Source organism: Phaseolus vulgaris, chromosome 1 (assembly GCF_051622355.1).
Source record: "Phaseolus vulgaris cultivar YP4 chromosome 1, ASM5162235v1, whole genome shotgun sequence".
Taxonomy (NCBI): Eukaryota; Viridiplantae; Streptophyta; class Magnoliopsida; order Fabales; family Fabaceae; genus Phaseolus; species Phaseolus vulgaris.
Genome location: NC_143498.1, coordinates 18,330,500 through 18,474,678, shown reverse-complemented (window position 1 = coordinate 18,474,678; position 144,179 = coordinate 18,330,500). Strand labels below are relative to the sequence as shown.

At 36.3% G+C, this 144,179-nt stretch overlaps 4 protein-coding genes and 1 pseudogene across 5 annotated transcripts; 1 reads left to right on the top strand and 4 right to left on the bottom strand.

Annotated features, from left to right (window-relative positions):
- Positions 1-38,851: 38,851 nt before the first annotated feature.
- TCP20 (TEOSINTE BRANCHED 1, cycloidea, PCF (TCP)-domain family protein 20) lies at positions 38,852-40,784 on the bottom strand. Its single transcript, XM_068616013.1, has 2 exons — positions 39,209-40,784; positions 38,852-39,096 (listed from the first exon to the last, which is right to left on the bottom strand). Exon 1 carries the CDS (start codon positions 40,342-40,344, stop codon positions 39,406-39,408), a length of 939 nt encoding a protein of 312 aa, XP_068472114.1. The 5' UTR covers positions 40,345-40,784; the 3' UTR covers positions 38,852-39,096; positions 39,209-39,405.
- Positions 40,785-61,181: 20,397 nt separating this feature from the next.
- On the bottom strand, positions 61,182-67,802 carry LOC137815453 (uncharacterized; annotated as a pseudogene). Its single transcript, XR_011081749.2, has 12 exons — positions 67,729-67,802; positions 63,961-64,258; positions 63,673-63,879; positions 63,356-63,598; positions 62,815-63,268; positions 62,536-62,729; positions 62,194-62,431; positions 61,941-62,108; positions 61,760-61,867; positions 61,608-61,683; positions 61,437-61,532; positions 61,182-61,355 (listed from the first exon to the last, which is right to left on the bottom strand). The product of XR_011081749.2 is annotated as an uncharacterized LOC137815453 (transcript).
- LOC150029541 (uncharacterized) lies at positions 64,352-65,184 on the bottom strand. Its single transcript, XM_090300826.1, has one exon. It carries the CDS (start codon positions 65,044-65,046, stop codon positions 64,354-64,356), a length of 693 nt encoding a protein of 230 aa, XP_090156952.1. The 5' UTR covers positions 65,047-65,184; the 3' UTR covers positions 64,352-64,353.
- LOC137815552 (uncharacterized) lies at positions 65,317-67,542 on the bottom strand. Its single transcript, XM_068618668.2, has one exon. The coding sequence runs from the start codon at positions 67,540-67,542 to the stop codon at positions 65,317-65,319; it is 2,226 nt and encodes a 741-aa protein (XP_068474769.2).
- Positions 67,803-91,213: 23,411 nt separating the features above from the next.
- On the top strand, positions 91,214-117,695 carry LOC150029540 (uncharacterized). The gene is made up of 3 exons (XM_090295758.1): positions 91,214-91,685; positions 91,901-92,417; positions 117,440-117,695. Exons 1-3 carry the CDS (start codon positions 91,214-91,216, stop codon positions 117,693-117,695), a joined length of 1,245 nt encoding a protein of 414 aa, XP_090151884.1.
- The last annotated feature ends 26,484 nt before the right edge of the window (positions 117,696-144,179 follow it).

Below are 144,179 nucleotides of genomic sequence, written 5' to 3'. Positions count from 1 at the left end.
ATACACAACCCTTAGTTAAGCTAGGCAAAAAGAATTAACTAGTGTTAATTATGAAAGCTTAAATTAAGACTCTTGAATGTCTTATCATTTCAGTGTGGAAAACCTTTAGCCAAATTGGGTTGTAGATTTTCTCCCAATGCTGAATTGTAGATTTCACTCAGTCATGGGTTGTAGATTTCTCTCAACCATGTTGGGTTGTAGATTTTCTCCCTGCTGAGTTAGGTTTGTAGATTTTCTATCAGTCATGCTGAGTTGTATAAATCATTAGTTGTAGATTTCGTCGAGTCATGTTGGGTTGTAGATTTCATTGAGTCGTGTTGGATTGTAGATTTCGTCGAGTCGTGTTGGGTTGTAGATTTCGCCCAACCGTGTTGAGTTGTAGATTTCATCAGGGTTATGGATTTCTCTCAGTCATGTTGGGTTGTAGATTTTCTCCTAGTAATGTTGGGTTGTAGATTTTGCCGAGTCGTATTGGGTTGTAGATTTTTCTCAATCGTATTGAGTTGTAGATTTCACCATAATGGGTGTAGGTTGTAGATTTCGTCCAACCGTGTTTATGATTGATTTGAAAAACGTCTTGAAATTCAAGCGATTGCCGATGATATAACCAATTGGGTTGTATATTTTCTCTTATCAACTTGGGGTTGTAGATCTTCTCCCAACAAAATTTAGTTGTACAGTTAAATTTCCTTTTAATATAAAATCAAATTAACTAACGGTATATAGCCTCCAATAACTTGAGTGAAACTAAGCTAAAGACTTTAAAAAAAAATATTGTTTAATTTTGGAAGACGACTATCTATTACTATATAAAAACAATCTCATATCAAAAAGTTTTGGAAGCTTTATATGATAAAATAAATTGTATAAGTATCATGATATTAAAAGTTTTGGAAGTTTTGTATGATAAAATAAATTGAGGGAGTATAAGTATATTATTATCTAAACTGATATGTAAATGTAATTTGCTTTCACTACTTTATTATCTACGAGATATATATATATATATGTATATATATATATACATATATATATATATGTATATATATATATACATATATATATATATACATATATATATATATGTATATATATATATATGTATGTATAATAAATAAAGGTAAGAACATATTTTTATAATATTTTTTATATACATAATTTTATTAGAATTTTACTCTTATTTTTGTAACTTTTGAAAATATGTATCTTTTATAAATTCTATTTATATTTTTTTTTAATTACATTATTTTATTCTTCATTAAATATTTATACCATTATATAAAAGAATATATTTTTAGAGCTGTTTTTATATTATTTTTAATTGAATTATTTTAGTATTTACCTAACAAGTATAGTTTGTTTTTCAAAGATACAAATTGCTAATCCCACCATCTCTTTACTAAAGAGTAAGTGTTTAAGATCTTCACTCGAAAGTAATTGTCATTAAATAATTGAGAAGAGAACTATCTTATACTCCATACAATCTTTTCAAAACTAATTTTACAAAATTTCATTTTTTTAGTTTTCAAATATTATTTAGTGTCCTACAAATGCGAACATGTATATTTCACCAATTGTAACAATAATACTACTACCTATGAAAATTATATCAAAATTGTAAACTCAAATTTTCTCTTGTAGATTTGTGCTACTCCTGGTCTCTGTTTTGTTTTAGGATCGTTTAGTTGAATAAATTCAATAATTAGGCGGATAAACTAATTCTAATTGAAATTTTTGAATTAGCATAGATTATTTGCTCGATTCACATTAAAAATTGTAAAATAATGGTTCAATTTAGGTATGGCCAGGAGTGCTTTTCGATTTTTAAGTTTTGAATTTTCCAAAATCCAAATCATGTTTTGACATTTAGATTCTGTTTTTTTTTTTAGTTTTTAGATTTTTTTTAGTATTACAAATTTAGAGAGAGAGAAATGAGTGCATCTCTGCCTTTTATGTAACCCTGTTAAAATATCATTCAACGTACAAAATATTAAAAATAAAAAATAATAATAATAAATTAATGTTTTTTTTTTAATTTTCTCACTTACTCTATCTTTAAAAACCTACTTTTAAGTTTTCATTTTCTCCTCCAAAGCTTTTCACTTCCCTTCTTAGTAGTTATTTTTTTAATAACATTCTAATGACTTTGTTTGTCTTTGCATTTATCTTTTTCTTTAAATATGTTTTTGCCCTCCTTCGATGATAACATGAGTAGTTCTCCTTGTTGCAAATGTTTCATATCTTTCAAAAAGAATTATTTATTATTTAGAGAAGTTTTTTTTAAGGGATGGAAAGAAAAAATATAATTGAGGAAGTTTTTATATTCCTCTAATATATTAATTCCTCTAATATAAGAGAGTATTTTTGTTGTTGTTATGGTTAAAATATAGATAGGAGAAAGCAAAATTTTATGTATTAAATGAATTTAAAAAAAAAAAAAAACTATTAACCAAATAGGATGACAACGATGTTACGTACACCTATGAGTATACTTTCGAACACTAACCGTCCTATTTCTAATGTCAAATGTTAACTAATTTAGATATTGCTCCCAATCATTTTCATTCCAATAGTTAGGCTTTTTATTTTGATTATTGACAAAATGCATGTACTTCTCCTAATTAAAATAGTCTAGTCAACAAGTTGAATGAAATTGTTACAATGTCCAATATGGTAGTTTATTATCCATATACACCTTGAAAATTTTACAAAATTAAATATTTTAAAGACAAGATAAAAATCTCTTTTTATTTTGACTACATCCTTAATTTTCCTTTTACCGGAAAAATATCATAACGAGTTTAAATTTTAAATCGATTACATGCAAACAAGAAGAAATTAAACAACCCATTAAAATTAAGATTGACGAGCTTATTGAAAAAGTTCCTCCCATACTAGCCTCTTCACCTATCCCACAAGTCCAACCTTCTTCGATGCATCCTTAGGTGACTTCTAATAGCATCCTAGTTCAACCAACTAGTGTAGAAGTGTTACCTTACACAAAACCTACTAGCCCACAAGTTCCACCAACTCAATTTGAAAGAAGGGTGGCAGTACTAGTCCATAGCAAAGATGACCCAATAGCCATAATTGATCTTGTCTTAACTAACAATATTGAGTTTTTATCCTTGTGGCATGTTAACATGAAGGCCAACAATACTAAACAACATTGGTACTGAAGAGAGATTTGACTTCACATCAAGGTGATGTTAACCTATTGTATGGAAATAATACATCATTAGAAAGTAAAAATGAAGGAAGAGTTGAGCCTTAGGTCGAATCCTTACTTATACATCCCAACATTACACATAAGACAAGATTCTTTCTCATGTTGGATAGATAGTAGTATGTAGAATGAAACTCAAATAGTTGATTGAGAAATGGACGTAGTCTGCACTATCTGACAAACCAATATAAAAATCAGAGAGTAATTTCTTCTTTTCCTTATTTATGTTCATTACATATTATTGTACTGCATTAACAAAATAATCAAATATTTGCAAACCAAATTTTTACAACAGTTGACACATCATTTGTAGCTCAAACATATCCACGTGATACTTCCATGCGTGATAATTATCACTTTGTTCTAAGTGAGCCAAATCGAGTTCATATGATAATTGCTTACAGCTTGGATGTGATGAACGAATCTAGGGAAGGAGTCAACTCACTTTAGTACCTAAAAGAATCATTTAAGTCAGGTTGACAAGAATAAAGAAAGGTATATTGTTATCGTATATCGTGCCCATTCCCAAACAAATACCTTTGTTGGAAATTTGCAACTGTTCATTTTACTACGCACCATGATTTGAGTGATTTGAGTAGAGCCTTCTAGCAATATTGATGGAGGACCATCCCAGCCACCTAAATAATCAAGCTCAGAAGAGAAGAAGTGTTGATCAAAAGACTCTTTTCTAGAAGATTTTTCTTTCTAAAGCCTTGTAGAATTGTATAGTGCAATTAGGATTTCAACTTTTGTCTTTAATTTATGTTTAGGAATTTTGGGCATTGTACTTAGCCCACTTTAAAATAGGATTGTTGAGCTTAAGAGAGAAAATTAATTATCCTATATGTATAGGCTTACAATAATTTTTATGGTCTTTATAAGACAATGTTATGTAATAGAGAAGAGAAGAAAGTTAATTTTAATTTTATCTTTCTAAACTTTTTCTTCCTTTTCTGTTTTTTGTGCCCTAACCTTTTCTCCCCTAGAACACTGTAACAAGAAGCCTTAGAAGTTGCTAGAAGATTGGCCTAACCTCCTTCCTAGCACCATTCTCTAATTCTCACGCCCAAACTCATTCATTCTTACCCATTGTTGATAAATTCTTTCGCTGCCATGTCTTCTCCAATCATTCAAATCATCCAAAGTCGAGGAACTTATGAAAGTAGCAAGGAGAAATCCATCAAATATGGTGAGTGTACAAGTTCTTTGTGGACGAGGAAACAAGTATGGATTATGATGTTCTTCTTCATCTAAAGAATATTCTCCATTATCGTTAATATTTTCTTTCTTTATTATCTAAAGTAAGGGTTAAACCATTAATGCCTCTACAAGCCATCTCTAAACAATTTATGTTGGACATCATAAAATGCAAGTCTCTAAACAATCTATAAACAAATATTCATTATCTACATCTTCATAGGAATATGAAGCTTGTTTAACAACTAATAGAGCAAACACCGTCTAAGAATCTACCATCTCTAGATTTGCATCTTCAAAGGACACTAGAGACAATGATTTAGCCTCAATGACCATGTCTTCGGTGGTCATTTCATCTAGGTTTGTCCTTATATGCTCATCTTCATTATCAAAGGAATAGATGGAAATGGAATCATGCAATGGAAGGGCTAAGGTTAAGGTCTGGTTGGAAAAGAGTTGATCAGAAAATTAAAGAGATGTAGGTTTAGGGTTAAGGATATTAAGGGTGACCTGACCAAATATGATCTTTGGTACGAGAGATGAAGGTGGAGTCGGATGAAATTTGGTAGGTTCGGATATGTTTAAGAGTATGAGACCAAATTGTTTTTCATTTTTTAGCTTCCATCTCATGACTTTCGTAGACTTGTATGGAAAAGATACCCCTTTATAGTAACTAAGGGTCTCGAGTAGCAAACTTTGTTTGCATTTGATTAAGAAGTTGTGAGGTGGTGAGTTCACCAATGTCTTAAAGCTCATTAGATGGTTGCATTTCCTCTATAAAAAATATCACAGTTGATAGATGAACGTTTTTTTTGGAGATCATTATCTTTCAGACTAATCTTTATAGCCATTTTTAGTTGCATTTGTTCAGTTTTTGCGTCATGTTATGCCTTAACAACTTCTTTCTCAAATTGTATTAAGAAATTGATGACCATTAGGTCTTCTTTATCTGATGTGGGCTCGATAGGAGAAGTTTTAGGTTTCTTTGTGGTTTTTAATTGAAGAGCAAGACCTTGTCTTTTTCGCTGAGCGACCAATCTTCATTGTGAACATGTTGGATGCTAAGAGTCTACCCAGAAGGAAGCTTTAGATAGTTTTGGCTTAGTAATGGTAAGGATATTTGGGAAGATTGTTGAGTCCTTCAAGAGTCTGAGGTTGAGGTTTGTGCTTCCATCCAGACAGACTGTAGAGATAGACTATATATATGTTTTGGAAGAGTTTTTAGAACTTCTCCTACTACTTTAGCCACTTGCATCTTGGCTGAAGCGGAGAAGTTCCATTCTCCACCATCTTCATTTTTTTGCATTTTCTAGGTCTGTATACCATCACACAATATGGAATAGGAGTCTTGTTCATTTTCTTCACAAATATGTCCTTAAACGCAATATCCCAAGGTTCTAAAATGAGAAATGGAAGATTGATTTGTCTTCCTTGAAGAAGATGGAACAGTGAAAAACGATATCTCTCAGAGACATGGTCTCAAGAACTTGTGCGTGGTAAGATGATATTGAAGAGGATATTATGTATCACTTTTCCTAAGGGCAACAAGTTTGAACTTTTCATAAAGTTACTTACCACTGCATTTCCTCCTAACACTAGTCGTGTTCCACTATACAACAAGATGTCCACCTATACAATAATAAGGTCATTGTCCCATTGATTTGAGAACAATGGACCTTCCTCCTTCAAATGTCCAACTTTGGCAATATTGGTGGTTGATTTTGGTGATGTGTCATAACAGATATTGTGTGGATTTGATGTACATCTTCATTCTATCCTTCCAATATGAAATTGTCTTATCTTGATAATACATGAGGTCTTGTAATGGATGCTTCTTTTATTGCCATTAGTTGAGTCATCCTTATTATGTTGAATTTTTTCTTTAGACATTGTTAGATGCTCAATCATTTAGAGGTTGAGCTCTAATACCAATTGTGAAAAACACAAGAAAGATGATTGAATTGTGTTTTTTTGAAACTTTTAACACTTTTCGCAAGTATCTTCTAATAAGGAATATTCAAACAAAAGTTCTATATAATATGTTATCAGTTGGTGATAATTGTGTCTGATGAGAAGTATTAGACATGATTTTTCAACTTAAGAATTTATGTTTTTATTTTGTACGAGGTTACTTTATTTCTATAAGTTTATACACATCTATTTTATGTCAGACATAAAACAAGACAACATAGTTTTATATTATCTATCAAACAAAACACTTGCATACTACATGATCTGTTGTTGATATCAACTATTATTGTTGGAGATCCCACATCGACTAGAGATTAGAGCCTTTCATTGTATATAAGTGGGTGCAAACCTCATCTCATTGAGCCGGTTTTATGGGATTGAGTTAGGCTTAAAGTCCACTCTGTAATATGGTATTAGAGCCATTTCGAGCCTATCCTAGCGAGTGTTTGTGTTGGGCCTATCGTGCCACCCGCTATCGGGCTGCTATCGGACCACCCATAATATATAGTCCCACGCACGAGCTTCTATCTATCACTCTCGGCGTGATGGGGGTGTGTTGGAGATCTCACATCGACTAGAGATGAGAGCCTTTCATAGTATATAAGTGGGTGCAAACCTCAACCCTATGAGCCGGTTTTATGGGATTGAGTTAGGCTTAAAGTCCACTTTGTAATATGGTATCTCCAACAATTATCTTATATACAAAGTATAATTATATTTTTATACTAAACTTTAAACAAAATTATATGACTTTAGACTTTTTCTCAATGAAAACTTCACCCTGTATTATGTAACAAGTTGAATGACTAAAATAATACTCATAAATTAATCTTTAAGAACTAAGAACAATAAAAAAAAATGAGAAAACTCCCACAAAATCATCAATACTATTCTTGAATATCCCTATACACACAACCAAACTTGGAAAAGCACGTGTAGCTCCCATGAACATTTCACTTCACGAATCCAAACACGATGCCCTTTTCAAATTACAGTCAAAACTTTTGATTCATGACCAAAGACAAGAAAATATTTTAAAAGTAAATGGTCTTCAATGGAACTATACATGACACCTTTAGAAATCTTTCTACAAGACCACAACTCCCAATCATTATAGACAAAACCTATTTAAAAAAATCCAATGACCGAACTTATCCACTCCCTCATCTTCCATATAATCCAAAAAATATTAATTAAAGCAATCTTTAAAATTTCAGTAATTTGCCACTTATTTATCTGCATTTCTCATCTTCTTATTTTTGTCGTTTTAATCTTAATGTGTTAAACACTTTGGTATGCCATTATTATAAAAAAAACTTTTATGATTTATTCCTCCTGATCAATTGTCATTTAACCTTTTAACTTCTAGGTTCTTATGGGGTGTATTTAAAATGATAAAATTTAAAGATGGTTGGGAGTAAAATTAAAGTAAATGATATCTTTGTGCAAACGTAATAAAATTTAATATCAAATAAAATTAAATTAAATTTCAAAATATTCATTTATGAAAGATAAAGTCTAGAAGAGTTAAATACTTGTTTACCCTTAATACAATATAGACGTGATTTTTCGAATATTTAAGAAACAGATGAATTATTACTCAACAGCATTACAGTTAATAAAGTAAGCCAAGAAACTCTTTAAACCATTGATTTAGATGCTGTAATTAATAGTTTTCAATCAGCTTTTTAAAATTAAAAAAGGTAAAATAAATGAGTTTTCTTATAGTTAATATGATTTTTTTACTTAATTTTTGTAAAAACACTCTTATATAACTTCTTCAAAAATTCAAATACATAAATTGATTTAAATTTATACAGAGTTTTCATTTATTTGATAAAGTCCATACCTTTTCAGTTTCTTAACTTACTCTTTTCTAATTTAAGCAGGAAAAAATCTTACAAATGACCATCAATTAATACTTTGTTGCTTCCAAAGCAAGTCGTCATTTCCCTAGCGTTTGAGATTAATGTTTGTTTTTGTTTTGACAAAAATTTATTACTTTTTTTTCTCTTAAAAAAGTTTTAGAATTTCTCTTAAGACCACACTTTCTTTTTAAAAAAACCCATGAAACCTAAATTTCGTTTGGATGTAGATAAAAATAACATAAAAAAATAATTTTCTCTTTCACGCTATTTGATGATAATAAAAATTTTATTATTTCCTCTCCGTCTATTTTGGTTCAAAATAAAAGAATATATCTTATCTCTTGAGTTCGTTTTCTCATTCAAAATATTTAACCTCTAAATCTTAATTAAGAGAACAAATTTAGTTTCAATTAAGTCTAGTGTATGAATTGAGGAAAGATTCTTTATGTAAGTCTCGTGATATTTTTCATTATTTCTAAATTTTCTGTACAATTAAATTATAATTTTCTCTACATGTGCAAGGTCAAAATCAGTTGTGGGCCTAGATGGAGGGGCCCATAAAGATTTCATTGTAATAAAGGTTCAGTTGAAGCATTAGATTTAGCAATAGCAACACTACATTGGCATTTACTAATCCTATGTACTGCATTATGTGTATGTATTTTCCTTATCATAAGTATAGAAGAAGGAAGGGAAGAGATGGATAAAGAGTGATAGAAAAACAATAAACGTGGTGTTTCCCACACAACTAATTTAGGATATCCACCCTACGACAGCGATGTTCAGAAACTTACAATCTTTCCATATTTTCCCTTTTTTCTCAAACATTATCCGTTTTGGTTCCTACATAGCCAATTCCATATGTGTACATCAATGATCTGGTGTGACGGCTAAATCTTTTCTTTCCCCCAAAAAAAACATCCTTTTTACTCTGTTTTCCAATGGTAAGTTTTATCTTTTCCTATCCATTTTTGTCAACATTAAGAGGTTATTGTTTACTTTAATAAATGAATTTGAAGATAAATTATATTTTACTAATTAAAAACAACAAAGTGAAACAGTATTAAGGATGGGTGTGTTTAATCAATAAGTCAACTTTCACTATGTATACTATATAATATTACTGTAAAATATAAATTGAGTATTTTTTTAATATTATCACTTATCGTTAAATTTAAGTATTACTTACCATAATTTCTTCACCATTAGGAATACACCAAGTGCCATCAGATCTCTTACGTGTAGTCTTCCATACTTCAATTGCATTCGACCATTCCTCACTTTTTAACTCTTCTTTCTATTGAAAACAAATAAATAAGGTAATATAATGATACATTAAATAAAATAAAAGAACAAAAAAACTTTAATATGTGAAACATAAAGAAATCGTATAAAACAACATTACCATTTCAAATGCCTTTTGGACAATTGATTTAGTGCCAATAATTGATTTAATTACTTGTTTACTTCGACTAGCTTTATTTTTCAAGCTCCTTTCCTATAAATATAGAAATAATTTAATATTATAATACATAAAAAATCAAATTCAAATTTAAGATATAGATATACAAAGAAAGTAACCTTACCTTAAATTTAGAATCATTTCATTTGTTATGTATTAACCAAATCCCATTTTCGGGTACTACATCATATGACCTACCTTTGTTTTGGATATATGTTTGATACAAATGGTAATGTTTATTTCTATATTGCTTTTGCAACCGCTTCATTGCATGTTCTTTATCCTTTTCCATCAAACATAATGCATCCTAAAGTCATGAAGTTAAAAAGAATACCAAATAATCAAAATAGATTAAATATATAAATAAAAATTAATTAAGTACACTTACATGAATAAAGTAATACTAACCTTCATATGTTTCCACATTAGAGTTAAATCATCTTCAGATATCTCCTTCCAAGTTTTAACTTGTAAAGGATCCTTTTGCGTATACACACAGTTGCTTCAGTCTTGAAATATTTTGCATGTTTCCCACAAAGTTTAAAATAAGGAGGGGGAAATTGGATGTCAAAAGTATTTCCCATTACCATTAATTTTTCTCTTTTCTTTGAAAGTTTTGCATTAATGGTATGCCCAAGTCGTTTCTTAACATGTTGATCTAAATTAAATTAGGAAAATAAATCAATACCAATTTCACTAATTATTTATTCAATCTAGAAAAACATGTTATACAAATACATGTACTTGTTTCATGTTGCTCAACATTAACCAACTCAGATGCATTGACCCTTTTAGAATTTAATCTTAATGGTCTTGTTATCTACAAAATATAAAGTAAATAATCACAAAAGTTTAAGAATGAGTTAAACTATCAACCTAACATAGATACATGTTACTTGTTTAATTAAACTAAACACAAATATTTATACATTTTAAGAATCTCATTACATACCCTTTTTTTTATTGTATTTTTCATCTTCACTTGAATATTGAAACTCTTCTAATTCTTTGGGTTTATATTCTTCATCATGCTCTTCATCTTTTTCTTTTCCCTTCTTGTTTTTGGTATCTTGAGTTAGGACTTCGAAAGAATAAGATAAATGTGATAATCCTAAAGCCTCTAGTTTTGCTTTGTTTTCTACAATTCTTTGCAGCCTTTGTTCTTCATATTTAGACATGTCTCCTGCGAACAAAAAGCTAGGATGCTTTCTCAGTTGAAAATGGATCTATGTTGAAGTGAACTTTAACTTATATTTGTCAAGTCAAATAATAAACTAAACTAAAATAAATAAGCCAACAAGAAATAACAAGCAATTCACATCAAATTACAAGCAATGTTGACAATATATTCATGAGTTTGAACATTCATCGCTGAAGGAGGAAGCGCGTAGAAAACTGGTTTTGTGGAGTATAGGTCGTTTTGGTATGTTTACAAGAGTTTTGATGGGTGATGCTGATTTTGTTCTTTCAGCGCTTATTGATCAACACCAGTTCCTAGCTGCCCAAACTGATTACCACCAAATGAATACACATCACCATCAGCAGATATACACTGTATGCCACAGTCCTGCAACAACTCCCTCTATGTGGATACCCAATAAGAAAGATACACAAGTTGGGCTTAGTTCATCATCGATAGTTCCTTGCCCACACTTGACAAAAACAAGATGACATGAAGAATTAAACAATATCTAGGTTGATGTAATAATTAAACAGTGAATTTTGCCATTTTACTTCTCTTTTCGACGAAGTTGAACTCCCCAACAACCCATCTCCAGGTAGTTTTAATTTTTCATCTATACTTATTCTGGCTGTTTTTAAGTAGGAGAGTTATCACAAATGTTATAATTAATGATAAAGAGATTTATGCAAATATAATATTTTTAAAAGTAATATCATAAATGTTATAATTAATGATAAAGAGATTTATGCAAATATAACATACCAATTTATAAAAGATACACATGAAAAATGATTATATTATGTAAATAATTTAAAAGTAATTGGGCACCTTGTGTTTTGGCTTCTTGCTCAGGTTTTGAGATTCACAACAAATTAAAAATAATATCTAATGTAAACGCACAACACATGAAAACATATACCATTGCCATCATAAAAACACATATTAGATTATTTCTTTGAATAGTTTTATATATAATATTATTATGCATATAATTGATTACACATTACTAATTAAAATATCTTATGAGAAAACAAACATTCACTTTCACCACCTAAACCTCTGCTGAGAAACTTCGACCATAATTAAATCAAACATCTAATTAATATATCATTCATCTATGATTAGAAACCTATCACATTGCAGCTCAAATGAAAACGCTCACAAGTCACAGCTTAGAAACGCAAGTATTTCTGAACTCCTATAAATAATATTTCAGTACCTAAATACCATAAAATGTAGCTATTATGGAGATAAGAAACGGGAATTCCCATCAGAGATGCATAGGGGAATAAAGCCCATCCCTGCCCCCACTCTGTTAACACTCCTACTCAAGCTATGATTTTTTATGGAGTGGGTTATTACCCGTGTCTTTCCAGATGAGGATGATCCGATAAGTTCAGTTAATTATCCTTCACGTATTCCACCTCCGAGCAATGCATCAATCCTGAGTTACATGGACTTAAGCACAAAGTAATAAGTAGTGCTACTTTTAATAGACAATCACGCCTTACTAAACCAAATCTAACATCTATTAAGAATTCAACGTTATAATCCACAAAAAGTTTTCAACACCAAATAAAAAATGTGAGCATGAAAATGGCGTGCAAACACAGTTATGTGATGAGTCAAACAACAAAGAGTTTATAAATGAGACAATAATCTATTAATGTATTGGAACTGAACTGAGATAACAGAGTATGGGATGCTCCTTATTATCAAGGGGTTACATTATTATCTGATAAGATCATGATAATAAATTAAAGGAAAAAGCAGACTTGGACGAGAGAGAGAGTTTGAGTTAAGTCACTTACAAGAATACTGCATCAGAATGGGATTTTTTAATATTAGGATTTAGGAATCATTGCTAGCAAACTACAGGCTTGCACACATCAAAAGATTTTATTTGCAATAAATACTGACAAAATTTAAGGAAAACACTACTTCATTTAAAATCCATAAACCCACATAATGTTACTGCATTTATTAAACAGAATAAAAAAAAGCTCATTCCTAAACCCTAAATGGATATAAATTCCAAATTTCATAATAAAAATCAAGAGGAGGAAGATGACTACCTAAAGCTAATGGAAATGGAAATATCGTAACCTGTTCATTGAATTAACTTGAGTTTTATATTAAAACAAAAATGAAAAGGAAAAAAATGGGATAGATGAACATTAGACCTGATGCGCATATCCATACAAAACTGTAAAGTTGACAATGAATCTCCCTATATCCCTATAGTCTCACCTTTCCACAACACTAATTATATGATAAAATAAAATAAGAAAAAACTATAAATCTCTTACCTGTATCCCAAATAGTGATGGCACAACAAATTACTCTACAAAACCTGTACAGAAATAAAACAAACAATGAACACTAATTGAAACTAGGGAAGCTAACCTAACCTTTTGGTCCTCGGTGACCTTATACACATTAAAGAGATGTTCAACTTTAGCTTCCCTTTCTAAATACAAAGTAGGATCATTGGACCCACTACAACTAGGTAACTTTACAAAATCAAAAGAATGTTGTGGTTGTGGTTGGTGTTGATGGTGCCGTTTGTCAATATGTGCATTTGCCAATCATGTTCTTGACTCCCATAGTACATGAAATGTCTAGTTGTTCTTGGCGGCTCCCATCTCCTTTCTTAAGATTGCCTCTCTTGAACTTCTTCTAGCCTTTGCATTCGTTTCACTAGTTTCCGCATTTTGTCTTCTTTGTGGGCCAAACTCCTCCGGGCATCCTCAAGCTCTCCCAAAAGACGTGTCTTTTAAGGAGATTGTGGTTTAGAAGATTTCCCTAAAGATAGATGATACATAACTCACAAGTGAACAAACAATTAGTGAAATAGAAGTTAGAAAACACTCTCTCAAGTTTGCGTCACTTTTGGTGAAAAGAAATCAAGAGGAGAACACCCTGAGCACTCAAAAAGAATTTTATCCTCTCAACAAAACACTACAAGAAAATCATGAAATAAAAACCAATTTTAGAAACAAAAAATAATTAGTTGCTATAGTGACTAAATTAGAGACCATTTTAGAGACTAAAAAAAATTTTGGTTTCTAAATTAGTTTCTATTATTGTTAAATAGTTTCTAAATTGGTATCTAATTAGGTACCAAGGTTTTAACTACCAATTATTTAGATTCTAAATTTGGTAGCAAAAATCTTGGTATCTAATTAGATACCAATTTAGAAACCATTTAACAATAATAGAAACTAATTTAGAAACCATTTTTTTTCAATTTTTAAAATGGTCTATAATTAAGTCAAACAACTAATTATTTTTGGTTTCTAAAATTGGTTTCTATTTCATAATTTTCTTATAGTGAAAGGTCTATCCTGGTGTTGAAAATATCTCAAGTGAAAGAGGACAAAGCCAAAAACACTTGATCTCAAAGAACCACAACAAAACTTAAGAAATTTGAAAAGACAATAAAGAAAAGCTCAAAACAAGAAAGCTAAACCAATTTTGTGAAGAGAGATTATGACAAAACTTGTAAAGGAAGACAAATAAGAAAAAGGCACACAAAAAAGACTCTAAGATACTTACTAAACTTTTAACAATGAAACTTTCTTTAGAAATTTGTCAAAGCAAAATGATAAAAATTCCACAAAGGTTGAAATCAATTTGCCAATCAAGATGAACCCAAAATTTTGAAAATGTTGCTCTTTGAAAGAGTGGAACACAATTTTTTTTTTCTTTTTTTTTTGTTGGCGCAACTTCCCTTTTCTCTTTTTTTTTTATACTTGTTTTTGGATTATGGAAATGAAATGTCCATAGTTTTGATCATGCATATTTTCATATAACTCCAATTTTCACAAAAATGTTTGGGATTCAAAACAATTGATCACTTAAAATATTTTGTTTGGAATTTAAATCTAGTTCTACTAAAACAAGTTTCTAATTACTTATAAACTTTCACAACTAAAAGAAAGTAAGTAGAGACAAAACTATAAGGACTCCTAGAACACTAAAAAACATATGAGTCAAGACAAAAAGGCAAGAACAATAAAAGACATAAAGGAACATTCAAAAAGCAAAACAATGTTATTGAATAAGGTAAATACCGAAATTAAAAGCAAGAAAGTAAAGGACTGATATTAAAAGTGCTTGAAAGTAAAGACAAGAATTTAAAGGTGCTAGAATGTAAAGACAGGGAATTAAAGATGCAAGTAAAGTGGCAATCAACTCTAAACAAGATAAGCTAAAAAAATAAAGCTCTGATACCACATTATGTGAGTTGATTTTACGATTGTTCATTTTATGGTGTGACATTTTACTTAGATTGAGATTTTAGAAGTGTAAGAGTGAAAACCTTAGGAAAATCCCCACTAGACATTAACTTAACCAAGTAGTTAAGTAGATGTGAAGGTTCATTTCACAAAGGCAAAGATCAAAAGACAAGATACGGTGAGAATGGATGCAAAACTCAATTGATAAAGAAAAAACCGAGAGCAATACAATGAAGGAAACAAAGACAATGAACATAAAATGGAAGGCGAAAATAAAGGAGAATGGAAGAAGGAAACTTATGGAAAATGAGAGTGATGATCACGCCACTTGATGGGTGGTAACCATCAAGATGAGTGGAAGGCCGCCACTTGAGAGCTTCATTCTCATCAAGATAAGACCAAGGGAGAGGAGATAACATTCACTCAAGCTCACACAAATTTTGCAGAGTTTCTTTACTTCTCAAAATTCAACTTGTAAAATACAATGGGTACTCATATTTATAGGTGAATGAGCCTTGGAAAACAAGCAAGAGGGGTAGGATGGGAAAAGGAAAAAATGGGCTGCCTTAGGGTTTGACTAAGTTAAACCTGCATCCTAGGCTTGTCCTTCTAGAAACTAGGTCAAATTGCCTTCCTAGAGGGCTAGGAACAAGCTAAAATGATACATACACCCCATATTATGCTAAAGGCACCTTATTCTAGCCTATCTTTGTTATTTGGAACCCTAAAGTGAGCCCAAATTATTTACAAACATATTCTATTTTTTAAGAAGACCAAAAGGAAGAACTTCTGATTTTCTTATATTTGGGTTTATAACTTCTTCTTCTTTTGTTGATTCTTTCTCGAGGCTTGGGGGGGCCTGCCTTTGTATCTTGAGATGACTAACCCTTTTGGGAAGTGCTTGTTGTGTCCTTAGTTATCTGTCAGTTTGTATCAAAAAGGTAGGGCGCCCTTTGTTTCAACGAAGTTGTGTTCCAACAAAGCAAAGGGAAGAGCAGATTCCAACAGACACAGACGGATCAGAGCTTGTCATCAAGGTCAATCAGCGAGCAGGTCAACCAACAAGAACATTTGACGCCCATTGTGAGGCCCGATAAAACGAGGTCCCACCCGCAGTCGTGCTCGATTTCCTAGACGTGATGAGGAATACAAGGCAAGGCCTGTTAGGATCTGAAGGGAGTGACAACCCCACCATACAACAACTTATGGAGACTGTGACTGCTCTCTAGGAGGCAATGGCGAAATCCAAAACTGAGCAGGAGAGACTCATGGTGGAGGTCTGAGCTGAGCAGCTGCTCGGGCAAGACCAGCTGATGGCGGAAATAGACGCGTCTCGAGCAAGCAACGATGAGTTACGCAGGACCAATGAGAATTGTGTAGGAGTCTACATCCAGGTCGGAACTTATGAAACAGAGGGAAGGCTCTGCAGGGCAGTCATACCTCCTCGTATCTAAGGACATTACTACCCGTGCATATTGTTTCCGCTTGCATATCGACTACCATTTCCTCATCCCGTGTTTGAAGTCTTACCGAGACCGCACAAAATCTATTCAAGTATGTTTTGAGCGACTCCCTTTCACTATGTCTAACATTGAATAGGTCACACAACCGTGGGGGTTGACCTTATTTTCTGAGAACTGCTCCTTAAACATTCTAGAGAACTAGGGGAAGGAAGTGATATGAACCTCCAGAATCCCGCTAAACCATTGCAGGGTTGTCCCTGTGAACGTACTCATGAACACCTTACATCGAACTGCATTGGACCCCCCGGAGAGGATCATGTGAGCTTTGAACGTCTTTAGGTGATTCTTAGGATCTTCTACACCAGTGAACAAGACAATCTTGGATGTTATGTAATGGGGTGGCACCAACTCGTCCATAATTTGCTGAGAGAATGTCTTGGGGTCGTCCCTCGACGACAAATCTGGGGAACGTTCTTGGATGGGACGCCGACCCTGTTGGTGCAAGCTTCTTTGCAACTCCTCATTAGTCCTGCACAACTCCTCATTGGCATGCACATGCTCCTTCATAGTCATTCAGAAGGTCATAATCTCTGCCATAAGGCGTGTCTGAAGGCGCTCTTGGTCAGCTCGGGCCTCTTCTCGTAGTCACTCTTGCAATGCCTGGGCTTCTTCTCGGGCTCGCTCTGCTCTTGATAATATTCCTCGTTTGCCTCCTGGAGAGCCCTCATGGTCTTCATAATTTGTTGCAAGGTTGGGACGTCGCCTCCTTCAGATCACAACGGTCCTTGCCATGTGTTTCTCATCTCGTAGTGTGCTTAGTCACAAATGTGGATGGGATCAAGTTTTATTGGGCTCCACGGTGGGCGCCAAATGTTCTTGTCAGATGACCTCCGATGGATTGAATGGGTGAGCTCCGCTTCTGACCTGTCTCCAGTTGGTGCTCCGAGATGTCGCTCTACTGGGACAAAGGGGGCTCTATCTGTTGATCACACTCTAACGATCAAGTCAATGAGAGCATTCAAACTATCGAATCAGTTTCAGTCTAAAGTATTCAGAAAAAGCGTACCTTTAACCCGGGTCTCAAGCCCCTTTTATAGATATTCCTTCAACAATTTTCATCAATGAGAATATAATCTCAACATACAAAATATAATATTCAACAATAATATCATTCAACAATATGTGTTCACCGTGTACATGTTACTTTCGGGTACAAACATTCCTAACTGCTTCTACTTGCATTTAATAATATACTTCAACCAATTCATTTATTCTTGTATACCTCAACCAATTCAATTATTTCTTCTGTTATTTTTATTTGTCTTTTTCACGTAAACTTACTAGAAAACTTGGAATGACCTCGTAATACACTTTTGGGTTCGTATTCAATCCAGGTCGAGTTAGGCATAACTCGCACAACCGAGCTGACCATACTTAAACACTTGAACCGAGATCATGAAGAGTCAGTCCAGTACAATTTTAGTTTCCATTGATATTATTTGATAAAAAAGAAATAACATTTACTTATGAAAGATAAGTGTTTAAGGTTTTTTCAAGACTTACAAGGTAATGAAGTATTTGCAGTCATTGAATTTACATTATTAATTTAGTCTTTCAGTTTACATTATTAATTTTGACTTTTGTTTTACAAGAGGAAAATAATTTTCACTTTATAATTACAACTAATTAGTATAATATATTATTTTAAAACACATTTAGGAGTTTCTATAATGTTTTATAAAAATTAATTTAAAATTAATTTTAATTTTATTATAGTGGGATTTTAATCAACATTTTTATTTATTAGATTTTCATAATTAATTCATGTCCGGGTAATAACAAGTGAGGCTTATGACTATGAATATTTTAGTCATTTACAAAAATAAAGATATTAAATACTCCACCAAAAGCTTAGCCTGCATGCTACTTTTGATATAATGAATGACGAGTTTATTTATTTATTTTTAACTAAACTATGCGTAGTTGATTTGACCTACCAAATTAAAATTTTATTCAAAACAATTAAAAATAAAAATTACACCTAGTTGTTGGTTTACGATATTTGTAGAGACTAATTACGATATGTGTGTGTTTTGTTTGTGGAGTGGAGGAGAATAAATGAAAAGAAGAGAGGAGAAGGAAGAATGAGGTTGACCCAATAGCCGCCCATGGCCCATTTAGCAGGGATTCGCTGGATGGTGGTGTGGGCCCAATTGCCCAATTGCCCAACGAATAATAGATAGTTCCCTCTTATCATAGGATAATAATGCAACCACGCCACTACCAACTTTTCTAGCCATGTAAATTCCAAATCTTCAAAATTTAGTTTAAAAACTTCAAATTAGGAAAAAAAAATTCAACTCAAACCATATTTAAATATTAAATGGGTAATTAAAATTGAACTAACTCTAACTCAACCTACAAAATTCACATGATGGACAATTTTACATGTGATTTACTTTCTTTAATCTTGAAAAAAAAGTTCACACTAGCTAAAAAATGTTTGTTAATAGTATTGAGTTATAGGAAAATTTCCTTAAATTTTTCTCTAAATTATCCTTGAAAATAAAGATGTTATTATTGAAATAGAATCTGAATTATGTTAGTTGAGATTGATGGTGCACTTTTCCTTTAATTAGGATATTTTAAGAGGAGTTGGTCTCACTCTCAAATTTAATAAGTTAGGGAAGTTATTATCTTCCTCAAATAGCGCACACGTGGCTTGCTTATTGCCAATTTGCTATGAAGAAGCCTTGAGAATAAGCATGAAGCATGTTTGAGCTGTAAAATGATGGAATAGAATTGGAATCTTATAATTTAGAATTTCATTCTTTATCCTCCTAAGCCATAACTGAATCTTGGTTTTATATTCTTTCATTTTTTTTCCAGCAAGAAAACAAATTTTAGTTGGAGAGATGTAAGATGTGAGAAGATATGGTTTATTGAAAGTTGTTAAAATGTGATTTTATATTCGAAAAGAAAGTGGGAAAGAGAGAAGCAACCAGATGTGGAGAAGCATGCATGTTGGGTTAGCTGTAGAAGAATAAAACTCTGCAACTTCTAAGGGATTCCCTTCACATTTCAGTTTCTACTAAATTCCTTTATTCCATTAAACTTAAAGGAAAGGGAAAAGGAAAAGGAAAAGCACTAAATTTTTATTTTATATGCCAAATAGTTTAGCATTCATTCTACGTAGTACGTATCCTAGGTTTCTACTGCTCAAGGAACCACAATTTATTTGCTTATGCCAAATTGCAATCACCTTTCATCTTCTGTTCGATTCATCTTCTAATATTTTATATATAAAACGATATTTTTCGTGTCGTAAACGCTCTTTAAAATTCAAATTCGCTTTTATTACTGTCGATGAGATACACAAATTACATAACCTATTATATCACACAAAGATGTCAAGAAACAATTATAATAACATTGTTGATTAAAAGAAAAAAAAAATGTAGCACAGTCGGATTACAGTATATATAATTATTAATAAAACTAGTGGAGTATTTTTTTTTTATTATATGTATATTTGTATTTATTAAAAATATTATAAAGTTATACTATAATATTCTAATTTTATTATAAATTTATATGTATCTATACTTTTTAAATATTATAATAAATTTTATATTTGTTTTTATTGAAGATGAGTTGTTCATCCTTTGAGGTGTTTGTGCTAGCAATCTAAGTTTTCTAAGCTGTCAATGAGTGATGAGACACCTACAAAAAATTTTCCGATAAAGTGATTACTTTATCGTATGCATGAGAATTAAAATCGAACTATGAGTAACATGAGCAGTTAGCACTCTGTTATAAGGTGAACTGTCATAACTGTTAGTTCAAATTTTATATTATTTTTTAAGCAAACCAAATTAAAGTATTTATTATATTAAACTATAATTTTATGATCATAATGTTAAAACACAGTTTCATATACGCGAATACAATTTCTATATACTTTCTAGTTATATAACATGTTAAAGAGTTAGTGACTAAAGAGTTATATACTTTCTTAATAGGTAAACCTTACATAAGTTAAAAACATGTAATTAGTGTCCATATTATTTAGTTTCCAACTTTATATAAGTAATTTATAATATTATTTTATGAACATGAATACTCATATATTTATAAATATTTGAATTTAATTACCACATTATAAAATAACGTATTGAGAGTTATTATTATTTAAAGGTATGTTCACTCTTTATACATTGAGCAAATAAGGTAGAGAGAATGGTTAACATGAAAGATGGTAGAAATATTGTGCATTTATATTTTAATTAAAACATATTGTATGTATATGGTAGAGATGTGTTCTCTTTATTCTTATTATATGTTTTTTTTGGGTTGAAGGGTCTTTTTTTTCCTTGTGAACGTGTCTAGTTTTTTATTGGTGAAAGTAAGATATATGTAAAAAATATTTTGATGTCTAAGTTATGATTTGGTATATGGTAGGTGAAAGCAATAAATACGATACATTGATGTGTACATTTATCTTGGGTGTAGTGCATATTTATAGGGTTATAATGGACCATTGATTTTGGATCTGGATTAGAGTAGACCACAAAACTAATCTTAATGTTAAAGTAAAATTTTGTACCTTTCATAATGCTAATTGTGTCATACAAAAAGTTAGTCGTTGATTCCCAAAAAAATTGGTTTCAATCAGGTCATCTATGAAATATTCAATCACGTCATCAATGAGACACTCTCGATCATTAGTATAGATGGTAAGTGTATTATATAAATTTATAATAAGTTTATATTTTACATTTATTGTGCACTTGGTTTATATAATTTAATATACTCTCGGAAATTGTGGTAATGTTTTAATATACACAAGTTAATAATAATATTTTAATTTGTGGTGACATAAGAATAAATCTTTAATCCACATTGAAAATAACCTCTCCTTAATATAATTCAGTAATAGTCCACTAATTATTTCCTGTTTAGTTCCTTTTTAGGTACAGCCCAACTACATCAATTTGTCGTATCGTATAACTTTTTAACCTTCTTTCTCTTATCTCATTTTACTTTAGGTTATATCTTCTTTTCTAATTATCTTCCATTTTAACTTGTTTTTACTTATCTCAGTTTTCTCTACCAATTGTCTTTACTAAAATGTGTTTGCTCCTTACGTAACTTTCATTCATCATAAAAAAATATTAATATAATAAATGTGTATTTTATCTGTATATTTAATTAAAGATCAAATTATTTATGTTAACATAAATATAATAATTATTTGTTTAAATTTAGATATTTTCACCATTTCAAAAATATTTGTTAAAAAATATTTTAAACTTAGAATCATAAATTAAAAGTAAAAAAAAAAAAAACTAGTAAGAATCCATTTTTCACGTAAAACAATTATAAAACAACTATATAGCATGGTTTTGTTTTGATATAATGGGCCAAACTCCTTGCGAGTTTAGTAAATGAAATTATGGTCGAGTTCCAAGGAATGTATAACCCATCTTCCAAGCATTTTATTTATGCTTAAATATCACCCTATTATTAATTATGTAAAAAATTCACCCTTCGCCAAAATAAATAAGCTATAACACAAGAAAAAAAGTTTCAACAAAGTTGTTCGATGTTGAATTTGGATCACCAAGAATATGAGTCCTCATAGTATGTTTGGAGAAAAAAAATTGTTAAAAATAATAAAATATTAATTTCACTACAAGAAAATCATTAAATAAAAACTAATTTTAGAGATCAAAATAAATAGTCACTGCTAAATTAGAGATCAATTTATAAACTAAAAAATTATTAATATATAAAATAGCTTCTATTATTAATAAAAATTTGTAAAGTAGTTTCTAAATTGATATTTATTTTTTTAGAGATTAATTTAGAATCTAAAATATCAATAGCTAAAACTTTGGTAACTAATTTAGATACCAATTTAGAAATCATTTTATATAATATTTTATTAATAATAGAAACCACATTAGATACCAATAATTTTTTAGTCTCTAAATTAGTATCTAATTTAGTTAATGCTGTTTGGTGATATTTAACAGAAATGACCATTTTGAATACATTTTAAAAAACTTAGGGACCAAATTGAATTTTTTAAAAACCACTGTACCAAATTGACTATTGGCTATAAATATAGGGACGAAAAAGGTAATTAAACCTAAAAAATATTATTGATCGGTTAATATTTTATCATTCAATTTATTATTACCATATATATGTTTGGGTTAAGAAATGACTAGAGAAATGTCATTCTTTTACAATGTGTTTATCAATATTTATCTATATGTTAGTGCTTATGGTCACTTGAGTCTTCTTGGTTAGATGTCCATGGACTTATAGGTAGATTGCACTAGTGCAGAAAAGGTGAAAAACGACAGTTATTTTAGCATTAACACGACGACTCTTGAAACGTTGTGTTTAAATATATAGTCTATTATCTTGAGGCATAAACGACGACTATTTGACTGTCATGTTAATATAATCACCATTTATTATGAGAAATTCTTTTAGATCATTTTGTTTAATGCGTTTTCCATCTAAATTAACCTATTCAGTTTGACACAGCCAACCAGATACATAAATTTAGATAATCAAATTATATATATTCATAAAAGTGTATGACAAACACTAATACATACTCCTATGTATCTATCTCCTTACTATATTATTGGCTAGCTATCCTAGAGTTATAGAAATAAAGGAAATATGTGGCCCAAACATGTCTTACATAATCTATGTCGGTCGAAGGTAGTGGTGTCTCATCAGTAAAGAACTACATTACAAAATAAGGTTCACATTAATTAGTGTTAAGATACATATACTTTAAAGAATTATAAAGAATAATTTAAATATTATTACCTGCTTCTAATCACTTAATGCCTAGTCTTACAATGGTAACCATCCTCCAAAATTGAAAAAGGAAGACAAAAATTGCAAACCTTTAGGTTCACGCCTGATGCGGACATCCTCCAAGGTCTTTTTCAAGAGGGAGGGAATGATGCGGACATCTAAGCCCAAGGGCCACGCACAACAAGATTAATAATATTATTATTTTATTTGGAGTTAGGATTTGAACTCAGGACCAAGTACAGAGTATCAACCTAACCACTGGGACAAATGATCATTCTTGTAATATAAGGATTGTAGTATTGTCTTATTTTCTTACAAACAAGAAAAGACATTTTTAATTTATACACTGTTGGAACTCAGAATAAGGGGACGAATATTTTGATAATTTTAGAGAGTGTTTCTCTACTAGGGTTTTTCCCTGTATCTTGCGATCTTATCAAGAATCCACCAATTCTTGTGGCGATCATCCTTAGGCTTATCAAACTTTGTTTGTGGCACCTTCCTTTATCCAGGTTTTTATTGTTACTGTTTTGAATTTATTCCGTTCCGTAACCCTAAATTCCCAAATTTATTGTCATGTCTATTTCGATTCATATCAACGACATGCCCTAATTAATACAAGAAATCGCATTAGTAGGCGTTTAAGTAACATACACAGTTAAGTTTATAGTGTAATTACACATCAATTATATTCTTCAGATGTGTGGATGAATTTTTGTGCAGGGAACAAAATCACACAACAGTGAGTCAACAATGGATTATTTTAACTAGCTTTCCCAAGAACACATGCAACAAGGTAGGAATTGTACGTAGGAGGAGGAATGTAGTTTAAGGTTAGCCGACCAAACTATGTGTTATTTTTAGGGATTGAAATGAAATTTTGAGGCTTGTTATGGCTCATTTCTTTTTGTGTTTTGTTTGTTAGCCTTTAATACAATCCACACATACCTTCAAATAAGTAAAATCTAAATTCGAAAGTATTTCATTCTTTACTATTCCTTGCATCCTTTCTTTGGATATGTGTCCCAAACGCTTATGCCATAAGTAAACAAAATGTTCATTCACTAAACTACGTTTAGTGCCAACATTATGATGCAAGGTCATTAGAGTTTCAACATATAAATTATCAAGATTCAATTTATATAAACCATCATAAAGTGTACTAAATAATATCATACAAGTACACTTATACAAACTGAAATAATCATTCGCAAACATAAAAAAGTATCCAACAACATCAAGTTCAGACAAAGAAATGAAATTCCTATAATATTAGGTACATAAAAAGTATCAAAGAAGTCTAAATGAAATTTAGTGTTAAGAATTAAATGATAAGTCTTGATAGTTTCCACTGGAACCTTCACTCTATTCCTTATGAAGAAAAACTTCTCATATGGCTTTATGGTTCCAATTGAAAGGAATCCATGCATCATATTAGAAACACGAGTTGTACATTCAGAATCAATCCACCAAGTATTATGTGAAACTTTAGTTAAGTTTGATTCAAAACAGAACTATGCTCACCTTTCTTTTCGAACTAAACTTTACGTTTGGGATAATTCTTCTAGAAATGTCCACATTTCCCACAAAAATGACATTTGTTATTTTTCTTCTGGATTTTAGTAAATGACTCACTTATCTTTAATGGTGTTTTTCCCTTTCCATGTTTGTTATCAACTTTCTTTCCTGCTCCCTGATTATTCATATAATGAATGAAGTGGTTTTCGTGATTCGTAAGTCTAGTATCTTTCTAAACTAACATACTATGCAATTCATGTCCATTATTTCTCTTTCATGGTATTATAGTTCACATGGACGAGATTATTCAGATGATAATGAGTTCAAGATGAACTGCATAAGAAAATTCTCATCCATTTTCATTCCAAAGACTTAAGTCTTGTTGCAATATTTGTCATCTCATTGATATGTTCATGCATAATACGAGAACTATCAAACTTTATGGTGGTTAAGGTACTCATTAATATCCCGACAAGAGACTTATCAACAATTTGAGAGTGTTCTTTCACAAATCTCAAATTCTTTTACACTTTCAGTTCTAGGAAAAACAAACTTAATGTGACTTGTTATGCTCATTTGGATAAACATAAGGCTATGTCTCTTTGACTTTTCCTAAATCCTATAATGGGTTTTCTCTTCATTGCTACTAGCATCAGTAATAACAACATGTTTCTCAACTTGAAAAGTCAAATCAAGATCAACACACCTAAGTGAAATTGGACTTGTTCACTCCAATATAAAAAAATTCAATCTATTAAAGTCTGGAACAAACATAGCATACAAATGTAAAGATACATAAGCATATACTACAATTAACACATGCTTAACATTAATACTTTGAATCATAACTTAAACATACAATACAGATTCAGACAACAAACAAACATTTTATGCATACTAATGTTCTCCTTTGAATGATACATTAATACACAAATATAATTATGCTAATAATATTAACATTATTTGGTAAGACGTACAATAATTAGAAATACTTATTATCTTTAGATATATAAATAAAGCTAATAATGCATACTCACTACCAAGACTCGTCCATTAATTATAAGAATAATTAATCAACCTTTAGATTATCCATAAATGTCTCATCATACCGAACTTCAATTAACCCATAAATCAATTGTGTATAAATTAACATCCATTCTATAAATAATTAAAATATAATTTATTATTAATTTGAAATTAAATATAACATAAAAAATTAATCACTTGTTGACTCCAAATTTATCATACAATTAATTACAAAATTATATATATAACCGTGGGTGTTAGCATTTCAATGTAAAGCCTAAAACATTTTAAAAGTGCATTGATGGATCCATTAAATACATATGGGCCTTAATTTCCATACCACCAAATAAAAACAAATTGATACAATTGAATGCAAAATTGCATCAGCATTTAAGATACAGTAAAATTGAATGCAAAATTGCATCAACATACGCGCACACTTTAATGGGGGCATGGTGCAGGGGGAAGTTGATGCTTATCCATATCAATTGGATTTCAAATTGAAATCAACTCACAATACAGGGGAAAATTAATTCATTAATTCCAAGCAGGTGCCATAAAAATACGGATAACATAGCAAATAACATTGAATAATCCCAATCTTCAATGTTGAGAGTAAAACCCTTAATTAAAATTGAAAGATAAAGACTATATAAAAAGAATAAATTAAATCTTCATATTTCTCTCTGCAGTATTCAAGCACAGAAGAAAAGTGGTGCAGCGCTTTAATTCAATTACAAGGAGGAAAAAAAATACAAACCGTGCTGTGTGTTTCCCTTGATACTTCACTGCCATAAAATTTTACGTCCTTCGATTCACGAATTCATAACTTTTTTTTATTAAAGTTTATAAATTGAGAAAATATTATTTATAGAGAATCATAAATTCCAGCAATATGATTCTGATATCAGGTGTAAATTCTAAATTTTAATGTATATCATAAAATTTTTATAATATATAATTCTCACGTTCTTTATGTATTATTTGACCTATTAATTATGTTAATATTCATTACATAATATAAATATTAATCATCTTCATGATAACTACTTAGAGTACTAAAAGTAACCATAAAACTTGACACTCTAAATTATTGAGACATTTATAAACTACATAACTTTTAAATATAAATACAACATCAGAGAGTATTTTTTACTCACTTAATACTTGATATTCACTTATTTTTCAGAGATTATTATACATTTACTAACTTGAGCATCATATAAGTAGATTTTCACTCATGATGATAAAGCTCGACAATTTTATGAGAAAAATGTCAATCTTCACCAATAACTAGGATTTAACATCTCGAAAGGCTCAATACCAAATCTGGTAAGAACAATTTATAATAGGAATATGATTCATAAAAGATCCATTTTTTTCACACGATGAAGAACGAGAACAACCTTCATTCAAAAAAATCTAACTGTTTTGTTTTTTCTTTTCAATTTCCATAAAATTGTCTTTTCTTTCCAATTTCCATACAAGAGTTACTATTAGATTTTTAAAAGATAACTTATCATATTAATCAGTAGTTATTTTTATTTTTAGTAAATCTTATTTAGATCCAAAATATATTTATCATAAATCACATTATTTGATTAATTTAGATGAATTTTCTAATCTGTTAACTGTTGAAATCGATCATTAACCAATTCTATACCTACTTCGACTTTCGGTAGTTAAGCTATAATATTAATAATACGTGTTTGATTTTGTAGCATCGTGCAAATTGATCCTTATCAATATTTTGTTGGTAAGAGAAAGAAAAGAAAATTATGAGAAGTGCCTTTTCTTTACCTGTTTATTATACCTTTAAAGGACTCTGATTCTGACTTAAAAGTGGCCAACTAAGTGAGTTGCCACCGCAATGTTTGGGATAATGAGTTTGTGAACAATAATTGACATGTGGAGATTAGATTTAGGTTAGGATAAAGAATAAATTCATCAATTTTTTATATCTACCAACTTTCCTACCTAGTCCACTACTACCACATTTTCTTTATTTTATAATCAATTTTTTAGACCCTACACAATCTACACTTCAACAAACTTAGGCCACAAAGTGAAAACCTAGTTATCAAATTGCTTTATTATATTAATTGTCTTTCAATTAATTATAATATCTCCAACTTACTCTTCATTCAGACTCAATTTAAGAGATTGGTGTCTCTTCACACATATTTTTTATTTATACCAACTTCTAATTACATATTTAAAGGATATAGTTTTGTTAATAATCCATATCACACTGTATTAGTGGTAAATATTCACTATGTGATGTAGAATCTTTAATTTGTTGTTGGTATTAGAAAAATATATTACACTATATTTTCAATTCTGGTTCTTTTAAGGCCGTACTGATGAAGAGGTTCTTATGCCCTTTAATTGGGCCATAAGTTATACTCGGTTCAAGCCCAGTTTTTTTATCTTTTTGAGGAAATAGAATATTTTTGGCAACTTCTTCCTGCACCTCTACAAATTTCTTCCTGCACCCTATCATTTTTCGAGAAGACTGTTTTGCCCAATTTAAAAAATGACTTTCGGATTGTTCTTTTCGAAATATTTCCGGAACATCTTTTCTGAAACATGTTTTATGAATTCTGGATTTATCAATCCAGAAATATAAAAAGATGTTCCAGATTTTTTATTCCATAAATATCCTTTGTTTATGGAACCATTATTCCAAAAACACCTAAAACTGTAAAGGGTAATTTTGATATTTTTGAAGAATGTAGGGATACATGAAGAAAAATGTAGAGGTGCAGAAAAAAACACCCAATATTTTTTTATTGTAAAGGAATATACTGGGATCAGCTCTTGCAATTACTTTCTGCACCTCTATATTGTCCTCCCCTATACTCCAATTTTTTGAAATACCCATTTTATCCTGCATTTTATAATTAGAAAATAGAAGAAAAATTAGGGTTACAATCCTTTCCCTCAAATACAAGCAAAATTTGAGTTGTGCTGGAATAAGCCAGAAGAAATGATGACGTATTTGGAAAAACTGCAAAAGTTATGGTAATCTTTAGTTGTTTTATTTGGATAACTTCATGGTATTATTTCAAAAATCCGGATTCAATACTGTATGACACAACACTCATGGAGGTATAAAATAAACTTCAGTTCTCAACCATCAGAATGAAAAAAAAAGAGTTAATTCCTGAATAATAAATTTGGAAGAAAAAAGTTAATTTTAAACTATACAATTCGGGATTATAATATAAAAATAAAGAAAATAATTTTAAATTGTAGAATTCACAATATACTTTTGAATTATATAATTTAAAAATAAAAAAATAATTTTAAAAGTTAAAATTTAAAAAAATAATTTTAAAAGTTAAAATTTAAAAAAATAATTTTAAATTAAACAATTTAAAAGATATTTTAACATTTTGTAATCAGAATATATTTTCTTCTACACAATCTAGAAAAAAGTTATTATTGATAAAACTAATTTTTTTATATTTTAAATTTTACAATTCAAAATACAACATCTAATTTTTTTAATATATAACTAGAAAAAATTTCCTCAATCAATATAAAATCTTCTGTATTAAAATCACATAAAAAATATTTTTAACATTTCTCACGTTGTATAAAAGTGTTAAAAGAAAAGATGAAGGTTTGTATAAAACATTTGGCATATGTTCTCCATGAAACACATGTCCATGTTGATTTGTGTGATGCCGGCTAATCCTCCTCTATCATCATTTCCTAATAATAATAATAATAATAAATAATTTTTCTTTTTAAATATAATATCATATAAAAAATTTAATATTACTTTTACAAAATTATATATTTAAAATTATATTATTTTAGTATAATAAAGATGCAAATAGCACATATATTTTTAATAATAAACATAATAATGGATTACCAACTTAAAAAATAATTGATTCCATATATTTTAACTTTTTTTCAAATTTTATTCAGAATAATAATAGATTATTAACTTAAGATAATTATTAAATAATTTGAAACAATTTTTAATCAACATAAAGCAATTTTTATAACATTCATTTGAATTTTTTTGAGTCGTTTTCAATTGTTAAAAGTGTTTTCAAGATTGTAAAAGAAATTTCAAAAAGTTTGTGTTCTTATGTTATTTATGTTGTGATTAATTTATGGTAACATCTTTGTTTTTTTCGAAGTTAGGGAAGTGTTTTGAGTTTATATCCTCTTTTGAAAAGTTGATTTGGTTAAGTTTTTTTTTTATCCAATAGAACATATTCTTTTAACAAAATTTTTTTTTACATCTATACTCCACCTTACACCTCAATAAATATTAATATTTTAATTACTTATAAATTTTTTATTTTTGAAAATTATTTTGACATTTTGTATTTTAATTATATTTTCATTAAGAATTTTTATTTTTATTTTTTTAATTACAAATATTAATATTTTGTAGTGGGTGTAAAGTGGAGCAAGGTGTCAAAATATCACCACCCAATAAACATAAAGATAGTGAATTTGAATTCAGAATAATTGATACTGAATGTAAAATCAATAGGGTCATTGTATGCTATTTGGATCTTTCTCTTTCTTTATCCCTTTAATCATTGCCGATCTTTATAAATATTGATTCCAAAATGAGTTGCATTCAATTTTCTAATAACTAGAAGAAAGTCAAGTCTTTACAAAAATATTTTAAAACCAATTCACCCCTTTTTGGTTTAGCTTAGCCTAACATTCTTTTCTAACACATGAATGAGGATGAAGAATTGAATAAGCGTATGAAATTCCAAGAGAACAACAAGAAGTAAGAGAAGACAAAATACTCTTATCCAAAAGATAGTCTCTTTTTTTTTTTTATTATATATATTTTTTGAACTTAAAATTAGGAGACATATTTTCTTGTATTTTTTGGTACAATTAGTAATTTTTAGAATTGTTTTCTAGTAGGTTAATTCAAACCCAATTGCATAAGAAAATCGAGTCAAGAAAAGAGAGTGTGGATGGAGTTTCAAAGGTGGAAAAAGAAGGCAAGAAAGGTGTAACTACTTGGAATAAGGAAAGCAAGCAACTAGCACCATTCATGCTTTTGTATTTTGGGCACATTAGAGAAGTAAATTTGAATTTTAAAATTCAAATCTCACTCCCTCATTCACAACTAAATGTAAATGTATTAGGAATTTGGATTTCCTTTCTTTTTCATATGCATTTATGTAAAAATTAAGAAGAAAGAGTTGAATTGTATTTTTTAAAATTTCGTACTTTTTCATTGATATTGTTTGTTCAGATGTTGTCATACGGTATATGTATAAATAAAAGATTTGAGAATTCTTTGTGAAAACTAGGTTTTAATTTTTCCTTCCTTCTTTTAGTTAGTTAAACAACATAATAACATGCAAAAGATTTAAGATAAAATGTTAGTATTTTAATATGGATTCGTTTGATCTCACAAACTACATTCAATTCTTGACCAAACAGTCAAGTTCCACTAACCAATCTACCTTTTGTGAAGTACAAAGAGAACTCTTTGATCAAGTCACTCTTGGCTAACATTGAATATTCTTGACACCAATCACTTCGGGCTCAAGATCGAGTATTCTTAATACTAGTCACTTTGAGCTCAACACCAAGTATTATTCACACCAGCCACTCCTAGCTCCACAAATATTAGATCTAAGTTGTCAATCGATCATTAGTTTTGCTCACTAAAGAGGATAACATCTTTCGATGTATACAAAGTTTAAGATATCTCTATTAGTAGGAAGAAATGAACATAAACAATGTTCTTACAAAGCTTTAGGGTACAAAAAAATTTCAACAAAGTTTTGGCACTTGCAAAGTATGACTAGCTTTCTTGTTTTTCTTTTTTTTCAAAGCATGTCTTCTCGTAACCTTCAGAAAAGTAGTGATTACATTTTCTTTTCTGGTCGGTGAGTATCTTTGAACTTTCTTCGTTGTCTTCTTTCTTCTTCTTTCATCTTCTAATGAACTCTTACAATGAGAAACATTAAATGCATGACATGGAGTATTAAATTATCTTCTATCCTTTATGTCACCTATCTGATAGTTGGAAGTACTTATCTTCCTCGGTAGCAGATCCTTTTACGCCAAACATTGGTTAAAAGTGCATACCCTACATGATAGATAGTTGAGTCAGAGTTAAAACTAGTTGTGTTTGAGGATTTGGTGTAGGGATGACAATGCGGGTTGGCATGCCCTACATAGAATATGCATGTTGATTTTACTAGCCCGCCCCGCATAAGGGTTGGCCTAGGAGCTTGCGGACCAACTTGCGTAAGAAATAATTTTTTTTTAAAAATTAATAAAAAAATTTAAATGAAAATTTTGAATAAATTTAACCTTTTTTTTATTTAGATGCATTAGGTAAATGGTCTCGCAGTATTATTCTCACGACACATGCATAATAAGATGTGAGTAAAAATTCTGGAATGTGAAATATAAGAATGCATGAAGAATATAGGCGGGTGTAGAAAAAAATTTCTAGACTTTCAAGTTATGCGGGTCATGCGGGCAAGCCCGCCTTGCCTCGCACTTGGCCCGTGCGGGCTGCGGGTTATGTGGGGCAGACCTAAGCCGGGCACCGGGTTGAAATAGGCAGCTTCTTTCTCAGGCCGGGCCGCATGGCTCGCCTGCTTTGTTATCCCTAATTTGGTGGTCGTTTTAGCTTTAGGTCATATCTCAAGACATTTTTGAATGTTGTAGCTTAGCACAAGCTCTTGGTTGGAGGAATGAATGGAGATGTTGCAGAATGAAGGGAAGATGATGGCACCGAACAAATGAGAGGTGCTAGGGTTTTAGAGGTTTGATGGTACAATGAAAGGGAAGGAGGTTTGGCTAACCATGTGGATCTTGACTTCACTCATTCAAATAACGGTGACACTTTAAATTGAATTTAAGGACAAATCCTTTTGAAGGGAAGGAGGTTTGGCTAACTATGTGGATCTTGACCTCACTCATTCAAATAACGGTGACACTTTAAACCGAATTTGAGGACAAATCCTTTTGAAGGGAGGGAGCTTGATGAAGGACCATCCAAGCCACCATAAAAAAATAAAAGACAGATGAACTATCTGTATCAATAATAGAATAAACCTGTATAAGATTTATATTTTAAATTTCCTTAGAGTATTTTATAGATGAAACAAAGATACTCTAGAAACCCTAACTTATCACACAAGTAAGGGCTTCTAGAGCATCTTAGAAGAGTACACACGGTGATACAACCCAACTCGACAAGCAAATGACTAATGACACCACAAACACTTCACAAGTAGGTCAGTCATCACAACATCGAAGACAAGGCCCTACCAAACATCAGAAGGACCTCAAAATAAAAGAATAAGCTAGAGTAGGGTGTACTTAGTAAATTGGGCATGTGCCAAGCCCACCTTTTATGACATGTTCACTTAGGATTATGGTTTGTTTACCTACCTTCAAAAGGTTTCTCACAAATTACACCCCTATCCCTCTCACTCTTGCTCCCCAAGTCACTCTCTCCTATATAAAGGGTGTCTTGCCTCGTGTATTTTCACACTTGAATTTGAATTAAGAAGAGAAACTCTGCTTGTTTGATTAGTGAGCTTTGCCTCCTAAATTGTTCTTAGGTCTTATCTTGAGAGTAGTGCACCTCAAATGGTGGCTTCTCACCACTCATCTTGGAACCTCCCACCATTCTAAGTGGCGTGATTCCTTGCTCCATTTCCATAAGCTTTCCTTTCTCTTCATCTTTTCATTTTCTTCAATTATGCCTTTCCATTATTCTATGTTCATTGGTGTTCTTTATCTCTTCCTTTATTTTGGTTTCATCTTGCTTCATTCTATCTTTTATGTTCTTTAATTTCGCCATCATCATCATGTTCACCTTATATTGTATTTTCTCTTTTGCTCTTTAGAAGAGAACCTTCACACTTACTTAACCACTTGGTTAAGTTCGTGTCCAGTGACAATCTTCTTTGAGCACATCACCAAATCAATATTCAATATTCGGTAGTTAAAGTGATAAATGCTATTATATGCATACCTTTGTTTGGCTCTAGTCCACGTATTTATAGAGTCATGTTGGACCTTCATATTGGTGGACTTAGATTAGCATGGATAACTAAGTTAACATCGTATTAGTAAGACATTTTGTACACCTTAATTATATTAATGTACCTTTGTTTATCAGTTCTATGATGGTGTCGGCCATGTATAGTGCAAATAAAAATTCAAAAAATTGTAAGTTTAACTAAATTATATTTTATTTATATAACGACTTTCTATATTATGAAAAATCGTACAACATTATAGTTAACCTATTGAATTATTTCAATTCTTATTTTTAATTTGTATGTAAATTAAATTAGTTTATGAAATATTTATTTTGAGTGAAAATTGAGAAGTTTGTCCAATGTATGTCACGTTGTGTCAATCTCATCTGTAACAACACCAATAATAAAGTTGAAACCAATAATCAATTTCAATCACCCTTTATTTTTGTGTCTGGTCCTGTGCATGATAGTGCTTGATTGACCCAAATGAGAGAGAGAGAGAGGAAAAAAGGCACAGGTTTCATTCCAAGCAGCATGCTTGTGTTCGAAGTCCAGCATGAGCAGCAAAAACAGTAGGGAGCACTACCACTACTATTTTTTCACTCAGTACTGTAACTTCTTGTTGCTTTTTCATCGTGTAGAAATGATCTTCATATGCTGAAACAACACCTTCATTTTCATGCCAACAACAATAATAATAATGCTATAGTTTCCTTTTGGATAAGTGGGTTTCACATGTACCCAACTCCACTCTTTGTAGGTTTTTCAATTTTCATTGCATCTTCAATGCTAAGTATGTTCTAGACTGAATTTAAACATGTGTCTCATTATGACCAGAGATTGATAAAAAGTTATCTTGTTACAATATTTGATTTTGTTTGGTCCCAAGATTTTCAAACTTAATAATTCACTATGATCTTCTGTCATGTGGTTCTTTTCTTTTATCCCCCACTTATTTGGTAAACCAATCATTTTTCAGAAATGACACATAGTATTCTTATCATAAGAGAATAAACATACGAACGTAATCCACTGAATTTTGATCTTACCCACCACCACTTTATAAAACAATTGGATATTTTAAATTATGGCTAGTTGTATATACTATGAAAAAAAAAATACTGGGAAACATTATTCATATCCAATGAGTTGCTTGATTTCCTTATCTTAAGTTGTTTCATGTTTTTTTTTACCTATTAATATGTTTGTGTGAGATGGCTGTGGCAAGATGCAATTCAACCCAGCCCATGCAAAAAAGTTGATGAGTATGAACAGTTAAAAGTTATGGGTATAGGATGCTCCAATTTATGGGATATGAGAATATGAAAATGATGGTGAACCAGAAAAATGAAATCAAATTTGATTTTGAATATCTTGTAAGATTCTTGGTCATTGTCATATACACATACTTGATGTATGAAAGTCCAAATGTCTAATATGGAAATTTGTAGTATAAAATCAAATTGGCAAAAAAAAAAGATGTGTGCATGAAATTATTATGATGGATAAAGATGAAACACACACAGAATTAAGAAGAAATGAGGAGATTATCATAAATGAATTGTGGTTATAAGGGATAAAGACGAGAACAAAGGCGAGACATCTAAAATGACGGCACGCCCAAAATAAAGAAACACCGTCAAAGCTTAAACATCAAGTTCGCCAAACACTTTCTGTGCTGGCATGCAATGATAATGTCTGATGATTCTTTTCTTTAATTCCCCTTTTCTTAGATTGAATCTTCTAAATGAAGGATGGGTTTGTGTTTACTAAAATTGAAAGTTAAAATGTTATTGATAAATTAGCAAAGAGATGCACATAAGATCAAAATGTTTTTAATTAAATATATATTTTTTACACTCAACAGGAATTAAATATTAAAATTCTATTAAATAGATTATCTTTATTGAAAATTTTACTAATTTTTAAATCACAAACTTTTGTAAAGTTGATATACTTATTCCATACATGCATCTTATTTTTTTTTTTTTAATTTTAACAATATCTTTATGAAAATGTTGAAGAATGTGTTTTTTCTTCATTCTCGAGTAGTAGTGGTTGTATTTTCGTTTGTCTATTTTTATTTTTATTTTTTAGAAGTCACAAAACGCAAAAAAGAAAAAACAAGGTGCAAAAATGGAGTATAAAACTATTTTTTTTATCTTTACATTGGGAAATGTCGAATACAAGAATCTTCTTGTCAATCCTTTCAAATATTGTGACTAGAGAAAAAAAATGAAAGTGTTACAATTGAAGAGGAGATATGAGAGTGTGCAATACAGTTTATTTGAAAAAGATGAAATTAAGGTTATTTAAAAATATTTAAAAAGGTTAAAATTAACTTTTTATAATTAATTAATATGAAAGTTATTTGGAGAATTTGCCACTATTAATACACAATGGTTGGAATACTAATAGGTTTACTAAAAAAATGTCACAGGTGCTTAACTCACTTGTAGAATAAACATATAACACCATTATACGAAAAACACGTCTTAAGAAATTTCTTTCTCCGTTTTAGTATCTATACCGTTCACAAAATGCAACACTTAGAAAAAAATGATCCCTTAAGAGGTTAAAATTGATTAGCCTTAGTGATGTATGAGGCTTTGGTTGGTAGCACCAGTGTGGAAAGAGTAGCTTAGAAGGACTCATCTTGGGATAAAAAAATGAGAAATGAGTATTATGTGTAAGTGAAATTGTAATACAGTAATGAATGGGTTCTAGCTGGCTCTTGGATTACACTTTAATTTTGTCAATTAGCTACTTTAGAACAGAGTCAATCCAGCATAAAGGCACTGAATTGAGAAATCTTGGAAGGGCTAAACTGAATTGATTGATGGGTACCTTTTTCTTGTTTTGAAAAAGAAAAATGTTCATGATGTGTTATTATTCAACAAAACAGGCTGTCCAAGGGAAAAATAATGGCATGAGTCGGTGGATGCATAAATGAAATGTAAAATAGAAGCACCAAGGATTGGAATGAGATGGCAAAGTCATGGCAGCGACTAATGGCCATGTTCATCAGGTTGACAAAATCAACATTGAACACTTAAAGCCCCTCATGCCGATTTCAAATCACAACTAAGAAATGATGCTGCTGGTTGGTTGAATAAATATATATAATTAGCCACTTTAGAGAGAACTATTTGAAAATTCATGGATTGCACCCCAAAAGTGCTTACTGTCTAGCACTAAAAAAACCAGAAGAGATTCCCACGTATTTTGTCAACCTCCAGGGAGGCCTTAAAACTTGGCCACACTAACCTTTCCAAGGTATAAAATATGTAAGAGAACCCAAACCACCTATTGCCAGGAATAATTATCATACCCAAACTTTTTTATGGCAATTGAAAAAGAAGCTAAGTAGTGTCATCGCCCTCATTTTTCCAAGTTTTGTACCCAATCAATATATTTCCACAACTGGTAGGCTAATCATCCTACCATGCAGGAAAAGAAGAGATGGAGAAGACTTCTTAAGTACAAATTCTTAATTTCTATCTTGTATTCTGATCATATAGGTCGCATGGCGAAAGTGCTGCATATGTCCAAAACTGAAATTTCTTATTCAACAAAATGGAGACTTGTTATCTGCTTGCACCAAACTCACACTGTGTCATGTCATACAATGGAAACACCGCTTGAAGAGTGGCACACAAAAATCCAATTGCATTCAAGAGGGTGAGCTCACAGCTGCTCATACTCGTGTATACATATAGTGAGGTCACATAAGCACAAGTTGGCATGAGTTGTGCACCTTCAAGTGTCTTTTAGTGATTTTAATATTGCGAACTCAACATCCACTTGCATTCAAAGCCAAAAAGATGAGCTCACTGAAACTACCAGGCTATATGGTTACAAAAGCTATACACAGATTTTGGCAGCATACCAGTAGTTTCAGGAGCTTCACTATTCTCAAAAACAAAAATTGCTTGTGGAGCAAAGGTATCACCTTCCCCAAGATATGTATGAATCAGATCAACAATGATATCATATCATCTAACTACATAGTGATAATTGCTAATATACAATTTAGGCATCCATGGTTTCACATTAAACAGGGTTAACACATACCTCGAGGAACATTACCTTACTTTGGGCTTCAATCAATTAGTGGAGAGGTCAAAACTTACACAAGACAATAGGCTGATACGCTAAAGTTCATGGAAGTCAAAAGGTGCAGAATTTGGCAAACATAGTATAAGGGTCTTTCTTTCTCCATGATTCAAGGCGAGAAATAAGAAGAGATACTATTCTATGATCAATTATCTTAGACTCTAAGCCGCAAACTACATAGTTTAATTGGCATTCGTCTATGCCTTTAGATTTAAGTTTGAAGTTGATTTGAGACATTTAATCATGCTAATTGCTTCCAGCTCCTAATCTGTATATAAAAAATTATAGTCTGAACCTCCACAGAAAGAAAATAATGGCAAAAGAATTTAGTTGATGCCGAAAGGAAGCTAAAAAGTTAAAACAGTTGAATTTGGTTTATATCAAAGACATTAATGCGACTTCTCCAGCTAAGTGACTTCTCCAAGTTTAAACACAGCTAAAAAAAGGAAATTTTAGTGCCTTTCACAATGAAGCAGAGCTGTAGTAGATGTTAATACTTAAAACGAACAAATTTAGCTTTCTTTAGAATTGCGTCCCATTTCCATATGGTGAAAAATAATTATTTTTAACAAAAAATGGAAAGATCCTCCTCACAAGTGTTGAATTTTGAAGGAAGACAACACAGTTGCACGCTAAGAGAAAGTAAATCACCCCAATGGTAACATGAAAGCAAACTTATGGAGGAGAAAAGGCGGTGCTAATTGACGGATTCACAGACGTAATTTGCAAGTGTTGTTCCTCACAAAGATTAAAATTTCCCAGAAGATAAAGTACTTATACCAGATCCAATATAAAATTTGACAAATATGATTATGAAACTATATCATTAAATTCACAAACAAACCGATCAGCACTCCATCTTGACTTAGAGAAGAACAAAATAATCAACACACCTCTGAATTAAACAATAGTTTAAGGCCAGATCAAAGCAGCCAATCCATCTGGCCATGCAATTCCATTCCACCTGCAAGTTTACACCATCAAAAACACACAACAACTATAACCCAAGAAAAAAAATGCAAACCACATCAAAAGTAACAAAAAGAATAATAAAAAAAGAAGACTTATCGAAGCACCTGTATCTGGAGACCCGAGTACTGGGGAGAAGGAACAATAAGGGGGGGTAAACCAAATCCAGTTTCTATTGAATTCTCTGAGACACCTAATTTTTCCTCACAGTCTCCCAACTATACAATACAAAGCCATTGTAGAAACCCCAGCTTCTGGACGATGCTATTTTCTTTTTCTTTCTTTCATCAAAATCCATAAAACTCTACTGTCCTGAGCCTTGAGAATCATCCTTTGCAGGAGTTTGCTGATGTTGTTGTTGTTGCTGCTGCTGCACTCTAGTAGCCTGACCCATCTGCTGATAAATCTGGCTCAAGGCAAGTGGATTCAAGACACCAATATGGCCATCCTGGGACAACCCCAGCTCCAAACCAGGCATCTGCTGGGTACCCCCACCACCCAAAATTGAGGTGAAACTCATGTGACCCATGTTGGTGGCAGCAGCAGGCAAGTCAAAGCCAGGGAACCCAATCTTCTGCAGGTAATTTGAACTCTCAGTGCCTAGGGTGGCATTAGATGGACCAGAGGATGTCTGAAATCCAAATCCACTGACATGGGGGGGCCATAGGCCCGTGGCCACATGGGGTCTCCCCAAATTCCCCCCAACCATTTGCCAACTGGTCCTACTGCTACCTGACCCCATATTGGCCCCTCCCAATTCATCAATCTTTTGGTGCAACCCTGATGAAAGAGAGGCCCCTTGTGGTGAAACCGAGTTGCCAGCAGCAGCCAAAGCAGATGCTGGGATTGTACCTGTTCCAGTAGCAGCTATTATGGATGGCTCAGCCTGCTGAAGAAGCCACTGGATGGTTTCCCCATCAGATTTGTGACCCAATTCTCTGGTCAACTGGAAGATTCTTGCTGCACAAAGAGCAGGCATCCTTATCCTCCTTCCCCTCCCTTCAACCTTGGTGTGTCTGTCCTTGTTCGAACTCCTCTTTGGGGCCAACTGCTTCTTGCTCTCATCCTTCTCAGCAACCACTATCTGGAAATCCTTCATCTCTGCTGGCTTGTTCTCTCCCATGTTGTTATTGTTACCTTGTTGCTGCTGCTGCTGTGGTGGTGGTGATTGTTGTTGGGGGAGGCTAAGAAAGTTTGGTACCACCTCCTGTGCCAGAGGCTGCTTTGAGCTCTTGGGATCCATCAACAGCACACAAAAGAGAAAGGATAAAAAAAAATAATAAAGGAAAGGAAATGATGGGTCCTCTTTGATTGAAGAAGGTGGCCTGAAAAGTCCTAAACTTTCGTGAGTTTTCACTGTTTCTGGCAAGAATTGAGGGACAAAACCATAAAATATTATAATCCCAATGTGCCCATGTCAATTTTTTTTCACTCCATGGCTTGGTTTTGCTCTCTCTCTCTCTCTCTCTCACTCACTCACTCACTCACTCTCTTTCCTCTCTTGTCCTTTCCCACCTCTTTCTCGGTGTGTAGTAGAAGTGGGTTTTGACCAGGCAGCATGAATTTTGAAAGCAACTTTAACTGCCAGTTTCACCACCTTGGGGACTATAACTATAACCCTATCTCTGTACACACACCAAACATAAACCCTTCTCACATTCCCTTTCATCCCCTTCATTATACCTTTCCTGCATCCCATAATTGCAACATTGTTATATACCTATTCAACCTCCAACCAAAACAAAACACTTAATTACAATTTTAACTCTCCAATTTTAACACTGAATTTTGTTCACGCTATTATACATGCATAATTTTGGTTCATTCACTGTATTCAATATTTATGGAAAACTGTAACAACTCATCAAATTCAGCATTTCTGTAAAACGTTGAAGGTCGAGTTAATAAATGATTAAAATTTATTCAAATTAAGAGTGAGTTTGTTTAATCCTTTACAAACGTTTTAAGAGTCAAAAATGAAAGTAGAATCAGTAGGTTTCACTAGACTGAAGTTAAAAAGCAACTAGGACACGTGTGAATAAACTTCTCCAATAACACATTAATATAAAACTCCACGCAATTTAAAATTTTATTATATAATTTTAAAATATGACATTAAAAAGTTGAATATATTTATTATTAGATAACATATCTATAAAAATTTAGATTATGTAAAATTTGATATATGACTATTAAGATAATATCATGAAATTTAACTTTGACTACTAGGATTCAAAAAATTAGTATTATATAAAAAGTCTTGAACTTGTAATTTAACTAATTTTTACACCTAGTATAAATAGGTCATGTCCCAATATATATATATATATATATATATATATATATATATAAATAAAGGATATGCACTATATATATTCGCGAATAAATTTTTTCCACTACAGGTACAGATTTTTCATATACCACTATAGTAAATAGGTAGGCGCAGGTATCATGTCATAAAATTGCTTAAATATCTTTTATATTAAGACAATTATTAATCTTTATCATAAAAAATTTGAATTAAGGAAATATATAAATTTATTTTCGATTTTATACTTTTCTAATTTATTTCATGATGTAATTTATTTGCTTTTTATTTTTATACTTATGTTTTACAGACACAAATTTAATTTTATTTAAATTTATGTTATAGGAATTAAATTAAATAATTTGTATATAAATATATCTTGTAGAGTTATGTTTTATTATAGAATATAGACATATATGGAGGAATAAATAAGAAAAAAAATAGTAAGAATTTCTTCATTTTGACTTATAGAAACTATTTTTATAATAACTCTCATATATATGTTTTTGTCTTATTATTTATATATTTTAGAATAATTTAATAGAAAATTTGACTAAACAAATTCTTAGAAAAATGAGTAAAAATTAGTACGAATGAAATTTAGTGCATAAATTCAGTAAAGACCTAGGATAAATGATTTATCTCTAATAATATTTAATACTAAGGAAATTTAACACTAATAAGGTTTATAATTTTTTTTACATATTATTTAATTTTTTTGATTTAATGTAAAATTTGAATTTAGATTTAGATTTTGAACGCAAAGGGAGAGAGACACGACTTGTTTCAGTGACATAGATCCAACGGTGGGTCCTCCCTTCTTTAAATACTAGTTTCGTTGGTTGCAGGGTATGTCCCACTCTCATGTACAAGAATATCACTTCTTAGTAAGACTTCTACTCTAGTGAGTTCACTTCACACTAACAAAATTTAAAGGAAAAAAAATATGAAAGTCTAAGTTGAACATGTAGTGGTGTGAGTATCACTTAGGAAAGAAAAAAACCAGCATATTTTTTAGGTTCAATCGCTTTGTGCCACTATTTTGACTGTTTCGAAGGCAAGTGAGGTGGGTTTTGTAACCTTGCCTTTGCACCTCCCCTTTCCCCAAGAGAGTTTTTGTTTCTTTGCGAATATTGTTATGTGTCCAAATCGAAGAGTTCTCAACCAAAGAAAAAAAAATAAATGTAGTGAAATATCATATTCATGTTTAGTTGGGTGTGAAAAAAATTAAAATTCTGAAATTTAATTTATAATTATGCAATTCCATATTACTTTAACTTTATTTAAATAAATTTATCTCAAATTTATATTTTTAGATTTTAAGTTCAACTCATTTAATTGAATTTTGATTCGATAATTTTTTGGATCATGAACATCCAAAATTATAGTCCGTCTATGCCATTTCAAATTATGAAATGCTACATTGTGTCAAAACTAAGATAGTATTGGGTTGGGTTCATACAAGATTGGATTGAGTTGGCCTGGATCTGAGTCAAGTTAAGTTGACCTGAGTCCAAGTTGAGTTGAATAGACTCGAGCCTAGGTCACGCTGAACCCACATCCCGTCGAATCAGGACAGGTCCACGTTCATTCGAGTCAAGGTTGACCTACGTTTGGTCAAGGTCAACCCACATTTAGTCGACGTTGACCCATGTTTAGTCGAGTTGGACTAAACCTAGGTTGATCCTAATTTGATCAAGACCAGGTCAATCCTATTCCGATCATAATCAAGTGAGGCCTATCCCAATAAAACCAGGTCGGGTCGGGTCCAAGTCAAGCCAAGTCAGCCCGGGCTTGAGTCAACCGGGTCTAGGCTGAGCTAATTTGGTACGAGTCGAGGTTGAGCTGAGTTGGCCTGGACTTAGGTCGAGTTGAGTCGGTACAAATTGAGCCGAATCGACTCTAGCCAAGGTTGAGCCAAGCCCAAGCCAAGCCAAGCTGGCCTAGGTGCATGTATAGTAAAGTCGGGATGGGTCCACGATCAACCAAATTAGAGTGTGTCCACGTTCATTTGAGTTGGGCTTAGCCCATGTCCAATCAATTTTGGTTAGATCTAGGTTGATTTGGGCCTCGGTGGAACAAAGACAAACCAGGTCAGGTCTAGTAGAGTCGAGTCGGCTCGTGTTGGGGCGAACATCGAACCTACATCAGGTTGGGGTCATGTAAAATTAAGTTGGGTTGATCCCACGTCAGGACCAACTAAGTTGGTCTAGGCCTTAATCAACCTGAGTCAGGTCGAGCCTAGGTCGAGCAAAGTTCGATCGGGTCCAGGTCAAGTAGGGCCTATATGGGATCGAGATGGATTGGGCTAGGTCAGGCCAAGTCGAATTAAGTTTGTGTTAGGCCAAGAAGACATCAGGCCCAAATAGGGTTGGGCTATGGAAAGCTGAGTTGGGACTATCCCACGTTAGGTTGAGCTAATTCAGCCTAACCCCACGCTCATCCAAGTTGTCCTGACTCCACGTTCAATTGAATTATGTTGGCCCCAAGTCATATCAAGTTTAGGTCAAGTCGGACATAGATCGAGCTGAGTTCAGTTGAATACAGGTTATGTTAGGCTCAAATGGGATCGAGACGGAACAGGGGTAGGTTAGGGTAAGTCAAGTTAGGGCCATGTTCAGTTGATACATCAGGTCTTCATCGGGTTAAAACCATGTCAAGATGAGTTAGGTTGATCCCATGTCAAGTCGATTAGGTGGATCCCACATCAGATTTGATGTGAGTTGATTTTAGATTTAGTCATTTTAGATGTGACACTTTACTTAGGATTGAGATTTTATCAATTATATGGTGAGAACCCAAAGAAGATCCTCACTGGACACGAACTTAACCAAGTGGTCAAGCAAGTGTGAAGGTTCACTTATAGAGGGCAAAAGAAGAATACAAGTATGTGGTGATTGATGATGAATGGCGGAATTTAAATGAACATGGAAGGAAACATAAAAGCATGATAGAAACCGAATTGACAATGGAGGAAAAACAAGAACATAAGAACACAAAGATACATGAAATAATGGAAAAATTGAAGAGATGAAGGAAGGAAAATGCTTATGTGATGGAAGAGAGTTGGTCACACCACTTGGAGTGTGGTCTTCCTCCAAGATAAGTGAGATGACCACCACTTAATAGCTCTCCAATAACTCAAGATGAGACCTAATGCTAAGAGGAAACAAGCCTCACAAACACCTCGCACAATTTGTGCAGAGTAACTTTTCTATTCAAATTCAACATGTAAATACATGGGGTAAGACACCCTATTTATAGGAGATGGTGCCTTGGAAAACAAGAAGCAAGGGTAGGATGATAAATGTGTGAGGGGGGCTGCCATTAGGGTTTGACTAAGTCAAAACCACACCTTAGGCCATTTCTTCAAGAAACTAGGTCAAAAACAAACTAAAATGATAACTACACCCCTTTATTATGCTAAAGGAACCTATTCTAGCCTATCTTGCTATTTAGACCCCTAAAGTGAGCCCAATTTATTTACAACTTGTTTTATTCTTAAGAAGACCAAAAGGAAGAACATTTGATGTTCTGGTCTTTGCCCATTTCTCCTTTTGGTGAGGTCTGCTAGATCCTTGGTAAGGTCTTTACTTGAAAGTTGAGATAACTTCTCATAGTGTGGATGGTAATGTGAGTCCTTGGTCATCTCCTTGTTGACTTGGATTGTATCAGGATTTAATCTAATTGACAAGTGAAAATTAATCTAGATTTAAAATCCAATTTAAATTGGATTTAAAAAAATTAAATTAATTTGATCTAGTTAAAATGGATATGGATTTTAGATCCAATTTATTTTATTGGATCTAGATTAGATGCATACTGGATTTTTAAAAAACCAATATGTGATCATTGATAACTTTCATTTTTCTCATCATTTAAGACTAATTGTTTCTCTTAAAGGTTTCTTTTGTTCTTATTTTTGGTTTTAGATTATATTCATATTTTTTTGTAAATAATTATGATTTTTACTAAAAATGGAATAAAAACTATCTTTTTCAGCCTAAATTTTGCATAAATTGTCTAATAGTTTCTCATGACTTTTGTAAGAATATTTTCAAGTCTATTAAAATGCTTAGATTATGGAAATTGAAAAAAGGTTGAGTTTAAAGGGCTAAATTCAACAATGGACGGTCAAAGCAACATTAGACGGTCAACAAAATCTTGACAATTGAAGTAGCTGAAGACAATTAACTCAGAGGTTTCAGATTAGAGTTTTTGTGGGCCTGATTTTTGTTAGAGCAAAGGTCAACCCATTATGTAAATATTTAGAATTTTATAAATAGATATTAGAGACTTAGATAGTATAAACATCATCATAATAACACTTAGATAGTAAAGACATGACAATAATTAGTAGTTTAAGTTTTAGTTTTTAGTTTTTTGTTAACAATTTTTGTCGTTTCTAGTTTTATTTCCTTGTTTATCTTCTTCATTCTCTTGTGTTTCTTCTTCTCTTTAATTTTTGCTTTGCTTTACATTCTTCAATTTCCTTTGGAAGTAAATTGAATTCAGGAAATGGGTAATAGTAAATTAAAAAACATGTTAAGATGATATGTTTTAGTTGTTTTCTTCTTTGAAATTATTTTGCAATTTAATTTTTTATTGTAAATCATTTTATAGAACATACAAACCGATTAACTCTGTTTTTTACTTATTAACAAGGAATTTACATTTGATCTCTTGCATTTGATGTTGAAGATTACTAAACTATGATTTTTGTTCCCTGTTTCTCATTTCTAAAGTAATTTTGCACTTCTTTTCCATGATTTTCTTCAATTCTTGTTTGTTTACAATTATGCAATTTACATTTCTAAGTCGTTTTTTGTTTTACCTTTCCAACCTTTATATTTCTACCATTTACATTTATGTAATTTACATTTATATGCTTTATGATTTCTACCACATGCGTTTCTAAAATATATATTTATCTGCACTTTATGATTTCTTCCATTTATGTTTCTACAATTTACATTTTTCTAGACTTTATTTTCTTGCAAATTTTTTTTTCATTTTTGCTTACCATTAGACACTCTCTTATCTCTTTTTCTTTAGTATTAGATGATCTAGTAAATGATTGTAGATTAGATGGTCTAACAACCATACGATGCACACAGGCGTTAACAGGAATAAGATTAACAATCATATGGAAGTAACAAACGATGATTATACTGTGAAATTGTTAGAATTAAACTCCTAAACAAAAGGGGGGTGAATTGTTTTTGAAAGATTTTCGCAAAGATTGAAGGTAGAGTGAATCTTGAATCTCGGTGAATCTTGGATTCGGTGGCGGCCTCTTGGCTTCGTATCTCCTTCACGACCAAGCAGTTTGCAAAAGACAAAATTAAGATCAAACATAATAAATAATAACAAGCCAAATGCATGAACATTTAAAGTTGTGATGATACAAAAGAGAAACAAACATGATCACCGGTGGAAAGCATGAAATTTGGATACAAACCCAGCTCAAGCAGTATAGATATAAGTATTCAAAGATATAGATAGATTGAAAAGAGAAAATACTTGTTGAAGTTAAAAAGGAACAACTCTGAAAAGGAGGGCGCAAGACAAATGAAAGGCGAGTTCGAGGGAGAAGAGGGGTTTTGAATTCATAGAAACGAGGTATCGTGGCGCGAATGAACGTTTGGCAACGTATATACAGAGAAAAGAATTTGAAACGTTAAGTTCCTCTCCACCCCTGATGTTGTGCCATGTGTGCGCTAAATATTAATTAAGGTGAAACGTCGTGTCAATGATGCTTCGTTGTGCCTACCTAACACCTATGAAATCGTCATGTCAATTGTCGAGGCACTCAAACTCTTTGCTTAGCTTAACTCAGCTTGAGCCTGGGGGCTTGTGTACTGAGCAGGGGCTTGGTCAATGGTTTATCCCAAGAATAGCTCGGTCCTCAGTGCGGGCTGACGAGTGGTCAGCTCGGCTATTGGGCCTGGGCGAAGATAATGATTTTTGGCCCAATTGAAGGAGTCCGTCGAAAACGAACACAACGTGGTTGCCCTTACGTAGGGGTGAGACCTGTTGTGTGTATGCACTTATAGATAATTGTGTATGTTTGTTTGTTGCATGTGGGATATGTATAAAGTATTTTGATAGATGCTGATAACAACCCTAAAAGATAAGGGTGTGCGCTTAGAGCAAAATGTTGAATAATTGACGCCCATGTCAGGTGGGTTTTCTGTTATTATTTTATGTGCTCAATTCTGTTTTCAGTTAGGATTCATTCCCTTGAGCACGTACTGTTGCAAAGGTGGTTATAAAAGAGGAGTGGATCTCCAAGTAAAGGTACGTTTTCTAAGACACTTGACCTATATGCTACTTTGATAAGCCCTAACTGACTTGATCGTCAGAGTGTAATCAATAGGTAGGGTGCCCTCTTTCACAACAGATCCATACTCCAGTACGACTAGGAGACGAGATTCTGACTACCAGGGAGGCAGTCAACCAACAATAATTTAGAAGATAATATTTCCCTTAGTACAAAATGTAAATAGTAGAATAGTATTTTTTGGCTTTGTATTTCTAAGCCAACTTTAGAATAGAAATATTTTTCTCTCCAAACAAGACTTCCTTAGGCACTTTCTCCTTGCAAAGAATGACTCTTCAAAGCTTCTCCTAAAGTCTAAGTTAGGTACCTAATGAAGGACTCTCCAATCACTTGATGCCATGTGTCAATCCATGAGTGGAGAATTTCTTGCACTTAGGATTGCCACATGGCATGCTAGGAATGTAGATTATTTTAAGAACTCAATGGTCATCTTAGGTGTCTCCTTAGCTTATAAATAAGTCATTCTCCTCTTGTAATTTTTATACTTGATTGATACATGAAATTGTGTTTTTGGAATTCTCAATACACTTATCCAAGTCTCTCTTCTATGATGCTTATTGCATTCTTAGAAACTCAAGGATGTTGGCCTAACATCTTCCTTGGCCTTTACACCTTGTAATCTCACGCCCAAACCAAAAAGCTTCATGGCCATTTGGTGCTTCCTCCACAAATCTACAAGTATTTCGCTTTTTTCCATCAATTCCATCCAACACTCAAGAAGAATTGCATATTTTTTTTATCCAATGCTAAGACACCACTTGTCACCATAGGGATGGAGAGAATTCGTTCCAATTAGAGAATGACAGTTGTCAATCTAGGAGTGGAGAGTTTTTAGGGTAAAATTATGAACTCTGGCTTGAGTTAGCACTATAAATACAAGTGTTAATCCTCTTGTAATTGATAAAGAATTGTTGCTAGAATTTCATTACACTTGTCTCCTAGCTCTCTATTTGTTGGCACTAGAAAGTGACTAGCCTAGAATGCTTTTTCAGAAGTTGGTTTCACCTTTTCTAAATTTATATTTCCAAAACTCAAATTCACCTTCTTCAATCTGAAATATTCATTCATTCAATTCATAAAACTCCTACATCAAACTGCAACAAATCATAAAAGAAAAAGAAGCAAGAAGATCTAAGTAAAGATTGCATCATGGTCTTTCTAAGTAAAGATTGCATCATGGTCTTTCATGCATAACGATCTTTATTTTCTATGTTCACTTTGACTATGTTATCTATTGCACGAGTGAACACTAAGACTAAATCTTTTGATTAAATTTACTATTATTTTGTCTAATTTTTTCTTTTGTTTTTATTTGATCTTATTCTACCTATAATAGGCTTTGTTATATAATATTACACCTTATAATGTTTCTTAACATATATACATATATACGCTCAAACATAATAACATTTGATAATTAGTATTGTTTCGTCTAATAATTCAACGTGATTTTCGCCGTCACATTTCTAATATATTGAAAGTCATAAATCATAGTTTGAAGTTGCATTTCTAATATATTGGAACTCATAAATCATATCAGTTTGAATCCTCTATATCAAGGTAAGACTGAATAAAGAACATTACATCAATCAAATATCAGTTCCTGTTTGCGTAGCAATTTACACTTACGTTACTTTCCAATTTCTTTGACAAATGGTAAAAGACAAGAAAAGAAAATGATGTTGAATAGTATATGATATAAATGATACAGGAGTTAAAGTGAATTGCAATTCATCACAGCTTGAGAGAGTAGCCCTTGATAATAAATTCAGAAGCCAAATCACCATTTTCAAACATAATAAATGCAGAGTAATGTTAATTGCTGGGAGTAAGGTTTAACATATAAATGTCCTCTATTGAAATTTACAGTGTTTCATTAATGCATCTCATTTATTCACAATTTCTTTTAATTCTGACACACTCACAGTTGTTAAATTTATCTAGGTAATCATTTCAAGATTACTTTTAATCTCTTCAAATTGTAGTTACACTTTAAAGTTTTATGTCTCTTACCTATTATTTTCAATAAAAATTTCTATATATTTAACCACTACTCTTTTGTTTTTCAATCATGTGATTTTAAAAGCGTTGAGTATTTGTCACGACAAATTCTAAAGATGATCTATAAAGCAGATGTTAACCATTAAATGCACTTTCATATATCCTTTCAATATATTCTGATACAAATTTTAGGATGAATTTTAATTTTAGTCTCAATTAAATTTTATCCACTATTTTTTTAACAATTTCACTTCTCAAACTTTATACGAAATTGCTTTGCTGTATATAAGATATAATATGAGATGATAAGTATAATGTGAAAGCTAATAATAGTCACTCGAGGGAAATTTACAGAAATTGTGTAATTTTTGTTAATTTTAAGAAATGGATAATTCTTGAAAGAATTATAAAATTAGGTAAATCATGCTTGCAAAATATTATTTTCAAATGAAAAATTCGTGTTGATTGTCTTGATTTTTTTTTTTCAAATTAGGAGTCCTGCTTCACTTCACGAGTTCTAATTTTTATTCACAATTATAAAGTCAAGCTTAAAAAAACAAGTTCAATTTTTTTTGTTTTTTTTATGAAGTTGTGTTTGAAGAGACGCTTTTCAAATTTTTTTATCTATTTTTTTTATTGAAGCACAACTTCTGTTTCTTTTTTTTTTCATTTTTTTATGTTTTTATGTTTTAAACAATGTAATTATTTGTAATTGAATGTGTATTATTTTTTTAAATGATGTAAATAATTATTTGTAATTGAATGTAATTCGGATAATTTATCATTGTAATCAAATATTTAGTTAGATTAATTTATTAATTAAGTTTATTATGGTGGATAATTTATTATTAAATGAAAATTTTGAAAATTTAAATCAGTGTGACTAATGTAACCTCTTCATATTTTTTCCACATCATAATATGTATAAATTTTTAACATAAATATTTATATATATATATATATACATATATATACATATATAGATATATATATATATAGATGTATATACATATATATATACATATATAGATGTATATACATATATATATATATGTATATAGATACATATATATAGATACATATATATATAGATAGATACATATATATAGATACACATATATATATAGTATCGGTACTGGATGAGGCTGGGACCCACCTGGCTGGCCGACACCCAGTTAACCTGACCGAGAGACCGAGAGGTCGAGACCTTTGGAGACTTGGCCGAGTGGCCGAGACCTTTGGAGACTAATGTAACTAAACCCCATTACAATTAACGCTCAAACCGAGATCAGTAAAGCTAATCCATCATCAAGAATTAGGTAATGCAACCCTAAGCGGTATCCACCTCGATAAACGAGCCCAACAAGGTAGGCCCATTAGAATAATATAAATAGCACGCATTCCAAGGAGTAAGGTATGTCATTTATTACTGTTCACCTACCTGAGAGCTGACCACCCGCTTTACTGACTTGAGCGTCGGAGTGCCTTCGCAGGTACCCCCACCATCCGGTGATTCGCCCAACGACCGAGCGCCGAGTACCGAAGGATAAGCTAGGAGACAAGAAGAATCACAGTTCATCACACAGTCACCTGCCCGACCGAAGGAAGGAGAAGAAGACTTCAATAGTTCTCTAGGTCCCATCTCCCTAGCAGGAACAATTGGCGCCCACCGTGGGGCCGAGGGAAACTAGCTGAAGGAAAAAAGTAGATGGTTTCGACAAGAAGCATGGAAAGAATGACTGAAGCCGACCAAACAATGTTGCTTCTGTCTCTTCAGAGGGAGATGGCCGAGATGCGAAGGAAAGCCGAGGAGGCCGCTCAGAAAAATGAGCAAGAGTTGCAAGTTCTCCGCAGGGAGAACGAAGATATGAGAAAGAAGCTGGGGGAGGGAGGGCCCTCTGTCATACCGACGAACGTGGTCGGCAAGTCCTACACCTCTCCCCCCAACCCGGATGTGGCCGAGGGGACGAGAGGTCGACCCCTTCCCCGCGAGACTGAGATGGGCGACGAGTCGTGCCTAATCAGGTCCACCCGGCCGACCCTGACGGCCGACCCGAACCGCCGACATCCCTTTACAAACAACATCATCGAAGTCCCACTTCCTGAGAAGTGGAAGGGTTTCAACCGAGACCGATACGACGGGTCGACCAACTCGGACGAGCATATGGACGCCTACACCACCCATATGAGTCTCTACACCTCGGACGACGCCGTCTTGTGCCGAGTGTTCCCCACATCCTTGAAGGGTGCAGCCCTTAGTTGGTTCACCAAGCTCTCACCCAACTCCATCGACAGCTTTGCCACGCTCGTCGCAAAGTTTGAAACGCAGTTCGCGACCAGCCGGCCGCACCATCTAACCTCCATCACTCTGGTAGGCATCCGCTAGGAGAAGGGAGAGTCGCTGAGAACCTTCGTGGATAGGTTCAGTAAAGTGGCGATGAGCATCCGGAATCTGAGTCCGGACGTCGCCATGCACCACATGCTGACGGCCCTACGTCTGGGGCCCTTTGCCGACAACCTATGCATGCAGCCGGCCGACAGCCTAGATGAGCTGAGAAAGAGAGCTGCTAAGTACATGCAGCTGGAAGAGCTAAGAGAATTTCGTAACCAAGCCCGTGCCGAGGCCGGTGGAGAGAAAAACAAGGAAGAGAAGGATCGCCAGGGGCGGCCGGGTCAAAGGAACGACCGACGCCGGGAAAACCGAGACCGACCGATCTGGTTCTCAAGATACACACCGCTGACGACCGAGAGGGGGAGGATTTTGGACGAGGCCCTCAATGCCGAATTGATCCCTCCCCCAAGGAAGGTGGCCAGCCCAAATAATGCCGACCGGAGGAAGCAGTGTCGGTACCACCAAAACATAGGACACTCAACCGACGAGTGTCAGGCCCTTAAGGATAAGATCGAGGAGCTTATTCAGGCTGGGCATCTCCGTCGTTTCGTCAGGAATGGCCGAGACTCACCCGCCCGGGCGGATCCACCCAGGCGGACGAGGTCTCCTCAGCGCGGCCGAAATGACTGAGATAACAGAGGCGACCGACAACCCGCGAGGGCCGACCCACCTCGAAGAGACAATCCCCCCAGGGAGGCCGATAGGAGAGGAAACCGGGAGGTTATCAACACTATAGCCGGCGGCTTCGCCGGGGGAGGAAGAAACACCTCCGGGCGGTACATCAGGTGAACGCGGTGGCATTCCGACCGAGGATGCCACCCATCACTTTCACGGACAAGGACTTCAAGGGCGTAGACTACCGCCAGAAAGACGACCCGATGGTGATAGCGGTCGACATAGACCGGTTCACCATACGGAAGACCCTCGTGGACCAAGGAAGTTCGGTAGATATCCTTTACTGGAAAACTTTCAAGGCTCTGAGGATGGCCGAGACCGAGATGATGCCATACGACGACCACGTGGTAGGATTCTCGGGCGAGAGGGTGGGTACCAAGGGTTAAATCGACTTGCCAACACCTCCTACAACATTCTCCTCGGCCGACCCTCCATCAACCGGCTGATGGCCATAGTGTCAACCCCTCACCTTGCAATGAAATTCCCTTCGAAGACAGGGGAGATTCTCACAGTCCACGTGGACCAGAAAGAAGCACGAGAGTGCTACGCCGAGAGCCTCCGGGTGGAGCCCTTAAGGGCTGACACCTCTCCCCTTCGGGCGAGAAAATCCTCCCGAAAGAACCGCTCCCCCAGGAAGGACCGGCCGAGAGAGGCCCAGCCAACCGTGGCACTGGTGGACCTCGATCCTCGGGCGACCGAGGACAGGCTAGAGGCAAGAGAGGAGCTGAGGAGAGTCCCCCTCCTCGACGAAGAGCACAACACGGCTGTAGGGACACCCTTGGCGGCAGCCGAGGCCGAGATCATGCATGCCGCACTAAAAAAGAACGTCGACATGTTTGCATGGACGCCGGCCGACATGCCCGGGGTGAGCCCGGATGTCATCACCCATCGACTGTCCATATTCAAGGAAGCCCGACCGATCTCCCAAAAGAAGAGAGACTTGGGCAACGAAAAGCGACTCGCGGCGAAGGAGGAGGCCGAGAAGCTCCTGTCGGCCGGATTCATAAGGGAGGCCCGATACACGACATGGCTGGCCAACGTCGTTATGGTCACCAAGCCTAACGGTAACTGGAGGATGTGCGTCGACTACAGAAACATCAACAGCGCATGTCCGAAGGACACCTACCCCCTCCCGAACATTGACCGCCTGGTGGATGGGGCGGCCGACCACAAAATTATGAGCTTCCTGGACGCTTACTCTGGCTATAACCAGATAAGCATGCACCCGAGGGACAAGGAGAAGACGACCTTCATGACGGCCGACACCAACTACTACTACGAGGTCATGCCGTTCGGTCTCAAGAACGCAGGGGCGACGTACCAGCGCCTCATGGACAAAGTTTTCAAGGGTCTGATAGGCCGGGCGGTAGAAGTCTATGTGGACGACATAGTTGTGAAGTCCGACTCGTTCGAGCAACATCTAAAGGACCTGGACGAGGTCTTCAGGGCTCTAAGGGGAGTTAACATGAAACTCAACCCCGAGAAGTGTACTTTCGGGGTGGAAGGAGGAAAGTTCCTGGGCTTCATGCTCACCCACCGGGGGATAGAGGCCAACCCCGACAAATGTCAGGCCATACTCAACATGAGAAGTCCGAACACCGTGAAGGAGGTACAACAACTCCTTGGACGGCTGACCGCCCTCTCTCGATTTGTCCCCCGCCTGGCCGAGAGGACGAGGCCGATCGTTCAGTTGCTCCGAAAGGGCAAAAAATTCGTCTGGGACGACCAATGTGAGGAAATCTTCAAACAATTCAAGGAGTTCCTCACATCCCCGGCCGTCATCCAGAAGCCGAGGCCCGACAACCCAATCCTGGTATATCTAGCAGTCAGCGCTGCCCTAGTGCAGGAAGCCGAGGGCGAGGAGCGACCCGTATACTTTGTCAGCCGAACCCTCCACTCGGCCGAAACCCGATATCAGATGATTGAGAAGGTGGCTCTCGCACTCGTCCTCATGGCAAGGCGGATGCGCCCCTACTTCCAAAATCACTCCATAATTGTGAGAACCGACTACCCTATTTTTAAAATTTTATCTAAACCGGACCTTGCAGAGAGGATGATAGGATGGTCGGTCGAACTCTCTGAGTTCGACATACGCTATGAGCCGAGGGGCACCATCAAGTCTCAATGCTTGGCCAACTTCTCGGCCGAGCTGACACCGCTACCCACCCTCTCGGGCGGGTGGACTCTCTATGTGAACGACTCCTCAAACAAAACAGCCTGTGGAGCGGGAGTCGTCCTGGAGGGGCCGGGCGACCTCTTCTTGGAACAAGCCCTCCAATTCGGATTCCGGGCGACCAACAACCAGGCCGAGTATGAGGCCTTGCTGGCCGGGTTGAACCTAGCCTACGACATGGGAGCGCGCGAGGTTACATGCAAAAGCGACTCCCAGGTGATGGTCGACCAAGTCAATGGAGATTTCGAGGTTAAAGAGCCTTTGCTGCAGCGGTACTACCACGCGGCCAAAAACAGTATCGCCCGCTTCAGCAAAGCACCCTTGCAACACATACCGAGGGAGGACAACAAAAGGCCCGACATCCTATCCAAGCTCTCGGTCACAAAAAAGAAGAGCCATCAGAGGTCAGTCATACAAATATGGCTGAGACACCCTAGTGTGACGGAGGCCGAGGCCGAGTGTCTGGCTATAGAAGAGGAAGAGGCTGAGGCCGACAACTGGATGACACCCGTCATCCAATACCTAACGGACGGCACATGCAAGGCCGACCAAGAGAAGGCGATGAAGCAACAATGCACCCGGTACACCATGATCAACGAAGATTTGTACCGGAGAGGCTACTCGACCCCCTTGCTAAAATGCATCACCAATAAAAGGGCCGAATACGTTCTGGCCGAGATCCATGAGGGAATCTGCGGAAATCACGCCAGGGCAAGGACGATGGCCGCCAAGGTCTTGAGAGTCGGCTACTACTGGCCGACCATACAGGGCGACTGTGCCGAATACGTGAAGAAATGCACCAAGTGCCAAGAGTTCGGCCCCCTCCACCACACCAGGCCGGAAGAGCTGCACAACATCATCTCCCCATGGCCGTTCGCCATGTGGGGGATGGACATTATCGGTCCATTCTCCCCAGGGAGGGGGCAGACCAAGTTCCTACTGGTGGGAGTCGACTACTTCACAAAATGGATCGAGGCCGAACCCCTCGCCTCCATCTCGGCGAAGAATGTACAAAACTTCGTATGGATGAGTATTGTCTGCCGATTCGGCGTCCCACACACAATAGTAACTGACAATGGCCGACAGTTCATCGACCGAGGCCTACAGTCCTTCTATGACGACCTGGGCATCAAGTCCATCACGGCCTCGGTGGAACACCCACAAACCAATGGGCAGGCCGAGACCGCCAACAAGGTCATACTCAACGAGCTGAAGAAGCGGCTGGGCAAAGCAAAGGGCCGATGGACCGAGGAACTGATCGAGGTACTTTGGGCGTACAGGTGCACCCCCCAAACTACCACACAGGAAACACCCTACAGCCTGACGTACGGGACCGAGGCCATGATCCCAGTTGAGGTGGCCGAGCCCACCATACGACGACAAATGTTCAATCTCACCCTAAACGAGGAAAGCCTAGCGGTCAACCTCGACCTGGTAAGTGAGCTCTGTGACAAAAGCAAGATTCGGGAGGCTGCCTGCAAAGCTCGAGCGTCCAGACGGTACAACACCAAAGTCCGGCCGAGGGGTTTCCAGAAGGGCGATCTCGTCTGGAGAATGCGCAGTGATGCAAGAAAAAATGAAGGGAAGTTCTCATCCAACTGGGAGGGGCCTTTCCGAGTCCGAGAAGTCGCACAAGGAGGAGCCTATCATCTAGAATGGCTTTCGGGAAAAATTGTACCGAGGACGTGGAATGCCACGCACCTCAAGTTCTATTACAGCTAAAATCAATAAAATCACGCACTCTTTCCTCACCCAACCAGGGAGGTTTTAACGAGGCGTTTTCATCAAAGTGTTGGAAATATTCCACTGAACAAGCATTGGCCGACCGCTCACCAAACTTGCTCGATTGACATCGCAAGTATTGGCCGAACGCTATTTGCTCGATTAACATCGCAAGTGCCGGCCGACCGCCCACCAAACTTGCTCGATTGACATCGCAAGTATTGGCCGAACGCCCACTTGCTCGATTAACATCGCAAGTGCCGGCCGACCGCTCACCAAACTTGCTCGATTGACATCGCAAGTATTGGCCGAACGCCCGCTTGCTCGATTAAACATCGCAAGTGCCAGCCGACCACCCACCAAACTTGCTTGACTGACATCGCAAGTAATGGCCGACCGGCACCTACGCTTGCTCGAGTTTTAACGCTCGCAATTAGTGGCCGATCGCCCACATTTTACCTGCTCGAATCCAACGTTCGCAAATAGTGGTCGATCGCCCACATTTTACTTGCTCGAATCCAACGTTCGCAAATAGTGGCCAATCGCCCATGTTTTACGTGCTCGAATTCAAAATTCGCATCTAGTGGCCGATCGCCCACATTTTACTTGCTCGAATCCAACGTTCCCAAATAGTGGCCGATCGCCATGTTTTACTTGCTCGAATTTAAACGCTCGCAATTAGTGGCCGATCGCCCATATTTTACTTGCTCGAGTTTTAACGCTCGCAATTAGTGGCCGATCGCCCATGTTCTACTCGTTCAATGGGAGATCGAGTGATTAACTTGTCAAATTTTTATGCCAAACCAAATGAAAGGAAAGCTAGTTCATACATCAATGAGAGGAAACAGGGTGATACAACAAAAAGCAAAACGAAGAGGCCACACCCCGGCCTCAGAGGAAATCAGAAATCAAGAAAAGGCCACAACCCGGCCAACGGTGAACCTAATCTTGAATCTCAACGAACCCGCCCTCCTCAGCCTCAGTCTCCCTGCCCTGGACCTCGGCCTCGGCCGGTTCAGCCTCTTGGGCAGCCAAAGCAGCCGCCTCAGCTTCTCGGCGATCTCAGCAGCCGCCCTCAGCTTCTCGGCTTCCAGCTGACGCTTCGCCTCGGCCGTCTCCCTCTGCGCCAACTCCCTCTCGGCCGCCTCTGCAGCAATCCGGGCCGATAGGTTAGTGTTTGCAGCTAGGGACTGCTTCAAGTCCTCGGCAGCCTCCGAAAGCTTATGCTCCAAGGCTGACACGTCTTCGGCCTGACGGTCTTGGCCTTGAAGCCCACTCTGGACAAGGACGACCGACCGGCACATCAACTCGAAGCCGCTCCTTAGGAGTTCCGAGGGAGCGACGTTGCGTAGGGGGTCCCGAGCCTCATCCGGAAGCGCAACACGAACCCTCCGGGAGAATCGATACCCAGCCCCCAAGATATCGAAGGGCGTGAGCGCCGCCCGGGCATCGATCACAGATGGACCGGCTTCTGCATGCACCAGGGCCTCAGGAGAGCCCGACGCCGCCTCAGCAGACACCCGTCGAGAAGGAGGAGGCGTTGGCATGGACCCAGGTGACCGGGTGGTGGTGGCAATGTTGCTAGCGCCCCTCAGACGTTTCTTGGACTTGTGGGTGGGGCCAACAGACCCCTTGGACTTTTGAGATGGGCCGACCACCCCTTCATCACTCGGCGGCGGTATCACCTCCAAACTTCAACGACCCCTGCGGTCGGCCGCCTTCTGCTGATGCTTGTCAAGTACGCTAACGGCGCTCGGTCGCTCGTTAACCATGATCTCTGCAAAACAAATCAAGGAGTTAAAAATAAGACAAAACAAATAGACAGACCGACCGACCGACTAAGGCAAACCAAGACACATACCCCTCACAGTCGCCCAGCGCACAGACTTGGCATACACACCAATCAACCCCCGGCACGGAAGCCTCCTCGGGAGGGCGTCAAAAAGGGCAAGGACACCCAGCTCGTCCTCACCCTCCGTCGGCCTCGGCCACTCCTTAAACTCGCAAGGCTGCCGAGTCCAGTAAAGAGGGAATCTCGACCGCCCGGTCGAGTTAAAAAAGAAAGAGGTCGCCTCGGGCCGGATCACGACCTTCACAAACCTCTCCTTAAAACGCTTATAAGAAAGGGCAAAGAGATAAAAAAGAACACTACCGGGCCGGCCAGCCAGCGAATGCCAAACGGCCTTCTTGGCAGGATGGGAGTTATAGTAAGAAAGAAAACATGAGGGCGTGGGGTGAAGACGCATAACGTCACACAACAAACGAAAGGCTTGAAGGGACGCCCAGGTATTTGGGTGAACCTGAGTGGGAGCAACGTTGAGCGTCCGAAGGACGCCCATCGTAAACTCATCAAAAGGAAGAGAAACAAAAAGATCAACAAAAAAGCAAGTGTACATATAAAAAAAAGGGGGGCCGGAACCGGGCCGCCCCATGCACACCCTCTCGGCCGCCCCACAAGGTAGAATGCTAAAGTGGGAAGAAAACTCCTCCGCCTTTAAAACCGGTCGCCTGAGCAAAAATTTCGCCACAGACTCCTCGGTCTCATAGGTAGACGAGATATCCATCACCCTAGGATCCACAAAACTAAAATCCCCTAAGGGGACGACCATTGGGGGCGAGCCCGATCGGTCAACAACATTGACCGGGGCATCCTCCCTCACAACCTCCACCGGGGGTGGAGCATCGGCCACCCCAACCGAAACAGGGTCGGTGGTGAACGACGAAGAGGAAGAAGAAGAAGAGGATGACGATTCAGAAGACTCCCTCGAAGAAGAGTGACCGACGGGAGAGGACGGGTCGCCCAAGGGAGGAGGGGAAAGACTAGGCTCGCAACACATAACTAACCTCGACTGATAAACTAAGCTAGGCGAAGAAAGACGACTGAACGGTCACTCAACACTCAGCAGTGGACGAAGGTTCACTCGGCTGCCAGAAAAACTCACGAACACAAATGCGGGATCTCGACGCTGGTAGAGCCCTATTTATAGGGCCCATGGGCCTCGGAATGCGAAACGTCAAACCAATCTCAACCGTTAGATCTTATAGATCTAACGGTCCATGAACTCCCCCGCCTAAAAAACCCCTCATCAATGCACGTCACGTCGTGCCGTCTGAAGTCACGTCACGCCGCCTAGTCAAGTCTTACCTTGAGAAATGAAACGCCCGCGCGACCAAGGGAGGCCGACCGACTCCCATCATTAAAGACTCATCGGACATAGCCTACGCATCTGCCCTTGAGCCTGGGGGGCAAGTGTACCGGTACTGGGCGAGGCTGGGACCCACCTGGCTGCCCGACACCCAGTCAACCTGACCGAGAGATCGAGAGGTCGAGACCTTTGGAGACTTGGTCGAGTGGCTGAGACCTTTGGAGACTTGGCCGAGTGGCCGAGACCTTTGGAGACTTGGCCGAGAGGCCGAGACCTTTGCAGACTTGACCGAGAGACCGAGACCTTTGGAGACTTGGCCGAGAGACCGAGACCTTAGAAGACTTAATTGAGACGGCAGAAGACCACAGGTATTTGGCCGATGGCCGAACCCCATTACAATTAACGCTCAAACCGAGATCAGTAAAGTTAATCCATCATCAAGAATTAGGTAATGCAACCCTAAGCGGTATCCACCTCGATAAACGGGCCCAACAAGGTAGGCCCATTAGAATAATATAAATAGCACGCATTCCAAGGAGTAAGGTATGTCATTTATTACTGTTCACCTACCTGAGAGCTGACCACCCGCTTTACTGACTTGAGCGTCGGAGTGCCTTCGCAGGTACCCCCACCATCCGGTGATTCGCCTGACGACCGAGCGCCGAGTACCGAAGGATAAGCCAGGAGACAAGAAGAATCACAGTTCATCACACAGTCACCTACCCGACCGAAGGAAGGAGAAGAAGACTTCAATAGTTCTCTAGGTCCCATCTCCCTAGCAGGAACATATATATATATATATATATATATCATCTACACACCAGGGGTTCTCTCACCGGTAGCCTATAATTTTTTTTATATAACACTAATAGAAAAATGACATTTTATGACGGTTAAAACATACCTTTTTATGACGGTTTTAGACCCGTTATAGATGCAGGCAACATAAAAAGTCTTTATTTTTTATGTCATATTTAAAAAACCATCATAGAAAATTCACTTTATATGACTAATTTATTTTTAACCATCATAGAAAATAACACATTTTATGACGGTTAAAATTACACCTATCATAAAAAATATTACTTTTTATGACACATATTGTTTTAACCATCATAAAATATGTTATTTTCTATGATTGATAATATTTTAACCGTCATAGAATGCGTTTTTTTTTAATTCTTTTTTGATATATTCATTTTCTTACATGCATAAAGTACCCTGCATAATAATCACAATTCTCAAGCTAACGATCTAGCATATAAATAATGATATATTTAACTAAAAGTTAATATGTTGAAATTCATACAAAATTGTTACTAGTTCTAAAATTATCATTTAGAGTAAATACTTAAAAGTGAATATGTTGAAGTTCATACAAAACATTTAACTAGTTTTAACATGAGAATTTACAGTACTTAAAAGAAATGATGCCCACTGCTCTCGAACCTCTTGTAGCACTTCCAACTTCAATGGAGATGGATCATTGAATATCTACATAATCAAATATTGAAGATGAAATTAACATTTAACACATTTAACATATTTAACATATTTGAGTTAATTATATATTACCTCCTTCCACGAGTCCTTAATGTTAGCAGATATAATTTTATGCATATGTCTCATCAAATAATACCCGCACTCATAGTTTCCCGGTTGATATGAGTACTACAAGTTAAATACAAATAGAATAATATAATAATTTATACATTGCATTTCATACTAGTAAGATGAATGACTTACATTTGGTGCAATGTATTGTAGCTTCTTCTTAGCAATATGTGGAAGTCCTTGCAACCTTAAATGAGCTTCCATAGCTCTATAAATAGTTACATACATTAAATTTTATATTATTTATAAAATCATATAACATAACAAAATAATTGAAAACTTACGCATCCAGTATATTTCTAATTGTCAAACTATTAATTTTCTTGTGCAATGAACACAAGAGAACAACAAGAGATTGTCGAGGAATAATTACTATCAATTGCCAATGACCCCTACAAGATGAAATAATATTAGTAACACTTGAATTTTAGATAAATGTGCATTAATTTATAAATGTATACTTACTGATGCAAGTAAGGTGCTAAGTACACCTCTTTGTTCCCATTTTGAAATGTCTCTATGAAATACATCTGCACCTCACTAGCTTTATTCCCAACACTCTGAATGGCAACAGGGTCAAGGAACCCATATATGTTAACATTTTTTTTCTCAATGCACAGATGATGTAAATACCTTGAACATTGAAAAAAAATATTGTTATAATAACATATTGAATATATTAAAACTTATTAAAAGTTATTATAGGAAGCTTACTTACATTAACCAAAGTTGTATTACTGATACGCATATCATATCAGTACCGGTGAGAATATCAAAAATATCCCTTTGGCACAGAAAAAAAAAGGGATGTTTTTAGTCCTGCCTACAACTTCCAGTGGCATATCTAATTGTATAGGTTGCATCCTGATAGTCGCTGCCATTGCACCGAGTTGCTGAAAAGTACTTGGATGTTGTTGTGAATGATTCACAACTTCCTTTGCTTTTTTAGTATCATTCTATGCATATATAAAAAAATTAAGTAACACTAGTATATCAATTTAATTAATTATAATACCTACAAAAAGACATATGCATAATTAAAACAAGTAAAGAAAATTACTCTCAACATAATTGGTTTTGCTAATCTAGCTGGCCAAAGAATGAAATTCCCAGGTGCTTCTCCCACCGTCTGAACCTCCTTAGTAGGCACAGGGATTCGAGCAACAGCATCCCGAACGTCTACAACAACCACTCTTATCATATCATCTGCAATTTTCTGGTGGTGGATAGTTGACCCTAATGTATACATTTTACCTAACACAAATAATGTAATTGAAAGAAATTAAATAATATAATTAGACTAAAACATATCAAACAATATCATTAAAGTAAAAATTACCTAAGGCCACCAAGTACTCGAGGGGATCATCAATATACAATTCACAGTCTGCAAGGATAGTAGGACCAACCTCCTCTGATCCTTCAGGAGCATCACAACTCTCCTTTGTACTTATACGAATAGGGGAAGGCTCTGAAGGGGCAACAGAAGGTTTAACGGACATGGATGCTAACTCTGCTCGCATGTCTAATAACAACTCTTTCTTCAATTCAGAATATACCTCCTTTTTAATTTCCTTCCTAATATCTTTTTTGAGGGATTCCATCTCAGTCTCACTAAGATGTAATTTACTATAATACCGAGGTGGAGGACCAAAGAATTGTCGAATTCCCACCCCTCGTCCTGCAGCACGAACACGTCCAGGATGCTCTGGGCGACCAATGGCAACCGTCAATATGTCCTCACGCCCTTGTGGAATGAACAATCCCTGCGTGCTTTGCTCCACCAACTCATCCTACAACACAAATTTTTAAAACTTATTTTAAAATATGTGCAAATAAACATAAACATTCAAACATGACATACAATATAAGTTACTAACAATGCGCTTAGCTACGCTTTGAACTTCTTCAGATGTGTAATCCCCTGATGGTCTTTGGTGAGCTCTTTTCCATTTTTCATGTCGGGGAGGATGGGTTATAATGCTACAATTTGAGTCCTCGGTGGAGTGAGAGGAAGATATCTCTTTAATCATTTTTTGCTCTAATTTATCATAACCCCCATGAGACAGTCTGTGCGGGTGAACATTCTTTTTTTGAATCTCTTGTGCAGCTTTCCTCTTAGCCTATTATATACATAAATTAAATTATTATAATGCATGATAATTAGACACTTAACCAACATATGATATTAATTTACCTGAAAGGTAGGGTCTAATCGCCTTTTTCGAAAAGTCTGCCATGTTTCCTCATCGAGGAATTGATATTGCTCACAGGGGATTTTTTCACCCAATGCACCATAAATATAACGACTAGTAAGGTCACTCTTAAAACCCGTCCATCGTGCCCCAGCATATGAAATCCATTTTTTCCTCAATAAGTTATTTTTTGGGACGTCATATGTGATCTGTACAATAAATATAAATTATATATGTTAAATAGCAATTATGTATGCTTATAATGAAACAAATAAGTTAAGATTTCGTACAATGATACTCTGCCAAATTTGATTCTTCACCATCTCTGGAACATGCTCCCAATCATCAATAAGAATACTAACTTTGCTTCTACCAAGCAAGGCCACATAGCTGGTAAATTTTGTACTATGCTCTCCCAAAGCTTTACCCGTCTGCATATCAAACTGGATTGGCAATCTCTGATTAGCATCGCGGTTGATAGTCAACTCTCTCAACCTAGTCCCACGCCTACCTTTTTTATGGGTAGATGATTGACTCTTGTCCCCATCTTGTGAAGGAGGGAAGATATCAGATGGATTAGACATATCTCTGTTCAAATTATTAGATTGTAAATTATTAGTAAAAAACTAAACATATAGTTATTAAAAATATAAAGGATAAACATAAATAAATGTTTTACATTGTCAAATTGGAACATTCTCCCACAATCCTTCATGATGATCATCACGTGTGGCATGCACATCATCTACTTCATTATCGACATTCAAGGTTGGCATATTTGTGGAGAAAGATGGAGTCTCACTTATATCGAATGTTAAATTATCATTCTCATGAGTATCATGCATGATTCTTCCATGGAGAACCACTAACCACCGTTTGTTAGTGAGATCAGTAACATAAAACACTTGTTTTGCCTGAGATGCCATGATGAATGGCTCTTCAATATAACCTACCTTTTCCAGATCAACCAAGGTAAAACCTAGATCATCGGTCTTCACGCCACTATTATTGTCAACCCATTTACATTTAAAGACATGCACTCTAAAAATTGTGTAATCTATCATCCAGATGTCTTCAATTACACCAAAGTAGCACATTGATGCCATAACAGAATATTGATCTTTTGAACTAGAGAAATGCATTGATTCAGCCACCACCATTACTCCACTATTTTGCATAGTGCTTTTTTCATCTTCAAATTTTGTGTAAAATGAATAATTGTTTATATCATAACCACTCCAACTTATGACTTCAAAGTTTGGCTCAGATGCTAGCCAATTTAATGTATCAGAAGTTGTATTATCATTTTGAACTTGTTGTTTAAACCACTTCAAGAAGCTTTTGTTGTGCTCATTAATCACCCATTTCTCAGGCATTCGTGGGTTATTTCTCTTCACAATATCTTTATGAGCATTTAAGTAGGGGATGACTTCTTTAGTGTTATTCAGTATATAAAAATGTGCTTGAAGAACTTCATCTCGTGTCAATATTATAACTTTTGCACTTCGAGTACCCTTACCAACACTTATTCCATGGTAACGAGACTTAGGTACCCCTATAGCTTCAACTTCTGATAAGTGTTCTTTACAAAACTCAATGGCTTCCTCTGCAATATATCTTTCAACAATTGATGCTTCAGGACGATATCAATTCTTTACATACCCTTTTAATATCTTCATGTATCGCTCCATGGGGTACATCCATCGTAAGAATACTGGACCACAAATTTTAATTTCTCTAACTAAATGAATAATCAAGTGAACCATAATATCAAAAAATGATGGAGGAAAGTACATCTCCAATTGGCACAATATGACTACAACATCATTTTGTAACTGATCCAACTTCTCAGGGTCCAAAACTTTACTACATATTGCATTAAAAAAGAAGCACAATCTAGTTAAGGCATATATGACATTCTTAGGCAATATATTTCGAATAGCCACGGGTAATATTTGTTGCATCAAAACATGACAATCATGAGACTTTAAGCCAATTAATCTCAAATCTTTCATGGATACAAGTCTCTTGAAATTGGAAGAATAACCTAGTGGAACCTTCACGCCTTGTAAAAACTCACAAAAACTTTTTTTCTCTTGTTTAGACAACGTATGACATGCCGGAGGCAAGTATGTGCGCTTACCATGAGACTGTGGAGCTAATTGTTCTCTTATACCCATTTCAACCATGTCCAAACGAGCATTGACACCATCTTTTGTCTTCCCTTGAATATCGAGGAGTGTTCCGATAATATTGTCACACACATTTTTCTCTACATGCATGACATCTATACAATGTCTCACATCAAGCACCCTCCAATATGGGAGATCAAAGAATATTGACCTTTTCTTCCATATGTTACTTCTTGTGGCTTTGTTTTGTGTCTTTCCAAACACAACTTGGATGTCCTTCACACGCTCATATACTTGCAATCCAGTTAAAGCTGTTGGAGCTAATTTGTTTTCTTGACATCCATTAAATGGTTTCTTTAATTTACGATACGGATGGTTTGATTTAAGAAATCTCCGATGTTCGAGGTACACTGTTTTCCTTCCATGTTGTAATTGATTATGACATGTGTTTTCTTCACATATAGGACATGCTTTGTGGCCTTTGGTGATGTATCCACTCAAATTACCATATGCTGGAAAGTCATTGATCGTACAAAATAACATGGCATGCAATTTAAAGGACTCACCTGTGTACCCATCAAACACATCAACACCTTTCTCCCATAACATCTTCAAATCTTCAACCAACGGGCTCAAATAAACATCAATGTCATTTCTCGGTTGTCTTGGACCAGAGATCATCAAAGATAACATCACATATTTGCGTTTCATGCACAACCATGGTGGTAAGTTATAAATCACTAACAACACAGGCCATGAACTATGTTTACTACTCAAGTTACCATATGGATTCATTCCATCTGTTGCAAGTCCAAGCCTAATGTTTCTTGGATCATTGGCAAAATTTGGGAACATGGAATCAATTTTCTTCCATTGCAAACCATCTGCCAGATGCCTTAAATTACCATCCTTTTTACGTTCATCTGCATGCCATCTAACAAGTTTTGCATCATTCGCATTACTGAATAATCTTTTCAACCTTGGAACTATAGGAAGATACCACAACACTTTTGCAGGAGGACCCTTCTTAACATCATGTTCAAAATCATCATATTTCTTCTTGTATCGTGATATCCCACAATGTGGACATTGATGTAACTTATCAAATTCCTTCCTGTACAACACACAATCTTTGGGACATGCATGGATTTTTTCAAACTTCATACCCATTGGACACAATATCTTCTTCGCATCATAATTACGTGTTGGCAACGTATTATCTTCCAGAAGCATGTCACTTAACAACTCAAGCAATTTTGTGAAACTTTTATCTGTCCACCCATTTCTTTCCTTCACAGTAAATAATTTTAATACTGCCGACAATCGAGTGAACTTAGTGCATCTTGGATATAAAGGTTTTTCAGCATCAGTACACAAATTTTCATACACATGTGCATGTTGGAAGGCATCATATCCTACATCACGGATCATTTCCTCTAGTTGATCATCCATCTCTAAATCAACTTCTTGTGCTTCAACTTCAGACATATGTACACTTGGTATGTCTACTAATTCACCATGCCATATCCACTTTGTGTAACTTTTTAGGAAACCATCACAAAGAACATGCTCTCGAATAACTTCAGTCGGTAGTCTTCGCTCATTCAAACAATTCACAAACGGGCAATAAAATCTTCCATTATTATCCGGAACATTCACCTTTGCAAATTCAAGAAATTGTTGTACTCCATTATGATATTCATTTGTTGTGCGTTTGTAATTGATCCAACTTCGATCCATTGTTATGTTCTCTGACATAACACAACAAATAACTATATATTTTAACTTTATGGGTACTAGTGTATTTACGAATCAGGTTGGATCGTCTTTCGGAATATCATCATACAATGTTGCCAAATTTGAAATAGCATACAAATCATAAATACAATAAAATAAATATTAATAACAAATAAATATTTTACATACCTTAGACAATGTAGGTTAAAGAGTCAACGACAACTTGGGAAGAGACAAAACAAGAAAGCTGGTGCATTCGAAGAATGAAAGAAAAACATAGAAAAGTAAGAATATATAAAAATGTTTTGTTATAATCATAATAATTTACATCTTACAAACACTTTTATGTATCAATTTTCCTAACAACTTATAGTAAGAAAAGAGATCAAGACACACATAATTAAATAAAAAAATATTCCAAATCATCATGTCACAAAATTATATATAAGGACCTATAAGTACTCTCCGGTACAACCTGGTGATGGTATTTATTTGGATTTTGTGATTATTGGTTTTGTTTTATGATACTACGAGCTCATGAATGACACGTGAAATCAACTTCAATCAGACTTTACACTCAATGCAAACGAAACCAACTTTGCAGAAATCCATGTGTTCCTAATTTCTCCTAGTTTCTACGTTTTCAACGAAATCCCTCACTTTATCTTCAAATTGAATAATAATCACCAATACACTCACTTATTCATTTTAAGGTTTGGAGGTTTTGGGAATACCTTTTTGGATTATTAAATAAACTTAGTTTGGATAGGAACTTGGTCTTCACAACACAAGATCAATGCATGGAGTCTGTATCAAATTTTCCCACTATATATTTTGGCTGACAAGAAAGGAAATTATGATACACATTATATATTTATGTATAATATAAATATTATCCAGCAATGCATTTGGGTAGTAATTGCACATTTCTATATTGTGATTATTTAAATGTTTAATGAAGAGGAAAAGCATGACAAGACAAGCTAAGTTGTCATGTAAGTTCATGATGGTTCTTTTCTTGGGAATACACTCATATTAATTGCACAAACCACTTTTACGGGAGAAATTCTAATTGCATTCTAATTGCCTTTAAATTTTGTTTGTTCAAAAATTTAAATCAATACAGAATATACCCAAATTAAATATAATATAATATTTAGATATTAGACTTTCAAGTTATTCATATATATATATATATATTATAATATTTAAATATTACATTATAATGGACTAAATAAAAGATAGTAATATTATTATTAAAAAAATCCTGTGTGGGTAATGAAAATAAAAAAGTGTAGAAAGTGAAATTAGGGTGAAAATGAAATTAGGAAAAGAGAAGAACTGAACTTACGTAGAGAGGCAAAGAGAGTAGGAAGATGTGAGTAAAAAAGCATAAGCATGAACATTTGTTGAATACGGAGACAGTGTTAATGGAAGAATGGAGAGATGAACTAGTAAAAAGGTAAAACTCTAAAAAAAAATTACTATGACAGGTGTCATGGTAAAAGATATAAAATATATTTATTATGATGGTTTTTTGATAAAAGATATAATAAGTTCTTTTATAATTATCATTGTGCCACCGCTTCACTTATTATGACAGGTAAAATATAACCGTCATAATAAGTCGTCATTAAATGTATCTTTTGTATTAGTGTAATTTCAATTTCAATTAACAAACATAAAGTCATCAACTCTCGTACACTTTTTCAAAAGTCATCAAGTGTTTATCATAATTCACATTTATATTACTCATATCAGACTTCTACTGAACAACATATTTAGACATTTGACTCTACTTTAGGAAGACTTGTGCATTGACTTAGACTCAAAGATCAACACCTGTCATACTACCTCATTGTATATCCACACAGCTATGCACATAAATAATCTCAATATCATATCACCTAGTATGACAAGGTTAATTCATATGATCTTAAATACCAAATCATATGAACCTCCTTCGACTCTCAACACCTGATAATCTTTATCTATATGACTTCAATGTATTAGAAGGGTCAGGATATTTCCTTCTAAATCCCTAATCAATGCACATTCGAAACATTCTTAACACGATATTTTTTTTCCTAAAAATACTATGTCTTGATTAAGATTCATGTTCCACATCTCACAATATCCAAAATCACACAATTAAATCATACCAAAGCTTAGAACTTCAAACACACAAAAATTCATCCAATAATCACATAAAGCTTAGGATTTTTCAATTGAATATACATAAAATAAAATTTTATATAAGTTATAAGTAAAAACTATAAAATAACAATATACCAGCCTTTTAAAAGTAAGGATAAATTTCCAGTTTTAAGTTTAGCTTGAGCGAAAATCATTTCGATTGAGCGAGAATGAATCTCATCCAAGCGAAAATTCTCTTACTTGAGCGAGATTAAACATGAGAGCACCCAGAATTTCATCAAAGGCCTCGCCTGAGCGAGGTTTCTTCTCGCTTGAGCGAGAATTATCTCACCTGAGTCAGATATGTATAAAAATTTGCAGAAACCTACTATATTTCTATTTTTTTCTACCAAAATTACATTCAACTTATATTTTTATAACTCTACACATTAAAATGACAATTCTTACTCATAATTATTCAAGCACTCTCATTGAGCTATTGTGTCAATCTATACATATATATGTTCTCTAAACCAAAATCATCTAAAATCAAACAACTAATTCTCATCAAACATTACTTTTTAAGTGTTTCAACAAACTATTCAAATACATTCATTAACTCATCCATATTTGATTTCAAATAATCCCCTACATTACTAAGAAAAATATATCCTGCAAACAAAATTTGGAACTGCTGAACGCGTCACCCCCTCGTCTAGATCTTCTAACCTAAGGTTCTATTTAAACTTAAAACTAGGTTCCCTTACCTGAACTTGAGCAGATGCTCACTAAGAGCTCCAAACCTACCAAAAGTTCAAGGGTAGCTTAACCTGCACCACAGAGTCTTGATCAAAAGTCTAACTACATCACTAGGACTCTAAGCTAATAGAGACTAATCTTAAAGCTAAAAGATTCACATGCAAAGGCCTATACTAAAGGAAAACCTAACAAGATAAAAAATGTCTTAAAAGAAAAAGAAGCAAAAGTGAGCTTACTCTGTCTAAAACTGTGATTGAGCAGTCTTGTTGTATTCACTGCCAAGAATCCAATGACGGACTCTAATCTTCATTCTGATGACAAAGATGTTCAAAAAGTTAGAGAGAATGCAAAGGAAGCAAAAAGGAAAAGTTTAGAGAAATGATGATTCTTTTAAAATGAACCTGAATAACTGAATTTTTTATTTATATACCTTTTTTACTTTAATAATAAAGTATTCAGGTGTCATTTAAGATATATCACTTTTAGTCTAAAACTATTTTCTAGGTCCTTACAACTAAGTTATATACGAATGAAATAAATTGATGATTTTAATTTTCAATCACCTCTAATGTTCGGATATATGGATAACCTTCACACCATGCTTGATTTATCATCATCTCAACAACAAGTTTTCTTTTGTAGTTACCATGTTTCCATCTCAATCGAATATTTGGTCAACTCCATCACATTATATATTTGGCACTTCGTCGACCACTTCACTATCTTCATACAATCCAATATGTCATCTATGAATTTTTTCGACCAATCATGTCTTTACAAACAACTGATAGTGCAAGTGGGGACGACAAAGAGAAATAGAACAACAATGAAGATGAAACACTAGTTTTACTACCATCTCAATCATCAACCGAACATAAAACACAAAGAAGATCCAAAAGACAACGTTGAAGACTACCTTATGACACTCATTCTCATAAGTAAATATAGTATTATTTTTATTAAAGATATTTGAACTTACTAATTTCTATTAATCTTTCTTTCGTAATATATAACTTAGTGATATTGGCTCAAATTTTAAGAAATTGTATTTAATTATAAATAATTTCATTACAATCATAAATTATCCAACATAATAAACTTAAAACTAATTAACATTAGAATGATATTTTATCCAAATTAAAAATAATTAATTACATCATTTAAAAATATTAAATAAAAAATTCAATTAAAAATAATTATTTACATTGTTTAAAACATAAAAAACATAAGAAAAATTGAAAAAAAAAAGTCTCACGACTTCAATAAAAAAACAAAATAAAACAAGCATAATTTCATAAAAATATTTAATAAAAGAATTGAAACTGGTTTTTTAAGCACAACTTCCAGAGAAAAAAAATAAAAATAAAACCTGGACATGGAAGTACAACTTCTTTATTTAAAAAACACTTTAATAGGTATGACTTAAACTGTAATTTTAATTATCCATTCTAATAAAATAAACAAAAAATTACACTATATTTTATAAATTTCCTGCCACTAGATGAACAGGATAAATAAAAGCTAATTTAATAAGCACAAGATCTTATTATACAATTAAAACGGAACACCAACAAAGGAAATAGTAATAATCCTCAAAGTTGTATCTTTATGATTCCCCATTCAATTTTCCAAAAAGTATACCAATTCAAACAGGAAACCAATGCTTATGGATAATTATACAAAAATTTTGTTGTAATTGAGCAAACTTCGAGGTTAACATCATAGGCAACCATTTCAAGAAGAACAAGATTTCTACGACAACCACTAGAACAAACAAATTCACCAAATTAACGGAGAAAGTGCAGATCCAGCACGAGAGAATATTAAACTCGAATGAAATAGTTAAGATTGAAAACAACAACTCTAAAATTGGTTCTCAACAATGTTTAATTCAACATTGCATTCATAAAACTAGAACAAAGTTAAATGTGTGTAGTACGAAAACACAAACACGCACACACACGTATACCCTCTAAAATTTAATGATGAAGTAGTTGCTAATAAGATGGCCTGTGGACCCACTTGGAAAAAACAAAAGCCAGAAAATGAAATTGTGAAGCCGAGGGAGACAACAAGACAAAACCAATGGACTGGGCAGTGATTTATCACCAAAACACAGAGAAAACAACAACATATATATATGGTTTGTGATTATAAATTTGAAAATTCATGAACATGTTTTTGTTTCATCAACATGTTTTTTCACATATTGTGATTAATTAATAATAAGCAATTGGATGAGTCATGCGATAATGTTCTACTTTATCTAAAATTAGAAATAAAAAATATCCACAACTTGGAATTCAATAATCGCATCAGATGAGAAAACAAACTCCTTTAATAATAAAGAGGTTCAAAGATAACCCTTTTATTATATAAAATGTTTTCTACTCTTTAAAGCAAGTTCATCTTAATTAATATATATATATATATATATATATATATTAGTATAGTTAGTAGCTCTGAAACTAAGATAAAGATAAGTATTAGTTAATAGTTAATAGTAAATAGTAATAAAATTATCCGTTGATGGGATGCCTTACAAAATTATTTCAAAGGTATTCTCATTACGTATGAAAAAAGTGATTAGTAAAGTAATTGACGTCAGACAATCTGTTTTTCTCGAGGAGAGGGGTTTGTTGGATAGTGTGTTAGTTGCCAACGAAATTTTGGATGAGATGAAAAGAACGAAAAAAATGTGTGTTTTCTTCAAAGTGGATTTTGAGAAGACGTATGATTCTGTAAGATGGGAGTTCATTTATTATATGTTAGAAAAGGTTGGCTTCTGCGGTAAATGGATTCATTAGATAAAGGATGTTTAGAATCAGCTTCCGTATCTGTTCTTGTGAATGGTAACCCGACTAAGGAGTTCTTACTGTTGGGAAAAACGGGTAATTTTCCCACTAAAACAGAACCCTAACAGAGCTACCTGACAAATAATATTGAATAAATAAAGCGGAATAATAAAAGAGATAAAGAGGAAAAAACACACCAGAAAATTGTTAACGGAGTTCGGCCAATTTAGCCTAATCTCCGAGCACAGCAAAAACAATTCACTTTTATTATTATGGGAGAAGATATTACAAATTGGGATATTTAACAGTGAAGGAGGAGATGTTAATTTATAACCCTCAAACCTCCTTCCCAAACAATGAACCCACCGATGTGGGACTTGGGATTAAGCCAAAATCAACAAATCTCCACCTTGGCTTAATTTCAAGTCCCAACTAATACAAATCTTCTCAAAACATAATAAAAACAAACTTTGCAGTGCTTCAAATTTGCGCCTCCGGGCGCCAACTTCAAATGTGCAAGATATTAACCAAGTCTAAACAATGTTCAAACTTGGCCCTTGTAACCACCTTGGTGAGCATATCTGCAGGATTCTCCGTAGTGTGAATCTTCTGGAGAACAATCTCCTATTCTTCGAGAATCTCACGGACAAAGTGATAACGAACATCAATGTGCTTCGTCCGTGCATGAAAAACTTGATTCTTTGCTAAATGAATAGCACTCTGACTGTCAGAATATAACTCAAGTTGTTTCTGACCAACTCCCAAGTCTTTAAGCAACCCATGAAGCCAAATTGCTTCCTTCACAGCCTCTGTAATCGTCATATACTCTGCCTCTGTCGTAGACAAAGCCACCGTAGACTGCAAGGTAGACTTCCAACTAACTGGCGCTTTTGCTAAAGTGAACAAATAGCCAGTTGTAGACCGTTGCTTATCCAAATCACCTGCATAATCAGAATCACAATATCCAACTATGCATTGACCAAGTGATTCATCTTGCTCAAATGCCAATCCAACATCTAAGGTATTTTGGAGGTACCGTAGAATCCATCTCACAGCTTGCCAATGACCCTTGCCCGGATCATGCATGTACCTGCTAACAACACTCACAGCCTGTGAAATATCTAGTCTCGTACACACCATTGCATACATCAAGCTTCCAACTGCATTTGCATATGGGACTTTCGCCATGTATTCTCGTTCTTCATCAGTCGTCGGAGATAAACGGCTACTCAATTTCAAATGAGGAGCAAGTGGGGTACTTACAGGTTTTGTATCTTTGTGTATACCAAAACGTTGTAGTACCTTCTGCAAATACTGCTTCTGTGACAACCAAAGTTTTCCCCTCTCTCTATCCCTGTTTATCTCCATGCCGAGAATCTTCTTGGCTTCCCCCAAATCCTTCATCTTGAACTCTTTACTCAACTGAGCCTTTAACCTGCCAATCTCAACTTGGCTCTTTGCTGCAATCAGCATATCATCAACATATAAGAGTAAGTAAATGTAGGAACCATCTTCAAGTTTGCGCAAATACACACAATGATCATATTTGCTTCTCTTGTACTTTTGATCTTTCATGAACTTATCAAATCGTTTGTACCACTGCCTTGGAGATTGTTTTAGTCCGTACAACGATTTGCTAAGTTTACAAACCCAATCTTCTAGACCAACAACCTTGTATCCTTTTGGTTGAGTCATATAGATTTCCTCCATAAAATCATCGTGTAGGAACGCGGTCTTTACATCAAGTTGAGCTAGCTCCAAATTCAACTGTGCTACCAAGGCCAACAAAATTCGAATGGAGGAATGTTTAACAATTGGAGAAAATACCTCATTATAATCAATTCCTTCCCTCTGAGCAAAGCCTTTAGCAACCAACCTTGCCTTGTAGCGAACATCTTCTTTATTAGGAAATCCTTCTTTCTTTGTAAATACCCATTTGCACCCAATTGTCTTCTTACCTTTTGGTAATTGTACCTGCTTCCACGTCTTGTTCTTGTTCAAAGACTGCATCTCCTCTTCCATCGCACCTGCCCAATTACCACTCTCTGAACTCAGAATGGCTTCTGGGTAAGTGGATGGAATGTCATCAACAACTAGAAGTGCATAGGCAACCATATCCATGAAACGAGCAGGCTTCTGAATATCTCGTCTCTGTCTTCTAATTGCAATTGGCGCTGATTGCTGTTGAGATTCTTGGGTAGGAACCTCTTCCTCATCTGACTCTTCTTCTGCCATAGGAGAGTCACTTGTAGTATTTCGTGTTGGGATCACCACTGTCTACTCAAACTCCACTTGCTTCCGGGCACACTCCACTTGTTGCGGAGTACTGTCAGCTCCTTCTGGATTTACCTTCTTTAACATGGCAGATTGATCAAAGGTAACATCCCTGCAGATAATCATCTTCTTTGCCTCTAGACACCACAAACGGTATCCCTTCACTCCAGGACTAAAGCCCATGAAAAGAGCATTATTTGCCCGTGGATCCAACTTTGATTCAATCACATGATAATATGCAATAGAACAAAAAACATGCAAATAATCATAATTAGTTGCAGGTTTTCTAGACCATACCTTTAACGGGGTTTTGCAATCTATAGTAGATGATGGCAAACGATTGACGAGATGTTGAGCGTATGTCACAACCTCAGCCCAAAACTCTCTGCCTAACTCAGCATTAGACAACATACAACGAACTTTCTCCACAAGTTTCTTGTTCATACGCTCCGACACCCCATTCTGATGTAGTGTTTTTCTAACAGTGAAGTGTCGAACTATGCCACAATCTTGGCATACCTTCAGGAACGAATCACTCTTGTATTCTCCTCCATTGTCTGTTCGGAGAACCTTAATCTTCCTTCCTGTCTGGTTTTCAACTTGAGCTTTCCACTTAAGGAAAATTTCAAGCACATCATTTTTGTTCTTCATATTAAACACCCAAACTCTCCTGGAGAAATCATCCACAAAAGTGACAAAATAATGTCTACCTCTGATTGACGGAGTCTTGGCAGGTCCCCACACATCTGAATGCACATAATCCAGAATACCCTTGGTATTGTGAATTGCAGTGCAACTTCAGTCTTCGTTGTTTTCCCAGAACACAATGCTCACAAAATTCAAGTTTGCAAGCCTTCGTACCTTTCAACAATCCCTGCTTGGTAAGAATTTGCAAGGATTTCTCTCCAGCATGTCCTAACCTCATATGCCACAACTTCGTTGCCTTAGCATCCTTCTTAGAGCTAGAAGTTGCTGCCGCTACTGTCCCCACCACTGTATTACCTTGGTAGTAATACAAATTGTTCTTCCTCATGCCTTTCAACATCACCAGTGCTTCTGAAGTTGCTTTAAGAATTCCATCTCGCATTGTCACAACTAGGCCTTTAGATTCTAAAGCCCCCAATGAGATGAGATTCTTCTTCAACTTTGGCACGTACCGTACATCCCGCAAAATTCTGGTGGATCCATCATGATTCCGCAGCTTGATTGAACCTATCCTAGCTGTCTTACATGGATTATCATTACCCATGTAAATAACCTCGCCATCAAGTTCTTGAAATTCAAAGAATTAATCCTGAATGGGACACATATGATAAGTACAACCTGAATCCAATATCCACTCATCTGGATACGATGATGCTGAAAGCGAGACAATTAAAGAGATATTTAATTCCACATCACTTTTGCATTCTGCAACATTTGCATCTTGTGGAGCCTTCCCTTTCTTCTGCAGTTTTGGACAGTCTTTCTTCCAGTGTCCTTTCTCATGACAGAAAGCACACTCATCTTTGGCAACGGCTCAACCTTTAGACTTAGACCTCCCTCTTCTCCCCTTTGTTTGGCTTTGCTGACAACCTCTTGCCACCAATGCTTCTTCTGATGTCGTTGATTTGGTTTTCATCTTATCCTGCTTTCTCAATTCATGACTATATAAAGCAGAACAAACAACATCTAACGACACATTCTCCTTCCCGTGAAGGAGCGTAGTCTCCAAATGTTCAAATTCATCAGGAAGAGATGATAACAACATCAAAGCCAAATCCTCATCCTCAAACTTCACATCTAAATTCAACAGGTCTGCTACTAATTGATTAAACATAGTGATGTGTGCATTCATAGTAGTACCTTGTTGGTAGTCAAATTGGAACAACCTTTTCTTCATCAGGAGCTTGTTCTGACTACTCTTCTTTAAAAACTTGTCCTCCAATGCCTTCCACAGTTTGTGTGCAGAAGTCTCGTTTTTTACAACATACTTCTGCTCTCTGGACAGGCAGGATCGAATAGTTCTGCATGCCAAACGGTTGATGATGCTCCAGTATTTCTCCTCTACCTCTTTTGGTTTCTCTCCTTCAATAGCAATATCAAGACCCTGCTGAAAAAGAGAGTCCAAGACCTCTCCTTGCCACATGCTAAAATGCCTAGTGCCATCAAATATTTCCACCGCCAATTTCAAAGTGGACACCGGGAACCTCGACCATGATGACGAGGTACCCGACACTCTAGATACATCCTTCGTTTTTTCTTCTTGATTTGCCATTACAAACTCAAAATATAATATTCAATATTACAAATAATTTCAAACAACCCAAGGGCGAACCTTCGGCTCTTGATACCACTTGTTGGGAAAAACGAGTAATTTTCCCACTAAAACAGAACCCTAACAGAGCTACCCGACAAATAATATTGAATAAATAAAGCGGAATAATAAAAGAGATAAAGAGGAAAAAACACACCAAAAAATTGTTAACAGAGTTCGGCTAATTTAGCCTAATCTTCGAGCACAACAAAAACAACTCACTTTTATTATTATGGGAGAAGATATTACAAATTGGGATATTTAACAGTGAAGGAGGAGATGTTAATTTATAACCCTCAAACCTCCTTCCCAAACAATGAACCCACCGATGTGGGACTTGGGATTAAGCCAAAATCAACACTTACCAAAAAAAGGACTTCGACAGGGTGATCCACTAGCTCCGTCTTTGTTTCTTATTGCGACAGAAGGTTTGGCGGGAGTGTCTAGGATGGCGGTCGGGAAGAAACTGATTGATAGTTTGGAGATTGGTAGGGAGAAAGTGAAGGTAAACATGTTGCAGTACGCTGATGATACTTTATTTTTTGTGAAGCAAATGTCAAAAGTGTCTTCAATATAAAGGTGAATTTGAATTGCTTTGAACTCTCTTCTGGGCTCAAGGTGAACTTTATGAAGAGCAAGATAGGTGGTTTGGGGTCGAGCAGATAATGATTCAGTGCTTCGCGGCGATTCTTAAGTGTGAAGTGATGGTAACCCCTTTTCTATACTTGGGTTTGTCGGTAGGAAGGAGCCATAAGAGAAGGGCCTTTTGGGATGGAGTGGTTGTCAGAATGAAGAAAAGATTAAGCAGGTGGAAAGGAAGATTCTTGTCTTTGACAGGGAGGATTTGCTTGATAAATTCAACATTGTCTACTATTCCATTGTTTTATCTATCTTTATTGAAAATGTCGGTGGTGGTGGCAAACGAGCTCGTGAAAACCCAAAGGAATTTCCTATGGAGGTGGGGATCCAATGGAAGAAAGGTCGCTTGGGCATCTTGAAAAAAGGTGTGTGCAGCTCGTGAGATCGGGGGTCATGGGATTATAGACTTAAGGACTTTCAACTTGGCGTTACTCGGTAAATGGGTATGGTGGTTGGGGTCGGACAAGAGTGGTTTGTGGAAGGAAATTCTTGATTCCATGTACGGGGGGTGGAGAAGTCTGAGAGAGGGAGGGAAAGACAATAATGACTCTCTTTGGTGGAAAGATTTGAGGGAGGTTTGCAGCTTGGAGGGTTGGGGCCGGAATTTCGAAGAAGCCTTAATTTGGAAGGTGGGAATTGGGAAGGAAATTTTGTTCTGGGAAGAAAATTGGGTGGGGATAGGGGCCTTGAAGATGATTTTCCTGAGGTTGTATTCCCTGGATGTGTCAAAAGCTTCTGCAATGACAACATTCGGGGGATGAAACAACAGAAAATGGATTTGGAATTTCGTTTGGAGAAGGAATCTATTTGAATGGGAGAAGCAAATAGCTGAACAAATTTTTCAGGAAGTCCAAGGTGTGAATTTAGACTTGGATAAGGAGGACAAGTGGGTGTGGAAGGAAGGAGAAGAGCTCGGGTACACGGTTAAATCATCATACCTCTATCTAAGGGAGGATGGAGTAGGGGAGAATGGGACGGTGTTTAAAAAGTTTTGGAAGAGTAAAGTCGTACCTACTGCTTTAGTTACGGCTTGGAGGATGTTGGAAAACAAGTTAGCCACTAAGGCTAACCTGGAAAGGTGCGAGATCACAGTTGCAAGTTCCACGTGTAGTCTTTGTGGGATCGAGGAGAAGACTAGTACCCATTTGTTCTTTGAGTGCAGAGTTGCTTGGATATTGTGGAACCATTGTTGTTCATGGTTGAGCGTGCAGAGTGTGTTTCACAATGTCCCATTGTTAAATTTTTCCCAGTTTAGGATGAGCAATGCGTCTGCTTCGGTGAATGGGGTTTGGGGAGTGATTTGGATCACAATAGTCAACGAGGTTTGGAAGCATAGAAACAAGATAATCTTTAAAGGGAGTAGTAGATGTACTGGAAGCTTTTGCTTTGGTTCAATTAAAGGTTTGGTCATGGGTTACATCCAAGTCACAGTCTGCGCATTTTTCCTTTTCTGATTGGTGCATAGATCTGTTGGTTTGTATGAAGATGATTTCATGATGTATTCATTTAAGTTGTATGATTTTTTACCTCAGGTGTCCTCCTCTGGGTTAGTTAGGAGAGTTCTATATAGGTAGACATAAGAGTAAGTCTAGCAAGAGAGGTTATGGTTGACTTCATGCATAAGGGTTACATCACGACTAAAGTGGTTCATATTTATTTATTATTATTATCAATAAAAAAAAACCTGCATATCAAACAATCAAATAATTCCAGTCAAAAGCACCATGAACTAAGTATCATTATATATCTTCATTGATAATCAGGGGCAACGAAATCAATAATAAGCAAAACAATATTCAATCTCGCCTAAAATTTGCTTTGCGCAAAATAAACATCAAATAAAATTTAATATTCACATTACGATTTAAAAGAAATTAAAGTTATAGTTCAAATATTTATCCGAAACGATCGATTAATGAGAGGAACTTGATATTAAAGAATATAGTCAAAAAATAGAAATTCAAGTTAAGGTTTACAATAAACTCACTTTAAAGGAAAAACGAATTTTTAAACGATTTACGGAAAGTGAAAAACAACTTAAGAACATAGGAAAAAGAATTACGAAAACAGAAGTTATTTACAGAAAATAAAAATAACTTAGAGGAAGATAAAAAAACGACTTCAAAAAGAACTAACCAGCTAGTTGCACATGAAAAAAAATAAATTCTTCAGTGAGTTTTAAAACCGACGAAAAATATAATATAATTCTCTTTTTTTAATATAATGTCAATTTAATAAAATCGCAAGTAAATAATAAAATTTAAAAGTTATTTTTTTTTTAAATTTTTTAAATATTTTATTGCTTTAGTTTTATCGACTTTTTTTTAAATGATATTAAAATATTTCTTTTCATATTTAATTTTTTCTTTCATAATGTCAATATGTTTTTTTTATCGTATAATGACATATTATGTCTATATAAGTAATGTAATAACATAATTTATAGATTAAATGTGAAGAAAATATTTATTAAAGATCAAGTACAGAATTTGGAAATTTTGTGAGAATGAAAATATATTTAGTTCTTTAAATAGTCAAGATTATAAATTCTTTTAAACAAGTTTATAAATCTAAAATATTTGTTTGGTAAACACAAACACTACAAAAAAAAAAAATATGTTTATTATGATGGATAAAAAAGGGACACTAGATATAATAAATGGATGCAAAAGTGTAGTTATCATTAAAATTTGAAAGCTAATATGTTCGATATAAAAATAGTGGCAGGTGCGTGGGATACAAATGGTGTGTTTTTTTTGCGTATTTGCTTCCCACACAAAATTATATTTTATATTGTTTATTTAAAAAAGCGTGTCTTTAGTTTACATATTGGTCACATAATTTTTAAACAAGCCTAGGCTTAGCCGTCCACACAAAATTATATTTTATATTATTTATTTAAAAAAAAGTGGACTTAGTGAACTGATTGACCACACAATTTTTAAATAAGTGTGAGTTTAATAAACGGATTGACCACACAATTTTTAAATAACCGTGAGCTCAACCTTCATAATTTTATTACATATTTAAATTTAATTTAAAAATATATATATTATGTTTGCGTGGACTTAACCTAAAAAAAAATTTAAATTTTTATTATTATTTATTATTTATAGTTTTAATTGTGATTATTTGACTCATGCAATTTTTTTTTAGTTCATGTTCATATAATCCACACTTTATTATTATTTTTTTTTAATAATGAAGATTTAATATACACTATTTAACGTTAACATCACCTTCACTTTCTTTTGCAGCTAATTTTGCTTTTTTGGTTTAGTGAAATAAATGGGTTCTTATCCAAATTCTTACAAAACGTTTATTGTTAAACGGTATAAACATGAACCAAAGATCAAAACCATCATCAAAGATTACTATTAGAAAAAAACCACCATGATGCATAAAAAAGAATAAACTACATAGATAGTCACACAGTAGAAAGTTATGGTAATTTTGTTGTTTTAGAAAACAGTGGTTCTAGAACGTTCTGTTATTTGTGAAAAATGAACAGGACATAAGAGGAAAACTGTGACACAAAAATATAAAATAGGATATGTTGGATAAAGTGATAGATTGATAAAGAAGGTAATGCAAGGAAGCATCCAGGGATGCACATATGTCTATTGTCACACGAAATTACATCAGAAGTTTGAGTGAAGGGAATGGCAACAACAGCTTCAAATAGTGACAGGAACAGCCTCAAATTTCTCCTATGAAAATGTAGCACTGTTTTTTTCTTTAATTGAGCCTCGAAAACGATATTCATATAATAAATATAATTGATTAATGATGATGACAAAGGAAACTTGAGAAACTTAACAAGGAAGGTACTACGTAGGTGTGACAGCTTCGTGTGCATGATTTGTACATTTAATTTATGTTTTTGTCGCTATGGACTTAGGGCTCGGCCAGTTTTAGTTTCATCCTATAATGATGTCAGGGTTACTTTGCATAATTTGTAAATCAAAGTGATGGATTATGAATGAGTATTACAAATAATTGCATCACGATATTTTAAAAGATTATATCTGTTTGTAAAGCTACATTTAATAAATAGTAGTTATTTTTATATTTTGCTCTAGTTTTGAATTAGGTAGCACAGGAGATAAGGTATTTTGAACACTGACGTTTGTTTTAATTTTATGATTAAAAACTACATAAAAAAGATGTTAGACTCGTTCGGTTCAATAGTCACAATCTAGTGTTTAATATCACAAATCTTATAAATATCTTTCAATATTAATAGATATAATTAAATTTGAAGAAGTGCTGTAAGCAAAGAAAGTTTATCAACTGTACAAATCTCAAATATAACAAGCTAAAATATATTTTCTAAATTTGATCTTACATACCACAAAAACTTGTATTTGACTATCATGTAACCTACTTAAAAATGGGCTACTAAAAATAGACAAAACATATTTTAAATGTTTGAAGATCCAAGTGCATGGATAAAGGATGATAATAGGTTACATATGTGCTATTTATTCCATCAAAAGATATACACTTCTACAAAATTATTAAATAAAAATTAATTTTAAAAATTTTAAAAAATGATTTATTATATTAATTTAATTAAATATTATTTTAAAGATTTAAAAAGAGTTATTTATATTTAAAATAGTTTTTATTATTCATGAATATTTTTAAATTTTTATCTAATTAATAGCTAAAACAACATTAGTAACTAATTAAATATTAATTTAAAAGAAACTACTTTAAATACTAATAATTTTTTTTAATTTTTGAAATAATATATAATTTAATCAATATAACAAATAATTATTTTTAGTCTCTAAAATCAGTTTTTATTTAATAATTTTTTTATAATAAATTTTATAACTTTGTGTTACTTGTCTATTATCTACAAAAAGTATATCATGAATGTTTTATATTCATAGATATACATGTCCATTAATATTTTTATTTTTATTTTTTAATTTTAAATAAAATTGTTTAAAAATAATTCCTTAAAATATAAGCTTAGATAGAAAAATTAATTTTAAAAGTACATGGACAAATGGATTAACGTATAAGGACGACGGAGGTTAACCAACTTGATTTTAGAAAAACTCTCATAGAAGGAACCTGCTTTGTATCAATGACGATCTTTGTTTGATCATTTACACACACAAAAACATGTTTTAATGTATTTTAAGACCAACATTTCTATAAAGTTGCTAACTTTGTATAAGTATCCAAAAAAAATTCTACACGTGCCTACCTAACATTTAGAGAACACATAACTGATTTACAAGGTCCAACGATTATGTTTAAGATATATTTATAAAAGGACACATTCAACCTCATTCAAAAGACTACTGAACCAATAAGAAGAAATGATTGAGTAGCGTTTCAAAAAATTTTGAATCTTTGCAAAGCTTTGACTAATACATGTTAATAGATTATTTTTCAAAGTAGTTTTCTTAAGAATGTCGTCTAATGAAGATCTAGAAAGGCACATTTAAGAGTAACTGTTAATTTCTTTTCAAAACTTATTTTTATCAAGACTTTTTTTCTTTAAGTCAAGTGAAGTTATTAGAAGATAAGAGATAAGAAATATTTACAAAAGGAATTACTAGTTTGTCTGTAAACAACAGACTATGTCCATTTCTCGACTAACAAATCGAGTTTCAATAAGCAAACTAGTGTTATGATGATACAAACGAGTATTATTTACACCTCAATTACTAATGACTAAAATAAATTGAGTATTATTTGAACACACGTTCATTCCTTGCTAAAAAATCAAGTATTATTTGAAAAAAAAAAGACTGCTGGTTAAAAATTGAGTATTGTTTGAACCTCAGTCACTCCTAACTAACATATTAAGTATTGTTTGGAACACAACTACTCATGGCTAAGACATTGACTATTCTTTAGGCTCCAATCACTTTTGACTAAACACGAGTATTGTTTGAAAAGAAACTACTCCTTAGGTTTGGCAAAAGATTCAAGTGATCTAAAAGATCACAAAGTTTTTGCTTACAAGACAGAGAGGTAGCATTTTACAATGAATACAAGGTTTAATCACTCTACTAGTTTTCTATTTAAACACGAACAATTTCCTTCCTCAAAACTACAAAGGCTAAGGATAACTTAAGATCTTGTGCTCGTTCTTATTGCAAGACATTTCATCGACCTTCCTTCTTCCTAGAGCTTGAGAAGAAGAAAATTGGTTTCAAATCCTTTGTACTCATTGTGAGAGTTTTCTTCTACTACTACTTCTTGTGTCTAAGCATGGTTTGAAGTCACGAGATGCATTAAATGCTCTTGACTTAACATTGAATGCATGCGACTTCTTTGGCAACACCTTTGGAACATGACAGAACTTCACAAGCTTGGACAAGTAGCTTCTCTCCACCTTTTGATGAAAGTGCAAAGCCTGACCCAACTAATTTATTCCACAACACTAACATCTTACATTTCCAAAAATATTTTTTCACGAAGTAACTTCCAATATGTTCTTCAAGAGATTTTGATGTTGACAATACGTTGCGAGATCTTTCTTGAAAGAATATAGAAGTGTACAATCTCTGCAAGCATAAAATGAACATTTATTAGAGTTTGACGTGTAATGCTTAAGGGTTGCGTTTGTAGGACAAGTTATACTTATTGTCTGTTCAAGAAAAGCTTATTTCACTAAGTATATTCATTTACATTTGTTCAAGCAAAAACTTATCAGTATATTTGACTAAGTATATTCATTTGCACCTGTCTAACCACACAATTCGCTTTTATTGGGTTAGACTTGATACTTTTGTGTCTAATATGATATGGTATACCAAAACATGTTATACATTTAGTTATTTAAACACAATCAAAACCAAACAAATGATCTATTGAATTTAATCTAACACTACTATTTGTAAGCTAGAAGTGACAAATTAAAAAATATTTTGAAAAAACCCACTTAATAAAAATTTGTTATCACTGACATTGTATACTTATATCACTAAAACAATATTTGTTGAAATATATAGTAGAACCATTTGAGTATTACTTACTATTAAAAAAAAATTCTTAGGTAAAACTTAGTTACATATGATTATATACAAAATAAATATGTAGGTAATGTAAGTAACAATTACCTACAAATTTAAAACCCTTATATAAGTTAGCTACGAATTTACCTACAAATAAATTACTAACATATAAATTTATAGATAATTTATTTATCATTGTTAACTTTACATTTCAAATTGCTTTTAATAATCAATCCCAATATATTTTCACGTTTTCATTCATAACAATTAAATTTATTATTATCTTTTTAGTAAATTTATGTATATTTTTAAATTTATTTTTTATAAAAGTTATCAGGTTAGACATCACTATCAAACTTGACATTTTAGTTAGATTGACTTCAAATATTAACAATCATCTTTTACTAAATAAAAAAATATTATTAAAAGAAGAAAAAAAAAATATTTTGAACTTATCATTTAAACTAATAATATAAAATTATATAAACTCAAGTACATAACATAAAAAGACTTCATCTATTAAAATAAAATATTCATCCACACAAGTTAATTCTTCAATGAAAACCAAAACGTTATATAGAAACTAATAGTTTATTGTTTTCAAATATAAATGATTCTTCTATATGAAAATGTAAACCCTAAATATTAACACTTGTGGGTTTCTCAATTCAACAGCAAATGAGTGACTTGGAAACTTCAGGTGAAGGGAATAATTATCATCTAGAAACACATGACAAGGTTGTCTCTCGATCCAATTTCGTTTCTTTTAGATTTGAGACTGCAATAAACAAAAAAGTTGAAAATAACATTATTGTGCATTATTGCACGCAAATAAAAGACATCACATGAGTTAAGAAGACTATTCTAGTTCTAAATAAAAAATTCTTTTTTGAAGGAGGGTTTAAACAAACCCCAGTCCACTTAAGAACATGTGATCCTTTTGAATCATCGATGCACAACATTCCTAATAATACGCTTTTAACTTTTCCACACAAACCAAGATTCCTAGTAAGCTTTTAAGTATTCCACACAAGTCAAAAAAAAAAAAATGTGGTAAGGGCATCTCTATGCAGTGATGGTTCCTTGTCCTTAACTATTTAGGGCTTTCTATTCTCGTTGGTGTTCTCATGGTTAGATTTTTAAAACTTTTTCTGATAAAGTCAAGTTAAAACTTATTTCTCGAAAAGAGTAATATTTTAGTATGATGAGTAGAATTTAACTGGTTAACAATATGTTAACTGGACTACAATTTGTTCCCTTCTCAAGAATGGTGGCTTGAAGGTTAATAATTCTCAAGAATGGTGATTTGAAGGTTAATAATATGTATCATGAAAATAGTGATTATCTTCTTAAGCTGAGTATTGCAGGTAATTTATCTACGGACAATGTGTTTGTACCTCATTTCGTATGTAATATCTATCAATCTCATTCCGTAGATAATATCGACTACAAGAAAATCATTAAATAATAATTAAATTTAGAGAAAAATAATAATTAGTCACTATATTGACTAGATTACTAGATTAGAGACTAATTTAGAGACTAAAAATTATTCATATCTAAAGTGATTTTTATTATTAATAAAAATTTAAAATGGTTTCTAAATTGGTATCTAAATTAGCTACATAAGTTTTAACTACTAATATTTTAGATTCTAAATTATTCTATAAAAGACTAATAAAGTCTAATTTAGAATATAAAGTAGTAAGTAGTTAAAACCTTGGTAACTAATGATTAAATACCAATTTAAAAACCATTTTATAATTTTTTAATAATAATATAAACTAATTTAGATACTAATAATTTTTTTAGTTTATAAAATGGTCTCTAATTTAGTCAAATAGTAACTAATTATTTTGGTTTCTAAAATTAGTTTCTATATAATGATTTTCTTGTAGTGATCCACCAACCTCAGTAGGTAATACCCACCAACATCAGTTCATAGGTAATATCCATCCACCTAAGTCTGTAGGTAATACCCACTCACCTCAATCTGTAGGTAAATCTGTAGTAATCTTGCATATTGAGGAACTCAAATTCAAGTCCCTTGAGTGACCCAAAAAACTTTAATCACTACACCAAACAAATTTTATGGTCATCTGATGATTATTATTATACTTATGATTATACTTATTATTATGCTTATTATAATTATTAATATTAATAATAATATTAATAATATTCATTATTAATGTTATTAATATTATTGATATGATTTATATTATTAATATTATTCATATTATTAATATCACTCATATTATTAATGTTATTTAAATTAATAACATTATTAGTAATAATAATAATAATATTATTATTAATATTATTATTATTGATATTATTGTTATTATTTGAATAACATTATTAACATTATTAGTAATAATAATATTATTAATTATTTTTTTTATTGTTATTATTATTAGTATTAATACTATGATTATTATTAATAAAAAATTAATATCATTAATATTACTAATTTTTTATAGATATTATTATTATTATTATTATTAATATTAATAATAATAATAATATTAATAATATTAATAATAATAATAATATTATTAATATTAATATTAATATTATTATTATTATTTTTATTAGTATTAATATTATTATTAATATTATTAATATTATTAATTTTATAATGTTAATGGTGCATAATACCAACTTAAGTCTGTAGATAATACATACTAATTCAATCCATAGATAATACCTATTAACTCTATTACGAAGGTAATACCCACTAACTCTAGTTCGTATGTAATATACACCAATTTTAGTGTGTAGGTATTACCTATCCACTGAGGTCCGTAGATAATATTCACCAACTTGAGTGGGTAATATCTACCTACTCTAGTAAAAATGTAATCTAAATGATCATGTTAAGCAGAATGATGGTGTAATTGTGTCGAAGCTGCGATATGTATGGGAATGGGATGCTCGTCCCGCACAGAGACACGATGGCCATGACGCCGGCCTGAACCAAAATAAGCCTAAGTTTGACCACACAACCTTCTTCTTCTCAAATTTCCCGAATGGGTGTGGAGAACTGGACATGCACAAGGTGTTCCGAAAGTGGGCAAGAGTGAAAGAAGTCTTCATTGCTCGAAGACTAAATAAATGGGGAAGGCGTTTTGGGGTTGTCCGTTTCTTTGATGTGGGAAATGCGGTAAGGTTGGAGAAAGAGTTAGACCAAATCTATATAGGGGATATGAAGCTCTATGTAAACATTCCGAAGTATCAGAGATTTGAACCCAATGCTAGTGGGGCGTCCCTAAGGGAAAACAAGAAACCAACGTCGAGTCGCTGGCAGGGCCAAGAAAGTGGGGTTTTGAAAGGCAGGGGGAAAAGGGAGGGTGAGGAGGAAAGAGGTTTGCGTGAAAAAAAAAGGGAATAAATCCTTTGCTGAAATAGTTAAAGGAGGTTCTCAGCAGGAATGGAAGGGACCGATTATTTCAACACAAAAGGTGATCCTACCATGGATGAAGTCCAGTGCGATTGGTCAGTTCAATGAAGAGTTTGACTTCAAACCGTTAGAAGAAGAATTTCTGAAAGGCGGTATGAGCATGATTAAGGTACCCTTCTTGGGAGACAAGTTGGCCATGCTCACACCAAGGGTAGGGGAGAGCTTCGAGGACCTAACAAAGCTTAACAAGGCATGGTTTGATAGTGTTTTTGACAGGATTGACCCATGGACGGAAAATCATGTAGCAGGCCATAAATTTGTATGGGTAAGGTGCTGTGGCATTCCTATCATTCTCTGGAGTAAAGACTGTTTCTCCAAAGTGGTGGGTGAAAAAGCATCGTTAGTATCCATTGATAACTCTACCCTGCTATGGGAAAATCTTGAGTATGCTAGACTCCAAGTCAGGGTACAAAAAAATCACAATGTAAGATTGGCGAAAGGTATGAGAATCAATGGCCAAGTATACAGTATTCTCATTGAGGAAGAAACCCTTGCGGATGCAGAGGTCGATGCAGGTGTTGCTATGATGGGCTTGGCTCCTCGGACAGTATCTCTTCGTCGGAGACGTATGTTGAGGAATCCACTTGCTCAGTGAGAAGCTGTGAGGAGGAGGTGATCGGAGGGGAGGCGGTGGTGGAAGGTGAGCTAATTGGAGGATATGTGTCCGATGAAGGTAATCAGAAAAAGTGTACGACAAATTGGTTGGTAGCTAAGGAACCTAAATCAAGGTCTACTGAATGTCAGAGATTAGATGAGAAGGGACTCACGCTTAAGGAAAGGGTGTCCCACAAGTTGTCAGAAGAAGCTGTGCTTCTGAGCACCCCCTTCCACGGGTCAGTACTAGCTTGTAATAAACTCTACCAAGTGGATGACATGGCCAAGTTAGTGATGGAGGTGGAATTTAGCAATTCGCTATGTGCACCTAATGTAGCGTTGGGCCAAAAAGGAAGTCTGACGGCCCAATATAGCAATGGACGGGATTACTCTCTAGCCCAAGAGGAAGAGGGAGTTGGAGAGCACTCACCCATGGGTCGTGCATTGCGCTGTGAGGTGGGGAAGAGAAGTGCAGGCTCTGGAACCCGGGCAGATTCGCAGGAGGTACGACAATTGGAGCAAGGCCACGACCCGAGCAGCGTGCCAGAAAAAAATAGCAGATGAAGTCTCAGTTGGAGGAAGTGAGCAGGGGTCCCCACCACGCCGACGCAGGACGAAAGGGATGTGGGAAGTGGGAGATCCTAGCACCCATCTGCGGAGGTCAGTTAGAATAAGTGCAAGGTCCATCCAGGCAAGGAACTCGTTATCATACAAAGCTGGATCCCTTGCAACAACCATCTCTGATAGGGATATAAATAACTGCAATTCTCGTTTTCGGGACTCAGAAATTATGGAGGAGCGACCAATTTTATGGGAGTAGGGAAAAAATATGGGACTAGCTTGTCAAGGAGACGAAGAAGAGGTTGTGTAGGAATACCAATGTATGGAAGAGAGAGATGACGAGTTTGTGAAGAAGTTTGAGGAGGGTGCCACAAAAGGTTATCTATGTTGATTGTTAACTTGAATATAAGAGGTTTAGGGGGAGGGACTAAGGCTAGATATATGAAACAATTAATTGCAAGTGTGGGGACAAAATTTGTATGTCTGCAAGAAACGAAAACAACGATTCTCTCTGATGCCAGATGCTTTGCTTTGTGGGGGATAAAAAATAGGGTGGATTCATAATGAAGGAGATAATGAAGGAGGAAGCTTGTTGTCTATGTGGCATAAAGAAGCTTTCTGTTACAAAAGTCATGTCATGGGTAAGGGATTTATTGTTGTTGTTGGCTAGCACCTTAAGACTACACAAAAGTGTGTTATCGTGAACGTCTACTCTGCTTGTGCCTTAAGGGATAAGAAGCTGCTTTGGGAGGAACTCACCAACATTAAAGCTACATCTCAGGTATTGGTCTGGTGTATCTGTGGGGACTTTAATGCCATTAGAAGTAGAAGGGAAAGAAAAGGTGCTAGTAGTAGGGGAGAAATGTCAAGTGGCTACACATATGAGATTAATGGTTTCAATAGGTTCATAAAATCAAATATGCTTTTGGATCTGCCTATAGTAGGTAAAAAATACACGTGGTTCAAAGCAAATGGGTTGGCCAAGAGTAGGCTGGATAGAATTCTAGTCATTGAAGGGTGGTTGAACATATGACCAATGTGTAAACAATATGTCCAGAGGAGGGAAGTGTCTGATCACTGTGCTTTGGTGGTGAAAACTTTGGTTAAGGACTAGGGTCCCAAACCGTTTCGAACCATTGATGCTTGGCATAAGGAAAGGTTTTTTTTTGAGATGGTGAAGGAGAAGTGGCAATCCTGTTCAGCACATGGGGATGGTATTACGAACCTTAAGGTTAAACTGAAATTGCTAAAAGGGGATCTAAAAAGTTGGAACAGAGAAGTGTATGGCAATTTGTATACCACTAAGGAAAGCATCTTACGTGAAATAGAGTCCATTGATAGTCAAGATTCGAATGGAGGTCTGGGGGTTAGAGGAGGGTTGGAAAGAATAGAATTATTGAACCGATTACGGGAGGTGGATAGGAACATTGATTCCCTACTTTGCCAGAAAGCAAGAGTAAGTTGGTTTAAGTATGGGGATACATGCACCAAATTCTACCATTCGACTCTAAGATGGAGAAGACGGAGGAATGAAGTGAAGGGCGTAGAGGTTGGGGATCAGTGGTGTGAGGAACTGTGTACGGTTCGAGCTGAGGCAATGAAGGTGTTTGAGAATAGGTTCAAAGCAACAAAAAGATTTTGGGGTAAGGCTAGATGGAGTAGAGTTTAGAACACTTTCTACAGAAGATAATGTGAGCCTCATTGCTGCCTTCAGAGTGGAGGAAGTCAAGGAAGCGGTGTGGCAGTGTGAAGGAGCAAAGAGCCTACGTCCTGATGGGTTCAATTTCAACTTCATCAAGAAAAGCTGGGAGTTCATAAAAGAGGAGCTACAATGCCATGACATTGTTTCATGATACAGGCTCTATACCTAAGGGATGCAGTGCATCTTTCATAACTTTGTTCCCAAAGGTTAAAGACCCTTCCAAGTTGGAGCAATATCGACTCATCTCGCTTGTGGGGGCTATCTACAAAATTATTGCAAAGGTGCTGGCTGGTAGAATAAAAAAAGTGATAAACTCTGTGGTTGAAGAAAGCCAATCTGCAATCTTAAAGGGCAGAGGGATCCTAGATAGCGTGATAATGGCGAACGAAGCGATAGAGGATCTAAAAAGGGGAGGGAGGAGCGACTTATGCTTGAAGGTGGACTTTGAAAAAGCCTATGATTCGGTCAGGTGGGATTTTCTATATGATATGCTCCACAAGTTGGGGTTCCACAATAAATGGATTATGAGGATGCGAGGATATATGGAATCAGCTACAGTCTCTGTGTTAGTGAATGGGAGCCCAACAAAGGAATTCAAGCCAACTAGAAGATTGAGGCAAGGCGATCCATTGACACCTGTTCTCTTTATTGTAGTGGCAGAAGGCTTAGCAGGGTTAGTAATGTTGAACCAAGTGGTGTTCAAGAAAAATCCAAACCCTTTGAAGGATGTTGAAGGCTTGGTTGTGCTTGCTGTTGCTGAGCTGTATTAGTTAGGATCTGGGGTAGTTTGAGTTTTGTAATCCACTCTGTGATTGAATCCAAAGCATAGGCATTCTCAATCTTTTTAAAAGAGAAGTGTTTTTCAAACTAAGTGAAAAATAACCGATTGTTTTGTCGAAACAACCGATTGTTTTATACTTAGATGTTTTTAGAAAAGATTGAAAACTGTTTTTCAAATGGTTGAGCTGTTAAAACCAAAACAACCGATTGATTCGAGGAAACAACCGATTGTTTGTTTTGGTACCATAACAAAAAAACTGTTTTAGCTTTGACTGAGCATTAAATGTTTTTTAACTGATTACGTTCCAGTTTTAAATGCTTTGACCAATCTTTAAATGTAATTAATAGTTTGTTAAGATTTGATAACAAACATCTTTGAATAAATTCAGAAAAACAGATTTGAGTAATAAGTTTTTGAACACAAATTTTTGAGTTTTTAAAAGAATTGAGATTGCTTAGAGATTGAGTTTGATCATAGTGTGTGAGATAGGAATTCTGCTTGTATTGATTTCAGATTTACTTTTGTAACAAGTGTAATTCTTGAATTCTGTAAAACATCTGCTTTTGTGTGTTTGCTGAGGATTGCTGTGTGTTCTGGAGGGGATCAGGATCAACATTCTTAGTGTTGGTGTGTTGGCCAAGAGAAGTGTGTGTCTTGAGGGGATCAATGTCACTTTCTTGATTGTGGTGTAAGTGATCTAGGTGTGATTGCTTAGTGGAATTCCTCAGTAGTTTCTGAGAAGACTGGATGTAGCTCTGGGTTTAGAGTGAACCAGTATAAACATCTGTGTACTTTTTCTCTATCCCTAACTCTTTAAATTCAGTTTTGATATTTGTTTACTGGTATAAACAACCGATTGTTTTACTAGTGTTGTGCATTTAGCTTTGTGTTTTGAAAAACTGATTTCTCAATCAAGGTTTTCACGAAGTAATTTCATTCAAGGATTAAAAGTTTGCGAAAACCCTCTTTAAACAATTCACCCCCCTCTAGTTTAAAGCCATATATTCTAACAATTGGCATCAAGAGCTTGGTTCTAGAAAGTTATTCAAGTTGATCCAAAAATCTTTTTTCTGTGGCTGGAAAAAATCTTTTGAGGAAGGTGCTTCAATCTACAAACCACCTTTATTCTGTGGATTAAATTACAAGTATTGGGAAGCCAGAATGAAAATCTTTATGGAATCTATTGATCAAGGAATTTGGGATTCAATTGAGAATGGTCCTTACATTCCAAAGTTTAAAAAAAATGGTTCTTTCATTGCAAAACCTTGGTCTCAATGGACCAATGATGAATGTAAAATGGCCAAGCTTGATTGTTATGCTCAAAACATAATAGCTTCTGCACTGGATACTAATGAGTTTTTCAGGGTGTCAAAATGCAAAACTGCTAAAGAGATGAGGGAAACACTCAAGGCTGCTCAAGGAAACAATGAACCAAAGGAGGCAAGGTCAAAAAGCCAAGCAAGAAGAAAAAGAAGGCAAAACAAGAAAAGCCTAAATCTCTGCTTCATGGCCAGAAAGGAAGATGACTCAAGTAGTGTAAGTTCATCTAACTCATCAAACTCTGAAAATTATAGTCAATTGCTTCAAGCCTTTCAAGAAACGCATGAAGAAGCCAACCGATTGGCCCTCTTGAACAATCGGTTAAAGGAAAAGAACAACTGGCTTGAAAACAGAGTAAAGAAACTGGAAGAGGAATTAGAAAATTCAAAAACAAATTTTGAAAATCTTGAAATCAGCTACAAAAACTCCTCTTGCAAGTGTGATGCTCTAGGTTGTGAAAATTGCGAAAATCTTGAAAATTGTGGATAAACATTCTAAAGGCCTATCCAACTTTGAGAATGTCTTGGCATCTTAAAACAATGTTTTTGGAAAAGCTGGATTGGGTTTTAACCCACAAAACAAACAAGATAGATTTTCAAAATCATTTTTGAAAAGGCCAGAAGAACAATCGATTGGACCATCGAAACAACCGATTGTTACATGCTTCTATTGCATGAAAAGAGGCCATTCTGTGAGGTTCTGTAAAATCAGAAAATATGCTGTTCCTAGGGCTTTATGAAGTGGATCCATAGGAGACAAAGACATCTTGGTCATCCATGATGTGCTTTATGTAGAAGGCATAAAGCATAATCTGCTGAGCATTAACCAACTATGTGACAAGGGATATCAAGTGATGTTCAAGTCAAACACATGTGAAATCTGTCTACCCAACACCAAAGAGGTAATGTTGGTAGGTAAGAGAGTTAATAATGTGTATCTTCTCGATATCTCTTCACCATGTTCAATTGGATGTCTTCTATCAAAGCAAGATGAATCTTGGCTTTGGCATAAAAGAATTGCTCATATTCACATGAATCACTTGAACAAATTAATTTCAAGGGATCTTGTGATTGGGCTACCATGCCAAAAAGGGAAACAAGTGAAAAGTTCTTTCAAATAAAAAACGTTTTTTCTTCTTTGAAACCTCTTGAACTTCTTCACATGGATCTCTTTGGACCCTCAAGAACTATGAGTCTTGGTGGAAATTATTATGCGCTTGTTATTGTTGATGACTTTTCTAGGTACACTTGGACTCTTTTCTTGGAATCAAAGAGTGATGCCTTTTCTGCATTCAAGAAGTTAGCAAGAAGGTTGCAAAATACAAAGAACAACAACATAGGTTCTATTACAAGTGATCATGGAGGAGAATTCCAAAATGAGAAGTTCAGCAAATTCTGTGAGAAGATGGAGATTCTTCACAACTTCTCTGCTCCAAGAACTCCAAGAACTCCACAGCAGAATGGTGTGGTAGAGAGGAAGAACAGGTCTCTTGAAGAGCTAGCAAGAACAATGCTTAGTGAATCATCCCTTCCTAAGTACTTTTGGGCGGATGCAGTGAGCACTTCCTGTTATGTGATGAATAGAGTGCTTATAAGACCTATTCTGAAGATGACTCCTTATGAACTCTTCAATGGAAGGAAGCCTAACATTAGTCATCTCAGAGTCTTTGGCTGCAGTTGCTTCGTTCTCAACAATGGAAAAGAAAACTTGGGAAAGTTTGATGAGAAAGCGGATCTTGGCATCTTCATAGGGTATTCACTCACAAGTCATGCATATAGAGTCTACAACAAGAGGTTGATGACTGTAGAAGAATCAGTTCACGTTGTCTTTGATGAGGTAGATCGCAGAAACAATGAAATCCCAAAGACCAATGCTGAAGAAGATGAACAGAGCATCAGTTTGGAGAAGCTGGAAATCTGTGCAGAAAACAACTGGTTGATTCGCAGAAACAATCGATTGAAATTCTGCAACAGAGTGAGCTACCCAAAGAGTGGAGGATTCCAAGAGATTTGTCAGTGGAAAATATCATAGGGCAGATAAAGAAAGGTGTCTCCACACGTAGCTCCATCTCTAACTTCTGCAGGCACACAACTTTTGTCTCTCAAATTGAAGCAAAGTCAATTGAGGAAACTCTCAAGGATGAGAAGTTAGTTGAAGCTATGCATGAAGAGTTGAATCAGTTTGCAAGGAATGAGGTATGGTTTCTTGTCCCTAGAATTGATGAAATGAATATTATTGGTTCGAAATGGGTTTTCAGGAACAAGCTAGATGAAGATGGTGTGATCACAAGGAACAAAGCAATGCTAGTTGGCAAGGGATACAATCAAGAGGAGGGCATAGATTATGGTGAAACCTTTGCTCCTGTTGCTAGATTGGAAGCTGTGAGGCTGCTGCTGGCGTTTGCTTGTATGAGTGGTTTCAAACTCTTCCAAATGGATGTCAAGAGTGCCTTCTTGAATGGCTACATCAATGAGGAAGCTTATGTAGATCAACCACCGGGCTTTGAAGATCATAAATATCCCAACCATGTCTTCAAGTTAAAGAAAGCTTTGTATGGACTGAAGCAAGCTCCAAGGTAGTAGAGAGGCTTAGCAATTTTCTGCTATCTCATGGTTATGAAAGGGGAATGGTACACAAGACTCCCTTCATCAAAAAGTCAAATGAAGAAATAATTCTTGTGCAAATCTATGTAGATGACATCATCTTTGGTGCTACACAAGATAGTTTGTGTGAAGAATTTGTGGCTGCAATGAAATGTGAGTTTGAAATGTCTATGATGGGAAAACTGTCTTTCTTTCTTGGATTGCAGGTTAAGAAAACAAAGGATGGGATCTTTCTATGTCAATAAAAGTATTGCAAGGAGATTCTCAAGAAATTTGAAATGGAGAGTTGCAAAGAAGCAAGCACTCCAATGTCATCAAGCTGTTACATGGATGCTGATGTTGCTGGAAAGAGTGTAGATCAAACAAAATACAGAGGATTGATTGGCTCTTTGCTAGTAGGCCGGACATCATGTTTGTGGTGTGTCTATGTGCAAGATATCAAGCAAATTCTAAAGAGTCACACTTCAAAGCTGCAAAAAGAATTCTGAAATATCTCAAAGGAACATCATCTGTTGGGTTATGGTATCCTTCTCACTCTGCAATTCATTTAATTGGTTATTCAGATTCTGACTTTGCAGGTTGCAAGCTAGATAGAAAGAGCACAAGTGGTACTTGCCACCTTCTTGGCTCAAGCCTAATCTCATGGCATAGCAAGAAACAAGCATGTGTTGCTCTCTCTACCTCTGAGGCTGAGTATATTGCTGTTGGGAGCTGTTGTGCACAAATTCTGTGGCTCAAACAACAACTTGCAGACTTTGGATTACAAATCAGCAAGGTTCCTTTGATGTGTGATAACACAAATGCCATCAATCTTACCAAAAATCAGATTCAACACTCATGGACCAAACATATTGAGATAAGACATCATTTCATCAGGGATCATGTAAACAATGGGAACTGTGAAGTAAAGTTTGTGGAGACCAAATTGCAGTTAGCTGACATCTTCACGAAACCATTACCAAAAGAGAGGTTTTTCTTCGTAAGAAATGAGTTAGGTATCCTTGATCTTCATAATCTCTCCTAAATCTGTTTTGATACATGCTAAAAGTCTATTTGTGAAGACAAATAGGGGGAGAATTAATTGGTTCTTGTATATCTTTATCTCTGATTTAAAGCTGTTTTCTGCTGCTGCTGATAGAAACAACCGATTGTTTCGTGTAAAAAACCGATTGTTTATCATGTTTTATGCTTTGAGTGTATAAAAATCTGACCTGCTGTTGTAAGAAGCATTGGATAGAATAAATGCTACTTTTGCAGGTACTACTTCAGATTCAATCAGATCAAACACAAGCACCAGGGATTTGTCTTCATCAAATAGGGGAGATTTTAGAACCAAGTGGTGTTCAAGCTTTGAAGAATCCAAACCCTTTGAAGGATGTTGAAGGCTTGGTTGTGCTTGCTGTTGCTGAGCTGTTTTAGTTAGGATCTGGGGTAGTTTGAGTTTTGTAATCCACTCTGTGATTGAATCCAAAGCATAGGCATTCTCAATTTTTTTAAAAGAAAAGTGTTTTTCAAACTAAGTGAAAAACAACCGATTGTTTTATACTTAGATGTTTTTAGAAAAGATTGAAAACTGTTTTTCAAATGGTTGAGCTGTTAAAACCAAAACAACCGATTGATTCGAGGAAACAACCGATTGTTTGTTTTGGTACCATAACATAAAAACTGTTTTAGCTTTGACTGAGCATTAAATGTTTTTTAACTGATTACGCTCCAGTTTTAAATGCTTTGACCAATCTTTAAATGCAATTAATAGTTTGTTAAGATTTGATAACAAACATCTTTGAATAAATTCAGAAAAACAAATTTGAGTAATAAGTTTTTTAACACAATTTTTTGAGTTTTTAAAAGAATTGAGATTGCTTAGAGATTGAGTTTGATCATAGTGTGTGAGATAGGAATTCTGCTTGTATTGATTTCAGATTTACTTTTGTAACAAGGGTAATTCTTGAATTCTGTAAAACATATGCTTTTGTGTGTTTGCTGAGGATTGCTGTGTGTTCTGGAGGGGATCAAGATCAACATTCTTAGTGTTGGTGTGTTGGCCAAGAGAAGTGTGTGTCTTGAGGGGATCAAGGTCACTTTCTTGGTTGTGGTGTAAGTGATCTAGGTGTGATTGCTTAGTGGAATTCCTCTGTAGTTTCTGAGAAGACTGGATGTAGCTCTGGGTTTAGAGTGAACCAGTATAAACATCTGTGTACTTTTTCTCGGAAAAGGTATGTTGTTTCTGAGTACTAGAGACTGAAACTGATTATTATATTGTATGCTCTCACTGACTTGATCGTTGGAGTGTGATCAACAGGTAAAACCCCCTCTGTCTTAGTGGAGTGTTGTTCCAGTGAATTAGGAGGAGACATACTAGAAACGAAGTTTGCACATTCAGTTAACCCTATGTCAACTGACAAGAACAATAATATTTTAGACTAACCAATGAATATGGGAATCACCTAAGTTGTTTCTTTTTAATAAATGATCTCAAATTTAAGTTTTGAATATACAATGTCACGAAACTAGATAAGATTACTTTATAAAAAAATGTTTTATATATTACATTAATTATAACTTTAGTAACTTTAAAAGAATTAGTTTTACTTTTCATTCTTGTATAGTTCTTACATATAATTCCTATTTAAAGGTTAGAATATATATATATATATATATATATATATATATATATATATATATATATATATATGGAAAAAATGAAAAATAATTTTAAATAACTTTGATTATGGCTTGGTATTTTTAAAAAAATTTCTTATATGTGACCTTATATTTTTGTTTGATAATTATTGTGTTAAGATTGGTTTAGCTAAAATTTAAGTTCAAGTTTTCTTACAAGATATAACAAAGATGGTTAATGTAAGCATATATGTTTTGGTGGCAACAAACTTTGACACTAAATCTGGGTGTCCAGAACTAGGAGAAGAGAAGGAAAAGAGAAAGTTTGTCAGAAAGAAAGGTTTAGTGATTACATTAGAAGATCTAGATCTTTCAGACTCAGAATCTATGGAAGAAGCACAAATTGTCCTCATGGCAGACACATAATACATCTCTGACGGTGAAGAATCTGAGAAAGAGATAGATCTTTTTGGCATTTACTATGTTAGAGAATCATACTTATAATTAGTTTTTTACAATACATATGTCAAAATTGAATTAAAAAATATAAACAAGAAAAAAAAACTATTAGCTACGACCTAGATAATATAACAAGAGAAACCTAGAACTCTCACAAACTAATGATAAATTAGGCAAAGAAAACAAAAGAACAAGTCAAGTCTTAGAAGCTAAAAATGCAAAACCAGACAAAATTCAAAAAGAGCTATATATATTTAAAGAAAAACTAGGTAAAAGAGATAAAAAAAATCTCTAGATAACAAAGTTGTACAAAGTCTCGAAACTGAAATTTCCACTTTAAGAAAAATCATTTCTTAGTCGAACTCATGTGAAAAATTCCTAAACATTCTTGTAAGAAGCTCTAGTAACTCACATGATACAAAATGGTATAGGTTTCGAAGACAAAGAGGAAAAACCTAATAACAAATTATAGGAAATCTCAATAATAACTTTGTTGCATATAGGAATAATTTTGAATAGCATAAAACTTTTCAAAAAGGGTCCTTAAGAGAACTAAGAAAAACTAACATGAAAGTACCCAAATACAGTGAAAATGTATTATGTGATGATGGAATATTAGTAAACAAACAAGTAAGTGTACCCATTGTTATAGGCAACTACAGTGAAAATGTGTTATGTGATATAACATTGTTGGACATTGGTCACATTATACTTGGACGACCTTGGCAGTTTGATCATCAGACATTACATGAAGATCGTACAAGTAAAATGATTTTCTTCTTTCAAGGAAGTAAGTTTTTTTGTGTGTCTTCTCACAACTTAGCAGATGGGAGAAGATAAATTAAATTAAAAAAAAAATTACAAGACAATAATGAAAAAAAATGAAGGAGTTCAACATTTTTAACCAGTTTGTATACTCCTTTCTTCATCCCAAAACAAAGGTACATCTCTTCTTCCTTCTTCACACTTTGTATCCTCATTACACATTTTAAGTAGTGTACAGCACAAAGAAAAAATTAACCAAAATTGTCAAATAAAAAATCTATGTTTTTCATTTCATGGGTTTTTACAATTCACGATTTCATTCTTGTTCTATATTCTCATTATATTTGTTGTTATGTGCATATGGGTTCGTGAATTCGGCTGACGATAAATTTTCTCACAACAATAAGGTGGCAACCCTAAAAAAAGTACATGATTTGAGGTCAGATAATTTTTAAGGAGAGGGTCTGATACATGTGCATCCAAGCAACCTAGCCACCACAACTCAAGCTAAGAGCATAGATGAAGATAAATTAGAAATCCAGAAATTTTGTATATTAGCCTTGTAAAATTTTTACAAAGTCGAATATATTTCCTTTCTCTAGCTTTGTACTCTGAGCCTTAGTTGTCCTTTGTTTTTTAGGCATGTTTAGAGCTCATCAAAAGGAAAAAGGAAAGGCTTCTAGAAATCCTAACTTAGGAAGCAAGGTAGGGTTTCCAAGAAGCATGGGAGACTATGATAACCCTAACCCTAACTTGCCATGCAAGCTAGGGTTAGTGTAGCTTCACTTTGCACGCTACCTTCCCTTTCAAATTCCTATAAATATGGCTACCTTATAATTGTATATTCAAACTTGGATTTTGAGTAATGAAACTTTGCACATTTCAGAATCATTCACTCTCCAATTGTCTCTTATCCTAGCTAAGTTCTCTTAGACTAATGTAAACCTTCTCCAAGAAGCAGGCTTAACCTCTTATTGGAACCTTGGTTAATCCATCATCAAAGCACATCCAATCATAATGCATTCTAATCCTCCTCCATTTCACTTCATAACCTCATCTCCATTGCAAGGATGAACTCGCATCTCCAGAGTCCAAGGCTGGCTTGGATCAAAACAACAACAAGAAGAGTGAGCAAAACAATGAAGAACCTATGAACTTCAAGAGGAACGATGCAAATATATTTTTTAAGCATATTGCATCGATTAATTTTTTCTTAGAAAAAATGATTAAATGTTTTAAAAGAAAGATTAACCGATTGAAATGAAAACCAATATAAAATATGGAAAATGAGAAACAAACGATAGAATATAGTGAAACAACAAGACAATGAAGGTGATCCCATGAACAACACAGATTGAGAGAAAAATAGTTGAACGGTTTGATACTTACCCTGAAACGTGTGCAGTGTAATGGATCTTCTTGTCTTCTGAATACCACTTGATGCAAGCCAGTTATGGTTGCATGAAGATTCCTGTAGTTGAACTGTGAATGGAGACGAGGATAGGTAGCGGAAGATTGGAAATGAAGAATGAACCATGTGCAATGATGAATCAGTGGTGAATTTGAGGAAATTAGGTTGGTTTGAAGAAGAGTTTAAGCCTACTTCTTGAAGTTATCTAAGCTTAGGTTCTCTAGAAAACTTTCCGTTTTTATCAATTACGATGAAATAAATATTATAAGAGATAAGGGATAGAAAAAAGTATACATATAGATATATATTGGTTCACCCCAAACACTAGGACTACGTCTAGTCCCCTTAAGCTCCCTGCTTAAGATCCTTAAGTATGAACTACTTATCCAGGTACAAGCCCAACTTCCTCTGAGGCCCAACCCGCCAACCAACGGAAAAAGCTTGTCCTCAGGAGACCCAAGAGGAAAGCTCCCCAAGTAGTCCATGAGGAGGAAGAGGAAGACGACGAGGTAACCGAAGATGGCCTTGTCACGAAGAGGAAGAGGGTGGCACCTTCTTCTGCACCTGCTCCACCCCCTCTTCCAACATCAACACCGCCGTCTACGCCTGCTCCTCCTCTATCATTGTCGCCTCCACCAGCTCCTGCTTCACCAGTCCAAGCCATTCCATTGGCATCTGCGCCACCTGCGGTTGAGGCCCCCGAGCCAAACTTCATGGAGGACCCCCCGAGCGCCTCCACGCCTTGTGCAACAGCTGGAGGGGGTCCTCCTTCAAATGCCTCAGCCGCAGACGTTGCTCCAATCGGGGATGAAGTTGCTCATAACTCTCCAATTCTAATTACTGAATTCCCGACGTCGCCACCTCGCCAAGAAGCACCTGCTAATCAACCAACTAAAGAAGGTGGCGGCGAGAGCCAACAACAGGCCCAACCGGCGCCTCCACATGCAGGTCTCTCCATTGAGGTTAAGAGGATGTGGGAGCCTTTCTCTGCTAAACTGAAGATGATGGCAGAAGACTTCCCCACCATTATATCTAGAGCTGTGGAGAGCTCCACCAGGAAGCTCCAGGATGACCTCTTCAACCTTCGAACTGAGAATAGCACTATGAGGGTTGAGGTGGAGAAGTTGTCCTTCAATCTGACACTCGCGGAGGTTGAACACTCCCGAGTAGAAGATGCGATGAGCACCGAGCTCCGGTTGGCACGCAAGGAGGCCACCGATCTACGCCACAAGGTGCAGCTTCTGGCTCAAGAGAAAATTGAGCTGGAGAGCAAGATTGTACCTTATCGCGTTAAGGTGGCTGACCTAGAGGCCTCAATAAAAACTGACGCCGCCAAGGTGAAGAAACTGGACCAGAGGTCAGCTGATCGGGAGATCTTCCTGGGAAAGGTGGAAAAAGAAAGGGAAGACACCATGGCGAAACTTGCTGAAGCCAACACATAGAAGGGGAAAATCGCTGCTGAATTGGGCCAAGTGCAAGCAGAATCCAAGAAGGTTGCTGAAGACCATCGAACAACTCAAGAAGCAAGTTGAAGAGCTGGAGCAGCAGAACAAGGGGCTGAAGGAACAAACTGAAGAACTAAAGAAACAAATTGAAGAACTTAATCTGAGTTCTGCCCAAATTCTGGCTGCTGGATTCGAGGCCGCACGGGAACAGTTCGCCTGCTTGTTCCCTGATCTGGATCTTAGCATGGTGTCCCTTAACAATGAGGTGGTGGATGGAAAGGTGGTTCCTGCTGAAGACTGATCAATTTCCTCCATCCACTACCTTTATGTTTTCTCTTTGTATATAATTGTAATGAACTTTTTTCCTTTTTCTGTATATGCGTTCTTGAACTGACACTCATTTTAATGACAAAGTCTGTGTATTTCCTCTTATATCTTCTTTAGCTGCTTTAACTTCCCTTGCGCAATTTACTTCAGAGAAATGACTTAGTAACTTCGTAGGCACGATCTTATACTTGACTGCTTCGAGCCACTTCAACTTCGAATAATGATCACTTTAACAACTTGTAATCTTAAGGCAATTAACCTTAGTGCAAAATTACTCTTCAAGCAATGAACTTTAACTCAACTATTGGCTTAAAACATCGCTTCACCCGATCTGCTTCATCAAAACGTGTTCTTAACTTTCCCGCCACTGTTTGAACTTTTTCTGGTCGCCAAAGACTCTTGGCGATATCAGCTTCTTTCTGGCTTCATACCTTGGCCATTGTTCTTTATCTGGGGTAGAGGCGCCTTTCGGATCCTTTTCTACCTTCCTGAACTTCAGAACAAAGACCGGGTGGCTAGGCGCTCTCTTCGAACCTACCTTAGCCACCTTCCAAACTTCTTCCACCCTTTACACCATACCTGAACTCGTTCGAGACGAGAAGGATTTTATCTTGCTTGAACTCGCTCATAGGCGAGAAGGTCTTTAAATCGTGCCTATACATTGCCCCAGGGGTTACATCTCCTCCCCCCCCAGAAACACTGAGGACTTTTTACTGGTGCCTCTACATTGCCCCAGGGGTTACATCTTCTCGCCCCTAGAAACACTGAGGACTTTTCACTGGTGCCTCTACATTGCCCCAGGGGTTACATCTTCTCGCCCCCAGAAACACTGAGGACTTTTCGCTCTTCCTCGCCTGCACTCGCTCGACGGCGAGGAGGTCTTTAACTCGCCTCAGGACGCGCGAGGGCGTTGAGGTCTTTTAACTGGTGTCTCCGATCGCCGAAAGACGATGAGGACTTTAACTTTAACTTGTGCCTCCGATCGCCGAGAGACGATGAGGACTTAAAAATTTAACTGATGCCTCCGATCGCCGAAAAACGATGAGGACTTAAAACTTTAACTGATGCCTACGATCGCCGAAAGACGATGAGGACTTAAAACTTTTTAGAAAGCATGCAATATATCTTTAACTTGCCTTAAGTCACATATAAGTGACAAGGTCTTTCTTCAAAACTTTCTGAAAACAACAGGCACGCAATCTAAAACAACTTGTACTTTGAAAACTTCTCTTTATTTGGTGGCCTCATTAAAAACCCTCTTTAGGGAAAAAAGAGTGCCCCCTTCAAACTGTTTTAACGGAGATATTATAATATAACTTCGTGTTTGTCTTTACTTACAAAGCTTCTTAACTGTAATACAACTTCAGGTGCGTGGCGTTCCAAGTGCGAGGAATCGCCCCTCCTTCCAATGTCTCTAATCGGTAGGCACCGTTCCCGAGCGCCTCGGTTATTCTGAACGGCCCCGTCCACTTGGGCGACAGTTTATTCTCCATCTCGTACTGGTGGGCTTTCCTCATCACCAGGTCGCCTTCTCTAAACTGTCTTGGCATCACCTTTGAGTTGTATCTTCGCTCAATCCTTCTCTTCACCGCTTCAGCCTTCAATCTCGCCTCTTCCCTGACCTCATCCAGTAGATCCAGGTTCAGCCTTCTCTCTTCATTCGAGTCTTCCTCTACGAAGTTCTGAAATCTCGGGGAGCTCTCCTGGATCTCTACTGGAATCATTGCATCACACCCATAGACCAAGCTGAACGGGGTCTCATGGGTTCCTGACTGCTCGGTGGTGTGGTACGCCCAGACTATGCGGGGTACCTCCTCAGCCCAGCTTCCTTTGGCTTTCTCTAGCCTTCTCTTCAAACCTCTCAGCAACACCCGATTAGCTGACTCCACCTGCCCATTCGTCTGAGGGTGCTCGACGGATGCATACACTTGTTGAATTCCCACCCCTTCGCACAACTTCTTCAACAAGTGGCTTGCAAACTGAGTCCCATTGTCCGACACCAGGCGCTTGGGCACTCCAAATCGGCACACAATGTTCTTCCACACGAAACCTTCGATCTTGTGTGCGGTGATCTGGGCCACTGGTTCTGCTTCGATCCACTTGGTGAAATACTCAATCGCCACCACCAAGTACTTCATCTGCCTGATCGCCAGCGGGAAAGGTCCCAGGATGTCGATTCCCCAAGTATGAAACGGCCAAGGGCTGTAGATCGACTTCAACTCCTCGGGAGGCGCCTTGTGCCAATCGGCGTGTTGTTGGCATTGTTTGCAACATTGGGCATACTTCTTGCAGTCTTCTCTCATCGATGGCCAGTAGTAACCTGCACGCAGAGTCCTTGCGGCCAGAGCTCGACCCCCGACGTGGCTTCCGCATATTCCTTCGTGGAGCTCTGCCATGTTCCTCGTGCACTTCTCGCCATGTATACATTCCAGGAGTGGGTGAGTGAACCCAAACCTGTACAGATCGCCATCAATCAATGTGTACTTGCTAGAATTTTTCTTTACCTTCCTAGCCTCTGCCGGATCCAGCGGGAGAAGGCCATCTGCCAGGCACCGCTTGTACTGTGTTATCCAGGTGTCTGGCTCATGGGTAGCGCAGACCTGTGTCATGTTCACCCTCTCTCCTCGACACGCTCTAATTCTCGACGATCTCAACGTTTCTTGCGTTAAAGACTTGTGACTTCTTGCCGCTTTTTCCGTCAACCTGCTTATCTAAAGAACCAGGTGATCTGCTACAAATGCCCTCGGCGTCTTCAGAGTTTCTTGAATCACCGTCCTCTGCCTACCCCCCTTTGCCTGAACTGGCGAGCTTGGCCAGCAAGTCAGCTCGGGCATTCTGCTCTCTGGGCACATGCGCCACTTCAAAGGAGGCAAAGGAACTCTTCAATTCCAGCACATACTCCAAGTAAGCCGCCATTTGTGGATCTTTAGCCTGGAACTCGCCTGTTACTTGTCCTGTGACTAGCAGCGAGTCACTCTTAGCCATCAACACCCTGGCTCCCATCTCTTTGGCCAGCAAAATCCCGGCGATCAGCGCCTCATATTCTGCTTGATTGTTGCTGGCTTTGAAGGCAAACCTCAAAGATTGTTCGATCAGCACGCCGTTGGGTCCTTCCAAGATGACTCCAGCACCGCTACCCTGCTAGTTTGACGATCCATCCACCGAGAGTACCCAATGGAAGTCGTTCCCCTCAACTCGTGTCGCTTCGGATGAGAGCTCGACCACGAAATCTGCAAAGATTTGCCCCTTGATCGGGCCTCGGGGCTCATACTTAATATCAAACTCTGACAATTCTACCGCCCACTTCACCATCCTTCTCGCAACGTCAGGCTTCTTCAAGACCTTCTGGATGGGTAGGTCAGTCATCACCAGTATGGTGAAGCTATGGAAATAGTGGCGCAACCTCCTCGCCGAAAATACCACAGCCAGCGCAGCCTTTTCCAGGGCCTGATATCTCGTTTCGGGGCCCTGCAACACCTTACTAACAAAATAAATAGGCTTCTGAGCCTGATCTTGATCCTGGGCGAGCACCGCACTCACCGCCCTCTCAGTTACAGCAAAATACAACCTGAGAGGGGTTCCCACCAGCGGTTTACACAGAACCGGCGGGCTCACCAGATATTCCTTCAGCTTGACGAAGGCTTCCTCGCACTCCTTCGTCCAAGCAAACTTGTTATTCCTCCTTAGGCATTGAAAATAGGGATGACCCTTTTCTCCGCTAGCTGACACGAAGCGAGACAGGGCTGTCATCCGACCTGTTAGCTGTTGAACCTCCTTCACCGTAGCTGGGCTCCTCATCACCAAGATGGCGGCACACTTATCAGGGTTGGCCTCTATGCCTCTTTCAGTTAAGAGGAAACCCAAAAATTTCCAGCCTCCACGCCGAAAATGCATTTCTCTGGGTTCAGCTTCAATTTGAACTTGGCGATCGTCGTGAACAACTCCTCCAAGTCCGCAACGTGCTTGCTTTACTCTGGCGAGGTCACGACCATGTCATCAACGTACGCTTGCACATTCCTTCCCAGCATCGGTGCAAGTACTCGATCCATCAACCTCTGGTACGTGGCCCCCGCGTTCTTCAGCCCAAACGGCATCACCTTATAGCAGTAGCACGATCTTTCGGTCATGAAGGCGGTCTTCTCTTCATCCATGGGATGCATCTTGATCTGATTATACCCCGAGAAGGCATCCAGGAAGCTCAACAACTTACACCCTGCAGCACTGTCCACCAGGGCGTCAATGCTTGGCAAAGGATATGAGTCCTTCGGACAAGCTTTATTCAGATCGGTGAAATCGACGCACATGCGCCATTTCCCATTACTCTTCTTCACCAGCACGACATTTGCCAGCCATTCAGGGTACTGGACTTCCCTGATGTGGCCTGCAGCGAGGAGTTTCTGTGTTTCGTCCCTAATCGCCTGCCTCCTCTCCTCGTTGAACTTTCTTCTTCTTTGTCGCACTGGTCTTACCAAGTTGTCCATCGCCAGATGATGGCACAAGAAGTCGGGATCGATCCCGGGCATGTCCGAAGCGGACCATGCAAACGCATCCAGATGCCGTTCTATCACCTTGGCGATATGGTCCTGGAGCTCATCCTCCAGGGATCTTCCAAGCTTGAAGATCTTTCCCCCGATTTCTCTCTCGAGCCACTGCTCGACGGGTTTTGGTCTGGTTTCTCTGGCGATCACCGCCCTGGCGATTCCCAGTTCTCTCGCTTCCTCAGGGCGATTCCTGGCCTCTTCCTCCCCTAGACCAGCGTTCCCCTCCCCCAGCTCAGCATCCACCATCTCCACGTCTCTTCCGGCAGTCTCTTCTGTTACCGTCGATCTGGGCTTCACACCGGGAGGCGGGGTGGTCGTTACGTAACTCACCGATCTCTTGTTTTTCAGGCTATTCTCATAGCACTTTTTTGCTTCTTTCTGATCGGATTTGATGGTGATCACCACCCCCTCCATAGACAGCAACTTCACCTTCATGTGCCGGGTCGACGGTATGGCACCTATCCTGTTGAGCGTGGGTCTTCCCAACAGGATGTTGTATGCTGAAGGAGCGTTTACAACAAGATATTTGATTTTTTCCGTTCTTGAACCCGCCACATCTGTAAACGTTGTCCTCAACTCTATGTACCCCCTGACCTCCACCTGGTCACCAGCGAAACCATACAAGCACCCTCCATAGGGCCTCAGCTGGTCAAGGGGCAGCTCCAGCTGCGTGAAAGTCGGCCAAAACATCACGTCTGCCGAGCTTCCTTGGTCCACCAGCACCCTGTGGACCTTTCTTCCCGCTGTTATCAACGAAATTACTATGGGATCGTTGTCATGAGGCACAACATCCCTAAGATCTTGCTTGGTGAAGGTAATATCCACTTTCGGCGAGTGGTCTTCAAACATATCCACCGTCATCACATACCTCGCGTACCTCTTCCTCTGTGATGCAGTGCATCCACCTCCTGAGAAACCCCCTGCAATGGTGTGGATTTCTCCATGCGTAGGCATCTCGTGCTGCTGAGCCTCAGCACCTGCTGGTTGGGAGCTCGACGTGCCCCCCGTCCTTCTATCCAGCAAATAGTCGTTTAGGAATCCGCTCTTAACTAGATCGTCGAGCTGGTACCCTAATGCCAAGCACGAGTCCACTGTATGGCCAAAGCCCTGGTGAAACTCACACCAGGCGTCTGGCTTTGGTCCCAGCACCTTGTCGCCAACCTTTTCTGGCGCCTTCAACCTAGCAGATATATTGGGAATGGCGATCAGGTCCGCCAATCCCATGACAAACTTGTGCTTAGGCGGGCGATTGTATTCCCGGCGTGCTAGTTGCTGGCGTCCTTGGCCCCTACCCTTGTTCTTCCTTGGATCATAAGGATGGCGAGTCCTCTGATCCCTTCTGGCCGTCGCTGTCTCCAGCACCCTCTGTGGCTGGATCCTGGTCTGGGCGCGTGGCCTAGCGGGAGCCACGCTTCCTCTCTTCTAGGCGACTTCGCTCTCGTCGGCGATGTGGGCCACCGCAAGTCGCCTAACCTCAGCAAACGTGGCGGGGTGAGCCCTGATCAATGCCTCGCAGAATGGTCCCGGCAGCACGCCCTTCTTAAATGCGTAGACCAGCATTTCTTCATCTGACCATCTGTGCCCCAAAGCGATTTAGGTAGTCCCTGAGGGACTTTCCCTGATATTGCCTTATATCAAACAAAGCTTAAGACACCCTGGGCGGTGCCTTATTCACGATGTACTGCTCGACGAAAATCTTCGAGAACTGTTGGAAATTGGTAATGTGACCGTTAGGCAGGCTCACAAACCATTCCAGCGCCGTTCCCTGGAGTGTGCTCACGAACATCTTGCAGTACACGGCGTCTGATCCCCCTGACAACATCATCTGCGTATGGAACGTGGTGAGATGAGCCTCAGGATCCTCCATGCCGGTGAAAACAGCCTTAACAGGAACCACACTCGTAGGAATAGGCGTGTCAGTAATCGCCTGAGCGAAAGGCATAGGAAAAACACGAGGTGGCGACGACGGCGCAACCTCTTCAGCAATAGAACGCCCTTGCTGCTCCTGAAGAGCTTGATGCAGCTCCTCAGTCACCTTGCTAAGCTCATCATTCCTGGCGCGAGAGGCGACCAGGTCCTCATGCATTCTCGCCTGTTCTATGCGAGAGGCTTCCACAGTTGCCTGCAACGAACGCATCATCTCTGCCATCTGCGCCATGGTCATGGCGGCGGCGCCTTCAGCAGCGACGGGCGCAACTGGACTTGAACGATTGCTTCTCATTTTTCTCATGAAACTTGGCGAATCACAGAATGCAGCGAACAACACTTACTTCAGCTACGATTGATTCAGCGATCAATCGGTCAGAACCTCGCAAAGAATCCCCCAAAGAAACCTGCAACTCCACCAGAAACCACCGTTTCTCCTACGGATAACACAACGAGCCAAAGAACTCAAACTTCATCGAACAAATCTCGCGTAAACAGCAGAAAACCTCACTTCACCGAACAAAAACCCGAACGAACGGTGGAAAACGCGAAATCACCGAACAAATCTCAAACGAACAGCGAACAGTGGTTGCACCAGCACACAACCACGCAGAACACTACGAAAACCTCCAAGAACTCACGCTGTGGATGGGAACAGGTTTTACACGGCCCCACGGTGGGCGCCTGATGATCCTGCCTGTTGACCAGAACGTTGGAACTTGCCTCGTCAAACTTGGATCGACGTGTGCACCGCTTCAACCTCCGTCCTCCGCCAAGATCCACCTCAAGAACCTGCAAAAGAACAGAGCGGCGCCACTGCGGCCGATCGCACTCCAACGCCCAAGTCAGTGACCGAACCACCAAATACTAAGAGCAATAACACTCAAGAACTCTCAAGGAACCGTGTAATGTTCTCTCTCACATTATGCTCAAGAACTCGCAAGCGTAAAGAGTATAATCTGAACGTGCGTACCTCGAAAGTTCGTTGGGAAACCCTTTTATACCTGGTCACTTTCTCTCTCCTGGAAGTAACAGACCTGGACACGTGGCTCGCATCCAATCGTACACGTGCCATCATCTGGAGCCTCCTTGACTTGGGCGCTGCTTCTGACTCTCTTTTTGGCTAAGTTACTTATGCATGGTACTGCCCAGTGCATAGCCAACTTGGGAGCGCGATCTCTACTGGAATTGGCAAGTTAGGGTGCCTTCGTACACCTTCCCTGTGGTCTCGCCGGCCGCCTTCATAATCTGCACCACCTTCATCTTCGGCAATGTGCTTGCTCTGGCGATCTCCAATCACTTGGTCGCCTGAGTTTACATCTGGTGACTTCATCTTTAACCCGGTGATCGCCGGTTCTGGTATGCAGGAGATCGGAGCACGCCAACTTAATAACTGGCGACTTCACGAGCCCCCCGACTTCTTTCCCTTCTGCCAACCTGGCGTCTTGTCAACACGCCTGCACTGTAGCTTGATGCCACGTCATCACTTCCGACTACCAGGGCGGTACATGTTTCGAAAACCTTTTCAAACACAGACTTAAATCTCAATTAAGTAGAACTATATTTTCACAAAATAACTTTCGCAAAGATATATCAATTAAGCTCATTAATCTTTAAAGATTTTTTCAAAAAATAGACAATTTAGTCCCAAAATATATCCGTTAAAGCTTATTTGAAAACATTTGGAATTCTAGTTAAAGCATTGTGTTTTGTTTAAATATGATTTGTATAACTCAGCATAATCATAACACATTTAGAACATATTGAATTTCCATTTAAGCACATGTAAAAGTAAAAGGAATAAGTATGGAAACTTACCAGACACTTGTTCGTCCAACATATAATCTTCGTTTGTCATGTTCATTCGATCATTGTCTGATTTGTGTAAGGCTCCAACGTTACTGTGGATAGTGTATTGATCAATATCGTCTAATGTATTTTCCTTTGAGCACTTTGTGTTTAGACTTTGCCTAACACTTGAATATGATGCTTGATCCATTTAGTTTTGTTTCATACTTCATCTACTACTTTGTGTAGAGTCTTTAAGTGATTCAATATTTCAACTCTTTGTCTGTCACTTGTTCTGATTGTTTTGCAGACCATAAATAATTATTTTTATGCTCTTTGTGAGTGAATACATTGTCTTTCACACATCATGATCTAATGCTCTTATTTTTATCTTGTGATCTCATGATTATGTTGTTTGTTAGATAACTTCATCATGACACTTCTAGTTGATGTTGCATTCATTCTTGTCAATGTCAAGTAAGGTCTTTCTCATCCTTCTAGATCATTGTCTGATGTGAGCTTTTGAAGTGTTCTTTTAACGCTCATTTCGTTTGAAATTTGTGTTCATAGTTCCATAATGTAGTGTCTTTGTATCTATGTATTCCTTGTAATGTTGTGTCTCATGTATGGTTTGATGTATCAATTCTCTTATGTTGTACATGAATGAGAATGGTTATACATATAACACATCTTATATTGTTTTGTTACCATCAAAACTCTTAGACTTTCATTCTAATGGGTGATAGATCATCTGATACTCTACAAGCTTACTTACCCTAACTTGCAAGTTAAGGTTAGGGTTAGAAACCCAAAGTAGGTCACATGTGGTGCTTCTAGAAGCTTGCTTAAGTCCTCAAGTAATGATTTCTAGAAGTTCCTTATACTCTTCCTTGCTTATATATTATTTTAGTCTAAATGTGGCCCAAAAATACAAGGCTTTGAATGAACCTTATTCTAGTTTGTACAAGTTCATACAGGCTAAGAAAAAAGAATGTTCTCTGTAAAGCTACATGGTTGTCTTTGCTCTTAGTTATTCTTTAATTAGTGTGGTGGCTGAGAATGTGGGGATGGTCCTCCATCAATTCTTGTATTATTCTTACATATAATTCTTAATTAAAGGTTAGAATATATATATATATATACATGGAAAAAATGCAAAATAATTTTAAATAACTTTAATTATGGCCCGATATATATATATATATATATATATATATATATATATTTTTTATTTTTTTTTTTTAAATTTTTACATATGTGGCCTTATATTTTTTTTCTGATATTTATTGTTTGAAGATTAGTTCAAATAAAATCTAAGTTAAATTTTTCCTAAACTGTCTAGAGTGTTAGACCATCTAGTGGTTCAAGACCATTTGATGGGTATCATCATCTATTGGGTATCAACATTTAGCCTTCCCTGTAACTGTTGGCACCTCATATTATTTTCAAATTGAACCACTGTATACATGTTTGGTTTGTATAACAAATTTCTTTAGTGGGATGTTGTAGACAATAATTTTTTCTTGTACTTGGAAACTTGAACTTAAGAGTTATTGTTTAACGTAAGAGTTGAGAGTTTCAATGTGAGGAGAGAAACTTTGAGTTGTAAATCTCAGAAGTTATCACAGTGAACCCTATCATGGACATCGATTGGTTATAGTCAAACCACATAAATTTTGTGTGTGTTATTTTCTGTACTTTATTCTACTCTGTTTTACATGGGGCATGGTTAAAATGTGTGTTGCTGTGAAGCAACTTTAGTGCATTCTTGTAGAGATCTTTGACATTATCTTGTGTTATGTAAGATGTTCTTAGTAGACATATAAATGACAACATTCTCTATAACACAAAATAAACTCATAAATATTTTTGTTAGGTACAATATTAGCTTAGAATATTGTGTGCATGTATATCATCTTATGAGAACTTTGCTTATCAAAGAACAAAGAGAACATATGTGTTGTTTCATTTATTCTAAAAAAAGAGTGTATCTCACATGATTTGTCTTGTATAAAAGTTGTGTCTTCCAGATGAAGTCTTTTCATGATTTATGTTTTGTTGTTTAAAAACCCTTAATTAAACTCTAGTGTATGATGGGTCATATTTTAACACTTATGTTATATAAGGAAATGTTAATTTGCATAATGAAACTTGATCAAGTTAATCAAGAATTCGAAGTAGTCTTGTTTATAAACGAATCAATATAAAAATCTGATGGCTTTTCTATGACAAGTGCACCGTGTTGTCAGAAGTAATAATTTGTCCCTAATGACGAATATCGAATCCACAAGGAATAATTGAATAATCAATGTAAAAGATTCACTAAATAGACAAAAAATAATAAAGTTTGTTGGGATTTGTTATGATGGCAATGATTAATAAGAACACAAGTCAAAGAGTTTGTTGTTTCAATTGGAAAAATATGGATTGGGGTTCATCTTTCTCACTCTTTTGTATTTTGATTAGCATGACAATATTGTGTCCTTTGATTGATTCCTAAATATCGATTCCTCGCATATTTATAAAAAATTCTTATCATTAAGATTAAATGTTAATAACAATTAACATTTCAAGTCTATTCCTAGCATTCAAATATGTTAAGCATTATCATTTGGTCAGAAACTTATAAGTACTTTTCACTCAAATCTAAATTTCGAGATCATGGTAAACCAATTACAAGCAAAACAATAATACTAATCGTTAATTAAGAACGTAATATTATGTTTAGATACCACCTCAATACATAAGAGTTTGAACAAATTTCTCACAATCCCAAATGGTAGAATTAGCTACATGGTTGTTTAGATCTATTATTGTATCAAGTTTGTTCAACTACTATGTATTTATACAGTTTCAAAGTGTTACAAATGGGTGGGCCTTGAAGTGAATCCACAAAAATAACGAAACTAACTAACTTCAACTTCTTCTTAAGTTTTTATTGACGATCCATCACTTTATTGCTGGCTGACCTTTGGCCGTCTAGTACAAGTTTTGGAGATTTTAACTCATTAAACTCAACATTTTCTACTCTTCATAATCTAAGAATCTTCATTGAAGCTTCTTAGGTCAAAACCCAATTCGAAAAGGTTCCTTTAAAACATCAAAGTTAAACGGTTCAAGAATATAAGTTGTAAATTGTAGTGTTTGTAAATGTTTATGTAAAACTAAACTACAAAACTAAACTAAGAATGGAAAATAAGAACAAAAGAAACCCAAGAAAATGCAATTAGTTTAGAAAATTATAAGAAAATTGAAAGTTATCACTTACCCTATTGGACTTTGTTCTTAGATACAATTCAACCAACATATCTTATGTATTTGACCTACTGTCATACCTATCCTTTCTTTCACATCTTTTCCAACAATATCTTAGCAACCATGTCATAGCCTTCCTCTCTTATCATATGGTGGTTTCAAAACTATGTAGCATGTTGTCTCTACCTTTAGACCTTCAATGAAAGAAAGCCAAACTTCCCACTACGAATAACTTACTCCTTCTACTCCATTTTTCCCCACACATACTATGATTGGAAAAGGCTTTTGAGACAAGTGCTTCACAAGGCCCTTATCACAAGCAAACACTCGTTTGTACCATCAACTAGCCTTATGTATACACACTTCACCTCTTCTTCACAACTGTAGCCAACCCATCTCAACCACAAGTTTAATGCCCTCAAATTTAGATTTGATGTTTTTCAAGATGGGTAAACATGATCTTTACATACATGTTCAACCAAACATAATTCACTTTGATAATAGAAAAACATTTTTCCTTACTAATTTAGACTGTGTCATTCATAACCTTATTTGAGATAATGTTATGATCAATATACTTTTGAGTAGCTTCTGTAATCTTACAAAATGTATATACCTTTTAAAATGGAATCACTACAAGAAAATCATTTTATAGAAACTAATTTTAGAGACCAAAATAATTTACATATAATAATAGCTATCAAGGTTTTATCTATAAATTACTTTGGATTCTAAAGTACTCTCTATAGTCACTAAAAAGACTAATTTATAATATAAAATAATTAATAACTAAAACTATATTTTTATAGACAAAGTAGACCTAGATAGTACCTGGAACTGGTTGTATAATTCTTGTGTGTCGGTCACTCCCTTGCTACTCATTTCAAGACTCCTTCTTTAATCGTTGACGATCAAGTAAGTACTCTATGTTAAGAGTGTATAGTGAAAACTGATAAAAAGTGTACCTTACTCCTTCGTAGAGGGTTTATTTATAGTCTTTAGTCATGGGCCTTTGTTGTTGTACCGTGCAGGAGAGTTCATCATCTCGACCCAAGTATTTGGGGGAGGTCAGCTCGGTTTTTGGGCCCAAGAGGTGGGTCGTGCTCTCGGTCCAAATGTTGGTAAGCCCAGAAAAGGTAATTAAGATAAAAGATAAAAAGATATTTTATCTGTTGTGATATTATTCTGAAGATGAAAGATATAATTGTTATTGTTTAAATTTGTTATCATATTATTCTGAAGAAAAAGATATATTTTATCTCTTGGGATAATATGCAAGTTAGTTACATATTAATTAATGCATGTAGTTACATATTAATTAATATTTGTTGAGAATAAAAGAGTAAGCACCCGAGAATAATGGTGCACACGTAAATAAAATGTTTTGTTGTTGTTAGCACCTGAAGATAAGTGGTGCCTGTTAGCAGGTGATTTTTCTATTATGATTAAATGCTCTTCTATTGAGATTACATTAATGATAGAAAAAAGTTGTTAGTGGGATATCTATAAAAGGGGCTTGAGACCCCCGGTGAAGGTATGCTGTTTCTGAGTACTAGAGACTGAAACTGATTATTATTTTGTATGCTCTCACTGACTTGATCGTCGGAGTGTGATCAATAGGTAGAACCTTTTCTGTCTCAATAGGGCGTTGTTCCAGTGTGCTAGAAGGAGACAGACCAAAAGCAGACCTTCTCCATCCAGTCAATCTGAGGTCAACCAGTAAGAACATTTGGCGCCCACCGTGAGATACGATAAAACCTAATCCCATCCACAATTGTGGTTGAGTTTTCTAACATGATGAGGAACACGAGGTAATCACCGCTGGGATCCAAAGGAAGCGATGGCCCCGACTTACAACAACTCATGGAGACCATGAGAGCCCTCTAAGAAGATAACGAAGAAGCCAATGCTAAGCATGAGAGGCTACCAGCGGAAGCTCAAGCTGAGCAAGATCTTCTCCAACAACGCTTGATGGGAGAAATTGCGGCCTCCTAGATAGCTATGAGGAACATGCGCTGGACAACGAGGAGTTGCGTAAAACCAATGAGCATCTGTAGAAGAGTCTGCAACAACGTGACCGACATTCCACTAGGGAGCGAACTTTGAGCTTATCAGTAAGGGACACTCCCAAGGCATTCTCACAGGAGATCATGAATGAGGTCGTGCCACCTCACTATATCACACCCAAGATGGCCATTTTCACGGGGGTAGAGGACCTTGAAAGCCTTCTCATGATGTTCAATGCTCAGATGATCATCTCAGGAGGAACGAATGCCATTCGATGCAAGATGTTCATGGACACTTTTACAGGTACAACCCTCCAATGGTTCATTGGGATCCCCAACAACCACATTAGCTCTTTCTCCCAGTTCGCCAGGTTGTTCAGAGAATAATTCTCCTTCAACAAGGTCAAATCTCTAAGGCTGTATGATCTCTTTGACGTGAGACAAAGGGAGGGAGACAGGTTGAAGGAGTATCTGAACAGGTTCAACGCGTTAACAATAAGACTTCGGACGCACGATGAAGAGATGATGATCGCCGCTTTTGAGCAGGGGATGGCAGCAAGGCCATTCAGTGATTCATTGATCAAGAACCCAACGAAGACATTTTGTGAGTTGTGTGTCGTGCATATTGAGGTGGAAGAAGTCGTGCTTCGGAAGAATGGCAGCTCACGCTCTAGGCGGCCTAAGCCTAAGGAGAGCAGCTGAGATCGACCTCTGCGAGTCCATGAAACCTCTACTAAGAAAAGAACAAACTTGAGATATGTACCTTTTGTGGCCTAGAAAGATGAGTCGAGGGGGAAGGCGAGGGAAGAGCCGCAAATTTCGGCCCAAGTTTCGTGTATCTTACAAAGAGCTCTTGGATATGCCACGAGTGGTAGACAAGTTGAAGTTTCCTCAGAAAAAGGAGCGAAACCTAGGGACACGAAAAGATGCTTGGTTCGAGTTCCACAGGGCATTCGGGCACAACATGGAGCGATGCATAGTCTTGGGTCACCAATTGGCTAACCTAGTCAAGGATGGGTTCTTAAAGGAGTATCTTGAGGACATGTAGGAAGGACCATAAGGTGAAGTTGTCCTCAGGGAGCCGGTACATGAGACATCGATCCACAGGAGTTAAATACCATCTCTGGAAAATTTTCTGGAGGAGGAAGCTCAACTACCAAATGTAAGCGGTATGGTTGAGCAGTGATGTCTTTGGAGTCGAGGAGACCTGGTCGTGCTCAGGAGCCCGCCCTATGCTTCACAGGGGCTGATCTAGAGGACGTGGTTTCTCATGAGAATGATCCGCAGGAGTTAAATACCATCTCTGGAAAATTTTCTGGAGGAGGAAGCTCAACTACCAAATGTAAGCGGTATGGTTGAGCAGTGATGTCTTTGGAGTCGAGGAGACCTGGTCGTGCTCAGGAGCCCGCCCTATGCTTCACAGGGGCTGATCTAGAGGACGTGGTTTCTCATGAGAATGATCCGGTGGTAATATTAGTTATCAATGTGGGGCGAAAGGTGCATAGAGCTTTGATCGACCAGGGGAGCTCGGATGACGTGATGCTTTGGAAGACTTTCGCCAATTTACAGTTATCCCCTGACCAGTTGAGGCCATACGATGGGTGTTTGGTCGGCTTCACGGGAAATCAGGTAGAGGTACGAAGGTATGTTGAGTTGAGGACAACCTTCGCTGATGAAAATGCAACCAGGACCATCACCATCAGGTATATTGTTGTTAACGTGCCTTCTGCTTATAACTTGCTTCTAGGTCGGCCCTCCCTTTACAAGTTGGAAGCAGTAGCCTCGAGACTCACCTAATGATAAATTTTTTTTTGGATATGCATTTAGTTTTGTTGATCTACTTGAATTAGCACACGGTAACTCGACCTAGCTCGGTATAAATATGTATGCTCGAGCGTAGGCGCCCTGTGGGATTAATTTGTTTGTTGATTTACTTAAGCTTGTGTAAGTCAACCTACCTCGGTATAAGTGTGTATACTCGAGTATAGGCGTCATGGGGAATTGATTTGTTTTACTTAAGCATAGATAAGTCGACCTACCTCGGTATAAGTAAGTATAACCGAGTATAGGCGCTCTGTGGGAATAATTTGCTTGTTGAGTTAATCGAGTATGGGCAGGTAAGACGACCTAGCGCAGTGTTAGTACGACCACTCGAGTATAGGCACTTTGTGGGTAAAGTTGTTGTAGATAAGGTACTCTGCCTGGTAAGACGACTTAGCTCGGTGTCAGTACGACTACCTGAGTAGGGGTGCTCTGTAGTTTAATTTGTTATGGTTAAGTTATTTTGAGGCAAGGTAAGACGACCTAACTCGGCGCAAGAACGAGTTATAGGCGCTTTGCAAGTAGATGTCATGGTTAAGTTGTTTGAGTGCATGGTCAGTCGGGCTATCTCGATGAGTGAATGATCAGATGATCAGACGAGTAGGCGCTCTGCGAAACAAAGCATGGTGAGATCAAGATATATAGCCTCTGGCCAAGTTTGCGAGATACACCTATGCAAGTCGAGAGTGAGCATGGGCTTGCCTTAACTAGGTGTGTGTGTGTGTGTGGTTCGTCAAAAGGCTAGTCGAGGTTTACTGAGTTATCACCTCCCCACTGGGGAAACGTCGCGTTAGCCGCCAAAACAGTAGAGAGCCTCTTCGCCCAGTCAAGCTCGGCTTGAGCCTGGGAGGCTAGTGTACCGTGCAGGAGAGCTCGTCATCTCGACCCAAGTATTAGAGGGAGGTCAACTCAGTGTTTGGGCCCAAGAGGTGGTTCCTGAGCTTGGCCCAGATGTTGGTCAGCCCAAAATAGGTAGTTAAGATAAAAGATAAAGAGATATTTTATCTGTTATGATATTATTATGAAGATGAAAGATATAATTGTTATTGTTTAAATCTGTTATCATATTATTCTGAAGATAAAGAGATATTTTATCTCTTGTGATAATATGCAAGTTAGTTGTATATTAATTAATACATGTTAGTTACATATTAATTAATAGTTGTTCAGAATAAAAGAGTAAGCACCCGAGAATAATGGTGCACATGTAATACTGTTAGCACCCGAAGATAAGTGGTGCCCGTTTGCAGGTGATTTTTCTATTATGATTAAATGCTCTTTTGTTGAGATTACATTATTGATAGATATATCGATCAGAACATTATCTCAACAAAGCGTTGTTCCAGTGTGCCAGGAGGAGACAAACCAGAAGTGAAGCTTGTCCATTCAGTCAACCCGAGGTCAACCGATGAGTTTAGTTGTGATGGACTGAATATATCAAATATTAGTGTTGACTGATTTCTAGGGATATTTCCTTATTTATAGGGAGGTATATTAGATAATATCTTTAATAAATCAATATCTTCACTAAATCAATGTTAGTTTATTTCTTGAGAGTGTCACCTAGATTTGGTGGGACTTGATCATGATTCGTAGGAAGTTTCCATAATTGTCATTGTTGTCATTTATTGAGTGCCTTAAATGTATTTTGATACGGTCGGTCGGTCGGTCACAGATGTCGAGTGACATGGTTTGTCTTGTACCGATCGGTACAAAATCCTTGATAGCTAATGTTAGATACTAATCTAAAAACTAATTTATAAATTTTTATCAATAATAAAAACTATTTTAAATACTGATAAATATCTAATTTAATTATTGTAATAATTAATTATTTTTTATCTTTAATTTTTTGTATTATGTTATTGTACGTAGTGAATAATTTCATTACTTTATTTTTATTGTTTGATTTTAACAAAATTGAATATGAATAATTATGATAATACAAAATTATAATTTAATCGTTGATTTGATAAATTTTTATATAAAATTGTTAACTATAAAATATAGGATAAAAGTTATATCGTTATAATCTAATCAATATACATTAGTTATTAACTTTATTAAAAATTAATTTCTATTGAAATACTGATTTATGTATGTACTAAAATCTCTACCTTTTATTCACAATTTTTTAGCCCAAAACTTTACTATATAGATAAAAATCAATATAACGTTTAGGCTACGTCGAGTGCAATAAATGTTTTGTGCATTTTAAGAATACCAATGCTTTCATTGAATTTGTGAATTCTTAATAAAATATGATGGAGAAATTGACGAATTCCTTTTTTCTTGTTAAACCTGTTTGTATACTAAAATGGAGATCTTACAAATTATAATAGCCGCATTTTTTTGTATTCCTTTTTTTGTTTGAACAAGTTATATTTGCCTAATCTTAAAGTTCAAGTCTTGAAGCCTATCAAGCATTTGATTATTAGTTATACAAAGAATTTGTTCACAAGAATTGGTTAGTCCAATAATTGGTCCAAAGTTACTTTAATCATCAAATTTCAAAATTGAAAACAAACCGATATGATTGTGTGACCTTTTCTCTATTTATCAAGGAGAAGAAATATGAGTTGATTGGACAACCTCCTTGTCCAAATAAATTAGAAAAATCCAATTTACAAATATGATATATGATATAGTATAATTTTAAAATTGTTCTTTTATTTTAATAAAAAATATTTTTCTTTTCAATTATAATCTAGTACAAAATTATTAATATATTAGTACTTAATAAATAAATAAATAAATTGATAAGTTGAAAACAATAATTTCCAAGCTCTTTCAAAAGGTCATGAGACCCTTGAGGAAGAAAACAATCAATGCATTCAAATGATCACTCGTGATTGAAAAATACAAAATCACATATACGATATATGCTATATCGTAGTGGATGCTAACGTTGCCTATACATTTTCATTTCCTTTCCATATTCATCTATTGCTATTATTCCAGGAACTAGATTACCTATAGCTTTAGTTGCTTTTAAAAATCAATGATAGAAATCTAGAGAATTTTTTCTTTTTCCATTACTTTCTGAGCGTGTTTCAAAAGATATAATGGCACATACTCTTTTTTCTCTTTAAAAGTTTATCAACCCTGAGTAATTTGGTTAAATTAGTAAATATAAAGTATTTCTTTAAGAATTAATATAAAAAAAACACATTAATGATATTAGAGGTTGCACTTTTATATTTTATAATTTAAAAAAAAAAAATTCTTATCTAAATTCTTATATTGTGAATAGTACATTCTTCCTATTGAATCTTAAAATTTAGCTAGTGTACTTTGATGTAGAGATATATGATGAATTATTGTATTGTGATGATAATGGAGGTAGGTGTAGCTACATGTGTGTTGGTGATTGCACTGCCGGTCACATGTGTTTCCCACCATGCAGACATCCGAGGTCCCTCTTTCAAACTTGATTGGAAAAAGATCTTCCATTTTCATCTGGGTTATCTTTCTTTTGCTTTTTTTATGAATATAGTTCACACATAATTTCAAAAGATAATAAATAATAAGATTAATATGTGTTCCCAAACCCTAATTTCTGTTAGGCAAACATTATTTTTATAGAATCAATTTTGTGATTGGTAGATCTTATTTTTAGAACAGAAACAAAGAGAGAAGTTAAAATTAACTATTATTTCTTTCTTTTGCTTTGATATCTTCCTTTTTAATTTTTTGTTTTAGTTTTTAAGCTTTTAGAGGCTCACTTCCATATGTGATAAGCTTGAATATAGTTAAGTTTGTCTTAATCACTTTAGTCATATGATTGATGCTTATCATGTTTTAAGAACTAAACTTGTTCTGAAATTGCATGACAAACAAATTCATGAAGGCTGTGCAATTCTATTAAAGCGTTTCATGACCAGAAGCATTGAAAGAAAAAATCAAATTTGTATAGGAATTATATATCTTGTGTGATGTGAAGGTGAATGTTGAACAACAGTGTTTTTCCTGATTAAACCAAAGCGTAATATAACATTAATGTTTAATTACATATCAAAAATGAAAACAATTAATTTGGAATTGACATAAAGACATTTAAGCGGATTTTTAATAATATGATCTATATTTTTTAATTATTGAAATGAATATTTTTTAAAACTTAATATGATATAAATTTATTTTTTAATTATCGAAATTAATACCTTTTTAAAAATGATCAAAAATAGATAAATTATACCATCATAAAATTTGATTATATTGATCAATTGAAATACATTAAAATAATGTGTTCTTGTTGGTTGACTCTAACAACGATCCCACACCTTTTTATCTCTGTCTTGGTTCGTGCCTTCCTAGATCGAAACACCCTATACCTGCAAAGACAAATGGGCGTCCTAGAGGCCGTTTGCACTCCGACGCTCAAGTCAATACTGGGGCTAAGAAACAGTATGTGAGTGTAATAGTCTAGTATGAGAAACTGTGTACCTTGTTGGTTTTCTTACTACCCTTTATATAGTCTAGGGTTTTTTCTGTTTCCGTTACTTAGGGTTTCTAGAGGAATGCCCTTACGCCACTATTACCCAATCTTAGTGTAATCTAGCGCGTAAGGCTCCCCTTGCTGGAGTGCAACCTCTAACAGGATGGCCACCTGGGTACCAACTTATGCACCAAATCTCTAGGGCCATCTGTTATGGGGGTGCCCTAACTATTCACGTGCCATGCATGCAGCCTACCCCTGGGAACCGTAACCTTAATGGGCCTTAGCGCCTCTAGTGGTTCTTTACTTGTGTTGCGCCTGAATGCGCTATTCACACCACACACATGGAGTCTTTGTGACCTAGGACTTCCCTTTATCTCTGGGTGCTTTATTGATAACTGATATGTTTTCTGGGACCCACCTTTGATGTCCAATTCAGCTATTTGAATCATTGATGCCCGATGTCACATCGGCCTTACTCTATTGCCAAGGACACATTGGCACATGGTGATCGACGTCCGACCACTAATCGGCACCCTGGCTCGTGCCGCTTGCGGGACACTGGCTCATGCCGCTCGTGGGACCCAGCTTACGTGGCCCACCATTACTCACAGTCAACGATGTCCGAGGACTGGTCGGTACACAAGCCCCCAAGTCTCGAGCTGTTAACTTGTTCAGCGAAGAGACTAAATCATCGCCCTTGGCGACCTACGTGGCACTGGGTGAAAGGACGTGAACAGTGCACCGAAGTGACGTCTCTCCGTACTCATTTTAATCCGCGCACACATGGCTGGATCAACGACCAGGACTTATTGTCGCTTGCGCTCCCTTGTGGTTAGGCCTCTTGACCAATGAGAAGTTCACAACTGACCTCGATCTAACCACACAGGGGTAGAGGAGGGTTTAACCGTTGGACCATACTGTCTCCACCTTGGCGCTCTCACTCAAGAGGGAGGCGTTCTCTGTGAACCATCCTATCCAGTCTCGAGTCTTCTAGCCCAAGGAGAAACTCGTAATTGACACACTCACCCCATAGGGGCGGACAAGGATCTTAACTGGCAAACCGTACTGTTCAACTGTGGCATTCTCACTCAAGAGGGAGGCATTCTCTACGAATCGTCCTGCCCACCCTTGAGACTTCTAACCCATGGGAAATGTTCGTAACTGACCTCGTCCTTGTTGTATGAAGTCAAGGGAGGGTTTTACAGGTGAACCCTATTGTTCAACCTTGGTGTTTTCACTCGAGGATGGGGGGAGGTGTTCTCTGCGAATCTTCGTTCCCCGGTCTTGAGACTTCTAACCCAAGCGGACTGTTCGTAGCTGACCTCATCCTCGCGCAAGGGCAAAAGAGGATTTTACTGGTGAACCATACTGTTCAGCCTTGGCGTTTTCACTCGAGGGGGAGGTGTTCTTTGCGAACCTACCTTTCCGAATCTCGAGACTTCTAACCCAGGTGAATGGTTCGTAACTGCATTGTACAAAATATTCGAGAACATACTTCAACCGAAACTTTATTGGGTGACCTCGTTAAAAAACCCTTGGGAGGGAAAAAGAGTGTCCCTTAAAAATTTCGTACAATGGTAATAGTTCAAATGAAGTAAAATTTGAGGTTGGTCGCATTCCATGTACTCAAGCCTGTATGCCCCGTTCCCAAGGGCTTCTATCACCCTGAAAGGACCAGTCCACTTGGGGGACATCTTGTTCTCTAGCTGGTATGGGTGGGCCTTTCGCATCACCAGGTCGGCGACCTGGAACTGCCGAGGCCTCAGCTTAGAGCTGTACTTGTACTCCACCCTTCTCTTCAAGGCTTCAGCTTTGATTATTGCTTCCTCCCTTACTTCATCCAGTAGGTCCAAGTTCACATTTCTCTCTTCATTGGATTCTTCAGCCACGAAGTTCTGGAAGCGTGGCGAGTTCTCCTAGATCTCTACGGGAATCATCGCGTCCGAACCATACACCAAGCTGAAGGGTGTTTCCCTGGTGGTGGACTGGGGAGTGGTGTGGTAAGCCCACACAATTCTAGGGAGTTCTTCTGCCCAGGTCCCTTTGACCTTCTCCAGCCTTCTCTTCAGACCCCTCAGCAGAACTCAGTTGGAAGACTCAACCTGCCCATTCGTCTAGGGGTGCTCGACTGATGTGAACACCTGCTTGTTCCAATTTTTATACATAGCTTTCCCAACTGTTGGCTTGCGAACTGGGTGCCATTATCAGACACCAACTGTTTCGATACTCCGAAGCGACACACTATGTTCTTCCATACGAAGTGCTGAATCTTGTGGGTCGTAATCTGGGCCACTGGTTCGACCTCTATCCACTTCGTGAAATACTCTATGGAAACCATGAGGTACTTCATCTGCCTTACCGCCAAAGGGAAAGGCCCTAGAATATCGATTCCCTAGGTATGGAACGACCAAGGGTTGTAAATCGATCTGAGTTCTTCTGGTGGCACCTTGTGTCAATCAGCGTGTTGCTGACATTGCTTGCACTGCTGTGCGTATCTCATGCAGTCTTCCCTTATGGTTGGCCAGTAGTATCCCGCACGAATGGCCTTTAATGCGAGAGATCGACCACCAATATGGCTCCCGCATATTCCTTTGTGGATTTTTGCCATTATTCGCATGCACTGCTCGCCATTTACACATACCAAAATAGGGTGGGTAAACCCATGTCTGAACAAGTCTCCGTCAATGAGGGTGTACTTGGTCAAATTTTTCTTTATTTTTCTGGCCTTTGTGGGTTCCAGCGGGAGTATCCCATCAGCCAAGTAACGCTTGTAGTGCGTCATCCAGGTTTCTCCTCCTTCAACCAGGCAGACCTACAATGACTCTTCCCCAATAACTAGGTATGTGCTTATCCTGGGCGTTTTTAATATCTCCTGAGTCAATGACCGATAACTCCTCTTCCTCACCAGCACCACGTTTGCCAGTCACTTTGGGTACTAAATCTCCCTGATGTGGTCAGCGCTCAGCAACTTCTGTGTTTCTTCTTTGATGACCTACCGCCTTTCCTCATTGAACTTTCTCCTCCTCTGGCGAACAGGTCGAACTTGGGGGTCCATTGTAAGATGATGGCATAGGAGGTCGGGGTCTATGCCAGGCATGTCCGGGGCGGACCACACGAAGGCATCCAAGTGTCGTGCTATGACTTCGGCAATCTGGTCCTGCGTCCCTTGGCCTAGAGACTTGCCAAGTTTAAATATTCTGCCATCGAACTCCCTTTCCAGGACGTCTTCAGCTGGTTCGTGTCACCTCTCCCGGGCAACCTCTACGCGGGCGACCCCTTCTTCACTTGGGGGCCGGGTGGTGACAGTGTACACTCCTCTATTTGTTTTGAGGCTATTCTCGTAGCACCTCTTAGCCTCCTTCTGGTCTGATCTGATGGTTATCACTGTTCCCCCCAAGGAGGGTAGTTTCATCTTCATGTGCCTTGTTGATGCTACAACTCTCATCCTATTCAGAGCAGGTTTGCCCAACAGTATGTTGTAAGCTGAGGGAGAGTTTACGACAAGGTACCTGATGTTCTCTGTGCGGGGAGCTACGCCATCTGTGAAGGTGGTCCTCAACTCTATGTGTCCCCGCACTTCTACCTGGTCTCCAGCAAATCCATACAAGCAGCCGGTGTAAGGCCTTAACTGGTCGGGAGACAACTGCAATTTGTTGAAGGTCACCAGAACATCACGTCTGCTAAGCTTCCCTAGTCCACCAGGACACTGTGCACCTTCCTTCCTGCTGTTACTACCAAGATAACCATTGGGTCATTGTCGTGGGGGACTACATCTCGAAGGTCAGCCTTGGTGAAGACGAGGTCAATGTCAAGAGCCTAATCTACCTTTTGCACCTCTACCGTCATCACCGCTCGTGCATATCTCTTCCACTGAGAAGCGGTGCATCCTCCTCCCGAGAAGCCTCCAGAAATGGTGTGGATTTCACCATGAACGGACATCTCATGCCCTTGATCACCCCCTGGCGCTGCCAACGTCTGAACCCCTTGCGACTCCTGCAAGTAGTCCTTTAGGAAGCCAATCTTCACCAGTTCGTCCAACTGGTGTCCGATGTACAAGTAGTTACGTATGGGGTGGTTGTACTTTTGGTGGAACTCACACCAAGCGTTCTTGCTGGGCCCCAATCTTTTGTCGGTTTTCGGGGGCATCTTCAGTCTCTCCACTATGTTGGGAATAGCGATCAGTTCCTTCAATTCTACCAGGAAGGTGTGCTTGGGGGGCGCATCCTCCCTCGCGCGTGCCCTGGTTTGAGGTTTCCTTGCCTCGTAGGGTTGTTGCTTCCCTGTGGCCTTTATTTTATGTCGTCGCCTCATGTACCCTCATGGTTGAGGTCGACTTGGCCCTCGCGGACGAACGGGGACAACGATTTCGCGCTTCTCCATGACTTCCCCATTTGCGATGATATGGGCTACTGCTCGCCGCCTGATCTCGCAAAAGGTTTTGGGGCGACTCCTGATGAGTGACTCACTGAAGGGTCCCGACATGATTCCCTTCCTGAAAGCGTGCACCATCATATCCTCGTCTTTGGTGTGCAGCCTCACCACCTGTGCCCCAAATCGGTTGAGGAAGTCCTTCAAGGATTGTCCCTGGTACTTGTTAGGTTTGATGGCTACAACAAAAGAGGGGGTGAATTGTTTTCAAACTGTTTTCGCAAATACTTGGCTTAGAATAAGACTTTTTCAATCAACCCAGAAAAGCAATTCAGAAAGCTAATCAAACCACCAAACAGAAACTGAAGCAGAAAAATAATCGGTTAAAACAATAGTTCAAACGATTGTATATGACAACAAAAAACTAAAACAGATATAGAGAGAAGGGATAGAGAGAATTACACACATAGATTATACTGGTTCACTCTATCACAAAGCTACATCCAGTCCTCAGTCAAACCACTGAGTTTTCACTATGCAATCAATCACAGATTAAACAAACACCACACACAAGAAGGTGACTTTGAATCCCACAAAGCCTACTCACCCTTCATGCACACAACAACCACCTCAAGCTAGAATCCCACTAACTTTACAGGATTTTACACAGTTATACAAAAATATTACAAGAACTTGAACAGGATTAGAAAACACCTGGTAAAACGTAATACTCCAACACCCTAATGATCAGTTCTTTAAAAGACAGCAAAGCATAAGGCAATCTTGCTAAAAACTTGGTTGAAACCTTTTCACAAATAGTTTTGTAATCTCTCAAATCAATCTCAGCTAAGAGTATTAAAAGTTTCAGTTTCATCAATCTTTTAACGTTTAAATTAAACACATATTTATAAACCTTGAAAGGCTAACGTTAAAGAAAATTTGTACAAACAAATCAGTTACAACAAATTTTTAAAAAGTTGTTACAAGCACACATTTAATCGGTTAAAACCACGAAATTACTGGTTGAATGCGTTTGTCAGTTATAAAACAATTTTAAAACCTTCTTTGCCAGCTAAGTTACAAACAACCGATTATCTCGACATTTTAATCGGTTGTTTTTCCCTTTGCATGAAAAACACTTTAATATTTTAAAACTGATTGAAATGAGCTTTGTCTGAGATTTAAAAACTGATCTTACAAAGATTCTAAACCCCAACCCAAAAACCTAAACCTAAAACAACACACAACTTCAGGCTTCACTTAGATTTGACACATCAAAGCTTCTGATCTTCAATAGTATTGTCTTACATCAAAAAGGTCGTAAGAGACAGGCAGGGGAGCGCGATTGACGATGTATTGCTCCCTGAACAACGTAGAAAACTAAGCAAACGATGTTACATGTCTGCCAGGGAGGTTGACGAACCAGTCTAGTGTTGTGTCTGTCAGCGTGCTCATGAACAGCTTGTAATGCACTGCATCAAAACCCCCAGACAACATCATCTGGTTGTGGAAGGCCGTCAGATGAGCCTCTGAGTCCTCTACACCTGTAAAGGCGATTTTAAGACCTACGAACGTGGCTAGTATCACGAAGTCCATGATCGCTTGCGAGAATGCCATCGGGAAAGCCCTGGGTGGTGTAGGCGGGGCTCGCTCATCCACCACTCGTTCCCCTGCTTGCTGAAAATTCCTGCGTAGTTCCTCATTGGTCCTACGCAGCTCTTCGTTCTTCACTTGCGACGCAGCCAGATCAACCTGGATGCCTTCCTGATCCAATCTGAACGCCGCCACCGTCTCTTGAAGGGCGCACATCGTCTCCATGATCTACTTCGTGTTCCTCATATTTTCATATCTCTACTCTATACTTATGAATGGGACCAAATTTTAATTGGGCCCCACAGTGGGCACCAAATGTTCTTGCCGGTTGACTCTAACGATGATCTCACGCCCTCTTATCTCTGCCTTGGTTCGTGCCTTCCTAGATCGAAACACCCTGTACCTGCAAAGATAAAGGGGCGCCCTAGAGGCCGTTTGCAGTCCGACGCTCAAGTCAATACTGGGGCTAAGAAACAGTATGTGAGTGTAATAGTTCTAGTCTCAGAAACTGCATACCATGTTGGTTTTCTTACTACCGTTTATATAGTCTAGGGTTTTTTCTGTTTCAGTTACTTAGGGTTTCTGGAGGAATGCCCTTGCGCCGCTATTACCCAATTTTACTGTAATCTAGCGCATAAGGCTCCCCTTGCTGGAGTGCAACCTCTAACAGGATGGCCACCTGGGTACCAACTTATGCACCAAATCTCTGGGGCCATCTGCTCTGGGGGTGCCCTAACTATTTGTGTGCCATGCATGCAGCCTACCCCTGGGAACCGTAACCCTAATGGGCCTTAGCGCCTACAGTGGTTCTTTACTTGTGTTGCGCCTGAATGCGCTATGCACACCACACACATGGACTCTTTGTGACCTAGGACTTCCCCTTATCTCTGGGTGCTTTACTGATAACTGATATGTTTACTGGGATCCACCTTTGTGGTCCAATTCAGGTGTTTGAATCACTGATGTCCAATGTCACATTGACCTTACTCTATTGTCGAGGACACATCAGAACATCCTGGTGATCGACGTCCGACCACTAATCGGCACCTTAACTCGTGCTGCTTGCGGGACAATGGCTCATGTCGTCCGTGGGACCCAGCTTACGTGGCCCACCATTACTCGCAGTCAACGATGTCCGAGGACTGGTCGGTACATAATGGTATTTTAATACAATTTTTTCTCTATAAAATTGTGTAACCTTGACACAATTTATCTTTTTTATTAAATTTTAAAATATTTATTCATTTTAATAATTAAGAAATGAAATTGTAGCAGATTAATAAAAATGGACATTTATAATGTTTTACCATTATTTGTTCACTGACAATTTTTTTTTTTTGAAAATTCAACTAGGGACAAAGAAGGAAATTCATTTCATTTTTCTTTTTGAATGATTTCTTATTATACCAGTACCCTATTTTCTAAATAAGTCTTAAACTAAAAATATATATACTAGTAATCTTCTAAGTATTATAAAAAGAAATCATACTAAATAGTCTCTAAGAGGTTAAAAAATATACCTTCAAATTAACCTCTCCGTTAACAATACTAAAATACATTGTCTAGAAACTAAACATAACGAATATAATGCACTGTTAGGAGTGTGTTGGTAAAAAATTGAAGAATATTCAATTTATATCAACTAGCGAAAATATAGGTGCTATGCGCCTATACATCCGTATTTTTTATTTTTATAATTATATATGTATTTATATTTATTAAAATTAAATATAAATTTATAATGATAAAATAACTTGTTGGAATCGGTTGAAAGGTTTCAATAATTGGTTGGAAAATAAAGTCAAAACCTTAGAAGAAGAGTTAAATAATTTGAAAATTGATTTTCAAAAATTAGAAATCATTTATAAAACTCTTCTTATAAGTGTGTTGACCTAAAGGATTGTGAAAACTATGACTCCCTCCAAAAGAATGCTCATTATCTTTTGAAAACCATGGACAAATTCTCAAGAGGGTAGTCAAATTTTGAAACTATTTTTGCCTCTCAAAATTGTTGTTTTGGAAAAGCTGGTCTAGGTTACAACCCAAGCACCAAGAATAAATATTTTAGAAGTTTATATGAAAACAAAAACTAGTGTTTAAACCTGTCATAAATTGTTTTTATTGTTTGAAGAAGGGTCACATACTAGATTCTGCAAGGTGAGGAAATTTTACTTACCTAAAGATATTGTAAAATGGGTATCAAAGAGTTCAATTAATATCATTGGACCCAAATTTATAAGGGGACCAAATCTTGTTCCATAATTTGTTTTGGAAGGAATCCTTGACAGTCAAACAACACCTATGACACTTGGATAGTGGTTGTTCAAAGGCTAATATCTAGAGACAAGAAAAAGCTTGTGATTTCTGCACCTCACACTTAATGATGGTGATACAAATGGTTAGCAATAACCCAAGAAGGATACTTGATTAAAGTAGTTGAAATGATCATTGTATGGATAAGAAACAATCACATGAAGTTTTCCACATATTACGAGGTGATGTTTGGTACTGTTCAGAAAAAAAAAATGGATAATTTTATGGATCAACTTAATTAAATGAAAGCATTTGTACAATACAATGTTTTTAATTTGTTAAAATTTCATTTCAACAGGTTGTTTGTATCTGTAGTACTTTTTGTATAACAACCATAAATTGCTTACATGTGCTTAGTGTCAGTTTCTATTTTGAATTTAAATTAGCCAGTAAAACATGTATTTGTGGTTTGCACCCAATTTTTTTTTAATAATATCTAGCTATTTTTCACAAAACTGTGATTGATTGCCTTTAATTACAATAAAGGTGAGTCAAATAAGTTTTATTTGAAACTCACAAATTGTAGTTTCCAAATTCGTGTCAATTGCTTTTCTAAAAAATAACTCACCTAACCATCTTAATTGCATCTTTCTTCGTGCATATATTGCTTGTGAATATGCATCACACATTATGAACACATTCATTTTTCTCTTCTCTACATTCACAAAAAATATATATGCATCATGGTTTCTTTATCTCATTCACCTCAGAGGAAGAAATCTCACGCAACAAAAGGCTCAACTAGGGTTGGACACTTAGAGACGTGGTTCTCTAGAGATAATGACAAAATTGAAGTGTTCTTGTAGGAAATGAGCAGAAAGGTCATGGATACTCCCAAGCTTCTGTTTTGCAACTGGTTGAAAGTCTTAAAGATGTGAGAAAAGCTCTGAAACACCAAAAACTGTAAAGGTTTATGGAGATGAATCGCAGCATGTTTCCTTACCTGGTGAAAGTGTTCTACACAAACCTAACCTTTGAATTTCTCATGTCAAAAGAGTTGACATGGAGATCACTCCAACCGTATGGACTGTTGTCACGGGGTTGATGTAATCATGAACAAAAGTGAGCAAAGGAAACACTAGTGCCTTGGAGAACTTCAACAAAATGCAATACTACATCATCTGCCTCAAGAATCCACTCACAAAGGTTAAAGGCTTTCATGTGGATGCCCTCAAATTGGATGAACGTGTCATTGTCTTCATCACTGCATGGATGTTGAAGCCAATGGGGAGGAACCATTTTGTGTTAATTGAGGAGGATTTTTGATACTCAGTTATTGCATAATGAAGAAAATCAAGATTAATTGGATATATGTCTTCAAGGAGCATATGCTAAAATCTATAAGGTTAAGTGTCATACTTGTTTCGAATTTTTTTTAATATTTTTAATTTAACCTTGATGAAGAAATGTTAGAGGTGGTAAAGCAATTTCATGATATAAACAATGGTTCTTTGATCAAAATGGGGTTTGTAAAGGTAAATGACTCTTCGGTCACCAAAGATGATGTGAATGCAATAACAAGAATACATGATTCTTTGACATTCTTAGGAGCAACTTGAGTTGGTCATGAAATGGCACTTTACTTAGAATTGGATCAATGTTCTAATTCAAGAACTCACCAAGACTTTGCACTAAACCAAAGCTCATATGGAAGTCCATATATTGTCAAATGGAATCAACAACAAAGAATGAAGAACAGAATTAAAACAACTGAACAGAATTGAAAGGAAAAGCTACTGCACCGAACAGAAATGAAAACAAAGCTGGAAAACACAAATGTAAACGGTGGAAATGAAAGGAAACAATAAGAACTAAGAAACTACCAAATGGAATTGAAAGGAATGAAAGAAAGAACACTTATGGAGTGAAGCTTGCTGGATTTGAGACTTGGAAAACAATCACGCCACTTGGAGCCTTGTCCCAAGATAAGTGAAGGAATGTCGCCACTTGAAGCTCACCATTGGCACACAAGATAAGGCAAAGGAAGAAGAAGACACAAGACTCACAATTTCTCTCTAAATTTGAGTATAGTCTCTCTACTTCTAAATTTCCAATCTGAATTGTACAAGGGCAGCACCTTTATTTATAGCCTATAAGGTGCTGAAATGCAAAGCCAAATGTGCCTCAAATGAGACTCAAATTCGGCGCCAACTAGTGCATGAAGGAAGTGTGACTTTCCTTCCTAGTTTGGCACCTCCTAACTCCTATCTACACTCCCCCTAGCATCCCTTACTACTTACACACCTATTTATTACATCCGCACCCCTACTCTACAAAAGAAATAAGAAGAGCCATCTTTTGATACTCTTGTCCCAAAGCTCTTGCCATGCTCCTAGTGATTCGTTGGGCTTGGGCCCCTTGTTGGGCTTGGGCTTCATGGGCTTGAGCATCCTCTACTTGGTTTCCATCAAAAGAGAATGACTCTGTTGGTACCTCTGTTGGACCAAGTGAAATTGTAGGTCCTGGTGATGGTATTGGACCTAGTGTCTGTGTTGATGGGGACTATAACATAAAAGCACTTGTTGCCAATGAACCTCCAGTTGACCATGGAATTCCAATGTCTCAGTTCGAGAAGTTAATGATAAACCACATGGATACAATGACAAGTGATAAAAAAGAACACTATAAATTTTTGTAGCAAGGTTCCAACATCTGGATGAACAAATTGAGGTTGTTCAAATTCAAGTTGCATATTTTCAGTATGGAAGGGAGATTTAAAAATGTATCATAATGGTTTTGGTTTATATATGAAATATTTATATTATATAGTTTTATATGTTTCTTTGTGTTTTTATCAGTTTATATTATGAACTTTACACCTTCCTTTGTCTATTTGTTGAAGACAAAAGGGGAGAAATATTTGGATGTTGGTTAATTTTTAATTTTGTTTTAAACTGCTTTTAATTCTGCATAATTTTGTTGTATGGTTTATGTTTGTAGAGACTGTGATTTTGAATAATCTGTATGGTTATCTATCTGTATTGTAGGATCTCCTTGTGTCAAAATCTACAACACAACACCAAGGATTTGTCTTCATGAAATAGGGCGAGATTGTTGAATAAGGATTTGTTGATTTCCAAATCTATCTTGAAGACCTGCAATTGTGAGTGTGTTTAGTTAGGTATATTTTATCTAGTAAATTTGCTTCTCATAATGATCCAAGTAAACTTGATTTGAAATATCCTTTAAATGTTTTGTTTTCCAAATTTTTGTTTATTTTAATTAGTTGATTCGTATAATTAATAAGTTGAAATTACTTGTATTCAAGTTTGTTGACTATAGTAAGTATTTTCACATATTGATTTATGGTATCAACCGATTGAAAACACTTAAGTTTTTTTAAAGGATTTAAAATGATTTGTTTTCTTTTTGTCTTTTTTGTTAAGTGAAATCAACCATATATTTAATAAATGAACTGTTTTTTTATTTGGTGATTTCATTTGTTAAAGAAAATAGTCATTTATTTTTAGAAATCAAATAAATGTTTTTAACAAAATATTGTTATGTTTATCAAATTGTTTTTAATTTATTTAACTGATTCATTAAATGATCAAATTGTTTTAACAATCTTTCTTAGCCTATATAAAGTTGTTTTCTGATTAGTTAACATAACACTTTTTTAGAAAACAAACTATTTTAATATCATTCTTGGAGATTACATTTGAATCTTGGATCATTGTTGTGATGTGAAGTAGGTTTCTCGGTTATCAATTTTGTTGTTCTTCATTTGTGGGGTTAAGAGTGTTTTGTGTTCTTGGTTGTTCTTGTAATCTTGTTTGATTTCTTTAGTGAATTCTCTGTGGTGTGCTGAGGAATGAATGTAGCTCTTGGTTAAGAGTAAATCAGTATAATACTCTTGTGCATTATCTCTCTCTCTTTCTCTGATATCTGTCATATAATCATTTTAAAGTGTTTTGTGCGTAAATCAATCAATTGAATTCTCGAATCAACTGGTTTATATTTTGGTTATATAACTGTTATGCTTTTTATAATCAGTTGAACAAGTAAATCAATTAATTGATTTAATTGAGTTTTCAATTAACACCAGTATTTGCGAAAATCTACGACAACAATTCACCCCCTCTCTTGTTTCAAGACACCTATTTTAATAGAGGTTGGATCCTGAAATAAAAGTTTGCTTTTTAAAATACATGGTGTTATAAACTCTAATACCTACCCATTGGGTGGCCGCGTACAAAATGCATAAGATCGACCCTTTGAACGATCGCATATAAAAAGCATAAGATCAAATCATTTGACGGCCGCATATAAAAATCGTAAAATCGACCCATTGGGCGGCCGCATATAAAAAGTGTAAGACCGACCCATTAGACGGTCGCATAAGACCAACCCATTGGATGGCTATATTTAAAAAAGCGTAAGACCGACCTATTAGGTGGTCGCATACAAAAAGCATAAGACTTGCCCATTGGGTGACCGCATATAAAAGGCATAAGATCGACCCATTGGGCGACCACATACAAAAAGCGTAACACCGATTATTGGGCAGCTGCATGCATAAAAAGGGTAAGTCGACCCATTGGAAGACCACATATAAAAAGTGTAAGACCGACTCATTGGATGGCTGCATAAGACCCACTCATTGAACAACCGCATACAAAAAGCGTAAGATCAACCCATTATATGACCACATGCATAAAAAGTGTAAGACTGACCCATGCGTCCGCATATAAAAAGCCTAAAATCAACCCATTGGTTGCTGCATATAAAAAAGCTTAAGACCGTCCCATTAGACGATCGCATACAAAGTGCATAAAACCGACCCATTCGGTGGTCGCTTGGTTATTTTATTACTTATACGAATTGAATAAAGTTGAGTTCATGTGTAAGTAACTCAAATCCTACTCATTTTAAAAGCTCTTTAAATTATGTTACTATCTTTTTTACAAAATAAAGCATGACACTTGAATCCTGCAAAGTTGAAAAACTAGCAATTAGAAAAAGAAAAATCTCGTAAAGAAGTCAAAAAAACATAAAACTTAAACTAATAGAAAGTTCATAAATTTAGTTCACGATCTATTGATTGTCAACAACCGATTTGCACATATCGGGGTAGACAAGTTAATTCTTGGGAGTAGAACCTTCACTTGCTCCAAAGCAAGTTCAAAACCAGTCTTGAAGGAGATGGAAACCTTGTACTTCAAAGACTATCGCGAACTTCCCATCCTTCTCCGCAGGGCTTAAGAGTGAATCATAACACTTTCCTTTTCTTTCAATATAATAATCTTCTTGTTCTTCTCTTCAAAGCAAAGAGCCATTTATTCTTTGTCTTTGGCCAATTCCAAGGCTTAGGAACGGAGTTGGTCTATTTTAGACACTTCAGATTGAAGTCGACGACCCTTTATTTAATATGTTTTTACAGTCAGACATTGTCATTCAAAACACAATGGCATTTTTTAAATTAACTTCATTTAAGAATGCGGCTTTACCTAATAGACGCATTCTTAAAACATTTTTTACCCTAACTCTTAAGTGCGGCACTTACGCTTTAATACTTACTTTCTTCTTGGCACTTCACTTTCTCTTTGTTTCTGCTCTCGTGCTTTTTCTCGTCTTCCGCAAGCCTTCATTGTCTTCTTTGTGCATTGTAAGTTCGTTTCGAGATCTTTTTCTTAAAACATTTTTTACCCTAACTCTAAAGCGCGCCACTTACGCTTTCATAATACTTTCTTCTTGGCACCTCACTTTCTCTTTGTTTCTGCTCTCGTGCTTTTTCTCGTCTTCTGAGGAATACGAGACAAGGGATATCTGGACAGCAAGAAAGCAACAACGTTACCATGCACCAAATCATGGAGACCATAAAAGCCCTTCAATCAGTGAATGAAGAAGCCAAGGCTGACCAATTAAGGCCATTCCTCGAGCGTGGAATGTCGCAAATCTCAAGTTGTATTTCAGTTAAGACATTCTTGCTTAAATCTTTCTTTTTGAACAATTAAATTTGTTCTTGGAAGATGATGCATTTAGCTTTGTTGATTTATTTGAATTGGCACATGATAAGTCAACCTAACTCGGTATAAGTACGAGCATAGGCGCTCCATGGGATTGATTTTTTTGTTGATTTGCTTAAGCACAACACAGATTAGTCAACCTAGCTCGGTGTCAATACGACCACTCGAGTACAGGCGCCCCGTGAGTAAATGATTACCTAGTGGCAGGTAAGACAAGGGGCATGTGTACCATGCAGGGGAGCTCGTTATCTCGACCCAAGTGTTTGGGAGAGGTCATCTTGATGTTTGGGCACAAGAGGTAAGTCGTGAGCTCGACTCAGATGTTGGTTAGCCCGAAAAAGGTAACAAAGATAAAGGAATATTTTATCTGTTGCGATATTATATTTTATCTATTGCGATATTATACTTTATCTGTTGTGATATTATATTTTATCTCTTGTGATATTATTCTAGAGATAAAAGATAAAGAGATATTTTATCTGTTGTGATATTATTCTAGAGATATAAAGGTCATTGGTGCATGTCGCATGTGGTTTTCTGTTAGAGATATAAGATAATGTGTTTATTTTCAGTTAATATTTTCTTATCTCAAGTGCAATTGTTGCATGTACGGTTATAAAGAGGGGATGAAACCCTAGGTGAAGGTACGCTATTTTTACACACTACACTGAGAATTAATGTTGCTTTTGTGAGCCCTTACTAACTTGATGGTCGAAGTGCGATCGACCGTTAGGGCGCCCTCTGTCTTAACAGGAACAACATCCAGACATTAAGGAAAGCACGAGTTCCACTACGAGGCAGACGGAGTCCAAGTTCTCCTACAGAAGTTTACCGACAACCAAGTCAACCGGCAAGAACATAAGCAAATCTCGATCAGAAGTCTTGCAAGCACATTTGTATATATTGAATAACACAAATGAAGTTATACCTTACATAGATGCTCATAAAGTCATTGTGAAGGAAAATAACCCAAGACAAGCAGAGAAATGGGTCTTGATGGAACATAATAGAACTTTCATGCCTTGGCTTAAAGACGAGGTGTTAAAGGATTCAACGGCATCAGAGACCTTGACCTGGTTGGCTGCTAGATTGAAGTTTGATGTCATTCTTGTACAGTGTACGAAGTGAACAACTGTATATTTTACACGAAATTTATTAATGAAAAAAGTACAATTCAAAATTCTGGTGTTACTCTTGAAGTCGAGTCAATGCAGTTTTCCACTTCAAAAGATACAAATCATGTACTTGGATCAATGGCATACTGTGGGTTTATAGAAGAGATATGGAAGGTTGATTATACTAAGTTTTTCGTTCCAGTTTTCAAGTGTAAATGGGTGACAATAAAAGTGAGGTTAAAATTGATGAGCTAGGATTCACAATAGTGGACTTTCAAAAGATAGGGTATCGAGATCTGCCATTTATAATGATTCAATAAGCATCTCAGATTTTCTACGTCAAAACATTGGTATGTCATTTTACATGGGGAAAAAACAAGGGGAGGTCATAGATGATATTGAAAATGGTGACCCCCGTTCATTCGCACCGATGATAATATAAAGATGACGATGTACATGCAACCCGTAAAGACAACAGTGAAGGAATTTACTTATGAGTATTCAACCTACTATGGTAATAAATTTAGAAATATTTTTTATAATACGCATTTAGAATGTTATGTATCTGTTTTATATGATTTTCTTTCGATGCAGATTAACTAATATTTTTTACCTAATTATTTTTAACAGAGATATGGATGACGATCAGACTCCAATCAGACTCTGATCCGAATGAGGCAACATAGGACCTACTAGATTGAAGCGTCTCTCATTGAGATGTGTTGCTGGTGAGAAGACACATGTTGACATTAACGTCAACATTAGAGTGGCTTCTAGTCCTAATGTTGAGACGTTTAACAACTATCTATGAGTTGTTTCTCGTGAGAGTCTCTCCATTTTGATTAATTCATGGGACGATGTGTCAAAGGTCGATCGAAACATGCTCTGGGAGGATATTTGGGTAAGCTTTACATTATTATCGTTGTCATATAATGTTTTTTAATATTCATTGATTAATTTTAATTTGATGATATTATTTTGCAGGAAAATTTTAAAATCCCTAATGTGCAACCTCTTCGATCAAAGATTATATCCAATACCAGACTTAAATTTCGTCAATTTAAGTCAACATTGACGACGAAATATATTTTTGGCAAGCTTAAAGGCGAAAAACCTTGTTTAAAGTACAAACATATTGATGAAGAGACATGACGTCTTTTTGTTCAAATCCGTGAATGTGAAGCTTGGAAGGTAAGTGTAGTTACTTAAATATTTTTATTTATATAACATGAATAACTTAATATTATTTAATTCAATTTTTTTATTTCATTTATGACATCATCGTCGAAAGAAAGCTCAAGAGATAGCTTTAAATAATGTTATCTCGCACGTATTGTCTCATTCGAGTTATCGAAAGCTTGAGCAATCACTGATGGTTGAAAAGGTGCAATCCTGACAGGGGACTGGGTCTGAGATTGATACAGGGGTCACTTCTCCTCCATCACCACCTTTGCGCCACGTAAAATGGAAGATGGTATAACTTAAAAAGTCGGGTGCATTTAGTTCTAAACAATCAAAGATAGTCTCAGAAAAAATTGTAAGTTATTTTTATCCTCTTTTACATTTATTTTAAAGCATTAATTATATTAAAAACTTATATGATTTTGTTCTCTTGCATGATTCCTTGGTTAAGAAAAGCTCTAAGGTAATTTTATACCTGAAGGTCGTCGCGATATCCTGATTGAAGCAATTGGGCCACCTAAGCACTGTGATCATATTCGTGCAGCTGAAAAAGAGGTTGGAATTAAACTATATTTTGGAGTTGCACCATGGCACTCATCCTCCTCTCCCACCACAGAGATCAAAGCATAAATGACGAGTAAGATACGTCAAGAATTAATGGAAGATATGAGAAAGAAGGTTGATCGGATATGGCTAAAGTTGCGACAGGAGTTTCTATCTCAACAAGTTTATGTTGGGCTGAGGCGCTTGTTAGTCCTGCTCCCAAGAGCTCAAAGGGGAGTTGTGCAGCTCTTACAACATCAAAGGAGGATATCATTGGCCAGACGAGCCAATGTGAGCTACTAGTAAAGGACGACATGCTTCCTCAAGTGGTGGCCATTGGAAAAGTCTATCAAGAGGCCACCACCTTACATAACGTTCCTCTCTCCCCTGATGTGGCGAAGGTAATAGTTGAAAGAGTACGAGTAGTTGATGCTCGTGTTCTACTATCTTTAGATGAGGTAACAATTATGGCTGATGCATTTCAAACATTCATAGCCTAGTCCAGACATTTCATTCGAATTATACCAGAACCTCCGGTAATAATTTCATTTCATTATATTAATTTATATTTATATATTACATCTAATTTAATAGAAATATTCTTTATTTTGTAGAAACCTCGTCGGAAACCAAGTCCGAAAAAGAAGCTTGAGGTTCCAATTGAAAATCCTATAGCTTCCTTAGATGTAGCTACTAGAGAGATTGGTCGAGACCTTTGGAAGTTCTGTGGGATGATACATTTTTTTAAATAAACACTGACATGCCACTGTACATATACATGTCAGATTTGTTAGAATTTGTAGTTGGGGCTCAGGAGCTCAATATAAATATAATTCAATTTTTTATTATGTAAGTATCTTTACCTATATTTCAATTTACTTTATGTTAAATTATTATTGATTATGATTTAACTAATAACTTGTAGGTTTTTTCATGGAGTTTCTATCACTGAGGGGAAGGAAGATGTGTATGGATTCTTAGATTCCTCATATACTAATCCCACTAGAACAAAGAAAATTGAAACCCAATTATACATCACTAACTTCGTGTGTTACTAATTAAGCATCTACTAACGCGGTTTTTTGTATTAATCTTTTCATGGCATGGATATAACATCCTAAATGATCGACCCAATCAAATTTTCAAAATCTGAAGTGGATGAGACTAAAGGTTTGTAATTTTTGTCTTTCTTTTTTCATTGTTTATCAATATTAACTTTTACTTTTTATTTTATTATAGTGTAATAGAGCTATGAGTGTGGCTATTACATTATGCAATGGATGGTTCCCATTGTAAGACAAGGCCTTAAAAATGATTGGGATGAGGTAACATATGGTAAATTATTTTTATAATTCTTTTTAACATATATGTATCTTAACACTAATTTATGTGAACCTTATTTTGTAATGCAGTTCTTCACGGATGAGTGACCAATGTCTTCGGAAGCCATAAAATATGTGAGATATTCTTGGTCCACATATTTCCTAAATTTTTATAACTCTAGGATAGCTGATGAATAGGAATTAGATAGATAGAGATATATTATTAGTGTTTGTAATACATTTTTATCAATATATATAATTTGATTCTCTGAGTTTATGTATTTGTTTGGCTGGGTTATAATTGAACAGGTCAATTTATATGGGAATTAACATTAAACAGAATGTACTAAAAAAAATAACCATATAAAACAGCGGTTATTTACCATAGCCGCATTCTTATATGCAACGCAAAGATTTATAAGGGGGGTTATGGTAAATAGCCACATTCTTAAATGCGATTTATAAATGTGACTATGGTAAATGCATTACTCCTCCCTTTTAAAAATTATTCAGAAGCATATAAGAATGCGGCTATTTACCATAGTCGCCCTTATAAATCGACATTTAAGAATGCGACTAAATAGTCATCTTCTTCTCTGTTGGATTTTGTTAGAATGTATGGCTTTAAACTAGAGGGGGGTGAATGGTTTAAAAAGGGTTTTCGCAAACTTTTAAGTCTAGAATGAAATTACTTCGAGAATACTTGATTAAGAATTCAGTTTGCCAAAACACAAAGCAAATAAGCACAGCACCAGAAAAACAATCGGTTGTTTATACCAGTTCACAAATATAAAATTGAATTTAAAGAGTTTAAGGATAGAGAGAATGCACACAGAGGTTTATACTGGTTCACTCTTAACCAAGAGCTACATCCAGTCTTCCTAGAAACCACTCGGGAATCCACTAAGCAATCAACCCTAGATTACTTACAACACCACCAAAGAAGTGACCTTGATCCCCTCAAGACACACACTTCCTTTGGCTCAGCACAACACCACTAAGAATGTTGATCTTTACAACCTCAAGAACACATAGCACTTCTCAGCTATACACACAGAGTTTCTTCAAAGTACAAAGGATTACACTTGTTACAGAAAAGATCTGAAATCAATACAAGATGAAAATCCTATATCACACTCTCTTTGATCCAAGCAATCTCAAAGCAATCTCTAACTCTTTCAAAAGAAAAATCAGTGAAAAACTCAAATCTGTTTTTCTTTGATTAAAACTTAGTTCTTTGTTACAAAATCTGAACAAACTATTTATTGCATTCAAAGCCTGGTCAAAGCATTTAAAACTAGAGCGTATTTAGTTATAAAATCATTTAATGCTCAGTCAAAGCACAAAACAGTTTTCTGTTATGGTCCCAAAACAAACAATCGGTTGTTTTCACGAATCAATCGGTTGTTTTCACGAATCAATCGGTTGTTTTGATTTAACAGCAAGTCAACCATCAAAAACAGTTTTCAACCTTTTTAAAAACACGTAAGTATAAAACAATCGGTTGTTTCGATAAAACAACAGGTTGTTTTTCACTTAGTTTGAAAAACACTTTTCATTTAAAAGGTTTGAGAATGCTTATGCTTTGGATTCAATCAAGAGTAGATTTACACATAAATTCTACCCCAGATCCTATCTAAAGACAGCTCAGCAACAACAAGCACATCCAGCCTTTCATCAACCTTCAAAGGGTTTGGATTCTTCAAAGCTTGAACACACTTGATTCAACAATCTCTCCCTATTTGATGAAGACAAATCCCTGGTTGCTTGTGTTGGATTTGATTGAATCTGAAGCATTTCCTGCAAAAGCACCATATTTACAATCCAATGCTTCCTACAGCAGCAGGTTAGATTTTCACATATTGAAAGCAGATTTACAAACAAACAATCGGTTGTTTACACGAAACAATCAGTTGTTTCTATCAGCAAAAGCAGAAACAATTTTAATACAAGAGATTTTTCAGCAATTTTAAACATTTTCAGAGAAAGATACACAAGAACCAATCAATTCTCCCCCTATTTGTCTTCACAAATAGACTCAAACAGGTAATGGTTTCAATAGACTCAAGGATACCTAACTCATTTCTTAGAAAGAAGAACCTTTCTTTTGGTAATGGTTTTGTGAAGATATCAGCTAGTTGCAGTTTAGTCTCAACAAACTTCACTTCACAGTCCCCATTGCTTACATGATCCCTGATGAAATGATGGTGTATCTCCATATGCTTAGTTCTTGAGTGCTGAATCTGATTTTTGGTAAGATTGATAGCACTTGTATTGTCACACATCAAAGGGACCTTGCTGATTTGCAATCCAAAGTCTGCAAGTTGTTGTTTGAGCCATAGAATATGTGCACAACAGCTTCCAGCAGCTATGTACTCAGCCTCAGCAGTAGAGAGAGCTACACATGCTTGCTTCTTGCTATGCCATGAGATGAGGCTTGAACCAAGAAGGTGGCAAGTGCCACTTGTGCTCTTCCTATCTAGCTTGCATCCTGCAAAATCAGAATCTGAATAGCCAAT

What these genes read in the sequence shown, in the direction of transcription:
- LOC150029541 (XM_090300826.1), bottom strand. Translation starts at nt 65,046, where the DNA reads ATGCCTGAGAAATGGGTGATTAATGAGCACAACAAAAGCTTCTTGAAG.
- LOC137815552 (XM_068618668.2), bottom strand. Translation starts at nt 67,542, where the DNA reads ATGGATCGAAGTTGGATCAATTACAAACGCACAACAAATGAATATCAT.
- LOC150029540 (XM_090295758.1), top strand. Translation starts at nt 91,214, where the DNA reads ATGGTGAAGGAGAAGTGGCAATCCTGTTCAGCACATGGGGATGGTATT. An exon ending in AGCAACAAAAAGATTTTGGG is followed by an intron (nt 91,686 to 91,900) that starts GTAAGGCTAGAT and finishes TTCATGATACAG; the next exon opens with GCTCTATACCTAAGGGATGC. An exon ending in GTGGCAGAAGGCTTAGCAGG is followed by an intron (nt 92,418 to 117,439) that starts GTTAGTAATGTT and finishes CGTGAGACAAAG; the next exon opens with GGAGGGAGACAGGTTGAAGG.
- TCP20 (XM_068616013.1), bottom strand. Translation starts at nt 40,344, where the DNA reads ATGGATCCCAAGAGCTCAAAGCAGCCTCTGGCACAGGAGGTGGTACCA.